The sequence below is a fragment of the Lissotriton helveticus genome, chromosome 5_1, assembly GCF_964261635.1.
Source record: "Lissotriton helveticus chromosome 5_1, aLisHel1.1, whole genome shotgun sequence".
In the NCBI taxonomy this organism is placed as follows: Eukaryota; Metazoa; Chordata; class Amphibia; order Caudata; family Salamandridae; genus Lissotriton; species Lissotriton helveticus.
Genome location: NC_136065.1, coordinates 2,082,713,991 through 2,082,858,169, shown reverse-complemented (window position 1 = coordinate 2,082,858,169; position 144,179 = coordinate 2,082,713,991).

The following is a 144,179-nucleotide window of genomic DNA, read 5'->3' as shown; positions in this document are numbered from 1 at the left end:
GACTAGACATAATATAGACAACAAAAATATCGACTAGAGAAAATTAATATCGAATAGAATGGACATAATATCGAATCAAAAATATAGAATGGACATAATATCGACTAGACATAATATAGACAACAAAAATATCGAATTTAAGGTAAGTTAATAATAATTTTTATTTTTTGTGTAATATAAGTCTGTAGCGGGTTGTGGGTTTATAGGGGAATAGGGTGGGAAGTAATTTAATTCTAATTAATTAAATATGTTAATTTATTTATTGATATATATTTAGAATTAATTGTTAATTAATTATTAATTGGTAATTAATTAAAATATAATTGGTAATTAATTATAATTGATTAATTGATAAATATTTTAATTTTAGTAATTTATTTTCTGTAGCGGGTTGTGGGTTTATAGGGGAATAGGGTGGGAAGTAATTTAATTATAATTAATTAAATATGTTAATTTATTTATTGATAATAATTTAGAATTAATTGTTAATTAATTATTAATTGGTAATTAATTAAAATATAATTGGTAATTAATTATAATTGATTAATTGATAAATATTTTAATTTTAGTAATTTATTTTCTGTAGCGGGTTGTGGGTTTATAGGGGAATAGGGTGGGAAGTAATTTAATTATAATTAATTAAATATGTTAATTTATTTATTGATATTTTTTAAAAATTAATTGTTAATTAATTATTAATTGGTAATTAATTAAAATATAATTGGTAATTAATTATAATTGATTAATTGATAAATATTTTAATTTTAGGGTTCAGGGTCAGTTTTCAGTTTTTGGGTAAAGGGGTATTTTTAGGGTTCAGGGTCAGTTTTCAGTTTTTGGGTAAAGGGGAATTTTTAGGGTTCAGGGTCAGTTTTCAGTTTTTGGGGTAAAGGGGTATTTTTAGGGTTCAGGGTCAGTTTTCAGTTTGTAGGTAAAGGGGTATTTTTAGGGTTCAGGGTCAGTTTTCAGTTTTTGGGTAAAGGGGTATTTTTAGGGTTCAGGGTCAGTTTTCAGTTTTTGGGTAAAGGGGTATTTTTAGGGTTCAGGGTCAGTTTTCAGTTTTTGGGTAAAGGGGTATTTTTAGGGTTCAGGGTCAGTTTTCAGTTTTTGGGGTAAAGGGGTATTTTTAGGGTTCAGGGTCAGTTTTCAGTTTGTAGGTAAAGGGGTATTTTTAGGGTTCAGGGTCAGTTTTCAGTTTTTGGGTAAAGGGGTATTTTTAGGGTTCAGTGTCAGTTTTCAGTTTTTGGGGTAAAGGGGTATTTTTAGGGTTCAGGGTCAGTTTTCAGTTTGTAGGTAAAGGGGTATTTTTAGGGTTCAGGGTCAGTTTTCAGTTTTTGGGTAAAGGGGTATTTTTAGGGTTCAGGGTCAGTTTTCAGTTTTCGGGTAAAGGGGTATTTTTAGGGTTCAGGGTCAGTTTTCAGTTTATGGGTAAAGGGGTATTTTTAGGGTTCAGGGTCAGTTTTGGGTTTTTGGGGTACAGGGGTACTTTGTAAAAATAAAGTAAAATTACATTTAAATTACATTTATTTAATAAAATTAAATTATATTAAATTATATTATAATATTTTTTATTAATTTATATTCAAAAAATTATTATATACTTACCAATACTTATGTTGTAATGGTATGCGTTGTAAAGGTATATGCGTTGTAAAATCTTGCGTTGTAAATCTATGCGTTGTAAAAGTTTTTGCGTTGTAAAAGTTTTGTTGTAATGGTAGGCGTTGTAAAAGTATGCGTTGTAACGTCATACATCCCTGGAGTGGGAATAGTAATTTTAACCTCTACGCTATCCAGCGCTTTCCCTACTGTTGCACCCACTGGAGTGGGAGTAGTAAATTTTACCTCTACGCTATCCAACACTTTTGCTAATGTTGAACTCACTATAGTTGTAACAATAAATTTTAAACATTTTCTAAAATGTTATATATGTTTATTTAATAATATGTTTAAATATATATATATATATATATATATATATATATATATATATATATATATATATATATATATATATATATATATATATATATATATATATATATATGTGTGTGTGTAATTTTTGGTGATATAATTTTTTTAATTATATAAATTATTTATTAAAATTATATTTTTTTAATAATTATTTCTAAGTTTATATTAAATATATTTATTACTATATTAGTTTTAACTTACTTTTAAGACATTTTAAAAAATCGATATTTTGACAGTCTATATTTTTGTAAGTCGATATTTTGGAGTCGATATTTTGGTACTTACCTGTTTGAAGATAGGGAGTCGATATTTTGTCAATCGATATTTTTGACTCGATATTTGTGTATCTCGATATTTGTGTCGTCGATATTATGTCAGTGATCCGTGGAGGACAAAGAGTCTGCATAGGGTAAAACCACAAAATATGTTTATTGTCACCCATTTGAGCCTTTTGACAAAAGCATAGGCACTTTAAAATTGAAACACCTAGTCATATTTAGTCAATAGAGCTGGACAAGAGCTGGACAAGATGAGAAGAGTTAGTTCTATAAATGAAAAAGACTTAGTCGTAACCAAGCAACAGTTTTCTGGATGAGTTGGGCACTTTGTATGTGGCTTAGGAAGGCCAAGATACAGAATATTGTCATACTCCAGTCTTAAACCTTTGTTAGCGTTAATGACCATAAATTAGTTCTCAAAGGAAAGAAAAGGCTAATTCTTACTTCACTTAATAGAAAAACATGTAGCAATCACTTTAGAGATTTAAGGTGTGGAGGACAGATCCTGATCAATGATACACCCTAAATCATGGCCTGCTATGACAGGTTTGCCAAAAAGCCACCAGCTGACGAGCCCACCTCTTGTATAGACAGGATGCCTCCAATAATACATTCCTCAGTTTTGTCAGTATTTAGCTTTAGACAGCCAGCACCTATACAGCTAGCACATCAGATAAATCATTTAATCGGATAACATTTGATAAAGCGTGCAGCTGCTTGAACAGAAGCATCCCAGTGCACTCGCGGACAGTGTAAGGGGTGGGGTCTCAAAGTGGCAGGGAGGCTAAACAGAGTCAAATAACCAGGTTTTGAGTTGCTTTTTGAAGGATGTCAAAGATTCAACCCGACACAGATTGGATGGAAGACTTTTCCAGAATTCTGCTGTGAGAACAGTAAAAGGGCTACCTCCACTGCAAGATTTCAAGAATTTTGGGACCCGAAAGAGGAAGATCTTGTTGGTTCTGAGTGCCCTCTTTTGAGTGTATGGGGACAGTATGCATTGACAGAATACGTGGGGTCTCACCAGGAAAGTTCTAAAAGCTAGTGTCAGAGCTTTGAATTTAATACGTTGTTCTATTGGGAGGCAGTGCAGGTGTCTCAGTTGTCGAGAGATCTGATGACACAGCCGTACTCTTCTGATTAGTTTGGCTGTTGTGTTCTGGAATAATTGACGTCTTTGTATCAGATACGCAGGGAGTCCAAAGTAAAGACTGTTAGAGTAGTCCAGGCGAGAGGTGACTAACAAATGAACTACTGTTTTCCTTGTCTCTTCAGGAACCAGATAAAGGAACTTCTTTAAGATTTTCATCTTCATAAAGCAGACAGACGAAATTTGTTTAATTTGCGCAGTAAAGTAGAGTGTGGAATTAAAGAAGATGCCCAGATTTGTAATTTAAGAGGTAGGATTAGGAGGAGCATTGAGTTTAACACGCCACCGGAGAGAGGGCGGCGGGGAACAACTTTGATTAAAAAACAAAACCTTACATTTTATAAGAACTTAGTTTAAAGCAATTTACATACATCCAAGCTGAAAATCCTCGAAGACACTCTTTAAAATTGTATATAGCTGCCTCAGTGACGTCTTGGAAGTAAAAAAGCCATTAGGAGTCGTCAGTGTACAAAACTACCTTGACATCCCAAGATTCTATATGATCCCCCAGTGGGAAAGGTAAAGCTTACACAAGAGTGGGCTCAGAGCAGAACCCTGTAGGACACCTCATATCGATGGTTTAGGAGATCAAAAAAGTGGGTTGAAATACACCCTTTGGGATCAGCCCTCCAGGAAGAATGTGATCCCTAAAATAGCCTTGCCCTGAATGCCAAGGTTGCTAAGTCTGTTCAACAACATAGAACGTGATACAGTGTGGGCAATTTAAGTAGAAACACCATGACAGGTGTGCTCATGTCCAGATTTTCCCTGTCAAACTCTGCCACCTCTAGAAGAGCTGTCTCTGTGCTAAATCTTACACGAAAGCCTGACTACGAATCATTGAGAATGGAACTGGCCTCCCAAAAGAAGACAGCTGTTGATTGGCTAGTTTCTCCAGATTGTTTGCAGGAACTTGGAGTAGAGTTATCAGCATTTAATTTCTCAGCACAATTGTGTCTGCATTAGGCTTGTTTAGCAATGGCAGAAGAAATGATTGTTTCTAACTCAAGGGAAAAATTCCAGACATTAGCAAGACATATCCATATTTTATTGAGTGCAGTGGTTAAAATGCTAAGCCTTGAGTCTGAAAATATACGGAGGGCAGACATCACCTGGGAGCTGGACTTGCATTTTAATATCTCGTTCAAGGAGCATTCTTCAGAGATAGGGGCAAATTAATAGAAGACTGACTTGCGACAGGAGGAAACACAAGGAATGGTTTCCATCTTCCCCGTATCAACTGAACTAGTGATTGAGGCATCCGAAGCAGTCTCAGAAAAGGAAGCGTATATATATTTAATCTATCAAAAAAGACCTACATCTTTTTGCTGAGTTTGGCTGGGGAGGTGATGGTCGTTTTTGCCTCTTTAGGTGAATTAGCTGCTGACTTGATGTGCTGTGCAAAATATTCTTTAATAGCAATATGATTTTTTTTGCAGAAGCTCCTAAGCACCGCTTTGTAGAGAGCTTAGCATTGGAATCATGATTTCCTCCATTTGCGCTCTATTATTTTTGCACATACTTTTCCCCGTTCTTAGGAGTGGGGAAAAGAAGGGGGTGGACGGCCTCAATCTTTTTGCCACATACTTTAAGGGAGCAAAGCAGTTTAACGAGCTATCAGCCTGATTCATGTACAGGCCGTTTTGCGTGGCCCTAATAGCGAATCATAGCGATTCGCTATTGAGGACACGCAAAACGGCATTCATGTAGGAATTGCTAATTAAATAGCGATTCCTACATGTTCTTTATTTGCGAGTAGCAATTTGCTACTCGCAAAAACTCCCCATTCATTCCTATGGGCCAAGAGGCCCATAGGAATGAATGGGGAGTATCCCTTATTTGCGAGTAGCAATTTGCTACTCGCAAATAAGATAGCGATTTTAAGGGTGCCAGGGGTGTCCAAAGGACGCCCTGTAGCACCCCTAAAATGCACATTTGAACAGGTGTTGCGCACACACATGTCCAAAGGACATGTGTGTGTGCAACATGCAACTTAGAAAAATGCTTTTAAAAGCATTTTTCTGAGTTTTTGCTATTTACCGACAGGTCTGACCTCTCGGTAAATAGCGGCCCCAAAAGTGCAAAATCGCAATTTTGTAATGTGTCATGAATAGCATTTGAGGAATCTCTAATAGAGATTCCTTAAATGCTATTCCTCGCATATTTGCTAATTCTTAAATAGCGATTTTTGCATTTGGGATCATGAATACCAAATGCAAAAATCGCACTCGCAAAGGGCCAGATTCTCAGAATCTGGCCCTTTTGCGAGCGCTATTGCCTACATGAATCAGGCTGTAAATATTTTACGCACAGTTCAGAAAAATGCTCAAGACCTATCTGTTTGTTCAATCATACAATATTTAATTTCAGCTTCCCGTAACCTTCTTTCTGCCTTAACAGTGCCATGAAACCGATTGGTGAACATGCAATTTACAAGCGTTTTTAACATTTAACATAACATAAATATCCAATTATCAAACATTAAGGTGTCAGATTCAACTGCTACTTCTAAAGTTGGAGTGGGGGAGCTGAGAGACAGTGCCAGAGATTCCTCCTCAATAGACCACAATTGGATACTGAACCATCCTATGGCTTATTTGGGTACCATATGCATAGGACATCAGTTCCAGTCCAAAGGATATAACAAGTTTAGCCAGGGAAATGACATAAAGGATAAAAAGTGTGGGGCTTCAGGTATTGGAGTGATGGGAAAAGTGAACGAACTTGAACTCTTCCCTTTAATAAAACAATACAGCCAATTCTCGGCATTGTTTTAAATTCTGGCTTCATGCAGTCTATTTATTGGAACTAAATGAGACACAGCATCGGAAGTGTTTGATAGATCCAGTAGGATCAGAGTGGCTACCCCGCCCCAAGCTTGAACTACTCAAACTTTTTCATAACAGTTCAGTTCCTTGGTGTGCAAAAAGCAAGGTTGAGTTGCATCCAGAAGAGCATTCCCTTGGATGTGGTTAGTAAGCTGCTCTTTATCTTCTCTTTTGGCTTTATCAAAGCAGAAGAGAAGTAGACAGATGGGGCGATAATTACTGGTCAAATTGGGATCAGCTGTAGGTTTTTAGCTTTTACCTAGAAGACAGTGCATGGGCTGTCCATTTGTAAGACGTTGGTTTACTGTGGTCGTAGTTCCTGCCCATTGCTTACCATTGGTTGGCTTCGTTGTCACTCTCATGTGCTTGCTTCTTAAACATTAGCTTGACTGGACTTTACTTTTGCTTCTTCTTCGTGCGTTTGTCTCTTCTCTGGAGCGCAAGTGCATTGCTTGTACTGCTCACTTTTCAGGCCCTACTTTCTTCTTTTTGTTTAAGCAGCCCACATGAGTGCATGTGTTTTTCAGCTGTCTCCTTCATGTAATTCTCCCCTCTGCCATGCTCAAGTTGGTCTTTCTCTGTTTGTTCTTCTCCCTACCTTTCTCCCTGAAGCACTTGTCCTTGTGTTCTTCTCCCTGCGTTGCTTTCTCACTGGTGTGCCTTCCACCCAGATCCACTATGTGCTCTCTCTCGCCCATTTGCTATCCTTGGTCTGTATTCCTCTCAGTTTGCTTCCTTCCCTACACTCACCATCTTGTTTCCACCATGCATGCCCCAGGGTTGCTTCTGCCCACCCCACGTTTCATCTCAGCCCGCGCTCCTCTTGCATCCCTACTCCCACCCTTTGTGATTCTGCCCTCCTGTGTTGCTTTCCCTCAATCATCTTGTTCCCCCAACCGCTCATGCTAGTCTTTTTACTTTTTGTGTATTGATTCGAGTTGGATCGCTAACAAAATCAAGTGCAGCAAGGCTAACAATATTTGCAAAGCCCCTAGGTCTCATAGTTGTGACCTACTGGCTTTTCCAATGCCTGTTTCAATAAAGGAGCTACATGGGCAGGTTCCCAACTATGTGAAAGACAATCAGTAACAAAAGAGCAAACAATAAGGTCAGATATAACTCAAGTGCATCAGGCGCAAGATGAAAGATAAGAGCTGGACATGAGTCTAAGGGAGAGCCAGATTTAGTTGAAAAGTGTTAAGATCTAGCCCAGGTAGAGAATCTATGCACAGCTGTACATAATTCAGATTGTATTAGTTGAATTTTAGTGATAAATTATGAAGCTAGAGATTCATAAAACCCCCAAGTACGGTGTAGTAATGTGAGAGAGAGCAAGTTTAGGAAGCTCTTTGACAATTGAAAGCACTTCTTAAGCAGGATTTGAGCAAGCCTAATACAGAAGAAATATCATGCCGAGCCTGTTACTCATTTTAATTTTTTTTTAGTGGTACAGAGCTAAGGTACATTTATTGTTTGCTTCACTGAAATAATATTTCTGTCCGGCTCTTTACAGCAATGCGAAAGATCTTTTAGTACTAGTCAGAGAATCTATGTTCCAGAGGCAGAAGGATTTTCATGGTTAGAAATTACAATTTTTTCAGGAGTAATTGTATCCAGTGCATTTCTAGTCCAATAATTGAGAGATTTAGCAGCTGATTCCATATTATAATTTTCGATAACGTTGGTATTTTGAAGCTAAGTTTGAAAAATTAAATTCAATTACTTTGACAAAATTTTCCATGTATACCTGCATAACTTTAAAAGAAAATGAAGGTTTATGCGAGATACACTTGAAAAAGAATTGAATAGTTTGATGTTTGGACTAGGTGCCCAAAACGCATAAGATGTGTAATACAGTTATAAGATGTAAGAATCAAATCAAAAGTATGTTACAGTGTCCAATAGAGGCACTGCAATCAAGCCGAAACCAACACCCTACGCCTTGGGAATATGTTAACCCCTGAGAAAGAGTAACCACCAAAAGAGGAATATTTTGGGGAGCGCTAAGAGTAAGAGCAAGGGAAGACATATCATTAAGCAATATAATGACAGCCAAAGGTAAGTGTAGAAAACTGGCTCTGTATATACTATACCAAAGTGAGGTATAGTGTGCACAGAGCCCAGTGGAACCCCAAAGGTAGGTAGAGTTAAAGTTAGATAGCACCTCACTCTCTATTTGTGGTAGTGTGGTCGAGCAGTAAGGCAGTATCAGAGGATAGTGTTAAGCATTTGTTGAATGCACTCAAATGAATTCACACACTCAAAGACTGAACTTCAGACCAATTGTTTTTGTATAAAAATATATTCTTTTAGGTATTTTATTTCCTAGAACCAAGCAAGACTGGCAAAGGTAAGTGACAAGTACTTTGCAGCACATATGCATATTGTAACACAGTTTGGATTGCAGTTGTAAATGTACTTTGATTTGATTACAGTATGGTTTCAGAGAAATGCAATACTTTGTAAATAGAGTACATAGATTGAATGGGCTTTTTAGTAAAATACCAGGTAAGTTAGTTTTTGGATTACTTTTCTTATACAGAGTAGTATACCTGGATACTGCTCTGGGACAATTCCTGTAAATAGGTTAGTAAAATCGTTTTTGTTAAACAGTAAAAATGTTAAGAATTTGTTTAGGTTTTCAAACTCCACACTTAAAAACTTTTCACTGAAAAACAGTCAATGTTATCCTATGGAGGAAAATAGTGTTATCGGTTTTGAGGTAAGTATTCAGTAGTGGGAGTTGAGGTTCTGGGGGTAGACTGAGGGGTCCCCCAGGGTCAAGGATGCACTATTGTTACACCCTCGAATGCACTAGGATGGCCGGGTGCAGAGTGCTGAGGCCCAATGTTATCCAACGGGGGATAGGGGGCCTCTGGTTGGTGGCTGCTGACGAGCAGGCCACTGGGTTGTGGAAAAAAAGCTCCTGGACTTTAGCTCAGGGCAAATGGGGAAACAAAGTAGCACCAAAATTGTACCCTCAGCGGCACTAGGGCGGCCGGGTGCAGGGTGCTGTTTCGATGTTGGGCGCCCTATTGGTTGCAAACCTCCAGTTTGCAAAGGCACTGCAGGCTTGGGGAGGAAGGTCATCTGGGTGCGACCACCACTTCAAGAGGTAGGTTGGGAAGTTAGAGGTTGGCACCGTCTGTTTGGCCACCCAAGGCCATGGGGCGTCGGGTGCCTTTTGGGCTTGGATCTTCTTACCAGCTCCTTCTGGAGTTAGGCTGCAGGCGTTGGCTGGAGGCTTAAGATAGGTCAGGGGTTGCCGGATCTCAGGTCAGGATCGCCGGGGGATCTCCTCTTGGTGTTTCCCCAGTTGAGCTCGGGCTGGGGACGGCGGGTGCAGAGTGGTGCAGATTCGCGGTTTCCGGCCTGGGCCAGAGGTTGCACATGAACAAAGTTGGTGTTCACGGGAGACAAAGTCTTTGTGGTTGAAGGCAGGCAGGTCCTCCTAGGTTTTCGAGGTTGCTGGCGGCAGGACACACCGGGATTTCGCAGAAGCAGCTTTGAGGTGGAGACAGGTCAGCAGGGCTGGGGCCAAGTCAGTGGGCGTCTTCCTCTTGTTAGCTTCTTCACAGCTGTTCGGTCCTTCTTCTTCTTGTAGTTTCTTCTTGTCTGAGGAAGCAAGGTTCAGGGGTGCCCCTAAATACTAGATTCAGGGCCGTTACAGGTAGGTAAAAGGGAGGAAGCAATGGGTCCCTCCCCTGGGATGGGTCCCCCCTATTATGCCACCCTCCAGTGGGAGGGGGGCATGAGCCTGTCCCTGGTTGGCTGAGCCCCTCCATCTGCAAGATGGCGGAGACTGAGAGTTGTGCTTCACCTCACCTCCCCCCACCTGAGGGGTGGTGTTGGCAGAGATGGGCACACCTCTCTTCCTCACTTGTTTTTCCCGCTGGTTCTCCTGCCCAAAGTGGGGGTCAGAACCAGTGGGGACGAGTTGCTAAGAGCAACAAGTGGCCTGGGGAAGCTCACAAAGGCGGCAAGCCTTTGAAGTTTCCCCTTCGTGAACCCTGCCCACCCTGGGGGAGGAGGCTTGGCACCTTGTCCCATGATGTGCATTATTTCAGGCCCCAGAGTGCAGGGGTCCAGAAACATGTCTGGTGGTGGCAGCTGAAAGCATCCACTCAGCCTGGACACTTGTGGTAGGCTCGTTTTCAGAGGGCATCTATAAGATGCCCTCTGTGTGCATTTTTCATTAAATCCCACACAGGCATCAGTGTGGGTTTAATGTGCTGGGAAGTTTGATATCAAACTTCCCAGTTTTCAGAGTAGCCATTATGGTGCCGTGGAGTTCATAATGACAAACTCCCAGCACCATATACTCTTAATGGCAGCACTGCACTTACTATGTCAAAGAATTGACTTAGACACTGTAGGGGTACAGGGCTCATGCTCCTTTACCCTCACCACTGGTATAGTGCACCCAGCCATAGGGCGTAACTGACCTATGCCAGGGCAGTGGGATTTAGGCATGGCACACAGAGATGTGTGCCATGTCGACTCTTCACTTTGTTCTGCACCAAAACACGCAGCCTGCAAAGGCAGTGTGTGAGTGTAGTGGTACAAGACCTCTAAGGGTGGCACAATACGTGCTGCAGCCCTTAAAGGCCTTCGCTGGTCAAAGTGCCCTGGGTACCTGTGGTACCATTTACCAGGGGCTGACCTGTGGCCAGAGATACCAGTTCTTCAATGCAGTTTTTAGGGAAAGAACATAGGCCTTAGGTACCCGATTAGCAGGAGCCCAGGGAACACTCAGTCAAAGCACATCAGCAATTCAGAAAAAAATGGGGGCAACCATGCCGAAAGAGGGCACTTTCTCACATTAAGCCAGTGACACAGCACAAAAGCTGTCACGGAAACTGAATGAGCTGTAAGGTGTCTGCAATCTGGTCATGGGCAGCTTGGGAGGGACCAACAGCACGAGAAGTCTATTATGAGTCATTGTGCTGCCAGGTAAACTGGAATCACATTACAAATGTGTCTAGGTGAACAGCATGTGCATACCTGGACCTACGTTGTCTCCCAATGCATGTTGGGGAGTCCAGGAAGCAGGTAAACCCACTCCTGGCTCAATTCCCTTATCCTAAATCAAAGACAGATGCTTATTGGTTTAGACTCGTGTTCCAGTACCACACAGCGCAATCTCAAAATTAGTACTCCAATACTCTGTTTTAGAGTACAATACTTCTATGTTGTTGTTGTGTGATGCCCTGGGGGGGGGGCGGGGGGGGGGCAGAACTATGGTTGGGCCATTTAGATATTGACGGGGTGATATTTGAGCATCTGTGGCAGGCAAGCTTTTCACTCACACATTTCTTATAAAAATTCATACAACTCTACACAATTCTTTTTTAGGGAATGTATAGAGGGAATAGAATTCATCCCACTAAACATTAGGAAAATGTATCTTCTAATGATGCCTTCAGAAAAGAGCTAAAAAGCTATTTCTGTGCGCTTCCATAATTTTTCTGAACCAACATTGTATTTGACAACGATGTAAGCATACTGTAAAGTTGCACGGCTCAGTTCAAACATGGAAAGGTGTGGTGCAGCAGCCAGAGCGGCTGACTCCGGAGCACGGTGTTCATGGTTCGATCACTGGTGGTAACTTAGCATCATGTGACTCTGGGCAACAGCTCACTTAATCTCCCAAATGGCCCCCATCGCCTTGAAACCTTATGGGGGTGCTATATTCGTGCTTTACACAAATAGGAATTAAAGGCTGGCCGCAGTTAGTCTTACCTCGAGGCTAAACGCTTGACCCAATCTTCTCCTCCAGCAAGCACATCACCTTTAATTACGTCACGGGACTCCACTGGACAGACCACAGCTGCGTCCACTTTAGCTTCAGAAAGACTACGACCCACAACCACCCGCAAGGAATTCCCCGCCGAAACTGGAACAAAACTACCACCAACCAGCTCACCACATCTCTGAACCAAAAACCCCTTGCTACATCAACGGACCCAAATCAAGCAGCCATCAATCTCGCAAAGTGGATCACCCACTGCGCTGACGAACTAGCACCCTTGAAAAACCATCCCAACAAGACAGGAAGCAAAAAAGCCTCCTGGTTCAACAACGACCTCAAGAACTCCAAAAAGAACTGCCGCACCCTTGAGAAAACCTGGCAAAGAAACCCCACCACAGACAACATGACCGCCCTCAAGAACGCCACTGGCAAACACCACCAGCTAATCCGCACCACCAAGAAATCAGCATTCAAGGATCGACTAGACAACAACGCTCATAACAGCAAGGAACTCTTTAGCATTGTCAAAGAGCTCACCAATCCCAACGCCGGCAAAAACGACATCACTCCCTCTCAAGACCTCTGCGACTCTTTAGCCTTGTTCTTCCACAGCAAGATAGCAGACATACACAACAGCTTCGGCGACCAGTCCACTCTCCCCACCACCGAACCGAAGCCCCCCACCAACACCCTCCACGCCTGGACCCCGATCAGCACTGAAGACACCATCCGCATGATGAACTCCATCCACTCCGGATCTCCAACCGACCCATGTCCCCATTACATCTTCAACAAGGCCGACTCCGTCATCGCACCCCAACTTCGGGACATCATCAACTGCTCATTCGACACAGCTACCTTCCCGGAAAGCTGGAAACACGCCAAACTCAGCGCCCTCCTGAAGAAACCTACAGCAGACCCCACCGAACTTAAAAACTACCGCCCCATCTCACTCCTCCCGTTCCCCGCCAAAGTCATAGAGAAGACCGTTAACAGTCAGCTCGCCGCCTTCCTTGAATCAAACCATTCCCTCGACCCCTCACAATCTGGCTTTCGAGCCAACCACAGCACCGAGACCGCCCTCATCGCAGCCACAGACGACATCCGGACCCTGCTCGACAACGAAGAAACAGCGGCCCTCATCCTCCTGGACCTCTCCGCAGCGTTCGACACGGTCTGCCACCGCACCCTTGTACAACGCCTCAGGGACGTCGGGATACAGGATAAGGCATTAGCTTGGATCATCTCGTTCCTCGCCGGAAGAACACAGCGAGTCCGCCTCCCCTCTTTCAGATCAGATGCCACCGAAGTCATATGCGGCGTTCCATAAGGATCATCGCTCAGCCCCACCCTCTTCAACATCTACATGTGCCCCCTCGCATCCATCGCACGCCAACACAACCTCAACATCATCTCCTACGCAGACGACACCCAGCTGATCCTCTCCCTCACCAAAGACCCATCCACCACCAAAACCAATCTACACAAAGGGATGAAAGACGTAGCCGAATGGATGAAGAATAGCCGCCTAAAACTGAACTCTGACAAGACGGAAGTCCTCATCCTAGGCACATCTCCCTCTGCCTGGGACGACTCATGGTGGCCCCCGGCACTAGGCAACGCACCAACACCAACGGACCATGCTCGCAACTTGGGATTCATCCTAGACTCCTCCCTCTCGATGACCAGACAAATCAACGCCGTTTCCTCATCATGCTTCAACATCCTTCGCATGCTCCGAAAGATCTTGCGATGGATCCCCACCGAAACAAGGAAGACAGTCAACCAAGCACTCGTCACCAGCCATTTGGACTATGGAAATACCCTTTACGCCGGAACCACAGCCAAATTGCAGAAAAGACGTCAACGTATTCAGAACGCCTCCGCTAGACTCATCCTAGACATACCCCGCCTCAACCATATATCCGGTCACCTGAGAGACCTGCACTGGCTCCCCGTTAACAAAAGAATCACGTTCCGTCTCCTCACCCACGCACACAAGGCACTCCACGACCTAGGTCCCAGATACCTCAACACTCGCCTGACCTTCTACACCCCACCCGCCACCTTCCATCGTCCAACCAAGCCCTCGCCACGATTCCACGCATCCGGAAAGCCACCATGGGAGGAAGATCCTTCTCCTACCTGGCGGCCAAAACCTGGAACTCCCTCCCCACCCAACTCCGTCTCACACAGAACCACCTCTCCTTCAGAAAGCAACTCAAAACCTGGCTGTTCGATCAATAGTGAACTCATCTCCCTTAAGCGCCTTGAGACCCTCCGGGTGAGTAGCGCGCTATACAAATGTTTAACTTGAACTTGAACTTGAAAATGACATTCCCATTGTTGGCCCCAGTGCTTCTCACTTCTCTGGGAATCCAACAAAGCTGCAAGAGTTTTGGGATGGCTTACATTGTATTTTACTTTTAGTCAGACAATTTTTTCCTCCCACAGAGCCAAAATAGGATATTTGATAAGCTCCTTAAGTGTGTCTTCCTGAATTTGCTCAAGAAGATTTTTTATTCATAAAGAGTATTCAACTGAAGATTTCAGATGCCAAATCTCCTAGGGAGGTGAGGATATCCTCTCTTATGTTACCTGCTTTTGTCAGTTGATGGCACAAACGACCTGGATTGGGAGGACACTTATGAACCTATTTCGTAAAAGGGCTAAAACAAGAAATAAATGAGTTCCTTAGATTGTCAGATCCTATGAATCTGAATAGTTGATTGAATTTGCCATGATGATTGAGAATTGTTTGCATGAGAGAAAGTTAGCAGGAGGAAAGTCAAAAGAGCCAATTAAAACCTCAAGTCTTTCCTTCCTGATGTTCTGATCTTGTAAGTTGTTCAGATCCTATCCACAGAGGAGCCCATGCATATTAGTACAGCCAACGGTCCTCTTCCTAACATCGAAAGGGAAAGAAGAAAGAAGGCAGGACTATGTTTTTTCTGTGCCAATCCAAAACATTTGATTAAAGATTGCCCAATTTGATATTACAAGCAAGGGAGAGTCAGATGGGAGCAGGCAGATCCCTAGCCTTGATCAGCCTTCGTCCGCAGAAACGATTTCAGCTATTTCTGATTGTGGTTCATTTCCAGTTTCTGGCACGTCTAAGATAACATTTAACATCTTATTAGACTTTGGAGCTTGTGCTCTGTATCTGGACAAGGACTAAGCCCGGTCTTGCCAGATTTCTCTTTGACCAAAGAAAATTCCAAAATCGGTCCCGGCAGTTGATGGTGCTCCCTTTTTCCTCCAGGTCAGTCAATGAAATGTCTGTTCCATTGAAGGTATCTGATCAAAGTTACTATTGCCTCTCCCAATTGTCCTGTGATCTTTGTCTTACTTTGGTTTGAGCAGCTTATCCCGTAATTGTTATTTTATGTTATGTGTATTTGTATAGCCCACAACTCACCCAGTCGGGTATCCTGGCACTGTAGCAGGAGCTGCCTGGGCCGAGCCAGGGTCAAGGCTAGGTGAACAGCCAGGTTTCTCAGTTTCCTGCGGAATTCAGGAACTGAAGAGAAGGCTCTGATTTGCTTAGGCAGGTCACTCAAAGACTAATTTGGGAACCAGGACTGTCTCATTATCATCCCAGTTCTATCCTGGAAATGATTACTTAGATGAAGGTTAGTGGTCCCTGTTGTTGAAAATCTCTGAAGTAAAGCGTTCTCCAGGCACCATGATGACTTTGGGCTCTTTTCCAAAACATTATAGTAACTTTTTAGGCATTTGCCAAAAACTCTATTCTCTTTCAGGAATTTGGCTGTGCCATACCAACTAATTCTAGGGAACTAGTGCCATTGAGTAGAATTTACTTCTTGTTTGAAAAAGAGAATTAAGTTTTGAAACAACATTTGGAAAAGATATCTACAAAATTGCTTTATTGCTTCTACTTCTTCTCTGCCAGAGCTCCCTAGTTCTGTGTCCCATGTCCTCTTATCCTTGCATCGAATGTAGGAGTCTAAATAAAATTATCATGAAGGACCAGCGTCCACTGCCCCTTATGAACGAAATTTTGGAAGCATACAAGGAGCTACATTCTTCCCAAAAATATATCTTTTCAGATGCCTACCATCATTTGAAAATAAAGGAGGGAGATGAATGAAAGATGGAATTTCAGTTTGGTTCAGTCATTTCGAATACCATATGATGCTTCTTTGGCTGTTCAGTCCCCCAGCAGTCTTACAGTGATTTATGTACTATATTTTCATTCATTTTGAACCAATATTTGGTGGTGTATTTACATGACTTTTTGATTGTTCCCAAGACTTGAAAAACATGTCATCTTGAGTTCAAAATCATGGCAACACCACTTGAATTGCATATCTGAAAAATGTGGATCTGAAAGGACTAACATTGAATGTTTGATTTACAGCTTATCTGCTCAGTGTTTGACCATGGATCCTAATAGGGTCTCTGCTATTTTAGATGGGCCGTCTCCAACTTCTTTCAAAGAGGTTCATTGTTTCTTCCCCACTAATTTCAGAACTTTCCATCATAGAAATGTGAGGAAATTGTGTTTTTATACACATTATGAGGTTTCAAGGGATTTTGATTAACAGAACTTGATCAACACAAGTTGCACAATCCTGGATTTCCCTGAGTGTCTAGTTTTATAAAATGTAGAGGTTTGCTATGTTTCCCTAGTTGCAGGCAGAGCTAGCACCCAACATCCACAGCTAGACACAAATAGGGTCAGTTTTCAGTGGAAAAATGTGATGTGCCTGTGTTGTATTTTGGGCCGTTCCTGTTATGGCCACTAGGCCCACCCACACAAGTTAGGTACCATTTGTATCTAGAGAGTTTGGGAAATGCTGGGTGGAAATAAGTTTGTTGCTTCCCTCAGATTCCAGAACTTCTCATCACAGAAATGTGGAAAATTAGTTTTTTTGAAGAAATATTGAGGTATTGAGGTTTGCAAGGGGTTCTGGGTAACAAAACCTGATGAGAGCCGCAAAAGTCACCCCATCCTGGATTCCCCTTTAGTTATCAGAAATAATCAGGTTTGCTAGGTTTTCCTGGGTGCCTGGTAAGCGAGGGCCCAAAATCCTCAGCTAGGCACAATGCAAAAAGGGGTCAGTTTTCAGTGGAAAAATGTGATGTGTCTGTGTTGTGTTTTAGGCCATTTTCTGTCGTGGGCACTAGGCCTACCCACACAAGTGAAGTATCATTTTTATCAGAAGACTTGGGGAAATGCTGGGTTAAATGAAGTATGTGCCTCCGCTCAGATTCCAGAAGTTTCCATCACAGATGTGAGGAAAATGTGTTTTTTTAGTCAAATATTGAGGTTTGTAAGGGATTCTAGGTAACAGAATCTGGTGAAAGCTCCACAAGTCACCCCATCCTGGATTCTCTTGGGTGTCTCGTGTTAAAAAAGGATTGATTTGCTAGGTTTCCCTATTTACCCGCTGAGCTAGGGCCATAATTTATAACTTTAAGAGGCAAGTTTTAAGGGCTTTCCTAAAAGTTGTATGGTTTTTCAGAGTGGTACTATGAGAGGGAATGGAGTTCCATAACTTGGCAGTAGCCACTGAGAAGGCTCTGCCTCCCAATCTTGCTTTCCAAAATTTGGTGACCACTGCAAAATTGTGAGTTGTAGAGCGAACCAGTCTATCAGGTAGATACCAATGGAACATTGTTCTGATTGTTCAAGGCCCTGATATATGTAAGTCTGATACGTTTTTTCACTGGTAACCAGTGAAGCTTGTTTAGACCTGCTGAAAATAAATGGTATTTTGGAATGTCAAATATCAGTCTCGCTGCTGCATTTTGAACAGTTTGCAGCCTAGTCTGCGCCGATTTATTGATGTTCAAATAGCGGATTGCAGTAATCAAGTCAGGAGGATATTAGGGCCAGAACCACATGTTTAGGCGCAGGTACTGGGATGTAGAGGAAAACTTTATGTAGAATCCTAATAACAAAAAAAACATGTGAATACTGATTAACCTGTAGGTCAAACGCAAGATTGTTGTCCACGATCACTCCCATATTGTTTGACAAGTAGGTGGGCGTAGGCTGCAATCCAAGAATTTCGGGCCACCAATTGTTCTAGCGGCGGCTGGTGACGCAATCAAGCTTAATGGCCAAACTTGGGGTTCAGGGTGGTCCATTTTCGGAGAAAAAACTTAAAAAAAGATTGGTGTATTTTAAAGCAAAATTACTTATGGCTTATAAAGCAGTGGGAATGTATAGTGTTGAATTATTAAACTCATTAAAAACTGGCCCATATCTTACTGCAATAATATATTCTAAAGTTACTGTAATGTGCAAATTGTACAACACAACCACTTCAGCCTTTTAAAGTGTGTGCTTGCCCAATGTCTTGCATTGCATGCTGCATTAACTTTCAAAGAAAATGCTCCAACCAAGCTTTGGTAAGCACCCACAGCTGCCGGCTGCAATCAGTCGTAGAGAAATATGTGCAGACATGTTTTTAAGTGGGATGAAAATAGTGTGGGCTATCTAAAAGGGAACATGTTAAATACATTTCTATTTCCCATAGTGTGCCTCCCGACTGATATTTTTGTTTCTCTCTGAGATGTAATTGCATCCAGACATATAATAGCAACTGACATACTCCTAAAACCAGCCAGTATTATTGGCATTTTCAATGATTGTTTGATATTTAAGATAAATGAGTAATAATAATGTGTTTTTATAAATAATTAACATTGGAAATGTTTCAATTCTGAAATTGTGAGTCTGTGAATTTAATAGTATTGAGGCCTGTGGAAGGAGTTTCGGCCTTCAGTTATGTGAACTTTATGTTATTTTCAACCCACTCTCTTTCCTTTTCAGCACTCTTTTCACTCTGCCCCGAATGCACTTCTTCGCATCTCCTTGACTTCACCACTTCCAAACATACACTGCACTCACTCACATTTATTTTGTTTTGCCATTGAAATATGTTGACATCTGTGTACCCTCTTCTCACATTTACACAGAATTTCATGTGTAACAGGAATACATGAACATTGTTCTGTGTGCTTTGCAGAGAGGCAAACCCATTGACCAGCACTTTGCTTTGGCTTCAGCCTCAGCCCCAGAGCTCTCAATCAAAGCCCCTAATAAATACCTGGCACGACTCAAAGTATGCACTATGCCAGAGTAATAACATGCGCGGAAAAAAATATAGAAACATAACGTGATGAAATAGCTAACACTATTGAGGAGTGCAAGATTAAGGACCTAATTACGACTTTGGTGGTGTGGGAGCGGGCCGCCATGCCAGCGCCCCACTTCCACACTGCCCAAGCCAAACTGACACTGCCCGCCAGATTACGAGTGTCCTCATGCCTGGTGGGCGGTTCTTTGGCAGTGCCCATTAAAAAGCACTGTGCAGTCCATGTCATGAAGGAAAAGGGGGGAATGCACACAGGGGGGCACAACATGTGACCCCCTGCAGGCACACAATGCCTCTGAGGAAACATGGGACCCAGTAGGGCCCCCTTTGTTTCCTCACCACCACAGTTTTCATGGCGGGCTCACCGCCATAAAACTACTAATATGCTTGGCGGTGCCGCAGCGGCACTGCCAGTATATTAGGGCCTCTCACCGCTGCGCCACCACTGCGGGATCCATGATCCCTGGCGGCTGCCGTGGGCCTTTGGCAGTCTCACTGCTGGTATCGTAATACGGGCGGGTGGACCGCCAGTCTGGTGATCAAGAGAGTGCCACCACGGGTTTGGCGGTTTCAGGCCCTACGTAAAACATGAAATAAGAGAGGAACTAAATCGCTGACATGCATTGCCTTAATGTTTTAACGTTCATTGTTTGTAGATCAATCCATGTTTTTGCATTACTGTTAAGGGCATGAAGATAGGACCAGTTTTTCTTTTGATAAACAGATCTTTTTGATTTTAAACCACAGCGAGTGGTAAGGTAGAACAAATTACACACAGGTATCTCGTTACACAAAAAGGAGAATTATCGTTTATGCAATTCAACAACATTCAAGTAGTAAATTACAGTTATCGAAATCACCATCCAAACTCTAAGCTGGTAACACTCTTAGGCAAATTGGCCCAACTATTTTCCCCAAACCTGTCCATGCGTTTGCGAGGGCAACCTCTGGCCTCATAGACTGTATGTTCTTGTTGCGCACAACAGGCCATACTCGGCCGCCATCCCGACAGGGTTAGGGGAGTAGAGGACATCCACCGAGCAGAAATTTCACGTTTGGCGACCAAGAGGGCCATGCTCAATGAATGACCGTTCAGCTCTTGTGCCTCTAGATCCCCCAAAGACATCAAGCAATATCAATAAAGGGGAGAGGGGGACATCCCAACCAAGGACATCCGATAGATTGTGGATCACTGTGGTCCAATAATTTATAATCACAGAGCAGGACCTAACCATATGATAAAAATCTGCAGGACCTATACCGCATCGGGGGCAGTGTGGATCAGGACGGAGGCCCACCAGGTGCATTCAGTTCAGGGAGAGAGAGGTGTAGTAAAGGTAATATGTTTGGATCAGCTGTAATCGAGTGGAGATAGTGAGCTTTTAGGGACCATTATTGCATCCCTCCAGTCCTCATGCTCAGTGGGACCTAACCAGCTCTACCATTGGGTTCTGAGATAATGCAGGATACCAGGTGATTTGATTATCAAGGTACGATAATTCTGGGACCCAGGTTGCCCATAAGGAGTTTGGCTTCAAGTGGACTAAATTCTGGTAGGGTGTCAGTTACCAGGATATGTAGAGAGCATGTCAGAGTTGAAGATATTTATACAAATGAGTCTTTGCAAGCATGAATGTGGCTTGGAGGTCTTGGAAAGAGTGTATGTGTGTCCCAGACCAGACATTGCCCAATTGGGTAACACCAATAAGATCCCAGGCATTAAAACCTTGAAGTGTTGCCACTTCCTTCAGCCAGGTACCATGCCAAAGAGGTGTCTGTTGTGTGAGCTTGACATCCCATTGTACACATCTAAGTGCAGCTCTCCATACCAAGAAACACTATTATACCACCAAATACCATTCTAGTCACCTGGGGCATGGAGGTTGGGACTGGAGAGCCGTAGAGCATGGTTTGTAGGCAAAAGAAACCCAACTGAGACAGCACCAGTCGATAAGCAGGGTCGGACCATCTCCCATTAAACCAGTCATGAATGACAAGGATGTGAGAAGTCAAATAATAAAGGCAAAGGTTAGTCATTCCTAGGCCACCGTCATAGGGCCCTTTTGACACTGCAAGATGGGTCGAAACCCACGCCATAGAAACTTTGTAGCTGTACCCTCTAGGGCTCGGAACAACATCAGCGGCAAGTGAGCAGTAAACTCTATAAAATAAACTGAAATTGTGGTAGAATCATCACCTTGTATACAGTTATACATCCCATAACATTTAAGGGGAGGGATTGCCACCTAACAAGGTCAGATTTGGCCTTGAACCAGGGTTTGGAGATTGAGGGTACAAGTGAGTTCAGGATGCAAAGTACATCATATGGCTAAATATTTAAAACTGAGCTGATGAATGGGAATATTCTTCTGCCAATCAAAGCAGTCTAGATGAGGCCAGGGGAACCAGTAAAGATTTTGCAGGATTCATTTTAAGACCTGAGGTGGCCTCAAAGCATCTCTGCGAGGTATAGAAGGACATCATCTGCATACAGAGCTATTAGATCCTCTTGACCATCACCCCACCTCCATCACTGCAGTCGAACAAGCTGAGTTAGTAGTTTAGTTTAGTTTAGTTTAAAGGGGTTTATAGAGCGCCTGGTGACGCCTCCCGGCGTGTCCCCGCACTGTGGAGAGAGCATATTCTGAGGAGAGAAAGGAGTCACATTATGCAGTAAATAGATGGGTCTTTAGCCGCTTTCTAAAAGAGGCCTCATTTGTCTCTAGCCTGATGTCCGTGGGAAGGAGGTTCCAGTGCCTGGCTGCCATAGAACGGAAGGATCTGCCTCCCATTCTGGCTTTTTTGGGGCGAGGTGTTCTGAGCAGGCCCATTCCCTTCGATCTGAGAGATCTGTTTGGTTCATACAGGGATGCCAGATCGGACATATAAGCCGGCGCTTTTTGGTGGATTATCCTATGGCACCATAGTAGAGCTTTGAAGACAATCCTCTTACTAATAGGTAACCAATGGAGGGATACTAAAGAGGGTCTCGAAGGGGCTCTCCGAGGCAGCCTTAGCACCAGGCGTGCTGCAGAGTTTTGCAGAACCTGTAATCTCTTAATGTTTTTGGCAGATGTGCCCAGGAGCAGCACATTCCCGTAATCAATGCGGGATGTGATCAGTGCCTGCGTCATGGTGCGTCTGGAGTTCAGAGGCAGCAAGTCAAGGGTGCGGTTGAGCGTTTTCATTACTCCAAAACATTTGCCAACTGTTTTCTTGATGTGGCTATCGAAAGACAACTTATTGTCTATCCAGACACCTAGATTTTTTGCTTCCCGGTTAGGCGTAGGCAGAGGACCCAAACAGTTGGGCCACCATTCTTTTGTCCATTTTGCCTCATTGCCCCCAATTATAATAACCTCAGTTTTCGTGCCATTTAGTTTTAGACAGTGCTCTGTCATCCAAGTGGCAAGCTTACTCATGCAAGCCTTGAAGTTATCTGCTTCTAAAGAAGGGGCTTGTGACAGTGATATAAGAAGTTGTGTGTCGTCGGCGTAGGAGACAAGCTCCACGCCGAACGATTGCACCACTTCTGCCAGGGGAGCCATGTACAAATTGAACAGGGTGGGACTCAGGGCATAGCCCTGAGGTACCCCCTGTTCAAGCATCACACTGTCAGAGAGAAAAGTCCCTCTTTGGACTTGAAAGCTCCTGTTGATCAGAAAGGCCTTCAGCCATCCCAGTGCCTTATTAGTGACTCCCGCTCTGTTTAAACACTGTAGCAGGATGGAATGCGCTACAGTGTCAAACGCGGCACTGAGATCCAGCATGATGAGAGCCATGGTCTTGCCCTCATCTGCTCCTTCCCGAAGGGTTTCAGTAGCCCTCAGGAGAGCTGACTCTGTGGAAAAATTGGATCTAAAACCCGATTGAGATCTATGAAAAATATGGTGGGTTTCTAGATGATCCATGAGTTGGGCATTAGCAATTTTCTCAGCTAGCTTTGCAAGATAAGGTAGCAGAGATATTGGGCGAAGATTTTCCAATATATCTTGGCCCATATTCGGCTTTTTTTTAATCGGTAGCACTACAGCCTGTTTCCATTCCATAGGCAAGCAAGCCTTGGAGAAGGAGACTTGCAGCAAATGTCTAAAGTGGGGTTCGAGTACAGGGAAGGCTTCAGCTAGAATTTTAGGGGGCGCAGGGTCTCGAGGAGATCCTGATTTGATGTTCTTGCACATTTTGGCCTGTCTTCAAGGGGAGGAACGTGGAAAGATCCTAGGCACTCTGAAGTACTTATGAGATTTTCATTTTCAGTAAATTCAGTAGCTGGTTTTATATTAGTGGAAAAGCAGGCATATATGTTCGCGATCTTTCCTGAGAAATACTGGGCAATTTTGTTACAAGTTTCTACAGAATCGTTTTGGGAGGAGGGATTCACGTCCACTATGGATATTTCTTTGTATATTAGGTAGAGTTCCTTAGAGGAGTTTCCTGCTTCCATAATGCGGGTGTGGTAGTGAGCTGCCTTAGCCAGGCGTATAGCTTTGTTATATAGTCTTTGCGCTGTTTTATACTGGGCCTTAATTACTGGACAAAAATCTTGGCGCCATGCTCTTTCAAGCTTTTTACAGGCCGTCTTCATAGTTTGAAGTTCTTGACTGAACCAGGGAGCAGCTTTTTTTGTTCTCCTGGCGTTGGTCGTGGTGCGAATTGGGGCAGTGATGTCAAGGGCCTTAGTGACAAAGCTATGTATATGCTTATTAGCTGACTCGCAATCATCCCCTCTAGGAGGACCTTCGTCCTGGATAATTTTAGTGAAAGATTCAATTGAGAAGTTCTTCCATTTTCTGCGTTTATAGCGTAGAGATTGTAGACGATAGTGTTCGGTTCTATCTAGTTGAATTGTTATGGGGATGATGTAATGATCCGACCAAGGTATAGGTTGAGGAACTGAGGTATGTACTCCCTTCCAGTTGCCGAACACCGGGTCTAATAAGTGTCCTAGTTGATGTGACGGTTCCTTATTTTTTAATTCCAGCTGTACCGAGATTAGCTCAGCTTGGATGTCGGTCGCGTCAGTATTTAAGGGGTCTTCAAAATGTACATTGAGATCTCCTAGCACTAATAAGCGAGATTTCCTTAGTGCTAGGTGGGTTATGGCTTCCATAAGGGTGGCAGTGAAGTCAAATAGCCTACCAGGGGGTCGGTATATCAGGATGCCCGATATAGAGTGATTGGGACTGGTGTTAAGAGTGGTGGGACTAGTAGCTCAATTATGAGCACAAAGAGGCGTGGGGAGAGAGGGCAACCCTGTCTAGTCCCTCGCCCTCTGGGGAAAGCTGTAGAGAGGACCGCATTAATCTGGACTTGAGCAGTGGGGTTGGAATAAAGAACTCGAACCATGCCACGGAATTGGGGTTCGATGCCGGCTGGAGTCAACACAAGCTGAAGAAAACAATCAGTTCACCTTTTCGAAGGCCTTTTCAAAATTGATGAGTTTAAAAATAAACAATTAATGATGGGGAGCCACGGCCATGTGAAGCCGTCAGAGGAAATGCCTTGTACTACAAGTCGGCATGAAATCACATTGAACCATGTTGAAAAGCGTAGAAAGCTTGAGAAGGGTAGTGAGCTTGGTACAAAGATTTTGACCTCCGTTAAGAAGTGATATTGAACGATAGTCTGTGCATGATGTGGAGGGTAGTTGTGTATTAGGGATCACTACTATTGTGACCTAGCCCTGTTCCGGCTTTAAAAGCACCAGTGCGACACACCTTCTTGTAAAGGGACAGAAGGTGGGTAATTAATGTCTTGCCCAAAGTGGTTTAATATTCCCTATGGAAGCCATCTAGTCTGCGAGTTTTCCCTAGAGCAATTCCAGACAGTGCTTCACCAACGTCTTCTGCTGTAAAGGGTTTGTCTATCATGTGGGTTTCAGTGGGAGTCTGGTGAAGGAGGGGGACAGCATCAAGGAAGTGGCCAGAAAGTTTTTCATGATACCGAACGAATGCTAGTGCAATCTCAGAAAATATCTGAAATGAGCAACCACATTCATCAATAATTTCAGGTAAGATTCTGTTCACCTCTTGATGAGAGGTTAGTCAATACAGCAGCTTCCCATTTTTGTCCTTCCATCTATAAATCATGGCTGTGTGGCCCAACAAAGGTGTTTGGCGACTTCGAGGGAATTATGGCACATTTCTTTGTAAAGGAGACTCAGTTGTCGGGAGATACTCTCCTGGGGCTCTAACACGAGGCTCCGTTCCAAGCGAAGGGCACATGCTTCCAGTAGGGTAATATGAGAGGAGCGAGCATGCTATTGTGCTCTAATACAAACCCTTGGAGTTCAGTGCTAAGAAGTTGAATGAAAGTCCTATCCTGGAGATACCAGGCATTGAGATGCCAAGTAGGGCGTTGGTCAGTCTTGGGGCGTTCCAGATGAAGAAAAAGATGGGAATGGTCCAAAACCCCTTGAGGAAGAATTTGAATTTGTAAAAAAGCCAGGCCATCGGAGGCGGGTGAGAAAACCGGGTCTATCCAAGATAGAGCCAGTTTTATCGCCATACTGCAGATAACTGTCTTTATTATAAGCAAATATTTCTCCCTTTGTGCTTGACTCGGATATTTGGATATTCCCTAAACTGCTGCCATACTGGTTGCATGAATAAGAATATGTGTCCACGTTTACAGCGAATTCTGTTATGTTTTACACATGTCATTTTTGCTTTTACCCATAAGCTACAAGCAGCTGATGTTAGTAAAAGATGGAAACACTGCTGGTTTACTATATCACTGTAATTACGAATGGGGGTGGCGTCCATCTCACTGAGCCAGCTCCGGTATTAAAAAATATTTTTGTTACATGATGCTAATCTATTATACAGTTCAGCAAGCATTTTCAAACTTCTCCCTACCACGATTTAGCCAGGCTTACTTTATAGCCCAGTAAGTGAAAAAAAGAAGCTGAGGAGAAAAACTTTCTCAACGATTATGTGCAGATAAGGACATTTGGCCATGTTAATTTGAATGTGAAATTTGTTCTGTACAGGCTGCCTTGCTACTTAAAATCAAACAGGAACTTGGTGTCTGCTGCAAGGGAGAAGCTAAGGATTGAGGGTCTCATACTAAAAGAAACAGGATTGCAACTCAAACAATGAAATCAAAGAAGGGCAATTTCAGGTTAATTAAATGCACAGATAACAAGCATTCAGCAACTACAGTGGGAGAGAGGTGTGGCGCCGCGGCCAGGGCGACTGACGCTGGAATCTGGGGATCACGGTTCGATCCCCGGCTCCGGCGGCAGGTTAGCCCAGCACCATGTGACTCTGGGCAATAGCTTGTTTAATCTTCCCGACGGCCCCCAGCGCCTAGAGACCCTTACGGGTGAGTGTGCGCTTTACAAATGTGGATTATTACAGTGAGTGCCCACAAAATATTGAGAACAACTTCTCAGGGGAACACATACTCTGCTTGTCTTTTGGACCAATTTCACGGGGGAACAAATACAGTAGTTCTACTTCTAATGGGGCCAGGAACCTGCAGCCAGGGCCTGGGGCATCACAGTGGGTGAGGTTGGCATGACGAGGGGTCTCAGCACAATATGCATAACACAAAATTAGCATTACAGCATTTACCATTACAGAGGACAAGGCACCAGATCACAAGTGCTTGCATCCACTTTTATGTGTGATGAATGGGTGGGATCTATGTCTGTGAATGACAGATGTCCTGAATCACACAAGGATGGAGACTCCAATGCCTGAAACTGGGACGCTGATAGCGTCACTGGTACTACAGTGGATACAATAGACTCCAATGGCAATTAAGGGCATTAGAATGGAAAGCCCTGCATAATCGGTCACAGTTCATAAAGTTGATTTACTGCTTGTTTCCGTCTCCTGCTTCAAAGTGAGGCAAGGCAGGCAGTCTGGGACAGACATCCCAGACTTAAATACATCGATTTGTTTAGCGATTCTATTGTATCTCTAAACAAATCAATCTATTTATTATTTTTGTAGGAATGTGTAGAAATTTCATTGGGGCACAGCCCCAGAGCCCTAATAGAAAAGCCTCCCCGGCAGTTGTTGTCTCATATGGACCATTGACTACCATTTAGTTATAGGCAATTAATTTTCATCTAAATAGCCACTGCCTTCATACAGTTATTGAAATTAGCAGATATGGACTCATTGTCTTCTGTGATAGCCACAATTATTTGAGTGTCATCGGCATATGACAGTGCCTGTAGCCCAAAAGACTGAATCAATTTAACTAGTGGGAATACTTATCGATTCAATAGTGTTGGCCTCAGGGAAGGTCCCTGAGGTACCCCACATTGCAGGGTGAAAGAGTCTGAATTGGTTGAAGGTCACAGTCTGAGATCTCTCAGTAAGAAAAGATTTTAACAGTTTCAGTGACAAATCTTTTATACCTAATTTATATAAACGTCCTGTCGGAAGGGTCGGAGAGATGGTATCAAAAGCTGTGGACAGATCCAGTAGCATTAATGCCGCAGCCTGTCCGGTAGCATCAATGCCACTTCAATCAACGATCTGTTGTTTTTCACAGCTGAAACCAATGCAGTTTCAGAGCCATTGTTAATAGACTTCATTTAGTAGTCAGGAGTCGCAGCTGTGACCTCTAGCTTTCTCCCTGCTACTCCTGGCACTTCCTTTACAACCCCAGGCCTCAGAGAAGGCAAACGTGCCTCCTCTGAGGGCAGGGGTCGCAAAGGAAGTGCAAGGAGTAGCAGGGAGCAAGCTAGAGGTCACAGTTGTGACCCCTGACTAATCCCAAATGACGTCCATGCTGTTGTTGCTCCTAAATCCAAATAGGAAACGTCCAGCAGTACCTGTCCCTCAATATGGGACATAAAATGTACATGTAGATATTTTCCCCAAATTTATCGGGAGCAAGGAAATGGGGAAATCATTTTACATTGGGGTCTAGATTGGGTTTCTTCAGGAATGGCCTAACTGCAGCCTCTTTACAAAGACATGGGAGCACTGTGTCGTTTTAGGAGGGCATGGCTCAAAAAGGGACCTGGCTTTACACTGTGGTGATGGGACTCTTTGTTCTTCTGTCATATGTGTAAAGGACGAAGGAGCAGTTATATGTTTCACAATTCCCTCTCTTCTATCTGAAGCGCTTAGCTTGGACTGTAAGTCAAGCTGTGTTGAGTTTTGTGTCTCATCAACAGAAGTGTCAATTTCGCTATAGATGGTAAGAATTTTTGTTTGGAAAAAGTCTGCACTTTATTACGGAAACCTTGGAATCCCTTCAAATTGGTGGGATCTTTCGGCATGGTTAAGAGATTTGCCACATGAAGTAGCTCTCTAGTGGAATTGGAAGAGTACATTTTTTTTTTAGTGCAGGAGTTTCATTTTTCCTCTCTAATTGCTACCTTGTTGTCCCTAATACGGGCTTTATGTGCTATTTTTTCCTGGATGTTTTTTCTCTAGGCTTGTTCTTGTTACTGGGAAGATTGTCTAAGCTACTCAGTAAACCAAGGAGTTGTTTACGGCTTCCAATGCTTCTGGGTTTCATCTAGTTCATCTTATCCCTGCGTTAGTCTCTGAATTTCACTTTGAGATTGTTGAATTGCCTATTTCAAATCCTTAGTCTCATTTTATAATGCTACTACTACTTCACTGACATCAGACAATGTGGGTCTCTGATACTCACTCGGACAAGAGCTGTGTTCTTGGGCCTGTGATCCTGGCACATTGATACACTACAGACAATAAGTGGTTGTGGAGAATCTTGTAGGAGTATCCAGAATCCAATTCCAATTCCTCCCAAGCCGTATAATCACTGCAGGAATTTGCTACTCAACCCTCAAGGGAAAGGGATAAATGGAGGAAAGAAAACACATATCTGGAGATTCTGGGACCAGGTAGGATGTTCACTGACCTGAATGGGCTTGTAACCTCCTAAGCAACAACACAGTTCTAAAGTTAGTACTTTCAGAGTTACAATTTTTCAAAGTTTGGAAAATATATTAATACTTTTATTCGCAATTACGCACCATTAGAAATAATGGGGAAAAAGCAGAAAAATGCGTAGAAAATCAGGCAATGTTTTCACAAAGTTCGCCTTCTCGTTTTAGGTTTATGTCCGGACCAGGTCCAAAGTTCCAGCAGGAGAAGTTCAGGAGCATCCCAGGTTGGGCAGGAGTAGAGTGCTGAGGGTCTTGGACACTGGTGCACATAGGCATAGGGAGTCACTTGAAAACAGACTGCACTGGTGGACTTGTAGGTAACTCCAAGGAGGCTCCCTCAAGGGAGGAGGTTGCAAGGTCCTGGGGACCACGGGAGCAGAGCAGGTTAGTCAATGCTGGGGCCGGTCGGGCGGGGTGCACAGCTAACAGGTCATGCCTTTAACCCTAGGCAGGGTGCACTATATCCTATGTGTGGGCATAACAGCTTGAGCAGATATGCCCCTTGAATGTCTCGTCCACTCTGTGATTTTATAAGTGGACAAGGGAAGCCAAAAAGAGTACATGGGCTTGATATGAGTTTCCTATCTCCATGATGGATTCACTGAGTTCTAAGATGTTTGGTACCAAATATCTTGTCTTCATAAATCTTCACTGATGCCAGTGTTGGATTTATTAATACATTCACACAGGAGACCCTATTAGAGGGACCCCATAAAACCTACCAAGCATTGGTGGGGTTCCTGACTTGTTTTCACCAGCCTGCCTCTACCAGACATGTTTCTGACCTAATGGGGTGAGAGCCATTGCTCTCAGAGGACAGCAACAAAGCCTGCTCTGGGCAAAGGTACTTCACATTTTCTCCAGGACAGGATGACATTCCGCTGCGGGAAGCTTCAAAGACGATGCCACCTTTGAAATCCAAAGCAGGAACCTCCAGATAGTGGGGAAAGCCAACCCCCCTTTCCTTCTCCACTTTTTGTAGGAGCAAAGGCAGGAAAGTTAGTTAGATTAAGAGTAGGGTCCCCACCTAACTGCACCACCCCAAGGGCGGGGCAGGCAAGGTGAACCCCTCTCCTGAAATCCCACAATCTTGAGATGGAGAAAGAATAACCTATCAGGGCTAGGGTAGTGCCACTTCCCACAGGAAGTGGTCACTAAAGGGTGTAGATACCCTAAACGTAGATACCCCATTGGCTATTACCTGTCTCTTCTTGTAACACCCCCATATTCAGTATTTAGGTGGCTCCCCAAGACCTGAACCTTAGATTTATCAGACTAAAGAAGACCAGGACAAAGATGACCCACTGCACAAGAACAGAAGTCCTGAAGCAGAAGAAAAAGTCACAAAGCCTGCCAGCTGCAACAGGACGAGATAGTCGCTGCCTTCTGTGTTGTCCTGAACCTGCAAGGACTCCAAGGACTCCAAGAACCCTGGAACACCTAGAAGCCTTCAAGAAATCGTCAAGAAGCTCCCTTGTAAAGTGAAGGTATCACTCCCTTGCGCCCCGCATACACCGAACCTGTGAAGTCCGGTTTGTCGACTTGCTGCTCCCTGACAACCTCTACACAGCACCAAAGCAAGAAGAGATACAACAGCTCCGGAGCCTCCCTACCAAGTTCAGAGGCAACAGGACTTAGTGAAACGACAGCGTACCAATACCTTAGGTACCGGACCCCCAACAGCAAACACCAAGAAGAGTCCACAATGGTAGGGCATTGGTTAAGTCCTTGAAACTGTTTCGAAATTTAAAATTCTGTAGTTTAATTAGGACCAAAAAACGTTCCAACTTTAGTAAAATAATCCCTGAAACCAGTAGCCAAGATTAGGGGCTTGACCAGACCCCTTACTTGGACCTGCGCCATCCTCAATGTAGGGCCCTCAGTAAGGGCTATGGTATCAACCAGGCAAGAGTCCCTAAAGGGAATACCTCCAAAAAACAACTATTTGCAATGCAATCAGTCTCGCCTTTGGGACCTTATATGTAGTTAGCTATGCAGCACATTAGCCTGGGTGCAGAAACACCAACTGTTCTTTAACATGGAGGGAAAGTAAGCACCAAACTGTGTGACACGCCAGGTATGGGAACAGATGGAGAGAAATATTGCCTTTCAGCGGGAAATGGTATAGTACAAAGCTCTGATTTTAATATAAAATCAGGGCCTTCGGTGGTCATATCACTGAAAATACAAGATTTGAAAAAATTATTATTGTCTATGGGTGCTCGTGGAAGACAATTTCTATAGACTGGAATCTAGAGCATGCTAAAGTGGTTCTGGTATTTTACTCACCTCTGCTGGTCATTTTCTATCAAGAACGGTAAATAGGGGGCGTGGCTAGGGACCAGCCAAGATGGCCGCAGCTTAACGGAGCTCCGCGATCGACGGGGCCTTCCCGGAAGATCCGCACACTTATCCTGATGACAGACGGTGCTGCACCACAGAATCCAACGAAGAAGAGACTCCGACGCTGTATGAGCCGCCCCTGATCGCCGGCATCCCAAGGGTCTCCAAATTCTGCCGCCAGGAAAATTGCGGCTTTACAAGGGCGCTGCAGGCCGGGGCCTCAAGTACAATCTAGCCCTGGGGGAGAAGAGACCACCGACTGCGAGAGGTGGGACTGGGCCCCCCCAAAAAAGTCGCTGCCCTAGACTCGGCGCGCACTGCTGCCACACGGTCGGGGCTCCTGCACCAAAGTCGGAGAGGAGCGCAGCGCCCTGCGGGCCGCGGGCGCCACACAGCGGCAGGCAGCCCCGTACAGGATGCCGAGGGGACCAAATAGACCCCACAGAGACATAATCCGTGAGTGGTGGCGAAGGGCTATAAATACTGCAAACCCCGCCTAGGAGGAAGGTGACCACGAAACATGCATTATTGAGGGGGTGACCAACGTTAAAACTGTGGTGAGGGGTCCGGCCCGAGCAATTCTGAACAAGGAAGACGTGTACATTGCAAACACCAAAGACGGCGTAGAAGTGAAGTGAGGCCTGCTTAAAGACACGACAAAGCACAGTCAAATTACCAACAGAAATAACCGCATGGCCCTGCAGCTGGGCGCCCGCGGTCTGGAACAATGAGTGGAAGAGGTCCAAGAACACAGCAGTTCTCTAGGCTGGGCAAGTATGCCTACACTAAGGATCCGCCAGAAAATCCCAAGGGAGACACGACGCAAACAATGGCCAGACAGACCGACAAACCTAATGACGCCAGAGACCCTCCAGGATGTAATGGCGGCCCTAAGAACAATACAAACATCAATGGGCACAATCTCCACAGACGTCTCCCTTATGCGAGCAGACTTCGCAAAAATGTCGGACCGCTTGGTAGACGTTAAAAAACGACGACGGGGCTTACAGCAGACACTGCAGAGCTAAGGCAAAAAATACAGAAGTTAGAGGAAGATAACAAATTGATGAAGGCTAAGCTCGATGATCAAGAAGGTAGATCCCGTCACAACAATTTACGCCTAGTTGGTGTGCCAGAGAAAACAGGGGGCCCAGCTCTGGATCTTTTCGTAGAGGATCTCATCCAGAACCAGCTACAGCCGAAAGGACTGTCCCACTACTTTTCGGTTGAACGGGCTCACCGAGTGCCAGGGGGCAAACCGCGCCCGGGGGCACCACTGCGTCCGATTCTGGCACGCATTTTTAACTTTCGGGATCGCGACGCCATTTTACAGGCCGCACGCATCGCCCCGTCGATAAAAATCGACAATTCTGAGGTTGCCTTCTACCCGGACTACATGGCGGCAGTCATACAGCAAAGGCGAAGCTTCACAGAGGTCAAGAAGGAACTGTGCGTCAGGGAACTAAAATATTCTATGCTCTTTCCAGCAAAGCTATGAGTAGAATCGAAAGGAAAGACATGGTTCTTCGAGACACCAGGGGAAGCGCGAGACTGGCTGGAGAGCTGGAGGCCGGCCAGAGGACCCAGGAACCGAGACACGGCACAGAATAACTGCTGAGGAGACATATGGACGCCAGAGAGATGGCGAAGCACGGCGAACTTTAGAACTTGGACATCTAAGAATCACAAACCACGCCATACCAACGTATACTGCTCTGAAGCACGAAAACGGTGTCCTCGGCACGGCCCATGGCTGGGCGTTGAAGGGGGGACAAACTGGAACAATAAGAGCAGAAACTGAGACACGAGGTTGAAGTAAGAGGTCGGGATTGGGGGAAGGAGGATCCCGCAGGTAGGACCTACCTAACTAAAAGTAGCACTGTACAGACAGTATCAGTTGGGGGGCTTTGTCCTGATCGCGGGAGACTCACCCCCACGAATAATGCAGTATGTTGGGGACTTCAAACACTCTGCTCAGTTGGGGTGGCGGGCTATTTTGGATCCACTGGGCAGGGAGGCAGGGTGGGGGCACGGATCTTGGGTAACGGGGAGTTTGCTGGGTTATGTTACAGGTTTATTGTTCCACAATCTCTCCATGGAAGTTCGCTGACAACTACACAGAGTACACACGCACACAGAATACACCAATACTCCGACACGTACAATGATGTTGCAATTACCTATGGCACATACTACGACAAGACTTGAGATGCCAGGCACTAACCCCATAATGTCACAGCTGCAGTGCTTCCCCTATCGATCATATCTTGAAACGTAAACGGATTGGGACATAAGATTTAGAGGGGACTGGTCCTTCAGTATCTCAAACGCAATGGGCCCACAATGGCGTTATTGCAAGAGACGCACTTAGTAGGGACGACATGGAAGGCACTGGACCACTGGGGATTTAAAATGGTGGCAGATGCAGAATTTACATCTGGCTCTCGTGGAGTTATCCCTTGGTACTGAAGGGGACATGGACAGATGAACAAGGTCGCTTCGCTGCAGTGTCATGTCAGTGGGAGGGCAAAATGTTCAACATGGTGTCAGTATATATTTCCCCTGCACTCCATCAGACAGCTTTTCAGGATTTTTTTTTTTTTTTAAAGACCTTTATTGCACATTATCATCAGTACACAGCTTAGGGCCTACAACCTCTGGGGCCGGCCGCAATATTACCAGTCTCAAATCTTCAATGTAAGGAGTTACACAGCCGTTTAGCCGTTAGCCCTGGGGTCCGGCGGCAAATGAAACATTTTGTGCTTAATGCAGCTGTTATCAATATCTGAAACTACGAAGGTCTGCTTTTTAACTGTGAAACCAAGCTGTTCATTAAAGCAAAGGCACAATCAAAAAGGACACAAAGCGATCCCCGAAGGCAATTAGACATACATTCGCAATTATATTGTCGTTAACATTAGCGATGCACCACAGAACCGTCCCTAGCACCTCCATCTCCTGTAATGGCCGGGCGGTCTCCAAAGCAACAGGGCATGTCACCACTTACAACCATAGTATAGTTTCAATCCTCAATCCGACAGACACTCATCCGAGTCCTCCCGCGGTGGTTCACAAATGTTTCCCCTGTACCTGTTCCATGCCCCCCAGATCTGACCCCATTTTTTGGGGCATCCCCTCTGGACAAACACTGCCTTCTCAGCCATCATTGCTTCATCCATGTCGCTGCACCATTCTGTCAGTGTGGGTATCACGGGCGAGCCCCATAGCTTAGCCACATTGCGCTTCGCGACCATCAGGCCCAACATGACCCAGTCCTGCTGTCGATGGGTTAAGTCCACTGCCTCCAATATGTTCAATAAACAGCAGCGCGGGTCGGGCAGCAGGGAGGTAGCCATAGTCTGGGAGATAGTTCGCATCACTGCTGTCCAGTACCTGGCCAACCGCCCACAATCCCAAATAGTGTGATAGAACGTCCCCCTTTCCCCGCATCCACGGAGACAGTATTCGTGTGTAGCCTTCCCTATCTTGTGCAGGACCGTCCTGGTATAGTAAGTGCGGTGCAGTATTTTCAGCTGCACCAGTTTAAGCCTGGAAGGAATCGCAGATTCGCGCGGGGACGAGAGAGCCTCCTGCCATTCCGAGTCGTCAAGGTCACCAATATCTGCCACCCAACTAGAACTCAATTTGGACAGCATGTCAGGGAGATTGTTAACTAGTTTCCGGTATGTGTAGGAGGAGGCTTTGTGGGACATATGTTCAGTCAGAAGTCTGTCTTCTAGAGGGGTGGATTCCTGCAAATTCGTCCTCTCCGGGATGGCTGCCCTCAGCGCATGCCGTATCTGCATGAACCTGTAATATTCGGACCTAGCCATACCGTATTTGGTTTGTAGAAAATCAAAATCCACGACTTTGTGGTTTTTCCAGAGGTCCCCCACCGCGGAAATACCTATGGCGTCCCACGCCTGGAACCCCTTGGTATTGCCCATGCAACCCAACCTGTATGAGTCCCACAGGGGTGTCATCTGTGTGATAGTGTTCGCACACTGAAGATGTCTATGTGCCTTATACCAGAGTTGAATCGTGTGACGAGTCGGGCCCCGTAGATCGGTCGGGACGGCTCGTCTATAAAGGTTTCTTAACAGGCCCCTGGATTCAATATTCTGCCTGTCCGCCAAGTAGGTGGGTTCCGTTTGTGAGGCGTGTAACCAGTAGTTGATCTGTTTAAGGTGGGCGGCCCAGTAGTACAGTTCAATATTAGGGAGCGCTATACCCCCGTCGTATCAGTCTTTCACCAGCTTGTATTGTGCAGTACGAGCCGGTATCCCGTCCCAAAGCAGAGTGGAAACTGTCGCTGCGATGGCCTTAAAATAGGAGGGGGGTACCGGAAACGGCGTGTTTTCAAGGAGGTACAAACGGGGCAGTGCCATCATCTTAAACAAGGCAGCTTTACCTAATAGGGTGAGAGGAAGGGAGCGCCACACCTTGACATCTCTAGTAAACCGTTCCAGAGGGGGTTTCAAATTTAAGGCGTGGAATTCGTCCGGGTTAGGAGTGACGTAAACTCCCAGATATTTAAAAGGGGTGGTAGTGTAACTTAACGGACAGTCCCTCGGAAGGGGGGGGGGCAGCCAGCCAGAACGAATAAGACTGATTTCGACCAGTTAATTCTATAGCCCGATACTCTCCCAAACTTCTCGCAGACATTGAGCAGTGTCGGGATTGATTTCTTAGGGGAGGTGAGATAGAGCAGGATATCGTCCGCGTAGAGTGATATCCGGTCCTCCCACGTCGGTGACCACCGGATACCCTTAATGGATGGTTCCCATCGGACCCAAATCGCCAGTGACTCCAGGACCAGTGTAAATAGTAGAGGGGACAATGGGCAGCCCTGCCTATCGTCCCACGCCCGAGCGGGAAGGCCCTGGAGATGTGACCATTAGCCGCCACCTGAGCCAGGGGGCCGGTATAGAGCAGTCGGACCCATGCGCAGAACTGGGGGCCAAAGCCCATGTGACGAAGCACAGCGAACAGATAAGGCCACTCCACGGTGTCAAACGCCATAGTGGCGTCAAGGGAAAGCAATACCGCCGGCTCCTGTATACAGTCTCGGCGAGCCAAAACCGCCTGTAAACGGCGCAAATTATGTGAGGTATTACGATTTTGCATAAAGCCAGACTGATCTGAGTGCACCAGAGTGGCAAGGTGAGGGGCTAACCGCTGTGCTAATATTTTGGCTAGGATCTTTGGTTCCGCATTTAGCAAGGAGATGGGGCGGTAAGAAGTACACGCCTCTGGCACCTTACCAGGTTTGTGGATCGGGATGATTGTGGCCAGACGTTGATCTCCCGGAAGCATTCCTACCTCCAGGCTGTCCCTGAACATGCTAAGGAGGTGGGGGGCTGTCGTCTGGGCTGTTTGCTTGTACAGTTCCACCGGGAGACCGTTGGGTCCCAGTGCCTTTCCAGACGCCAGTGCGTTGGTCACCTCTCGCACCTCCTCCACTGTAACGTCGGCCTCCAGCAAAAGCGCTGCCTCAGGCGAGAGACAGGGGATCGCCAAATCTTTAATGTAATCGTAAGCCTCCTCTGCCGAGTACTTCGCCTGGGGAGCGTATATCTCCTCGAAGTGGTCAGCTAGCAGTTCAACTATGACACCGGGGTCAGAGGTCATACTCCCGTCAGGCAGTGCTAATTGTGCAATGACCCTGCCCGCCTTTTCTTTTTTATCGAGCCAAGCCAGCATCTTTCCTGCCTTGTCGCCCAGCTCGTAAACCCTGTGACGGGTGGCCAGAATCGAGGACCTAACCAACTCCTTTTGATACGCCATCCATTCTATTCGACACAGCCGGACCGCCTGAGCAGCTCCCCGAGATGGATGGGATTCCTGATCAGCGATTGCGATCGTGAGGGCCTCCTCAAGGGGGCTAAGTTTGTGCCGCTGTGTTCTCCTATGGGCCGTTATGGATGCAATCGCTTGCCCCCGCAGCACCGTTTTATACGCTTCCCACAGGGTACTCCGAGAGTCAACGGAGCCCGCGTTCTCCCGGAAGTAGTGCTCAGCAGTAGCAGATAGGGTTTTTTTCAATGGGGCGTACTGCAGATAGCTCGCATGGACAGAGAACACACGGTTTCTACGGGAACGGCGGTTCGTGTATGTGAGTCTTAGCGGGGAGTGGTCGGAGATTCCCCTGGGGCAGATGTCTACCTCCTCCACGCCGTGTAGTCCCTCCCCTGACATTAAAATGTAATCAATCCGTGAGAGACAGTTATGTGTCGCTGAGTAATAGGTATAGTGTTTGTCATAAGGGTGTTTGTATCGCCAGCAGTCCGTCAATCCCAGGGCGTCCAACAGACCGGCGAGTCGCCCGCCTCCCCGCACCGTCGCAGCATGTGGGTGTCTATCTAGCTCATGATCCACAACGTCATTAAAGTCGCCCCCTAGGACTAGTGTCGCCGTCGGTAGGGCCAGTAGAAAGGCAGCAAGGGCAGTGTGAGCCGTGGCCTGTAGGCCAGGCGGAATGTAGACGGACACAAAGTTGAAGAGTTGGCCCTCCCACTGCACCGTCACTGCTGCGAAGCGGCCCTGCGTATCTATCTTAGTCTGTTGACACACCATCGGGAAGTTTTTCCGTATAAGTATCCCAGTCCCCCTAGAGCCGGAGGAGAAGTCCGCATGTGCAATGAATTTGTACCCCCATCTATCCATCGCTCTAGAGGCTGTGCCCACAAGATGGGTCTCCTGCAGCAGGACTATCGCCGGTTTATAGCGTTTCAAATATTGTAGCACTAGGCCTCGCTTCACCTTATCTCCCAACCCCCTAACATTCCATGTGAGGGCTGTCAGTGTTGGAGAGTGGGAGGGATGTGACATGTGGAACTCAGGTGTAGCTATTTCGTGTGTCGCCATTGAGCAGGGTGTGTGGCTCCCGACAAGTCAGGAGCTTTTCAGGAGTTGGGTACATTTCTAATGGGACTTCCGGAAGGGGAACTAATCATGGGCTCTGATTTTAACGCAGTGATAGATGCCACAATGGATCGTAAACCCTCTAGAAATACAACTGGGTCCAGCCAGGCATTAAGGGACTTTATTGACGCAATGGGACTCACGGACGTATGGAGAAGTAGGCACCCCACTGACCATCAATATACATTCCACTCTGGGGTACACAACAGTCTCTCAAGGATTGATTACATCATGACGCTGGCAATAAACCCGGACAGAATAAAAGACATACAACACTTACCGAGAGGCATCTCAGACCACTCTCCTATACAATTCACATATAATGCACAAACACCTGGTAGGAAACGAATATTTCCGCTCTTCCCGGGTTATTTGAAAATTCCCAAAATCGCAAAGGCCCTAGTTAGATCCACCGGCCAGTACTTCACAGACAACGTGCACTCGGTGACGTCGCCCAGTATCTTATGGGAGGCGTATAAATCAGTGACCAGGGGCCAAGCCATATCAGTCATCACTAGACATAAGAAGGAAAACAGGCAGCAATAAGACACCCTAGAGGAAGCGGTCCACAGAGCAGAGATGACGCATGCCACGACCACTGTTATGTTATGTTATGTTATTTATTCTTTTGTATAGCGCAACGGTTACTCAAAAAGAGTGTCCCGGCGCTTTAGGTAAGGAGAACTAATTCGCAATAACATAACAGAGTAAAAAGAGAGTACAGAACAAATAAGTAAAAAAGAACAAATAAGTAAAAAAAGGGACTGCTGGTGGCCTACTGGGTGAACAGCCAGGTTTTTAGACCCCTCCTAAAGTCAAGAAGACTAGAAGCCCCCCGAAGTGGGAGCGGAAGCGAGTTCCACATCTGCGGAGCCAGCAGGCCAAAGGAGCGGCCGCCCAGGCGCGCTCTCTTGACTCGAGGAACAACCGCCAGAAGTAAGGACTCTGACCTCAGAGAGCGGGCCGGATGGTAAAAGGCCAGTCTCCTTTGGAGATGCTTTGCTCCCACCGCATGGAGAGCCTTGTAGGCCAAAGTCATTGCCTTAAAGGCGATCCGTTTGCGGATGGGTAGCCAGTGCAGCGCCAGCAATAGACCCGAGACGCTGGCACGTCTGTTTAGACCAAAAATGGCCCTGGCCGCCGCATTCTGCGCAACTTGAAGCCGCTGCACCAGGTACTCTGGTAGGCCCAGGTAAAGAATGTTGGCATAATCCAACCTGGAGCCTATCAGAGCCTGCACAGTCAGCCTCCTGTGCTCCTCCGACAGAAGAGGCAGGAACCTCCGCAGCATCTTTAATAGACCGAAACAGGTGCCGGTCACCCCAAGGATCTGGGCTATCATCGTCAGCCCCTTGTCCATCTTAACCCCCAAGTTCTTAGCCATAGGGGAAGAACCGGACGGAGGGAACATATCGATGGGCCACCAGGCCTGCCAGCTGGGCTCCGTGTCGCACCCGAAGAAGAGTACCTCGGACTTATCGGAATTGCACTTGAGGCTGTTCAGTTGGAACCATGTAAACACAGCCCCAAGGCAATTCCGGATACTCTCCCCGTCAAAGTCAGCCCCTCTCTCACAAGAAAAGAGGAGCTGGGTGTCGTCGGCATACGACACGATCCGGGCACCGAACTACTCCGCCACCGCCGCCAAAGGGGTCATAAAGATGTTAAAGAGGGTCGGGCTCAATATAGAGCCCTGAGGGACCCCAACTCCCAAAGGCGGCATCACGGCGGTGTCAGGCGATGTCCAGACCGTTTGCCGGCGGCCAGCTAGAAAGGACGAAAACCAGCTGAGCACCGTCCCCCGAAGGCCGATCTCATAGAGTCTTGCGAGAAGGCCAGCATGGGGGACGGTGTCAAAAGCCGCCGACAAGTCCAACAACACCAGCATGACTTTGCCCCCGGTGTCCAGCACCCCTTTGATAGTTTCAGAAACCTCAAGGAGCGCGGTCTCGGTGCTACGATTTGAGCGGAAGCCAGACTGGGAGTCATGTAAGATCTCGTGGGTCTCCAAAAAGTTGGAGAGCACCGACTGAACGTGTTTCTCCAAGATTTTTACGAGAGCCGGCAACAAAGAAATCGGCCTATAATTGGCTGGGACCTTCGGGTCAAGACCCGGTTTTTTAAGCAGCGGGATGACCATTGCCTGCTTCCAGACTGGCGGAACCACTCCCTGACTCAACGAGAGATTCAGAAGAGGGTTCGCCAGTGGATTAATCACTTCCGCCAACCTACCCAAAAGCTTAGCTGGGCAAGGGTCCAGTGGAGACCCAGATTTCAAGTTGCCCATAAGCGCTAAGGAGGCTGGGGCTGGCAAAGATGGAAACGCAGCCAATGTGACACCCTGCGAGACCGGAGGGAACATACCGGCCGCAGATGTAGGCGGCCTAACAGGAGCTCCCGATGGAAAAGAGTCCTGTATAAGTTTTATCTTGCTTGTGAAAAAACAAGCAAGGTCCGCCGCCCAAGATTCTAAGGGCACCTCTACCGAAGTGATGGTCCGAGGAGAAATAAATTCTCTAACTATGGTAAACATCTCCTTGCTGGAATTAGAGGCCGCTTCAAATCTCCCCGCAAGATAGGCTTTTTTTTCAAGGCGGATATCCCGGTGGTAAACCTTAACCACAGCCTTGTAGGCCAGCCTGTCCGTACTATCATAGTGTGCCCGCCAGGCCCGTTCGGCTACCTTACACTGCTGCCGCTTAGCCCACAGTGCAGTGGTAAACCAAGGGGCGACACCCGCTTTGGTGTCAAGCGGGGGGGCAACACAGGGGCCAGGTCGTTAAGCCTATCGGAAAGCCATGCTTGCAGGGACTCCAAATCTCTCTCCAGCTCACCGGAGAGAAGACAGGGATGATCCGATGCAGCCTGCGCAAGCATCTCGGGGGACACTCTGTTAAACGCTCTGAACGCTCGTCCCCGTTGTTGTGGGACAGAGATGGACGACCTGGCAGTGCCAATGATTGCAAATTTGGCAAGCCAGTGATCAGACCACAGAACCGGGAGAATCTCTTTTACCACCAGAGGAGATGAAGAAAAGACCTGGTCAAGAGTATGCCCCTTAACGTGAGTCGGCCCCTGCAGGTAAGGGATAAGACCCAGCGGTGTCATGGCCTCGGAAAGTTTTATAGCAGCCGGGTCAGACGGATCATCCATCCGAAAGTTAAAATCCCCCGCTACTATACAATGTTCTGCTCTCAAGGCCAGGCCCAGCAGCACCGAGTCGAGATCTGCAAAGAACGTTCCGGGCGGACCAGGGGGCCGATAGACCAAAAGTCCCTTCACTGATTGGTGCGGCGCTAGCGTGATAGAAAAGGCCAGCGATTCCGAGCCGCGGATGTCCTCCGTAGGCAAGACGGTACACAACGTGCCCTTCTTCACCACCAGTGCGACCCCTCCACCCCTTCCCCTGGCTCTGTCCTTCCTGAAGATGTTGTAATCAGGCGGGATTGCCGTCACTACGTCAGGGTTGGAGGCCTCTCCCCACCAAGTCTCGGTCAACATTAAACAGAGTGGCTTCTCTGTATCGAGTAGCTCGAAGATGTCTTGCGCATGACTGCACGCCGATCTGGTGTTGAGCAGAATGCATCAATACTCTGCGCCAGCTATGTTACTAATAGGGGCAGATGACAGCGCCCGGTTGGGACGCCAGCCACAACAAGGGCAACGAAACTTACCCCTGTGGCGGCCAGGAAAGACCGAGCAGCAGCGGCTCTCCCGATGATTTAGAGAGCACAGCTCCTTAAACGTATAGCGCACAATAGGTGCGCCAACTATGCACATGCTGGAATAGCAGAGCCCCACCCGCCGACCGAAACGCCTCCGGGACGCGGACGGGCGCAGACGGGCAGGACTCTGGCTTGACTCAGGCGCGAGTCAGGCGCCTCCGCTGCGCGTCACCGCTGCGCGGGAGGAGCGAGCTTTAAGTGCAGCCTCCTCGTTCTCCACACGGAGAACTAGAGCGCTGAGTGAGGTGGCGCGCTGCAAGGCAGCAGCCCCAATATGGCGGCCCAACTTCCTGCCCACAATCCAGATGCCGGTGACAGCGCTCCGATTATAGTGCAAGAATGTGGGCGCTACCGCGCTAGTTAAAACCAGGTGAGAAATCCCCTTTTTAACACACAAACAAAAACGATTAAAAAATGCAATTTAAAAGCGCTGCGCGCCTACTGCAGCATGGAAAGGAAGGCGCCAAAGCGAATGAGCGTGTCTCCTTACCGAAGCCACTGACCACTGACGATGATACAGCACAAACCATGGCTTTGGCATCTCAGGAATACAGAGCATATGCCTATGAGGCCGCAAAAGTCAGATATTCTCAGATGTTACACAAAGTTTATGAATTAGGGGACAAAACAGGGAAACTTCTGGCTTGGCTAGAAAAGAAAGAAAAGGCAAACAGATGGATTACCCAACTGATATTAGAAGACGTCACCATAACTACAGACCCGCAGCTTATAGTGGAGGGTCTCGCTACACATTATGAAAAGTTGTATACACCACAAGCCACGGCCTCATTTGAGGACAACATACAATCCATCCGTGACATTAAAATGCCCGCATTATCATTAGAGGCAATGCAGGAGCTCGAAGCAGACTTTACCGAGGAGGAATTGGGGACGGCGCTCTCTGCATTACATGTGGGGAAAGCGATTGGGCCCAACGGCCTACCAGTGGAACTATATAAAAAAGTGGCAGGATCTATTTTACCACACCTACTTAACATGTTCCATGATAGCCTCGAAAAAGGAATGTTGCCCAAAGATCAGAGAATAGCCATAATCGTGGCAATTCATAAACCAGGTAAGCCCGCACAGGCTAGTCCCTCGTACCGACCGATAACCTTGATAAATGCAGAAGCTAAAATACAAGCCAAAGCACTGGCAATCCGTTTACAGAAACACCTTACTACATTGATTCATCCGGACCAATCCGGATTTATGCCGGGACGCAACACTTCCCTCAATCTAAGACGATTGCAGGTAGTGTTGGCACTGGCACCAATGATTCAGCAGGACGCGACCATTCTCTCCCTAGACGCCACGATGGCGTTCGACCTCGTGGAATGGCCATTTATGTTCGCAGTCCTCCACAAGATGGGGTTTGGACCAAAATACTGCAACTGGATCAAACTGCTGTACACGGCACCCCTAGGTAGCTGCAAATGGCCGGATATCACAGGAGTTTGCATTAGGAAAGGGTACGTGGCAGGGATGCCCGTTGTCACCTCTCCTGTTTGCGCTCATACTAGAACCACTAGCGGCATGGATAAGACAGACACGTGTCCAGGGATGGCGAAGACAGCGAAGATAGCAGAGAATCGAAAGAAGATGCATCGGGGAACACGTAACTACATTTACCATAGTCCTTAGGGGCGATACCGCTGGTGTGTGAGTAGTGTGCGACCCCACCTCCAATTGTAATGTTAAAGCTCCCTCGAGCAGTTGGGTGACGAGCCTGGTACCCCGCACCTACGCGCCTGAGTGGTACTAAACCTGGCAGATATTTGGCAGCCACCGGCAACCCCAGAACACGGCCTATCCCTGCTGACGAGGGGTGATACCCCGAAACATGTGTCCAGGGATGGCGAAGACAGCTAAGATAGCAGAGAATCGAAAGAAGATGCATCGCGGAACACGTAACTACATTTACCATAGTCCTTAGAGGCGATACCGCTGGTGTGTGAGTAGTGTGCGACCCCACCCCAATTGTAATGTTAAGCTCCCTCGAGCAGTTGGCTGATGAGCCTGGGACCCCGCACCTACGCGCCTGAGTGGTACTAAACCTGGCAGATATTTGGCAGCCACCGGCAACCCCAGAACACGGCCTATCCCTGCTGACGAGGGGTGATACCCCGAAACACGTGTCCAGGGATGGCGAAGACAGCGAAGATAGCAGAGAATCGAAAGAAGATGCATCGCAGAACACGTAATTACATTTACCATGGTCCTTAGGGGCGATACCGCTGGTGTGTGAGTAGTGTGCGACCCCCCCCCCCAATTGTAATGTTAAAGCTCCCTCGAGCAGTTGGCTGACGAGCCTGGGACCCCGCACCTACGCGCCTGAGTGGTACTAAACCTGGCAGATAGTTGGCAGCCACCGGCAACCCCAGAACACGGCCTATCTCTGCTGACGAGGGGTGATACCCCGAAACACGTGTTCAGGGATGGCGAAGACAGCGAAGATAGCAGAGAATCGAAAGAAGATGCATCGCGGAACACGTAACTACATTTACCATAGTCCTTAGGGGCGACACCGCTGGTGTGTGAGTAGTGTGCGACCCCACCCCCAATTGTAATGTTAAAGCTCCCTCGAGCAGTTGGCTGACGAGCCTGGGACCCCGCACCTACGCGCCTGAGTGGTACTAAACCTGGCAGATATTTGGCAGCCACCGGCAACCCCAGAACACGGCCTATCCCTGCTGACGAGGGGTGATACCCCGAAACACGTGTCCAGGGAGGGCGAAGACAGCGAAGATAGCAGAGAATCGAAAGAAGATGCATCGCGGAACACGTAACTACATTTACCATAGTCCTTAGGGGCGATACCGCTGGTGTGTGAGTAGTGTGCGACCCCACCCCCAATTGTAATGTTAAAGCTCCCTCGAGCAGTTGGCTGACAAGCCTGGGACCCCGCAACTACGCGCCTGAGTGGTACTAAACCTGGCAGATATTTGGCAGCCACCGGCAACCCCAGAACACGGCCTATCACTGCTGATGAGGGGTGATACCCCGAAACACGTGTCCAGGGATGGCGAACATAGCAGAGAATCGAAAGAAGATGCATCGCGGAACACGTAACTACATTTACCATAGTCCTTAGGGGCGATACCGCTGGTGTGTGAGTAGTTTGCGACCCCACCCCCAATTGTAATGTTTAAGCTCCCTCGAGCAGTTGGCTGACGAGCCTGGGACCCCGCACCTACGCGCCTGAGTGGTACTAAACCTGGCAGATATTTGGCAGCCACCGGCAACCCCAGAACACGGCCTATCCCTGCTGACGAGGGGGGATACCCCGAAACACGTGTCCAGGGATGGCGAAGACAGCGAAGATAGCAGAGAATCGAAAGAAGATGCATCGTGGAACACGTAACTACATTTACCATAGTCCTTAGGGGCGATACCGCTGGTGTGTGAGTAGTGTGCGACCCCACACCCAATTGTAATGTTAAAGCTCCCTCGAGCAGTTGGCTGACGAGCCTGGGACCCCGCACCTACGCGCCTGAGTGGTACTAAACCTGGCAGATATTTGGCAGCCACCGGCAACCCCAGAACACGGCCTATCCCTGCTGACGAGGGGGGATACCCCGAAACACGTGTCCAGGGATGGCGAAGACAGCGAAGATAGCAGAGAATCAAAAGAAGATGCATCGTGGAACACGTAACTACATTTACCATAGTCCTTAGGGGCGATACCGCTGGTGTGTGAGTAGTGTGCGACCCCACACCCAATTGTAATGTTAAAGCTCCGTCGAGCAGTTGGCTGACAATCCTGGGACCCCGCACCTACGCGCCTGAGTGGTACTAAACCTGGCAGATATTTGGCAGCCACCGGCAACCCCAGAACACGGCCTATCCCTGCTGACGAGGGGTGATACCCCGAAACATGTGTCCAGGGATGGCGAAGACAGCGAAGATAGCAGAGAATCGAAAGAAGATGCATCGCGGAACACGTAACTACATTTACCATAGTCCTTAGGGGCGATACCGCTGGTGTGTGAGTAGTGTGCGACCCCACCCCCAATTGTAATGGATAAGACAGGATTTGTCGATCAGAGGGCTACGGTGGGAGGAGGGCTGGGAGGATCGCATCTCACTTTACGCGGATGATGTTTTATTATATTTAGCGTCCCCGGCTAGGTCGCTGATATTGTTGTTGGACATCTGCACTGATTACGGGGAAATGTCCGGATATACTATAAATTGGTCAAAATCATTACTATACATATTACATGGCCCAGCTCCTAAGCTCCCAAGGGGGTGCGAGCTGCAAATCACGACTAGAGGGTTCAAATATCTAGGTATATACGCTACGCCACAGGAAAAGATATTTGTAGATGATAATCTGATGCGGCCGCTTGAAAGATTCCGCGCGGACTTTGAACACTGGAGGTCCCTGCCGCTATCGCTCCTTGGGAGGGCAGCAATTTTTAAAATTATAGCACTACCCCGATTTTTAAACGCTCTTCAAAATACCCCGTTTCCAGTTCCACCCTCTTATTTTAAAGCAATTGAGGCTGAAATTTACATACTTCTATGTAACGGGAAGCCGGCGCGTATAGCACAACATAAACTGGTCCGTAGCTGGTACGATAGAGGCGTCGCACTACCTAATGTGCAACTGTACTACTGGGCGTCACAGCTTGCGATGATCAACCAGTGGTTGCATGTCCCGCAGGACGAACCGGCATACAGACTGGACAGACACGTACTCCCTGCTGACCATCTGATGAAAGCCCTATACACTAAAAAAGACGGACCGCACTCACTGGACCGATGGCCCACACGTTTCAAATCTGGCATACAGCACAAAGGGCACTGGGTTGGGAAGGAATACTAACCCAGGCCACCCCACTCTGCGACACCCAACAACTGGGCATGCTCATCAATACGAAGGGGTTTAAAAAATGGGACCTCATTGGCATTACCAAAATAGGAGATCTATGGGTAAAAGGGGAAGTCCTGCCATTTGCAAAGCTACAAGACAAATATCGGATGGTAGAGACGGAACTCTACAGATACATACAAATCACACACGCACTCCAAAGTGCTATCCCCCCAGAGACTCAGTTAGCAGAGACCTCACCTTTGGAAGACTGAATACTGACAGACCACATGGAGAGGAAGGCCATATCCCAGACATATCGCAAATTGGTAAACAACCTACCGGATCCCATGGTAAAATTGAGGGAGCGGTGGCAGGCCGAACTAGGAGACATGGGAGACTCAGACTGGGTGGCCCCGTTAGCCTCGGCCCGGGAGGCAGCGATCCCTTCCAGGCTTAAACTTGTACAACTCAAGGTGCTACACCGGGTATATTATCCACGCACTACACTGCACAAAATCGGTCACGCACCGGTCTCACTGTGCCTTAGGAACTGCGGTAACATAGGAACTTTTTACCATATAATATGGGAATGTCCACATATACAGTCCTACTGGGGAAGGATACTGAACATGATGTCAGAGGCGGGGGGCTACAATCCCGTTGGATCCCAAAAGATGCCTACTAAATGTATGGGAACCAACAGATTTGAATTTGGCATTACAAAACTGGGCCACATTGGGAATGACGATCGCTAAACGAAATATCGCCAGAAACTGGGGCTTTGGGGTGCTCCCCACACGCCAACAATGGGAAAGGGACATGGATGGTGCGATGGTGGCTGAGAGGGCAGTATACATTCACAGAGGGTGTCCCAAGAAATGGTCTAGAATATGGGGACGGTGGAATGAATTTAGAGGAAATGTGTGTGAACCTCCGGAAATGGATACGACTCCTGAAAACAGTCCATAAGTGTTGCGGGGGATGCTCAACCGGTGGTGGGTGTAAACAGCAGGCAATGTCAAGAAGAAATGATAAGAGAAACGTTGTCGCGGGATGTATTTCTGCGTTAGTAAAATATGAGGAAATTGAGATGATTACTGTAATATGTGATGTGTACATACAGCAATTGGAGAAGAGATTGATTGTACTGTTCATACGTTACCAATGTACAAAATCTAATAAAAATATATATATAAAAAAAAAATAAAGGTAAATAGAGGCAGTTGCCGGAAAAAAAAAGAAAGTCCCTCAACAGAAAGCAATTGTGATATTTTACTGACCTATACTAGGAGTTTGCTATCGAGCCATTTAAATAGGCAGTTGAACAAGCAGAAAGAGGCAGTTGAACAGAAAAAGTCCCTAAGCAGAAGCAGACAAGTCCTAGTGCTGATCTCCAGAGCCCACAAAGTACATACACAAATGAGTATATACTAAAGTATATTTATTTATTTATTTAGAAGTTTTCTATAGCGCTAACAAGACCCGAAGGTATCAGAGCGCTTCACAGTAGTGGGCATGAAAAAGAGAACAACATGAAACAAACCCAATAAAAGCAATCGGCGACAGACAATTTGGAAAGAAGAAAAGTTCGGACAGCAGGGCTTCTCAGTACTGGATTCAACAATAACGCATGGATTCTGAGACGTTTGCAGCTCCAAGTTATCCATAACCAAGGGAGCGGATCAGGCACAAGGATTTAAGTTGGCTCTTGAATTCTGCATAGGACGGTAGAGTTCTGATGTGCGGGGGGATGGCGTTCCATATTTTGGGGGCATTTCCTGAGAAAGAGCAATCCGCAGTTCTCTTCCTTCTGGTTTTTGGTAGGATGAGCAGCAGGGAATTAGAGCTTCTCAAGTTTCTGGCTTGGCCTGCTTTTTTGAGCTTGTTAGCCAGGTATTCCGGTTTGCCGGTGTGGAGGGCCTTGTGGGTTAGGCAGGCCGTTCTGAAGGTACTTCGCATTTCCACAGGGAGCCATTCGAGTTCTTTGAGAGCCGGGGAGATGTGATCATATTTTTTGCAGCCTGTGATCATTCTTGCTGCCGCGTGAAGTGTTGTTTTTAGTGGAGCCAGGTGGGATTTGGGGATGCCTGTTAGGATTGAGTTCCCATAGTCCAGTCTTGATAGAACTAGAGATTGCGTGGCTAGTTTGAGGTCCTTGTTGGGAATGTAAGGTTTAATTTTGTTCAAAAGTCTGAGGTTGAAGAAAGCGCTTTTCGCCGAGTTCTTAATGTGATTTGACAGGGTTAGTTTAGGGTCTAAGGTGAAGCCCAGGGATTTAACGGAGTCGGCTAGCGTGAGGTTACCCTTGAGAGCATCGATCGACTTTAGCCACTCGGTGATTTGAGGGTTATCTTCTTTGTTTGAGATGAGGAGTGTTTCTGTCTTATCGGGGTTGAGTTTCAGGTGATTCTTTGTCAGCCAGTCTTGAACTTCATTTAGGACATCGTTGAGTCTCTGGATGTCTTTAAGAGAGGAGATTTCCAGGTAAATCTGCGTGTCGTCCGCGTAGAGGTGGAAGTTGATGTTGGCGTTCCTGAGTAACTTAGCGAGTGGTTCCATGTAGATGTTAAAGAGCTGGGGGGAGAGCACCGATCCTTGAGGGATACCCTTGTTGACTTGCTGGGTATCGGAGGTGAAGTTCTTGATTTTTATTAGTTGCGAACGGTTGTGTAAAAAGGAGGAAAACCACTTGAGAACTACCTCGCCAAGGCCGGCTCTTTCTTGAAGAGTCATGATGAGGAGCTTGTGGTCCACCGTGTCGAACGCTGCTGAGAGATCAAGGAGTATGAGGAGGCAGCACTTGTCAGCGTCAAGAGATCCGTGAATGTCGTCTATGATGTTCAACATCGCAGTTTCAGTGCTGCGGCCTTGTCTGAAGCCAGATTGGAGGGGGTCCAGGAGATTGATGTTGTCCAGGTGTTGCGTCAGTTGCAGGAGTACACAGCGTTCAAGTGTTTTCGAGAGTAAAGGGAGGTTAGATATTGGTCTGAAATTGTTCAAGTCAGTTGAGTCGAGACCGGGTTTTTTCAGGAGAGGAGTGACTTGTCCCATTTTTAGACAATCGGGGACCACACCGCTTTGTAAGGAGCTGTTTATGATTCTTCCCCAGATGGGCGCTAAGGTAAGCTTCATTTGTTTGATTAAAGATGGGGGGATGGGGTCTGAGATGTGTGCTGAAGGTTTGGCGGTCGAGATCAGCGCGATTATCTCAGTTTCCTGGACGGGGCGAAAGCTTAGCCAGGGGGAGGGAAAGGAGTCGGATGGGAGTGCCACTGGGGAGGTCGAGTAGCTCTTCTGGAGGTGTGGGTTGTTGATGTCTAGAGATAGTTCGATTTTTTGGACTTTATCGATGAAGAAGTTGGCAAAGTTGTCACAGAGTTCTTTGGAAGCCTGTAGGGTTGAGGGCAGGGGCTTTGTTGTTTGTTGTCTGATTATGTTGTAGAGTTCTTTGGGTCTGTTTTTGGATTTGACCAATGCCTCGCGGAAGAAGCTGGATTTCTTGTTTTTGATATGGTTGTTGTACTTCCTACGGGCTGATTTTAGTTGAAGGCGGAGAATGGCGGTTGGGTTGTTTCTCCACTTTCTTTCTTTGGTTCTTAGGTTTCTTCTTTCTGCGTTGAGGTCCGCAGTGAACCAGATTCTGGATGGAGTGGTTCGGTTTCTTTTGAGCTTTAGAGGAGCTAGATTGTCAAGTATGGCGACTACCCCTGAGTTGTAGTGGTCGACGAGGTCGTTGGTCGAGAGGTGCATAGTGTTATTTGAAAGAAGAGCGCTTAGTTGACCTTCCAAGATGTCTTGGGGTACTTGGGAGAGGTTTCTCGACCATTTAGGCGGGACTTGCGGAGGTTTAAGCGAGATGATGGGGTGATTGATGTGGAATAAGATCATGTGGTGATCTGACCAGTCAACTGGTAGTATGTGGTTGACCGTGATAGAATTCTTTTGGGCAATGATGGCGTCCAGTGTGGCTCCTTTGTAATGAGTCTCCTCAGTACAATGTTGGGTGAGGTTGTTCTCGTCAAGGAGGCTAGATAGCGATTTGATTAGAGGGTTGTGGGTCTCATTCCACCGGATGTTCAGGTCGCCAAGAATTAAGTTTTTGGAGTCGCCCAGTGAGTCTTGTGCAATCAGGTTTGATAGTTGGTCTCCGAACTCGTTATTTCTGCCCGGGGGGTGATAGAGTAGGTGGCACAGTAGAGAGTCATTGTCTTTTGTCTTGATGACAGTGGATAGGCATTCAAAGGAGTCATACTCGAAGGAGGCGGTTTCTGTGATGTTCCAGCTGTCCTTGTGGATGATAGCGACCCCACCTCCTCGTTGTTCAATCCTATCTTTGGAGATGAGGGAGAAGCCAGGTGGAACCAGCATGTCTAGGCAGGGAGGGGATGTCTTATTAAGCCAAGTCTCCGTGAGGAACGCAACGTCAATGTCATGTGTGAGGATGGCTTCGGCTAGGTCCGTTGCGTGTAGAGAAGCCGATCTGCAGTTGATTAGGAGGCAATTGGTGAATTTCTCCTGATTACTGGTGGTTCCCTCTTTAGTCTCTCTAGGTATAGCGGTGAGGACTGGTAATCTCTGTGTATTGACGATGGGTCGGTCTTTCCGGTGACCTGTGATGACTTGAATTTTAGATTTGGGTGACTCCGCAGGGGAGGAGTCATAAGTGGCGGCAAGTAAGGCTGCTTCCCTGTCTGACATAGGAGTTTTTGATCTAAGGGGCCTGGTGGTCGGGTGATTTGAGCCCACTGGAGTGGGAGAGGAAATGGAGGACGTTTTGACGTGGGGGGAGGTCCGGGGGGAGAGTTTGTGGGGATTACAGACTATTCCAAGGTTAGAGATGATTTCTGAAAGACCATGGGTGATAGTGTTGACCTGGTTTTCCAGGGCTGCGAGCCGTTTTGATATGGCCTCAAGGAAGGGGATGTAGGCATCCGCGGTGGGTCCGAGAGTGCTAGGGTTCGAGAGGGTCGGTTGGGGGATAGGGGTCAGGGTGAAGGACGGGGGGGTGTTCTGAGTGGGTTGGGAGATAGGGGTCAGGGTGAAGGACGGGGGGGTGTTCAGGGTGGGTTGGGAGATAGGGTGAAGGACGGGGGAGGTGTTCAGGGGAGGGTCCGGCGGGGGTTTAGACAGGGGGGAGGAAGGGAGGAGGACAGGGGGGTGCTTGGACAGGGGTGGATTGAGGGATGTAGGGAGACTTGAGGGGAAGTGGCTCGTTGTCTGAAGGCAGCCTGCTGGCGTGGGGGTGATTGCTGTAGGAGGCTGTCGTAGCTTGGTGTTAAGGAAGGTGAGGAGGTTGGAGGAGGGGGAGGAGGAGGGGGATTGAGTGTCCTGCGGATGTTGGGTGGCTGAGCATGGAGGGTGAGGTATTACTGGGGGAGGGGGGGCCTGACGGACTGGGTAGGGGTTGCGGAAGGGAGTATCGCGGACTTCACTGTGAGTTGTGGTCGTGGTCGGAGGCGGCGTAGAGGTGGGGATGGGGAGGGTGGGAGGGGCTGACCTAAGTGTGGGAAATATGGAGTCGAAAGCTTCCAGGTTCTCATTGTTAGCTTGGATGAGGACCGTGCCATTGGTAAAGATGGTCACGGTTATGTAGCCTCTGCCAGCTGATCTGAACGGAAGAGTCGTGGTTAGTTTGCAGCTGTGGAGAGTGGAAGTTGTTTTGGCGATGAACATCCGCGATCTAATCGTGGAGACCCAGTATTCTGGTCGTTCAGTGTGGAATATTAGGTCCATCTTGGTCGGTCCGTTGGAGGCCGAGTGGTAGATGTCCGTGATTAGGGTTTCTTTGTGATTGCGAATGAGTTTCTGCTTGAGGGTGCGTCGCTGCTTAGTAGAGAGGAGTGGGGGGAAAATGATGGTGAAGGAGTTTCGGCTGTGAGGTTTAAGGTGGGCAAGTGGGGCTGGTGGAGGGGGGGGCTGGTCCCGGGCCATCGTGGGTGTGGTGGGAGGGGAGCCAGATTAGGTAGGGGTGTGGCGCTAGAGTGGCCCGGAGGGCAGGCGACAGATTGAAGGTGCAGTTCAGTAGGACCCGTGGTTAGAAGTCATGTGGGGCATTGCAAGCCCTCCTGGTTCGCTATTCTGCGCAACGGATTGCAGTTGATGGTCGGGGGCAGGGCAGTTAGACTCAGGGCCTCTGCCTAGGTGGAAGGCACTCTTTCCCTTCCTTTACTGCTCTCTTCGTTGGTTTTTTTTTATTTATTTTTTTTTTTTTTATATCCTTGTTGTAGTCCTACTTTTGTTTTTCTGGGGTGTCCTGGTTATGAATCCACTAGAAAAAGATCACACTGGAGATGTGGCAAGGGCCCCTGAAGCTCCCTTTGCATGATGAGGTAGGACATCCCTGTTGCCCCTCTGTTTGGCGCCCCCAGTATCTACCAGTATCTATGTGTGGGTCAGGCGACGTCCTCTTTGGCCGCCATTTTAAAGTCAGGCACAGGCCGGCTGTGGGTGGAAACGTGGGGCTCTGGGTAACAGGCTAAAATATATGCAAATGCTCGACCTAATGACAGTCCAGTTTGAGAGAGATCACCCAGAACTGGTAGCCCAGTCTGAGTATGATGAAAATACCAATGAAAATGATGCTGAGAGGGGACATGAGTCAGTCCCCTCAGAAACAGGTGATTGTCCCTCAGGCGAGTACCACCTGGGTTCCCTATCAAATAACTTAATATACTACTCTAAAGGCAGCTACTCACATTCCTTACCATACAAGGATCGCTGGAAGTGTTAATGATATTCAAAAAGTTGTATATAAATCCATCGCCAATCGATTGTAATTTAAGACAGTCATCAGACCCAATGCCTGTAACTGTTCTCCCGGCCGCATTGTTTAATTAAACAAACTGTTCATGTTTTGCAAAATACTTCTTGTTTTTACAAGGTATTTCAAGTTCAAGCAACAAGACATAGGCACCTCTACTGACATATGTATGTCTTCTATCTTCCCTGTATAGTGTGACATGGATCATGTAATGATAACACCCACACTCCTTATTTATTTCGAGATTACAGTATGTTTGCTTTTTCTATTCAAACTACTCTCACACATCGTAACAGTTATGGTTCAAATAGTCATGAACTTTTGGATGACTATAGGAGAAATTGTTTGCCAAAATATAATTACTGTTCCATATGGCAACAAAATATATCAACATTTCACACTACTGATTACACACGAGTATTGAAAAAACAACAGTGAAACTGATGCAAATACACTGTATTTCATAGAAATTCAACCATTTTGTCCCTTTTCACCCCCATTGTTGACTGATACTGGTGGTAACTGACTCTGACTGTGCCCTGTGCTCTGCCACCCAGGTCTAGGGTCTTACATATTAGTCCCCCCCTAAGGTGTCCCCTAGGATCCATGTAACTATAAGCAGAGACAATATAAAACATGCTTTATATTCCTTGATGAGGGAAACACTCGTAATTTAGTTTTTCCCCATTGTAAATATTTAGCTCCATAGGCTAACATTGGAATATTTTATTTAAGTATAACTATTGCTGGGAAGGGGCTAAAAATGTTGTTCAAGGACTTAAAAGATTGGTAATGATAAAGCCAACAATTTGCAACTGTTGAATTTATCATAACTAGTACAGAAAAGATGTTATAGAACTTTCTTTTCTGGGAGCCAAAATCCAGCCTTCAAGCAGCCTCTCCTGTTTGGTCAGCCTTAAAAGGCTTAGCCAAGCTACTTTGATGAGGTGGTAAGTGGCCTTCATTGAGCAGAGGTTATCTGATGGAAGAGCTCTGCAGCTGCAGAGCACAGGTCAGAAAGAGGGCTGGGTAAATAAAACTGGGCTTCAATAGGAGAGCAGGACAGTAAGGAATGCCAGGCCTACCCCATTTTCCTATACTCCCCAGCCAGATGGCAGCCCCAGGAATGGAATTTGCAGGAGGGCTAGAAAGAACCATCTCAGTGCTTCTAGATTTGTGTTCTGTACACTTTGAACCATCACGAGGAACTTCAGGAAGAAGCTCCAGAGGTTTGGGACAACTTTTGGAAAAAGCTCCATAAGTGAACCGACTCGACGTTGAGATTCAAGCCGACTACCTTCAACTGCAACCTGGCCTGGATTTGAAGTTTGTCCTGCTAAAAGCTCCGAAGCTCAGTACTTCCAAGAGTTGACCAGGAGCTCCCGCTGAACCAAGCCAGCTAGCCCACTGTGAATCCGGCCTCGCTCACCGTCAAGAGAAATTCCTACGTAGACGTTTCTAAGTGTGAAGGTAAAATTTAGACCAGGGCCTCCCACTTAGTGTAACTGATCAGGGTGCCATCACGGTCAGCCTCAAACTTTAACTTTGTCCTGGTCAAGCACAACCAGATATCCCATCTATGTGTTTTTAAGCACTAGAAAGTGTTTAATATTTAGAAATTTATATCTATGGTTCCCTGTATTGGATTTTTGTCATTTTTCATGTCATTTTAAAGATACAAATATTCATATTTTTATATGTGTGTTGTGTGTTACTTATTTAATGTATTGGTGTTTATACATGCTTTACATACCTGTCTCCTGAGTTAGGCCTGCCTGCTTGCAGCCAGCCACCAAGGGTTAAGCCATGGACTACTGTATTGAGACCGGTCGGCGGTCTTTCTAAGTGTGCTGCATTTTGCAGCACACTTTGAAATAGAAAAAAAGCCTCAGAGGATTGTTTTTGTGCAGATTTATTTTTTATGCAAAAAAGGAGACATTTATGCTATAAAAACAATCGTTTGAGGAATTATTCCTATTTTTAAGTGTGCCACATAATGCCTCACACTTGTAAGGAGGACAATACAAGTTGACCAATATTTTTCTTTTATTGTTTCAGCTCCCATTATGACACCTTCTCAGGGTCCCTGCTCTCATTACATCGGGGAATGGGTGCATAGGCGGAAACACACTGTCAACACAAGTCATGTCTTCCTGCTGGTGAGTAATGGAAGCCACTACTTAGTGCTGGCTAGTGTTACTCTAATTTAAATAAAACACACAGCAACACAAGGTGCCTTTCTGTGTCTTAGTATATCATAGCTAAGGATTTGCGTAACTCTGCATCACGATGCAACAGCAAGGGAAATCCACAGGGAATCTGGACCTTGACTCCAACATCACACACACATCACAATCAAAAATTATTCTGTATTACCCTTCATGTAATTTTCCAGATTCTCATAACTTTTTTAGGTTTTGCCTTAGCCATGCGTACGAAGTACGCATGCGCTAGCAAAACCTCTTGATTTCTATCTGGGGTGATGACCCGCCTCTGCCTATCATTGGCTAGCTCCATAAATGGAGGCTAGCCATTGGGAGGCAGAGGCTGTCAATCGCGTTTTCTCTCGAAAACGCGATTCGGGGGCGTTTCTGGTGCTTTTTTTAAGCCCCGCCCCTTTGTCCCGGGCCGCGCTGCGATTGGCTGCCGGCCCGGGACACCCCCGTGACGTCATTCCCGGGCCGCGCTGTGATTGGCTGCCGGCCCGCGACACCCCCGTGACGTCAGCCAATCACAGCGCGGCCCGGGACCTGACTTGTTTTCTTTGTTTTTCAGGTCCAATATGGCCCGTGGCGTCTCCGTGCAGCTGTGTGCACCGTTGTGCAGGAAGTGGTTCCGACGGGTATGTATGCTGCTGTTTTGCTGTTAGAGGTAAGGCATTTTGTTTATTTTGCTAATCCTATGTTTATTTCTTTGTTTTTCAGGTCCAATATGGCCCGTGGCGTCTCCGTGCAGCTGTGTGCACCGTTGTGCAGGAAGTGGTTCCGACGGGTATGTATGCTGCTGTTTTGCTGTTAGAGGTAAGGCATTTTGTTTATTTTGCTAATCCTATGTTTATTTCTTTGTTTTTCAGGTCCAATATGGCCCGTGGCGTCTCCGTGCAGCTGTGTGCACCGTTGTGCAGGAAGTGGTTCCGACGGGTATGTATGCTGCTGTTTTGCTGTTAGAGGTAAGGCATTTTGTTTATTTTGCTAATCTTATGTTTATTTCTTTGTTTTTCAGGTCCAATATGGCCCGTGGCGTCTCCGTGCAGCTGTGTGCACCGTTGTGCAGGAAGTGGTTCCGACGGGTATGTATGCTGCTGTTTTGCTGTTAGAGGTAAGCCATTTTGTTTATTTTGCTAATCCTATGTTTATTTCTTTGTTTTTCAGGTCCAATATGGCCCGTGGCGTCTCCGTGCAGCTGTGTGCACCGTTGTGCAGGAAGTGGTTCCGACGGGTATGTATGCTGCTGTTTTGCTGTTAGAGGTAAGCCATTTTGTTTATTTTGCTAATCCTATGTTTATTTCTTTGTTTTTCAGGTCCAATATGGCCCGTGGCGTCTCCGTGCAGCTGTGTGCACCGTTGTGCAGGAAGTGGTTCCGACGGGTATGTATGCTGCTGTTTTGCTGTTAGAGGTAAGCCATTTTGTTTATTTTGCTAATCCTATGTTTATTTCTTTGTTTTTCAGGTCCAATATGGCCCGTGGCGTCTCCGTGCAGCTGTGTGCACCGTTGTGCAGGAAGTGGTTCCGACGGGTATGTATGCTGCTGTTTTGCTGTTAGAGGTAAGCCATTTTGTTTATTTTGCTAATCCTATGTTTATTTCTTTGTTTTTCAGGTCCAATATGGCCCGTGGCGTCTCCGTGCAGCTGTGTGCACCGTTGTGCAGGAAGTGGTTCCGACGGGTATGTATGCTGCTGTTTTGCTGTTAGAGGTAAGCCATTTTGTTTATTTTGCTAATCCTATGTTTATTTCTTTGTTTTTCAGGTCCAATATGGCCCGTGGCGTCTCCGTGCAGCTGTGTGCACCGTTGTGCAGGAAGTGGTTCCGACGGGTATGTATGCTGCTGTTTTGCTGTTAGAGGTAAGCCATTTTGTTTATTTTGCTGATCCTATGTTTATTTCTTTGTTTTTCAGGTCCAATATGGCCCGTGGCGTCTCCGTGCAGCTGTGTGCACCGTTTTGCAGGAAGTGGTTCCGACGGGTATGTATGCTGCTGTTTTGCTGTTAGAGGTAAGCCATTTTGTTTATTTTGCTAATCCTATGTTTATTTCTTTGTTTTTCAGGTCCAATATGGCCAGTGGCGTCTCCGTGCAGCTGTGTGCACCGTTGTGCAGGAAGTGGTTCCGACGGGTATGTATGCTGCTGTTTTGCTGTTAGAGGTAAGCCATTTCGTTTATTTTGCTAATCTTATATTTATTTCTTTGTTTTTCAGGTCCAATATGGCCCGTGGTGTCTCCGTGCAGCTGTGTGCACCGTTGTGCAGGAAGTGGTTCCGACGGGTATGTATGCTGCTGTTTTGCTGTTAGAGGTAAGCCATTTTGTTTATTTTGCTAATCTTATGTTTATTTCTTTGTTTTTCAGGTCCAATATGGCCCGTGGCGTCTCCGTGCAGCTGTGTGCACAGTTGTGCACGAACTGGTCCCGATATGCTGCTCTTTTGCTGTTTGACGTAATATATCGTTTTGATTTTGCTAATCTTAGGTATTTTTCTCTCTTTTCTAGGTACAATATGGCCCGTGGCGTCTCCGTGCAGCTGTGTGCACTGCTGTGCACGAAGTGGTTCAGACAGGTATGTATGCTGCTGCTTTGCTGTTAGAGGTAAGGCATTTTGTTTATTTTGCTAATCTTATGTTTATTTCTTTGTTTTTCAGGTCCAATATGGCCCGTGGCGTCTCCGTGCAGCTGTGTGCTCCTCTGTGCACGAAGTGGTTCAGACAGGTATGTATGCTGCTGCTTTGCTGTTAGAGGTAAGGCATTTTGTTTATTTTGCTAATCTTATGTTTATTTCTATCACTCACTGCTGCACTCTCTCCTCAGCCTCTTACTGCACCATCCCTTCACTCTCTCCTCAGCTCCACTAGACCGTCTCTTCACTGTTGCACTCTCCTCAGTCTCTCACTGCACCATCCTTTCACTGCTGCACTCTCTCCTCAGCCTCTCCCTGCACCATCCTTTCACTGCTGCACTCTCTCCTCAGTCTCTCACTGCACCATCCTTTCACTGCTGCACTCTCTCCTCAGCCTCTCCCTGCACCGTCCTTTCACTGATGCACTCTCTCCTCAGCCTCTCCCTCCACTGATGCACTCTCTGCTCAGCCCCCCATTGCATCGTCGCCTTAATTGCTGCACTCTCTGCTCAGCCCTGCCCCCCATCCAGGCTGCAGCCCTCACTCCTCCACTGCACCATCACTCACTGCTGCACTCTACTCAGCCTCTCCCTGCACCGTCCCTTCACTGATGCACTCTGTTCAGCCCCCCATTGCATCGTCCCTTCACTGCTGCACTTTCCTCAGCCTCTCACTGCACCATCCCTTCACTCCACTGGCGCACTCTCTGCTCAGCCCCCCAATGCATTGCCCCTTCATTGCTGCACTCTCTGCTCAGCCCTGCCCCCCATCCAGGCTGCAGCCCTCACTCCTCCACTGCACCATCACTCACTGCTGCACTCTACTCAGCCTCTCCCTGCACCGTCCCTTCACTGATGCACTCTGTTCAGCCCCCCATTGCATCGTCCCTTCACTGCTGCACTTTCCTCAGCCTCTCACTGCACCATCCCTTCACTGCTGCAGTCTCCTCAACCTCTCACTGCACCATCCCTTCACTGCAGCACTCTCTCCTCAGCCTCTTCCTGCGCCATCGCTTCACTGCTGCACTCTCTGCTCAGCCCCCCATCCAGGCTGCAGCCCTCACTCCTCCACTGCACCATCACTCACTGCTGCACTCTCTCTCAGCCTCTCACGGTACCATCCCTTCACTGCTGCACTCTCTTCAGTCTCTCACTGCACCATCCCTTCACTGCTGCACTCTCTCCTCAGCCTCTCCCTGCACCGTCCCTTCACTGCTGCACTCTCTCCTCAGCCTCTCCCTGCACCGTCCCTTCACTGATGCACTCTCTCCACAGCCTCACCCTGCACTGTCCCTTCACTGATGCACTTTCTCTACAGCCTCTCCCTGCACCGTCCCTTTATTGCTGCACTCTCTGCTCAGCCTCCCATTGCATCGTCCCTTCACTGCTGCACTCCCTTCAGCCTCTCCCTGCACCGTCCCTTCACTGGTGCACTCTCCTCAGCCTCTCACTGCATTGGCCCTTCACTGCTACGCTCTCTCCTCAGTCCCACTGTACAGTCCCTTCACTGCTGCACTCTCTGCTCAGCCCCCCACTGCATCGTCCTTTTAATGCTGCACTCTCCTCAGCCTCTCCCTGCACCGTCCCTTCACTGCTGCACTCTCTGCTCAGCCTCTCCCTGCACTGTCCCTTCACTGCTGCACTCTCCTCAGCCTCTTCTTGCACCGTCCCTTCACTGATGCACTCTCTGCTCAGCCCCCATTGCATCGTCCCTTCACTGCTGCACTCTCCTCAGCCTCTCCCTGCACCATCCCTTCACTGACGCACTCTCTGCTCAGCCCCCCATTACATCATCCCTTCATTGCTGCACTCTCTGCTCAGCCCCCCCATCCAGGCTGCAGCCCTCACTCCTCCACTGCACCATCACTCACTGCAGCACTCTCTCCTCAGCCTCTTACGGTACCGTCCCGTCACTGTTGCACTCTGCACCCTCCCTTCACTGCTGCACTCTCTGCTCAGCCTCTCCCTGCACCGTCCATTCACTGATACACTCTCTGCTCAGCCTCCCATTGCATCGTCCCTTCACTGCTGCACTCTCCTCAGCCTCTCCCTGTACTGTCCCTTCACTCATGCACTCTGCTCAGCCCCCCCATTGCATCGTCCCTTCACTGCTGCACTCTCCTCAGCCTCTCCCTTCACCGTCCCTTCACTGGTGCACTCTCCTCAGTCTCTCACTGCACCATCCCTTCACTCTCTCCTCAGCTCCACTATACCGTCTCTTCACTGTTGCACTCTCCTCAGTCTCACTGCACCATCCTTTCACTGCTACACTCTCTCCTCAGCCTCTCCCTGCACCATCCCTTCACTGATGCACTCTCTCCTCAGCCTCTCCCTGCACCGGCCCTTCACTGATGCACTCTCTCCTCAGCCTCTCCCTGCACCGTCCCTTTATTGCTGCACTCTCTCCTTAGCCTCTCCTTGCACCGTCCCTTCACTGCTGCACTCTCCTCAGCCTCTCCTTGCACCGTCCCTTCACTGATGCACTCTCTGCTCAGCCCCCCATTGCATCGTCCCTTCACTGCTGCACTCTCCTCAGCCTCTCCCTGCACCATCCCTCCACTGGCGCACTCTCTGCTCAGCCCCCCATTGCATTGTCCCTTCATTGCTGCACTCTCTGCTCAGCCCAGCCCTCACTCCTCCACTGCACCATCACTCACTGCTGCACGCTCTCCTCAGCCTCTTACGGTACCGTCCCTTCACTCTCTCCTCAGCTCCACTATACCGTCCCTTCAAACTCTCTCTCTCACTACCTCACTCTCACTACCGCACTCTCTCTTTCACTAACTCACTATCTCTCTCACTACCTCACTATCTTTCACACTACTACACTATCTCTCATTCACTCTCTCTCTACCTCAATCTCTACCTCACTACTCAACTCTCTCTTTCTCACAGCATCACAATATCACTACCACAGTAACTATCTCTCTAACACACTACTTCACAACTTCACTCTCTCTATCTCACTACCTCACCCTCTCTACATCACTACCTCACTCTATCTATTACTATCTCACTATCTCACTGCCTCACTATATCATGACACTCTCAAAAATTCACTACAACACTCTCTCACTACCTCACAACTTCACTCTCTCTCTCTCTCTAACTCACTGCTTCACTCTCTCTCTAACTCACTACCTCACACTCTCTCTATATACTACCTCACTCTATTTCTATCTCACTATCTCTCTCTCACTATATCACGACACTCTCTCTAAAGTTCACTACATCACTCTCTCACTACCACACAACTTCACTCTCTCTCTAACTCACTACTTCACTCTCTCTCTATCTCACTACCGCACTCTCTCTCTCTCTCTCTCAAATACACTAACTCACTTTCACTCTCTCATACACTACCTCACTCTCTCTCTAGCTCACTACTTCACAACATCTCTCTGTTTCTATCTCAATACAGCACAACAACTCTCACCCTCACTACCTCATTCTTTCACTACCTCACTCTCTCTCACTACCTCACTCTATATCTACTTCACTCTCCCACAAAACAAAAATAACTACATCACTACTCAAATTATATCTATAACACTATCTCACTCTCTCTCTCACTAACTCTCTTCATAACATCACTCTATCTATTTCCATATCACTCTCACTACCTAACTATAACACAAGTCACTCACTCAAAAAATAACTACAACACTCTCTCGCTGACTCACTCTCTATCTCACTAGCTCACAAGTTCACTCTCTCTCTCTCCAACTCACTACGTCACTCTCTATCTCACTAACTCACTCTCTCTCTTTCTATCTCACTAAGTCACTTTCACTCTCTCTTAAACTACCTCAGTCCTTCTCTATCTCACTATGTCACAACATCACTCATTGTTTCTATCTCACTACCACCAAAATCACTCTCCATCACTAACTCACTCTTTCACTACCTCACTCTCTCTGTCTCACTCTATCTACCTCACTCTCTCTCTCGCTACCTCACTCTCTCTATTTCTATCTCACTAAGTCACTTTCACTCTCTTTCACTACCTCACTCTCTGTCTCTGTTTTCGTTCAGAGGTAAGCCATTTTTTTTTTGCTAATCTTATGTTTATTCTCTCTTTTCTAGGTTCAACATGGCCCGTGGCGATTCCCTTCAGCGATGTGCACCGCTGTGCACGGAGTTGTTCAGACAGGTATGTATGTTGATTTTAGTTTATGTTAGAGGTAAGGCATATTTTTATTTTTACACTGCACTGTCCTTTTACTGCTGCACTCTCTCCTCAGCCTCTCCCTGCGCCATCGCTTCACTGCTGCACTCTCTGCTCAGCCCCCCCCCCCATCCAGGCTGCAGCCCTCACTCCTCCACTGCACCATCACTCACTGCTGCACTCTCTCCTCAGCCTCTCCCGGTACCATCGATTCACTGATGCACTCTCCTCAGCCTCTTACTGCACCATCCCTTCACTCTCTCCTCAGCTCCACTATACCGTCTCTTCCCTGTTGCACTCTCCTCAGTCTCTCACTGCACCATCCTTTCACTGCTGCACTCTCTCCTCAGCCTCTCCCTGCACCATCCTTTCACTGATGCACTCTCTCCTCAGCCTCTCCCTGCACTGTCCCTTCACTGATGCACTCTCCTCAGCCTCTCCCTGCACCGTCCCTTCACTGATGCACTCTCTGCTCAGCTCCCTATTGCATCGTCCCTTCACTGCTGCACTCTCCTCAGCCTCTCCCTGCACCGTCCCTTCACTGATGCACTCTGTTCAGCCCCCCATTGCCTCGTCCCTTCACTGCTGCACTTTCCTCAGCCTCTCACTGCACCATCGCTTCACTGCAGCACTCTCTCCTCAGCCTCTCCCTGCGCCGTCCCTTCACTGCTGCACTCTCCTCAGCCTCTCCCTGCACCGTCCCTTCACTGATGCACTCTCTGTTCAGCCCCCCATTGCCTCGTCTCTTCACTGCTGCACTTTCCTCAGCCTCTCACGGCACCATCGCTTCACTGCAGCACTCTCTCCTCAGCCTCTCCCTGCGCCGTCGCTTCACTCTCTGCTCAGCCCCCCATCCAGGCTGCAGCCCTCACTCCTCCACTGCACCATCACTCGCTGCTGCACTCTCTCTCAGCCTCTCACGGTACTGTCCCTTCACTGCTGCACTCTCCTCAGCCTCTCACTGCACCATCCCTTCACTGCTGCACTCTCTTCAGTCTCTCACTGCACCATCCCTTCACTGCTGCACTCTCTCCTCAGCCTCTCCCTGCACAGTCCCTTCACTGATGCACTCTCTCCACAGCCCCTCCCTGCACCGTCCATTCACTGATGCACTCTCTGCTCAGCCTCCCATTGCATCGTCCCTTCACTGCTGCACTCTCTTCAGCCTTTCCCTGCACCGTCCCTTCCCTGGTGCACTCTCCTCAGCCTCTCACTGCACCATGCCTTCACTGCTGCACTCTCTCCTCAGCCTCTCCCTGCACCGTCCCTTCACTGATGCACTCTCTCCACAGCCCCTCCCTGCACCGTCCATTCACTGATGCACTCTCCTCAGCCTCTCACTGCACCATCCCTTCACTGCTGCACTCTCTTCAGTCTCTCACTGCACCATCCCTTCACTGCTGCACTCTCTCCTCAGCCTCTCCCTGCACCATCCCTTTACTGATGCACTCTCTCCACAGCCCCTCCCGGCACCGTCCATTCACTGATGCACTCTCTGCTCAGCCTCCAATTGCACCCATCCTTCTATCCGCCCTTCACCCATCCACCCACTCATCCATTTACTCATCCACTCATGAATTCATCCATTAACAGCTCATCCACACTTAGTCTGTTCTACCCTCCTCACTCACTCATACATCCTTACATCCACGCTTTCACTCATCCATCTATTTATTCATTCATCCTTTCACTTATCAATACATCAATGCATACATAATTTCTCTCATCCATCCACTGACTGATGCATCAGCCTCCCTTTTATTGATCCATCCACCATTTCAATAATACATCCACCTGTTTTTACACATCCATCTACACTTCCACCAATAAAATAATTAATTTACTCTCATCCAACATTCCACTCATGCATCCATCCATCCATCTTTTCTCTCATTATCCATTCACCCTTCACTCATTATCCATCCACCCTTTCACCCATCTATCCATCCTTTCACTCATCCATCCACCCTTACGCATACATCCACCGTTTCACACATACATCTATTTATTTACGCTTTCTCTCATCCATCCTTCCATTCATTCACTCATCTATCCATCCTTTCCCTCATCATTCCATTCACCCCTTCACTCATCCATTCATACTTTCACTAATCCATCCAGCTATGGCTTCCTTGTATAACACATTTTGTCTGCAAAATGTCTGTAATATACATTAAAAATAAATTAAAAAATAGATAAATTTTTAAAGACAATCTTGGAAATAGTTTAAGTGATGAGCGCAAAAATCTGTAGAACAGAGCTGGCTCTTTCACACCACACCTCCCCTTCACTCCCACCCCCTTTGAAAGGCTGGGGCCCTGGGCCAGAGTCCACTTTGCAGATGCCTTAAAAGTTCTCTGAAAAAGTAGAGCTAACTCTCCCAGGAGGGGGTTAATTCACAGCGCTGAAATGCTTCAGCTGCAGTGGGAGGCAAGGGGTCTCCTCTACTAAAACTGAAAGCGTGTCTAACTTTTTGTAAGGCGAAACCGTTGCATTGTAAATGCTTGTTTTTTAATTCAAATCAGTTTTATTAATAAAAGTAAAAAGAACAATACAAAAAGTCTTCCAGTATAGAGATGAAAACAATTATGACACTTAAATACAATACATTGCATAAAAGAAATCACAAAGTGCTTGTAAACGACATCTGTGGACAGAGCTACACAGTGGGTAGTACATAATATGAAAACCTGCAAATTAAATCAAAGATACATACAGTTACGCGACATTGCGAATTACCATCCTTGAGGTCTGGCACCTACTCTGCATCAACAGGAGTGAACAGCGATAATTACTACATCACGGTGGGTCAAAGTGGAAGGAGGACATATCAAGCGACTTCCAGAGTTTCTTTTTAGAAGGACGCCATGTAGCCGATTGAAGTGCCGAGTTATCAGCACCCCTCAGAAATGAAAGCCATTCCTGCCAGATTTTAAAATTCACCTCTGATCTGTTTTTCCATTTGAACAAGATCACTTTACATGCAAGCGTTAGCATCAAATCTAAGAGGTTGCGGTCATGTGTATCCACCAGATGTGGATCAAGAGCACCCAAAATAACATATACAAACTCTCTTACAGGCGTCAGATTGAAAACATGGTGGATACAGTCGAAGATCTTCCCCCAGTAGGTCTGTATGGAGGGGCAGTGAAAGAGCATATGGGCGAGGTCGCCAGCCCCTGACTGGCAATTCCAACATGCGGGTGTATCCCTCAAGTGACATTTAAAGAGTCTAGCCGGAGTCCAGAACGCCCTATTCAAGAGCATATATTTTGTTTGAAAAAGGATGGGCGATATTTTATTGGAAAGAGCAGTTTTATATATCATATCCCAGTCGAATTCTATCCCAGTGGAGATAGGTTCAGCCTCCCATTTGGACTCAGCCTGTCTATGGGTTTTCCTTGGCATTGGAAGTAGCAGTTTATACACTCTAGACACGAAGTGACCTGCAGACAGAAGGCGTGGCAGATGAGTCGCTAGCCAAGGGACGTGAGGGGTAAAGTTACGAGCTGATATAATGGCCTTTAACTTCAAGAATTCGTAGAAGTCCATAGGTGTGAGAGCATGCGTTTCCTGTAAACTTGAGAACGGAAGTGGTTGCGTGCCATCGTAAAGGTCCAGCATCAAGTTAATACCTTTCTTGGACCACCAATCCCAATAAAGGGTTTTACCCTCGCATTTAAAGTACGGGTTCCTCCACAGGGACATAAGAGTAGATTTTTTAATTACTAGTTTAGTTTTATGTGTCTGATCAAGTCTTAACAAGGCCCGTCTGGTATTTAACATAATATACTTAGAATGAGGCAGATGAGATAGGTCCATGGTAAGCAGAGACGGAAGAGGCGCGTGACCAATGATAGATTTTTCAATATTTATCCACAGAGGGACATAAGATGGGGAGTCATTCAACCATTGTGCATCTTGTTTGCAGAGGAACGCTGTTTGGTAGTTCCTGAACGAGGGAAGACCCAGGCCGCCTTTGTCTTTAGTTAACTGCAGTTTTTTCAGAGATATCCTGGTTTTCTTGCCTCGCCACAGGAACCCGCCAAACAGCTTATCTACTTTATTGATGAAGTCGTCCGAAAATGTCATGGGGAGCATGCTAGCCAGATAATTCACTAGCGGGGTGGACATCATTTTAAGGGTCTCTGCTCTGCCCCACCTAGAGAGGAATTTAGGTGACCACCCTTCCAACAAAGTGGAGATCTTTTTTAAGGTTATGTCCTCATTTATTTTCAAAGTGGTGATCAGGTCTTTATCGAAGTCTAGCCCCAGATATTTAAAACAGTGCGGCTGCCAGGTGAGGCCTGAGTCTCCCAGTATATCTTTACTGCCTATGTTATTAAGGAGTTTGACCTCCGTTTTATCCTTGTTCAGTTTGTAGCCTGAGACACGGGAAAACTCGGCAATATTTGCCATAAGTGCAGGTATGGCTTCATCAGCTTTTTCTGACATAATTAGAACGTCATCTGCATATGCGGTCAGTTTGATAGTGCAGTCATCAAATGGGATACCAGCAATCGCGTCGTCGTGTCTTATGTGGTACAGGAATGGCTCTATGGCCAGCAGGAATAAAGAAGGTGATAGGGGGCACCCCTGTCTTGTCCCCTGTTGCAAATTTAGGGAGGAGGAAAAGGAGCCACCCGCCCTTACCTTCGCGGAAGGACAAAAATAGAGGGACATAACTAGCTTTGTGAATGTCTCACCCAGATTGAACTTGTTCAAGACCGCTTTTAGGAAGGACCAGTCGACTTTGTCAAAAGCCTTCTCGGCATCTAATGTTATTGCAGCAGTGGGCGTGTCTAGAAGTTTTGCCTTTTCCATAACGTGCGCTAGTATCCTGGTATTATCACTAGACATTCTATTTTTCAGGAATCCTGCTTGTGAGGGGTGGATCAGTTGAGGAAGAACCTTCTGAAGGCGCATGGAGAGGATCACGGCCAAGATTTTGCAATCAAGGTTGATGAGGGAAATGGGCCTATACTATAATTTTTCGTGAGAGAGGGGTCTTTCCCATCTTTTGGAAGTACTGCAATTATAGCCTCAGACAGAGTACCCTTAACTTTGCCTGACTCATTTATTTCTTGAAAAAGGCTCAGCAGAGGATCCACCAATAAAGATGGAAAGGGTTTATAAAATCTAGCCGTGAACCCATCGGGGCCTGGGGCCTTCCCAGATTTTAGAGATTTAATTGCTTGTTCTATGTCTACGGTCGTGATTGGTGCATTGAGGCTTAGCTGGTCATCAGTGGAGAGCTTTGGTAATTCACATTCGTTTAGGTACTCCTGAATCTTATCTTCCTCCACTGATTTATTTTTGGCATACAGAGTTTCGTAAAAGTCCTTAAACACCTCCGCTATCTTGTCCGGTTCTGAGTGAACAACCCCAGAGAGGTCTTTGATAACATTAATAGTGTTTCTCTGTACCTTGAATTTCAAATAAGAGGCCAGGCTTTTACCTGCTTTATTGGATTCGCAAAGTTTGAACCTCCTTCTTTTATCTAACCATACCCCAGCCCTTTCACTCACTATTCTGTTGTATTCATACTTTTTGTTGGCAAGTGCATTCAGAATCGTGCCGTCCCTGACCTGCTGATGTTTACTCTCTAGTATCAATATTTCCTTTTCTAAATCCTCCAATTTACGGTCATGATCTTTATTCACCGCTGATCTAATTTTAATACATACCCCCCTGATAGTGCTCTTCAGGGCCTCCCATCTTACTAGGTCGGTAGTGTCTCCCTTCTTATTGTGTTGTAGGTATGAGCTAATAGCAGACTGTATAGTGATCCGGTGTTGTTCTTTGTCTAGTATTTCGTCGTTCAAACGCCACGACGTCTGACGAGACGAGGGCTTGACATTGGTTATGGATAAGGAAATGCATGAGTGATCAGACATAACTCTAGGTTCTATAGATGTGCCCTCTATCCTTGAAACCCCATTTTGTGTTATAAGAATGTAGTCGATACGGGAGTAAGAGTCATGTGGTAATGAATAGAATGTGTAATCCCTGTCCGTGGGGTTCAGTAGTCTCCATGCATCTACAAAATGAAATCGCTTGCATAGGTTGATAAAAGCTTTGTGTCATTTATTCGACCGAAAGGGGCAACGTGAATCTCTATCTAGGGTGACGTCCATGGGGAAATTAAAATCCCCGGCCAAAATGTGTACGGCTGAGTCAGGAACGGTCTCGATTTGTTTGCCCCGGTCGTCCCAGAATTGAAGGTCATTAGTGTTAGGAGCATAGATGTTTGTGATGTAGAATTCCGTGTTGTCTCTGCTTAATTTAGCTGTGATCCACCTGCCATTCTCATCCACTTCTGATGAGAGAATTTCAACCTTAGACTTTTTCGCTATTAACAACAAGACACCATTCTTTTTCCCCTTAGCTTCAGCTCCCACTACTTCTGTGTAAAAAAAAATCCGCAAATGGTAGAATTGTTTAACCTCAATTTTAGTCTCCTGAAACAGGACAATATCCCCCCTTTGTCTGCGCGCATAGTCTAGTATCCAGATTCTCATTACTTTATCTGCTGAAACTCTTACTGAAAATTTGATCTACTCTCAAATTTGTCTAGGGTGTGAGATCCTCATACAATTATGGCATCCATAACTATTCACATACACCTGAGCATTAGTGATTTATGATCTTTGCATAGTGTATATTCTTGTCACGGTGAAACAGTGCTAGAAGTTCATTGCAATTAAGGCCCCTGTTTTCCGTTTTCACAGATTTGTACAGATAAATACAGACAATCCCATTTATTTTCCTTACTGTCCTTATATTTAAATGTGGCTAAAAATGGAAATTGGGTTGTTTTTGCGTGATTCTAAATGCTGCCAGTCATGGCTGCCAAGCGCATAGCTATGCAAATTGATGGCAAGAGGGTTAAATATAGAAATTAATTTTAGTAAAGCGGCTTGAACAGCAATAGATATGCACAAGGTTGTTACTAAAACGTGTATGTTTTCATATAAGTACATTAATTTATTATCTATGGGTATTCATATCATTGAAACCTCTCAGGCATTCAGGCATGAGTGCACGTTTATTGGGTAAATAAATGTGGAAATATACTAGTTTCAGCTTCCTTTTTTTTCACACACCCAAAATAAATATGTATAAATGCAGTCAGAAAAGTAAAAAAGAAAAAACATTCCATAAAACCAGGAGCCCTAATGAACAAGTTACTTACCTTCGGTAACGCTTTTTCTGGTGGATACAGTATCTGCCTGTGGATTCCTCACCTTGTGAATATCCCCCTGCGTCAGCAACATTCGGAAATTCTTTTTGTAGCTTCGCGCCGACGTGGACGACATCACAGAAGCACGGCATCGCGTGCGGCTCCGCTGATGTCACCGACTCCATAATAGGCCCACGTCGGCGTGATGACATCAGTTCCGCCTTTTTTTCCGTGCCTTCGAGGCACACGGACGGATCAACAAAAGTAGATATACACATAATGTACACAGTACCAAATAATCAAAATAACACACGCAGTGTGTAGTCAACGCAGGAAAGCAATCATAATAACACATTTCCTTTGACAATAAAATATTTACATTACACTAAATCAGGTATAGAAGAGTGGACAACGGGGAGGCGGGAGGGTCAGTGAGGAATCCACAGGCAGATACTGTATCCACCAAAAAAAGCGTTACCGAAGGTAAGTAACTTGTTCTTCTGATGGATACATCTGCCAGTGGATTCCTCACCTTGTGAATAGAGTCCCACAGCAGTCCCCACTCCCGGAGGAGGGTTTCCACTCTCCTACACCAGAAAATCCTGGAGGACAGAACGCGCAAAGTGGCCGTCCCTCCTCACTTCGGAATCAAAGCAGTAATGCGAAAGTCGCTGCTCTACAAATGTCCTCTACAGGTACACCCCTAGACAAAGCAGATGTAGCAGACCTTGCTGTAGTGGAAGGAGCTCTTAAACCTTCAGGAGGTTCCTTACCCGCCAGAGAGTAGCATATCTTGATACACAAGACTATCCATCTCGACAGCGTGCGCTCGTGCACCGCCTTGCCTCTTCTGGCTCCAACAAAACCCACAAAGAGCTGGTCATCCACTCTGAACTCTCTGGTTCTGCCAAGTAGAAGCTCACTGCCCTCTTAGAGTCCAAGCGGTGAAGTCTCTCCTAATCCTTGGAAGGGTGGGGGGGAGCATAAAAGGTAGGGAGGGTAATGGACTGCCCTAGATGTAATGGAGTTACTACCTTAGGCAGAAAAGCAGCCCTGGTCCTGAGAACCATTTGTTCAGCATGAATGGTCAAGAATGGGGGCTTTGAGCTAAGCGCTTGAAGCTCACTTACCCCCCTTGCCGAGGTAATTGCAATCAGGAAGACCGTTTTAAAAGATAACAGTCTCAAGGGACACTTGTTCAAAGGTTTAAAACGTGAACCCATCAAGAAAGTGAGCACAAGATTCAAGTCCCATTGAGGCACAATAAAGGGAGTAGGAGGAAATTTATTTGAAAGGCCCTTTAGAAACCTTAAAACAATAGGAGATTTAAATAAGGACGACTGATCCGGCAGACAGAGAAATGCCGACAAGGCCGAAAGATAACCTTTGACCGTAGCCACAGCAAACCCTTGCTGAGCCAAAAAAAAGGGCAAACTGAAGTATGTCAGACAATCGAGCCTTCAAAGGGTCAATGGACTTCTCCCCACACCAAGAGACACATTTAGACCATCTATAAGAGTAGATAGACTTGGTGGGATCACGCCTGGCCGATAAAATGACATCCACCACATCATGTGGGAGAGAAAAAGAATTCAGGTTGCCCCGTTCAATTTCCAGGCATGAAGGTTTAAGGTGGGGATGTAGAACCTGACCCTCCATCTGAGAGAGGAGATCTGCCCTGAGATGGAGACGGAGCGGCGAGCACGAGGAGAGGTGGAGAAGATCTGTGTACCACACCCTTCTTGGCCAATCCTGTGCGATCAATATGACTTGGGCCCGGTCTTGGCAAATCTTCCTCAGAACCCGAGGAATCAAGGGTATGGGAGGTAACGCGTAAAGGAGTATTGAGTCCCAACTCAACTGAAACGCGTCTCCCAAAGCTCCCTGCATCGGATACTGGAGACTACACAATGACGGGCAGTGAGCATTCTCGTGAGTGGCAAACAGGTCCACCCGAGGTGTCCCTCACGTCCGAAAGACGTGACGAACCACCTCCGGATGAAGCCTCCACTCGTGATCGGCTGAGAACTGCCAACTGAGGCAGTCTGTACGCACGTTCAGAACCCTGGCCACATGATTTGCCATCAGACAAATCCGATGGTCCTGAACCCAGGACCAGAGACACAGAGCCTCTCTGCAAAAGCACTGCGACCCACACCTCCCTACTTGTTGACATACCACATCGCAGTAGTGTTGTCCGTCAGGACTTGAACTGACTGACCGCGTAGGGAAGGGAGGAAGGCCTTGAGCGCTAAACGTATCGGCTGCAACTCTAAAAGGTTGATGGGAAGCAACCTTTCCTCTGGAGACCAAAGACACTTGATCTCCAGATCCCCCAGATGAGCACCCCACCCTAGAGTGGATGCATCCGTTATTACTGTGGCAACCGACGGAGGAAGATGGAAGGGCCTTCCTTGAGACAGATTGCCCTCCACGCTCCACCAAGACAGATCCGCCGCAGCTTCTCTGGAGATCCTCACTGACTCCCTGAGATCTCCGTTGTGCTGATACTACTGCCTGTGGAGGCACTACTGGAGTGCCCTCATGTGCCAGCGTGCATGGTTGACCAACAGAATGCAAGAAGCCATCAGATCGAGCAGACGGAGGACCTTCAGGACTGGAACGACCGCTCCACTGTAAAACAAAGGAATTATTTCCTTTATGTCGTGAATCCTTTGAGGAGGAGGGAATGCTCGACACACAGTTGTATCCAGTAGAGCACCTATGAACAGGTTGCGCTGGGAGGGCACCAGGTGAGATTTGGGTACATTTATCGAAAAACCCAATCTGAACAACAACTGAGTTGTGACTTGCAGATGATGGAGCACCTTCTCTGGGGATTCTGCCTTGATTAGCCAATTGTCCAGATAAGGGAAAACTGGTACCCCTGATCTTCTGAGATGTGCCGCCACCACAGCCATCACCTTGGTGAAGACTCGAGGCGCAGTAGTAAGACCAAACGGTAGGACCGCAAACTGGTAATGCTGCGAACCCACCGTAAAACGGAGATACTTCCTGTGCGACTTCAGGATGGAGATGTGGAAATATGCATCCTGCAAGTCGATCGACACCATCCAGTCTTCTTCCAGCAGCGCTTGAAGAACCTGCGCAAGGGTGAGCATCTTGAACTTCTGCTTCAAAAAGAGGTTCAAGACCCTGAGATCCAGGATTGGACGAAGTCTGCCATCCTTCTTGGGGATCAGGAAATACCGAGAGTAGCATCCCTGACCCCTTTCCTGCTCCGGAACCACCACTATCGCACCTTTTCTTAGTAATGCCAGGACGTCTTCCTGCAGGAGTAGCAGGTGGTCCTCGGCAATGAGGGTAATTCGGAGGGAACTCCCGTAAGGGAAGAGCATACCCATTCTCCACGAGATTGAGAACCCAAATGTCCGATGTGGCCGATTCCCAATCTCGTAGAAAATAGTTAAGCCGACCCCCCACAGGACCCGCATGATCCGGAATGGTGGAACTAGGGCTGCTTTGCTGATGTTGGAGGGGGTGGGGAGAGGAAGAGGAGGAGGAGGAGGAAGCTTGACGTCCTCGAGGACGAGCTCTTTGTTTGCCCCTGTATGACTTATACAGCGGATTTTGCTGTTGTTGCTGCTGTTGCGACAGCTTGTAGGGACGAAAGGAGGACCTCCCAAATCCCCTATACCTTTTGCCCACAGTTCCTCTGGATTGTAAACCCAAGGATCTGGCCGTAGCTCTGCTGTCTTTGAATCTCTCCAATGCAGAATCAGCCTTTTTTTCGAAAAGGCCCGAGCCATCAAAAGGTAGATCCATTAAGGCAGCCTGGACATTCGCAGGGAATTCGGAGGACTTCAACCAGGCCGCTCTTCTGGTGGCAATTGAGGATCCCATGACTCTCGCCACCGAGTCAGCTGTGTCCAACCCACTCTGGATGACTTGGCGATCAGCAGCTTGAGTGTCAACAAGCACCTCCTTAAAAAAAGGTCTGTCCTCCTCTGGAATTTTAGGCGCTAGCTGTTTCACAGAATCCATCAAAGCATGGATGTAACGCCCCAAGAGGCATGTAGCATTTGTTGACTTGAGAGCCATACTCGCCGATGAAAAGACTTTCTTTGCGGCTTGGTCCTGCTTTTTAGATTCCTTATCCCCAGGCACCTGAGGGAAAGCACCTGCAGATTTTTTGGCGCATGCTGCCTGTACCACCAAGCTCTCTGGCAAAGGATGCGAAGATAAAAAGTCTGGGTCTCCAGGAGCAACCCTGTATCTTCTTGCAACAGCTTTAGAAACAGCAGGAGCTGTGAGAGGTCTATTCCACACCTCTAAGATTGGCTCCGTCAAAGCTTCATTGAAAGGAAGCATGGGCTCTACAACAGAAGACGGAAAGTGGAGGACTTCCGTCAAAATATTCAACTTGTACTCTGCAGTAGGTAGAGTTAAATTCAATAGACCCGCTGCCTTCTTGATGACTACATGATATGGAGCCACATCTTTAGAAGGGGCATCTGAGACAGAGGCTAAATCCCAATTCGGAGACAGTTCCAATCCACTAGCCTCTCTTAAGTCATCAAAGAAATCCTCAGTATCCTGTAACTCTCCCTCTTCCATCTCGACTTCTCTGTATCTTTGTTCTTCTAGAAGTCGTTGAGCCTCACGTCTCGACCTCTTCTTCGGGAACTGCGTTGGCGGATCCGGAATCGACTCCGACGGAGCCGGAGGACCAGGCCGCTGTTCTCGAGGTCGGACCGGAACCGGTGTCGGTGAAGGAAGGCATCGGCGTCGAAGGCTTCGGTGGCGCCGAGAAATGCCAAGGCGGTGTCAAAGCTGGCATAAATGGCATGAACGGCGCCGGAGCATAAGTCTGGGGGACTCCCAGGTTTAATGCCATCGGACCCATGTGACCAGCCGGTGCTCCAGAGGGGTACAAGGCTCTTGAATAGACACCATACATAGCGTTTAAAAACTGTGTAGGGTCTTGTCCTGGGCCCAGAAAAGGAGGGTATGAACTCACAGGCTGCTCTTGAGGAGGCACCGAATTCGTCTCATCTTCACGTTGGTGAGCCGGAGTCGTCGAACCCCCAGGCAGGGGAGCCTCTTCCTCCTCTTGATCTGGAGATCGAAACGGCACCGGAGAGGGATTCGACACTGGAGCCGGAGAATGCTCCGGCGACTCCATGGGCGAGCCCTCACCCTCTGGATCCAGAGCCTTAGGAGAAGGAGATATATAATCCTTCCGATGCCTCCTGCTTGGCAACTTCGGTCTCGAATCTGAATCTTTCTCCGAATGATGTCGAGACCCATGCTTCTTCTTCTTGTGCTTCTTTTTTGTCGACCTGGAAACATGCCCCGATGATGACCTCGAGGGCGACCTCGAATGAGACCTCGACTGCCTCGATCGCGACCTCGAGCTCATCCTGTCCTTTTTACCTTTCATCTTGGCAACCAAGAGCTTCACCTCTCTCTCACGAAGGGCCTTGGGATTCATCTTCCTACAGGATGGACACCCTTGGACATCATGGTCTGAGCTCAGGCACCAAACGCAATCTTCATGTGGGTCCGTGATCGACATCATTTTCTCACATTCACCACACGGCTTGAATCCGGTCTTCTTCGATGACATATCGACAGGAGAAAGCCATACAAGAAACACGAAAACCAACAAACAGTAACAAAGTTACTATCAAAGTTACAGAGGATCCCTCGAAAACCATTGGCGTCGACGACGCAGAAATAAGGGAACTGATGTCATCACGCCGACGTTGGTCTATTATGGAGTCGGTGACGTCAGCGGAGCTGCATGTAATGCCGTGCCTCTGTGACGTCGTCCAGGTTGGCACGAAGATACAAAAAGAATTTCCGAATCTTGCTGACGCAGGGGGATATTCACAAGGTGAGGAATCCACTGGCAGATGTATCCATCAGAATGTAATGTTAAGTTATATATGACCTATGTAATGTGAATCTCCGTGCACCTTCTCCCCTATGGAATGAAGAAATGTGAGTTGCTGACCTAAGTCTTAACATATGTTCTCGATGTCAACATTGATGTATATCCTATCTATGGACAAACAAACATGATGTATGTTGAAAAATGTAGATTGCAATTGATGGATATATGTGAGCTGTGTTATGTTAAGGATTTTGGCTGTGATCAAAGACAGAGTTGGAGGAATATCTTTACAAACATTGATACCGAAGCACTCTTCATGAAGTCCAATAAACAAAAAGTCCATAAGACTAAATTGTGTAAAAGAACAATGCAGCAGTATTTATTCCAAATATTTGAGTCCTAAATTCCACATGTAGCTTGATTGTGAGCTTTTTACATCAATTGCAGCCAACACGTATTTTGGGCCCTATTACGATGTTGGGCAGAGTTTCCTCTGCTCTACATCGTCTTGGTCATGGGACCGACTGACACCCGGTCGGCGGTCCTTACCGACTGATGGGGCTGTGACCTAACACTGTTCGTTTGTAATCCTATACTTTACAATAGGAGCATGTATTCTGGGCAGAGTGCATGCTCCCATTATAAAATTAGAGGTGCAAATTATCCCTGCACCCCATGGATGGCACCACAAGGTGCCAGCCACGGGGTACAGGGATCAACAAAGGGGTACCATAAATGCCCCCTCTGCCTCCAATCAGATGCCATGCACCCAAGGGGGCCTCCAAACTCGAGTTCCGACTGCCTTTTTGTGTCAGAAAGGCCAACACGGAAAGTCTGCTGAAACCCGACATCGTAATCCCAAAGGCAGAAAGAGCCACCCTAGGGATTACTGACCGCATTCCAACTGGTGGTCGGGCTCTCGTGCCTGTCGGAAGCCAGTTGAATGACCGTTTGGATTCCTTTCCGACCACCTCCATCATAGTGAGGCGGTCGGAAAGGAATCAAACCAGCATATTACGATGCTTCGGAAAGGCTCCGACTGGTCACTACAGCAACTTTTTCATGACATACAATATCTTCACGATAGTCGTTAGAAATTTCGAAAAAACAGCCCAGGATATCATCTTTCATTCAAATACACAAAAATAAGTGTCATGACAGTAAATATATTGCATGAAATTGATTCACTTACTCTAATCAGACGCTAGAATAGACGTACAGAGTTGGAAGCTTAGCAAGGTTTTCATTTACAATATCACTATCATAACTTTTAGAACACTTATTTAATTACAGCAGGCGCAGTACTCGGATGTCTCCACTTATCACCTACTTTTGGGGCATCCTTTCACACAGTAAATTTACAGATATGGCGTCTACTTTTGTATAATTGAATGGAAGTTAAGGTCCTTGGCTCGTATTTTGATATTCCTAACAAGTATGAGAAAATCGATGTTGGGACGAAACGTGTTCTCTGCAATTGATAATAAAAGCTCATGATCCAGAAACATGGGCAATTTTGAACTGAATTATATACAGTATTTGGAGTAAATACTACTGAATAGTTCTTCTACACAATTTAGTCTTACAGATTTTTTGTTTGTTGGACTTTATGAAGAGTGCTTCAGCATCAATGTTTATAATTTACAAATCATAAACCACTGGGTATAGGATTCATGCACAGTCACTGGTAGCAGGGAGTAAATACCAAGCACCATTACAAAATATTTCAGTTTTGTTACCAATGCTAAAACTAATTGCTCTAGGATGTGTGATTGCTATCCCGCAGCTACCTAGTTGTTTTTTGGATCAATATCTGTGAAGGTTGTGTGTCCATGATGAACATAGACCTCACACATAGCTACACAAAACATTGTGCCACATGTATTATATGGATTCACTGTTGATAGTTCACCTTCCTGTTATGCCAATGTATGTAGCATGAATACTACTACCCTACATGTAAATTAATATTGCACTTCGAAGGTGATGTGCCTAGAAGATTCTAATCTACGGTGTGTTAGCGTTTGTTGAGTTATATTGCATGCTTGGATCTAGTTTTGTTATATCTTTTTTGTCTTACACATGTGACAGCTTATGAAAAGAAGACTTTTGAAGCGAGAAAGGCACGATTGCATAGAATTCAGAAAAGAGCTTATGCATTCAGGAAAATGGACACACTGTATGATGCCCAAAAGGCAGCAGGAACATGGGATGCTCACCAAGTAGCCAGCAGCCATCCACATCCACTCATGAGAGCAGGAAGCCAACATCTAGCCGCAAAAATACACAACACATTACAAGGGGCCAGCTGGCAAAAGTTAAAAGAACACATAGGAAAATTACTGTCTCTGTATAGAGTAATTGTGAAGCAACTGAAAACTCTGAAGGCAATTGGAAAACAAATTGACAAACAAAACAAACTACAGCTGCAGAACAGTAGAATACTGCGTAGATGCCAAGAGGCTTTGTACACTATAGCACAGCAAATGTAATATCACTGCAGACTCTGCCTGTTTGTCCCCTTCGTTTTTAGGTCGAGCTAGGCAGTGCATGCGCTGTCTGCAAGAAATGCTGCTTTCAGTCGATGGGCTGTAAGCACACCCCTCCATTTCCATTCGTTCTTTATTGTTCTTGTCTTTAATGCTTCCTTTTTATTAGTCTACTAGCAGCCCGTCCTGACGTTGTCAGGGAGCAATTAGGCTTCAGGGCCCCCGCCCTGCCCAACGTTGTCCGTGGGTCCCCCGGAGCCTTCCTCCATATATTGCAGTATTATACCTCTGTTTAGTTTGTACGCTTTTGTAACCTGCACACGTCACTTTTTCCTCCTGTAATGCACCGTTTGGCTCACTTTTGTAATGCACCGTTTGCTTCCTCTTTCATTTTGTTGGCTCACGATTGTCATTTTTGCTTGATTTAATGTAACGCTTGCTTACTTTGTACGCTTTTGTAACCTGCACACGTCACTTTTTCCTCCTGTAATGCATCGTTTGGCTCACTTTTGTAATGCACCATTTGCTTCCTCTTGTATTTTGTTGGCTCACGATTGTCATTTTTGCTTCATTTAATGTAACGTTTGCTTTTGTATTTTGCCGCCGCTCATAAATAACCTACCTCATCCGCCGCTCACCGCTCCTGCCCGCCTGTCCGCCGCTGCTCACCGCCTGTCCGCCGCTCCTCACCGTCTGTCCGCCGCTCCTCACCGCCTGTCCACCGCTCCTCACCGCCTGTCCGCCTCTCCTCACCGCCTGTCCACCGCTCCTCACCGCCTGTCCGCCGCTCCTCACCGCTCCTCCCCGCCTGTGCACCGCTCCTCCCCGTGCTCATGTCCAACGGTCCTCTTAGCGCTCCTGTACGCCGCTCCTCCCCGCGCTCCTAACGTCAGCACGCACGTCGCGGCCGGCGCTTCATCCAAGGGACTACTTTTTTTGCTTTGGTAAATTTTTGAAATTACACATATTTATTAAGTTTATATAGCCTATGTCCATCTGCACACCCTGACGATTACAACGATGTATCGGGTGTGTAGATTGGCGCTGTGGTTCCCGAGTTTACCCGCCTCAAAGGTTCAACGTTCTTCCTTTATAATAGTAGTATAGATTACTGCAATTGTCCCTCATTTGTGGGACTCGTTCCTCCTATGGTGATTTGACTAATGGTTCCATTTGGTTGTACATAGGAGGAGGCAGTGCCTGGTTTTGTTTTTGCTGCTTGCCACATTTTCACTTCTCACCATTCCCCCTCCGCCTTTATGGTTACTCCTTGTCGTCCAGACAGCTCCCAGCTGCTCCTGCTAACTGTCATATTGGTGAACAATTTGTGTTCCTTCCCCATTTCTTCTCTATAAGAACCCTGTCTGCACGTCCTAAAAAGATACTTAGAATAATATGGAGTGTACCAGGGGGCCAGCTTTAAAAAAAAAAATTGTTTGCACTTTTATATAGTGCGAACTCAACCCAAATGTTTTACAACAGCACCAGTTGCATTACAGAATGACATATGCATTTTTTTAGGCAAGGGGACTTTAATTGCTTTGCCAAGGATCGCAGGATGCTTGAGTCTCCCACCAGACTCAAACCTGGTTCCCCAGCTTCAAAGTTTTTTAATTCCAGTTGGGGCAGTAGATATAAAAGATGCAGATAAAAAATTTACAGTAGACTATGGTGGTCTTGCAGGTAACAAAATTACATGAAACATCATTTAGGAATACCTGTTCTTGGAGGTATTAAAACGAATCCAACTTGATGACGCGGGAGCAAATGGGTGAAGGAATTTAACGTTGAGGTTTCCGGGTATGTAATGTGGTTAATTGCAGTCACTTAGACATGTTATGGTGATTTTCTTTAAGTAATTATTCTCGATTGCAGGCTGTAACAAATTGTTAGCTTGATAATATGTCGCAGGGGAAGGGGAACGACTCATCTCTGCGCAGTTTAATATGGGTAGGGAATGCACAGGCACTCTGCCGGGTTGGGGGGTGGGCAGTTTGAAGTCCACAGGCAGGGGAGCAGGGAGGGGGTAGAAGGGAGTGTGAGGGCTGTTTTAGGGGTTGGGAGGGAAAGTGGTATTGGTGATAATGTTTATGATGCATGTGTACGACTTCCGATTACAATGATTGGGGAGAGGAGGGGACGGTTGCCCTTTGTTTTGTGCCTTGGTTTTGGACTCAATTTCGGGGATACGGGTGAACACATGGTGGATGCAATACTGAGTTTCGGAGAATGGTTTGACTATGATGGCGGAAGAGGTTTTGGATGAGGCAATGCCGTACGACACTGCCCCGGTTCAGGCTCCGGTGCCCCCCCAACCCTGATTTCTTGGAATGTTCGTGGTTTGGGGGACAAAATAAAGAGGGGTTTGGTATTACAGTATGTACGTAGGGCAGCCCCAGCACTGGTATTGCTTCAGGAAACCCATCTGGTGGGCTCGACATGTAGGGCTCTGGATCGATGGGGATACACAATGGTGGCGCACTCTGCGTTTTCCTCTGGTTCTAGGGGAGTGGGTATTCTGCTACGCAAGCGGTTCCCAATGATAGTGCAACAGGTGTGGAAGGATGCGCTGGGGCGGTTTGCAGCCATCTCCTGCTTATGGGAGGGTAAGAGATTCAATGTGGTGTCTGTGTACATTCCGCCTGCCCTACATTTGGCCACTCTCCCCGCCCTCAGTGCATTTCTACTGACGCTACCAGAGGGCGAGCTCATACTGGGCGGAGATTTCAATGCGGTTCTTGATGAGGGTTACGATCGTCACCCCAGCAGGTTGACGGGGACACACGGGGCGAGGCTGGCAGGCTATGTTGAGGCTATGGGTCTTACGGACGGATGGAGATTCAAACACCCCAGGGATCGAGGCTACACCTTTTACTCTGGGGTACACAACAGTCTATCACGTATTGACCATTTTATTTATCACTGCAGACAGTTTGCCCCACATATTAGACGTAAAAATAGGCCCTAGGGGTATCTAAGATCACTCCCCAGTTACTATGGTATACTCCTCCCATGTACAGGCTCGGAGGCGAATCTTCCCAATCTCGCCCCACTACTTGCAAGTTCCTAAAGTGAGAAGGGACCTAGTCGCAGCTACAGAGTGTTACTTCTAGGAAAATACTGCCTCAGTGGACTCGCCCGGGGTCCTATGGGAAGCGTTCAAGACGGTGCTGAGGGGCCAGGCAATAGCCTCCATAACGGGTCACAGGCGGACTATGCAGGACGAATTGGCAACACTAGAACTTGACCTGGAAGCTTTACAGAATGAGCATGATCGCGATCCCACTGAGTAGCTTAAGCGTCAGTTACGTCTTAAACAGGCGGAGTTGGCTGAGTATCAGAGGTTGTAGGTCAGACAACGGCTTCTGCGCACTCAACATATCATATAAGAAGTTGGGGATAAGGCGGGAAGATTTCTGGCGTGGCTAGATAAGAAGGACAGGGCCCAAAAGACGATAGCACAACTTCGCTCCACTGCAGGCGTTGGGTACACTTGCCCCGCAGATATCGTAGACACTTTAGCTAATCACTTTGAGACAGTTTATACCTCCTCCTCGGGTATGTCTTCTGAAGAGGCGCAAACCTACATTAACGATATCCAAATGCCCTCCGTCGCGGACACAGACGCTGAACTTTTAGAGTCAGACTTCACCACGTATGAGGTAGTGGCTGCTATTCACTCCTTACAGTCGGGCAAGACTGCAGGGCCTAATGGGATTCCCATAGAATTTTACAAGAGCGTCTCAGACCAAGTGGCCCGCATCTATTGCGAATGTTTGAAGACATCTAGGCCACGGGGGCGTTGCCTCGAGATCAACGCATGGCGACGATTATAGCTATACAGAAACCTGGTAAACCCCCGGACGTATGTACATCATACCATCCCTTCTCGCTGTTGAATGCGGAGGCAAAAATACTGGCCAAAATGATCGCTACGCGCCTAACCCCGCACTTGGAGACCCTGGTGTATCCGGATCAATCTGGATTTATGCCTAACAGGAGCACCGCTCTGAATTTAAGAAGAGTCCAGGCGGTGATGGCGCAGATACCAGCTTTGTCAGAACCAGCTGTGATTTTGTCCCTGGATGCGCAAATGGCCTTTGACATGGTCGAGTGGCCATATTTGTTTGCGGTGTTAAGGCATCTAGGCTTTGGCCCCAAATTTTGTGCGTGGTCAAACTCCTGCATACAAATCCGCTCGCGCATGTAGTGGCCAACGGCCATATTTCCAGGGATTTCAAGTTAAGCCGCGGCACGCGTCAGGGGTGACACCAGTTGCCTCTACTTTTCGCACTGGTTTTGGAACCACTAGCAGCATGGATACGGTGGGACCCCATGATAAAAGGTCTCAACTGGACTGAATCCTGGGAGGATCGCATATCACTGTATGCCGATGATATTCTCCTCTATTTGACACTCCTCAGGCGTTCTCTCATGGTTCTTCTTGACATATGTAACATTTTTGGGCGGGCCTCAGGCTACACCATCAATTGGTCCAAGTCGGTACTATTTGTCCTTAAAGGCCCCCCGCCGATCCTCCCGCACGACTGCCCTCTGACGATCACTGATGGACCCTTTAAGTACCTGGGGGTATGGGTGACACCGAATTGGGAGAGTTTTTATAAACGTATTTTACAGGCGCCACTTGAACGGTTTCGCACGGATGTGAGGCATTGGCATACCCTGCCGCCATCTCTGTTAGGAAAGGCAGCATTGTTTAAAATGATGGCACTACCGCGACTGCTCTATATCCTGGAAAACACTCCATTTCTCGTGCCTAACAGGTATTTTCAGTCCATAAACGCACTAGTCTCTGGCTTATTATGGGGAGATAAACCGGCACGCATTTCCCGACAAAAGTTGGTACGAGGGTGGTTTGACGGAGGCATTGCACTCCCAGATGTCCAGTTGTATTACTGGGCATCACAACTAAAGATCATTAATCAGTGGCTTCATGCCCCTCAGACGGAGCCCGCGTTCAAGGCAGATAGATATGACCTAGGGACCGGAGGAGTGATGGCTGCGCTTTATGATCCCCGGGGTGTGGCGGCCCTGTTGGGCCCCACGGCTCACATGGTGAAGATCTGGTACATGGCATCGGCTCGTCTTAAATGCCAAAATACGCTCACGCAGATGACGCCACTTTGGGTGTTGCGCCGCCTCGGCCGTCTCTGTAATAGTAAGGGATTTGAGGCCTGGGACCGTATTGGTATTTCAACGATTGGAGACCTTTATAGACAGGGTAAAATCCTCACTTTTGCCCAACTAGCGGCCCAATTTAATTTGGCGGAGGCGGAATGTTTCCGCTATCTGCAAATCAGTCATGCTATTAGGTCGGTGTTGCCGACTGAAGGAAAACTACCAGAGTCCACTCCTTTAGAGGATAGACTGCTTATGGAGCACATGCTTAACAAAGCGACCTCGCTGGTCTACCGTAAGCTGGTCAACAACATGCCTGACCCCACGGACAAACTTAAAACAGCCTGGACTGGGGACTTAGGGGACTTTGATGAAATGGACTGGCAGACCACGCTCTCCTCACCCCGGGAGGTCGCTATATCATCCAGGCTCAGACTGATACAAATAAAAGTCTTGCACCGAGTTTATTACACAAGGGTCACACTGCATAAAATAGGAAGAGCCACACACCAGTACTGTCTGAGAGGCTGCGGGGAGTCGGGGACGTTCTACCACACTGTCTGGGATTGCCCATTCATTGCTGAGTACTGGTCCAAGGTTATGCGAACAATATCACAAGTGGTTGATGTTTCCCCGCTCCCAGAGCCGGGTCGGTGTCTATTGAACGTTTGGGAGCCTACTGATTTAAACAATTCGATGCAGGACTGGGCAACGCTGGGTATTGTGTATGCTAAGCGGAATGTGGCCAAGGCCTGGGGATCCCCCGTGTCCACGTAAATTGGAGGAAATTTGGGGAGCGTGGAATGAATACAGAGGGTATATTTGTGAACCACCTCAGATGGAAAGTGATGACGACTCAGAATAAAGGGGAGGGGGGAGGGACACTCAGGAAGGAATGGGCGGGTAATATACTGATATCCTGAAGGGGAAATAGATGCATCCTCATGGTCGAATGTGAAGTCCACTATGTGTTGTCATACTAACTGTGTACGATTGATACGTACAATGTATCCCCTGACAATGTCCAATGTTCACCTTTATTTACAATAAAAAATTGTTTTACAAAAAAAACTAATCCAACTGGCTTTGCCAGTGCTAGAGACGACATATATGAACCCCAGCATCGGGACTAACAAAGTCTATTTCCCCATGTTTCTCTTAACTAAGATGTTTCTTCACTATCCACTTTCTTATAATGTATTTCCTCTTCATAATTCGGTTTGTGGCAAAGTCTTAATGACCATTTCAATGTTTTTATGCTAAAAACCTTGTATTAATAAAAATTAAACGTCCAAATGAACCATAGCTCATATGATGTAGAAATCCCATTCCTGAAAAGTGAGCAGCTAGTCTGCTCCCCAGAACCCTAATACCTAGCAGAGCTTTCAGCACTCCCCCCCCCAACATGGCACCACCAATCAGGTGAGGATATAGGGGGAAGTGAGTCACACCACATCCTGAGAACACCAAAGAAACCCAGAAAACCAAACCAATCACCACAACCAAACCCCAGGGAGGGAGGGAAGGGCTCAGGAATGGGACGGGAAGACCAGGACTTGGCGTAATGAATATTACCGGTGAGTAACGGAGCATTACTTCCTCGTCCTCTCTTCCTGTCCCATTCCTGAACAGTGAGCCCACACCCAAGCACACAGGGATTGCAAGGAAAAAGACCATAGAATGCAGCAAACAGGTCAATTTAATCAAAAGAAAGCAGTACAAATCACAAACCATGTACCGCAGTCAAAACATGAGCGCCAAAAGCAGCCAAGGCCACCATCCCCAACTGAAGACGATAATGAGAAACAAAAGTATGGGGAGAAGCCGACGTGGCAGTATTACAAATGTCACGCAAGGAGGCACCCCTGAACAAGGCCCAGGAGGAGGAGACTCCCCGGGTGGACCTACCCCGGATGGAAGAAGGGAGAGGACAGTAAGCAAACTCGCAAGTCGAAACAACAGCACCCTTAACCCAAAGAGACAAGGTGGACAAGGAAGGCCGAAGACCCTCCCAGAGAGGCCGTAAGTGACAAACAAGGAATCAACCGTCCGAAAACCACTGGTTCGCTTAAAATAGATGCGGAAGTCCTCACACATCCAAAGATTGGAGAACCACCTCCTCTGGGTAGGAGGGATCTGGAAAAAAGACAGGGAGGACACTATCCTCCTGATAGTGGAAAGAAGACAAAACCTTGGGCAGCATAAACTGATAAGGATTAAGAATGACCTTGTCAGAGCAGAAACGCGAAAAGGGGGGGAAGCCATCAAAGCACCAAGCTCACCAACCCGCCACCCAGAAGTAATGTTTTCAACAAGGGGTGGTGAGGGACAGAGTCTCTGAATTAAGCAGAATACTCTCACCCAGTCAAGAGATCAGGGCTAGATCCAACACCGTTTTTTAGCTCATTGCACCATCCCAGTTTCAGAACCTGGCTGTATGCAAATTAGTCTGTTCCTGTCCCAGTGCATGATGGGAACAGGGCAAACGAAACTACAAAAGCCAATTCTTACACTGGGAAGGAAACAAGCTTCCGGGGACCGGTTTCTGGCATTACAGCCATCTTCGGCCCGGCTTGCTTGAATCCTGATGGTGCAATGAGCAAGGGACTCATGTCTGAGTATACCCTTCCACGCTTAGGGTGGACAAAATTATTTACAACAAGGGGTGGTGAGGGACAGAGTCTCTGAATTAAGCTGAATACTCTCACCCAGTCAAGAGATCAGGGCTAGATCCAACACCGTTTTTTAGCTCATTGCACCATCCCAGTTTCAGAACCTGGCTGTATGCAAATTAGTCTGTTCCTGTCCCAGTGCATGATGGGAACAGGGCAAACGAAACTACAAAAGCCAATTCTTACACTGGGAAGGAAACAAGCTTCCGGGGACCGGTTTCTGGCATTACAGCCGCCTTCGGCCCGGCTTGCTTGAATCCTGATGGTGCAATGAGCAAGGGACTCATGTCTGAGTATACCCTTCCACGCTTAGGGTGGACAAAATTATTTACAACAATGGGTGGTGAGGGACAGAGTCTCTGAATTAAGCAGAATACTCTCACCCAGTCAAGAGATCAGGGCTAGATCCAACACCGTTTTTTAGCTCATTGCACCATCCCAGTTTCAGAACCTGGCTGTATGCAAATTAGTCTGTTCCTGTCCCAGTGCATGATGGGAACAGGGCAAACAAAACTACAAAAGCCAATTCTTACACTGGGAAGGAAACAAGCTTCCGGGGACCGGTTTCTGGCATTACAGCCGTCTTCGGCCCGGCTTGCTTGAATCCTGATGGTGCAATGAGCAAGGGACTCATGTCTGAGTATACCCTTCCACGCTTAGGGTGGACAAAATTATTTACAACAAGGGGTGGTGAGGGACAGAGTCTCTGAATTAAGCAGAATACTCTCACCCAGTCAAGAGATCAGGGCTAGATCCAACACCGTTTTTTAGCTCATTGCACCATCCCAGTTTCAGAACCTGGCTGTATGCAAATTAGTCTGTTCCTGTCCCAGTGCATGATGGGAACAGGGCAAACGAAACTACAAAAGCCAATTCTTACACTGGGAAGGAAACAAGCTTCCGGGGACCGGTTTCTGGCATTACAGCCATCTTCGGCCCGGCTTGCTTGAATCCTGATGGTGCAATGAGCAAGGGACTCATGTCTGAGTATGCCCTTCCACGCTTAGGGTGGACAAAATTATTTACAACAAGGGGTGGTGAGGGACAGAGTCTCTGAATTAAGCAGAATACTCTCACCCAGTTAAGAGATCAGGGCTAGATCCAACACCGTTTTTTAGCTCATTGCACCATCCCAGTTTCAGAACCTGGCTGTATGCAAATTAGTCTGTTCCTGTCCCAGTGCATGATGGGAACAGGGCAAACGAAACTACAAAAGCCAATTCTTACACTGGGAAGGAAACAAGCTTCCGGGGACCGGTTTCTGGCATTACAGCCGTCTTCGGCCCGGCTTGCTTGAATCCTGATGGTGCAATGAGCAAGGGACTCATGTCTGAGTATGCCCTTCCACGCTTAGGGTGGACAAAATTATTTACAACAAGGGGTGGTGAGGGACAGAGTCTGTGAATTAAGCAGAATACTCTCACCCAGTCAAGAGATCAGGGCTAGATCCAACACCGTTTTTTAGCTCATTGCACCATCCCAGTTTCAGAACCTGGCTGTATGCAAATTAGTCTGTTCCTGTCCCAGTGCATGATGGGAACAGGGCAAACGAAACTACAAAAGCCAATTCTTACACTGGGAAGGAAACAAGCTTCCGGGGACCGGTTTCTGGCATTACAGCCGTCTTCGGCCCGGCTTGCTTGAATCCTGATGGTGCAATGAGCAAGGGACTCATGTCTGAGTATACCCTTCCACGCTTAGGGTGGACAAAATTATTTACAACAATGGGTGGTGAGGGACAGAGTCTCTGAATTAAGCAGAATACTCTCACCCAGTCAAGAGATCAGGGCTAGATCCAACACCGTTTTTTAGCTCATTGCACCATCCCAGTTTCAGAACCTGGCTGTATGCAAATTAGTCTGTTCCTGTCCCAGTGCATGATGGGAACAGGGCAAACGAAACTACAAAAGCCAATTCTTACACTGGGAAGGAAACAAGCTTCCGGGGACCGGTTTCTGGCATTACAGCCGTCTTCGGCCCGGCTTGCTTGAATCCTGATGGTGCAATGAGCAAGGGACTCATGTCTGAGTATACCCTTCCACGCTTAGGGTGGACAAAATTATTTACAACAAGGGGTGGTGAGGGACAGAGTCTCTGAATTAAGCAGAATACTCTCACCCAGTCAAGAGATCAGGGCTAGATCCAACACCGTTTTTTAGCTCATTGCACCATCCCAGTTTCAGAACCTGGCTGTATGCAAATTAGTCTGTTCCTGTCCCAGTGCATGATGGGAACAGGGCAAACGAAACTACAAAAGCCAATTCTTACACTGGGAAGGAAACAAGCTTCCGGGGACCGGTTTCTGGCATTACAGCCATCTTCGGCCCGGCTTGCTTGAATCCTGATGGTGCAATGAGCAAGGGACTCATGTCTGAGTATGCCCTTCCACGCTTAGGGTGGACAAAATTATTTACAACAAGGGGTGGTGAGGGACAGAGTCTCTGAATTAAGCAGAATACTCTCACCCAGTCAAGAGATCAGGGCTAGATCCAACACCGTTTTTTAGCTCATTGCACCATCCCAGTTTCAGAACCTGGCTGTATGCAAATTAGTCTGTTCCTGTCCCAGTGCATGATGGGAACAGGGCAAACGAAACTACAAAAGCCAATTCTTACACTGGGAAGGAAACAAGCTTCCGGGGACCGGTTTCTGGCATTACAGCCGTCTTCGGCCCGGCTTGCTTGAATCCTGATGGTGCAATGAGCAAGGGACTCATGTCTGAGTATGCCCTTCCACGCTTAGGGTGGACAAAATTATTTACAACAAGGGGTGGTGAGGGACAGAGTCTGTGAATTAAGCAGAATACTCTCACCCAGTCAAGAGATCAGGGCTAGATCCAACACCGTTTTTTAGCTCATTGCACCATCCCAGTTTCAGAACCTGGCTGTATGCAAATTAGTCTGTTCCTGTCCCAGTGCATGATGGGAACAGGGCAAACGAAACTACAAAAGCCAATTCTTACACTGGGAAGGAAACAAGCTTCCGGGGACCGGTTTCTGGCATTACAGCCGTCTTCGGCCCGGCTTGCTTGAATCCTGATGGTGCAATGAGCAAGGGACTCATGTCTGAGTATACCCTTCCACGCTTAGGGTGGACAAAATTATTTACAACAATGGGTGGTGAGGGACAGAGTCTCTGAATTAAGCAGAATACTCTCACCCAGTCAAGAGATCAGGGCTAGATCCAACACCGTTTTTTAGCTCATTGCACCATCCCAGTTTCAGAACCTGGCTGTATGCAAATTAGTCTGTTCCTGTCCCAGTGCATGATGGGAACAGGGCAAACGAAACTACAAAAGCCAATTCTTACACTGGGAAGGAAACAAGCTTCCGGGGACCGGTTTCTGGCATTACAGCCGTCTTCGGCCCGGCTTGCTTGAATCCTGATGGTGCGATGAGCAAGGGACTCATGTCTGAGTATGCCCTTCCACGCTTAGGGTGGACAAAATTATTTACAACAAGGGGTGGTGAGGGACAGAGTCTCTGAATTAAGCAGAATACTCTCACCCAGTCAAGAGATCAGGGCTAGATCCAACACCGTTTTTTAGCTCATTGCACCATCCCAGTTTCAGAACCTGGCTGTATGCAAATTAGTCTGTTCCTGTCCCAGTGCATGATGGGAACAGGGCAAACGAAACTACAAAAGCCAATTCTTACACTGGGAAGGAAACAAGCTTCCGGGGACCGGTTTCTGGCATTACAGCCGTCTTCGGCCCGGCTTGCTTGAATCCTGATGGTGCAATGAGCAAGGGACTCATGTCTGAGTATGCCCTTCCACGCTTAGGGTGGACAAAATTATTTACAACAAGGGGTGGTGAGGGACAGAGTCTCTGAATTAAGCAGAATACTCTCACCCAGTCAAGAGATCAGGGCTAGATCCAACACTGTTTTTTAGCTCATTGCACCATCCCAGTTTCAGAACCTGGCTGTATGCAAATTAGTCTGTTCCTGTCCCAGTGCATGATGGGAACAGGGCAAACGAAACTACAAAAGCCAATTCTTACACTGGGAAGGAAACAAGCTTCCGGGGACCGGTTTCTGGCATTACAGCCGTCTTCGGCCCGGCTTGCTTAAATCCTGATGGTGCAATGAGCAAGGGACTCATGTCTGAGTATACCGAAGACGGCTGTAATGCCAGAAACCGGTCCCCGGAAGCTTGTTTCCTTTCCAGTGAAGAATTGGCTTGGTAGTTTGGTCTGCCCTGTTCCCATGATGCACTGGGCCAGGGACAGACTAATTTACATATAGCCAGGTTCTGAACTGGGATGGTGCAGTGAGCTAAAAAACGGTGATGGATCAAGCCCTGATCTGTTGACTGGGTAGGAGTGTTCTGATTAATTCAGATACTCTGTCCATCACCACCCCCTTTATGAATCATTTTGCCCACCATTAGCGTGGAAGGGTATGCTCAGATGTGAGTCCCTTGCTCACTGCACCATCAGGATTCAAGCAAGCCGGGCCGAAGACGGCTGTAATGCCAGAAACCGGTCCCCGGAAGCTTGTTTCCTTTCCAGTGAAGAATTGGCTTGGTAGTTTGGTCTGCCCTGTTCCCATGATGCACTGGGCCAGGGACAGACTAATTTGCATATAGCCAGGTTCTGAACTGGGATGGTGCAGTGAGCTAAAAAAACGGTGATGGATCAAGCCCTGATCTGTTGACTGGGTAGGAGTGTTCTGATTAATTCAGATACTCTGTCCATCACCACCCCCTTTATGAATCATTTTGGCCACCATAAGCGTTGAAGGGTATGCTCAGATGTGAGTCCCTTGCTCACTGCACCATCAGGATTCAAGCAAGCCGGGCCGAAGACGGCTGTAATGCCAGAAACCGGTCCCCGGAAGCTTGTTTCCTTTCCAGTGAAGAATTGGCTTGGTAGTTTGGTCTGCCCTGTTCCCATGATGCACTGGGCCAGGGACAGACTAATTTGCATATAGCCAGGTTCTGAACTGGGATGGTGCAGTGAGCTAAAAAACGGTGATGGATCAAGCCCTGATCTGTTGACTGGGTAAGAGTGTTCTGATTAATTCAGATACTCTGTCCATCACCACCCCCTTTATGAATCATTTTGGCCACCATTAGCATGGAAGGGTATGCTCAGATGTGAGTCCCTTGCTCACTGCACCATCAGGATTCAAGCAAGCCGGGCCGAAGACGGCTGTAATGCCAGAAACCGGTCCCGGGAAGCTTGTTTCCTTTCCAGTGAAGAATTGGCTTGGTAGTTTGGTCTGCCCTGTTCCCATGATGCACTGGGCCAGGGACAGACTAATTTGCATATAGCCAGGTTCTGAACTGGGATGGTGCAGTGAGCTAAAAAACGGTGATGGATCAAGCCCTGATCTGTTGACTGGGTAGGAGTGTTCTGATTAATTCAGATACTCTGTCCATCACCACCCCCTTTATGAATCATTTTGGCCACCATAAGCGTGGAAGGGTATGCTCAGATGTGAGTCCCTTGCTCACTGCACCATCAGGATTCAAGCAAGCCGGGCCGAAGACGGCTGTAATGCCAGAAACCGGTCCCCGGAAGCTTGTTTCCTTTCCAGTGAAGAATTGGCTTGGTAGTTTGGTCTGCCCTGTTCCCATGATGCACTGGGCCAGGGACAGACTAATTTGCATATAGCCAGGTTCTGAACTGGGATGGTGCAGTGAGCTAAAAAACGGTGATGGATCAAGCCCTGATCTGTTGACTGGGTAGGAGTGTTCTGATTAATTCAGATACTCTGACCATCACCACCCCCTTTATAAATCATTTTGGCCACCATTAGCATGGAATGGTATGCTCAGATGTGAGTCCCTTGCTCACTGCACCATCAGGATTCAAGCAAGCCGGGCCGAAGACGGCTGTAATGCCAGAAACCGGTCCCCGGAAGCTTGTTTCCTTTCCAGTGAAGAATTGGCTTGGTAGTTTGGTCTGCCCTGTTCCCATGATGCACTGGGCCAGGGACAGACTAATTTGCATATAGCCAGGTTCTGAACTGGGATGGTGCAGTGAGCTAAAAAACGGTGATGGATCAAGCCCTGATCTGTTGACTGGGTAGGAGTGTTCTGATTAATTCAGATACTCTGTCCATCACCACCCCCTTTATGAATCACCCAGAAGTAATGGCCACCAGAAAAAAGAACCTTAGCAGAAAGGAACTTAAGGTCCACCGAGAGCAGAGGCTCAAAAGGGAGTCCCGTCAAGGCCTGGAGAACCAGGGGAAGATCCCATGCCGGCACAAGAGAGTGAGAGACAGGCCGCTGAATCAAAAAACTCTGCAAGAGGCGAGCCACCAAAGGGGAAACAGAAGACACAGAAGAACCCCTAAAAGCCAGAATGGCAGCCCATTGCACCCGGAGCATGGAGACAGCGAGCCCCAGGACAAACCCATCCCGCAAGAAGTCCAGAACCTGCACAGCCGCACAGGAGGAGGAAGACAGACCCTTCCCAAGGCACTAGGAGGAGAAGTTCTTCCAATGACGGTCGTAGGACTACAAGATGGAAGGGCGCTTAGACAACTTAATGCACTGGGCAACCTCAACAGAACAACCCTGACCCAACCAACTCAAACTTTCAAGTGCCAAACCCCCAGCCGGAGGTGGCACTGTAGTATCCACTTTCAGCAAGGCCTAGTCATGCCGCTAAAACCTGTAAACCTTAGAATAGAAGTTGGCACGGAAACTGGAATAGAAAAGACAAAGTTTATTAAGACCCCATGGGGTGGAACTACATTCAGACAATACCCTTCGGCAATGCATGAAGTAGCACACTGAACGGAAGGCACATGGTCCTTTTATACCCACACAGGGGCTCGGAAAATAGGCGGCACAAACACAAGACGAATTTATGTACATATAAGGGCATTTTCAGCGCCCATTCAACAAGTGGGAGGAGCTAACGGTTTAATCAGTTTGGGATAAACACATCTCAACAGCAGTTTATCAGAAACAGATGTGGCTCGATAGAGCATGCACATATTTGATAGAAAGCTAAAAATAACTTGTTGCTAGGCAGAATGTATGAGCAAGTAATCAGAGAGGTAGGACAAAGCAGATGGCGAGCAAAAGGTAATGAAAGTCATACAAAATGGTCGACAGTAATACAAAATGGCCTCCGAAAATGGGCAGCATAACATTGAAAAACGCATTAGCTTCAGCGAATGCTAACTTAATCGTTGTCAATTTACGACAGACGACCCTTTTAGCATTTAGCTGAAGCTAGCCCCTCATTCTAGATAGTCTGGGTATACATCATACACATCTATTAGCATTATTTCGGCTATCTCCTTACTTAACATTTGCTGAGCTTTTGTCTCAGTAATATTTCTCTTGGAAGGGATACAAGCAGAGATACAAAGAGAACAAAGCATCGGACCACATTGTAAACATATACAGAAAATGAATAATATCGTAATTATTGCACATAGAATAGTCAATAATTTCCAACCCCAAGTGGTAAATAATGTCCATATCCAACCTAAAAATGTCCATGTACCAGTTTCTGGATGAATTTCTGCATCAATTTTATGCAGTTTAGAAATTGCACTATTTATTTATTTATTTATTTATTTATAGAGTTTTGTATAGCGCGGACAAGATCCGTGGGTATCAGAGCGCTTAACATAAAAACATAAAAAGATTACAAATTACAGATTGACATTATAGTAGCAATTATGACAACACACATATATGAGGTAGTAGGCGATATGCTATCAGGGGTGATTAAATAAATATATTCCTAACGCCTGTGACATTAGCCTTAGGAGGTGCATAGGCTTGGCTTGTGTCATAGTCATATCGACAGGTTCGGTGAGGTAGGGTTACCTAGTATTATCAGTGCAATTCCATGAGTAATCAGCAATAAGAGTTGGATAGGTTTAGCTTGTGGCAAGGATTAAATAGATAAACCAAGTAGGGTAGAGAATTATATCATTATGGATGTGAGATATAGTGTAGAGATTACATATATATGAGGTGACCTTAAGGTGTATAGCCGCTGTTTGATCGGGAATCAGTCATTGTCTAATTGATCTTCCGATTATTACACTGAGGGCGAATCATCTGGGATGTAAATACAGCAACTACTTCCGATAATGCGACATGCACCACCTCGATCAGCTAACATTACATCTAAAACCATTCTATTTTGAAGCGCTACAATTCTTGCAATTTGGAGCTGCTCCGTAATATTTCCTAATGCCATAGCAGTCTGATTAGCAACAGCTTCTACAACACGAGTAAATCGTCTTATCTTTCTGCTGTTTAGTGCAGCACCTACAAAGAAGAACAGGCCTAAATTAAAATCGACATATTGTTGCAAGGTAGTATGATCATTGATCTACTTCGTCTATACTTATTGTTCTCTTAACTCTATTTACAGTAAGATCACTAAATAATACAAAGTTCTTATGATACAATTCAGGTGCCAAAAATACAGGGGGCAACAGAAAAGATATATAACACACCCTTGACCAACCCATTGGTAGCTGGTAATATCCTTTATTTCCACATACAAAATAGGAATTATGAGAGGCCGTAAAAGTGCTATTATTTCTCCCATCAATAGTCAAAACAGTAGTACATTCACGTTCCCGTACTGGAACTGTCCCCACATTTTTCATACATAAATCTGCTTTTGCTTTAGTTACAGAAATCACAAAAAGTCCATCCGTATTTATTGTTCTTGTTTTGGTGAAAACATACAGTGTTGAAACATTGTCCAGCTGGTATTCTTCCCACTCCCACTTAGTTCCTTTTGCCTGAGGGTAACCATCTTTGTCTTGGTAACAAACTTTATTAAGACAAAAGTTAATCCCGCCTACTGAAGGTTTCCTAGAAGCAAACAAGAGTGCATACCAAGCTTGACAAGAACCATTGTGAGAGAAGGGAAGAGGAATAAAAGGTGTTCCTCCTTTTCTCTGGTGGGCAGGTAACATCCCGCACACCCAACAATTGGTGGTGTTCGTAGCATTATGCGTATGATGCAACATCTGGATAAAAGTGTTATTCAAGTAAGATTGTCGATGTTTCTGCTCATGGTAGGGAAGAGTAAAATGAAAATGCTCAAGTGGAACTGGAGTAGTGGCAAGCAAATATTTTCGAACAGGGGCCACCTTTTCCACAAACCAAGCTGTTATCGCTATAACCACCATAGCAACAACAAATCCTGCAACGCAAATGAGCATTTTGTTACTCATTTCGGCAACAATGCAACTAAACTTTCTACAAAACTCGCTAAAACAATCGTTGGAGCACTTAGCCCTAGGGCAGCCATTAATTTCTTCCCCGTAGGTCAAGACGGGTGTCACTACTCTAGGCAGGGCTGATCCCCCCCCCCCCCAGCCAAATCGGCATTCCGTTTCACTAACCCAGGGTGTTAGCTCAACCGGTCTTCTTTGACAAAACAGATTCTTTCCTTGGTGAGATGGCTGTGTTTTTCTCCGTATCCAGGATTTCTCGATGGTCGGTCAGTTCAGCAGGCTCCACCAAGGCAGATGACACCTTTCGACAATGGGTACCATGAATCCACTTTTTCCGGTTCGTCGCTCAAACTGCTATCCTTGTAGCCAGGAGTACTTGTTCTGGACCTCGCCACCTCGGCTCTAGACTGCTCGACCTCTCAAAGGATCGGACTAGCACCTGGTCTCCGGGTCGAAGATCATGAGCCTCACCCGTAGATCTGTCAGGAAGAGCTTCTCGAACCTGTTGATGAATAGAAAGTAAATTATCTGTTAATTGTGCCAAATAGTCATTCATCAATATACAAGGCACATCATGTATGGGACGTGGTTTAGGAACTCCCCACATATTCATTGGCCTTCCAAATACCACCTCGTAAGGCGTAAGGCCAAATCGTGAATGTGGCACTGATCTTATGGACAATAATGCCAAGGGTAGAGCGTCTGGCCACTTTAGAGACATGGAAGCCACAATTTTCGCTAACTTGAGCTTCAGAGTAGCATTATACCTTTCTACCAATCCTGCTGATTGCGGGTGAAAAACTGCATGGAATTTCTGTTTGATTCCTAATCCTTTCAGAACATGCTCAACAACTTGCCCAATAAAATGGGGTCCGTTGTCGCTCCATAAAAGTTTGCAAACACCATACCTAGGAAAACATTCCTTCAGGAGCACCTTAGCTGTAGTCAACGCTGTATTATCCTTTGTAGGGTATGCCTCTATCCATTTACTGAAAGCACAAACCACCACTAGGACATACTTTAGATTGTCACAGCGTTCAAGTTGGATATAATCCATCTGCAAAACTTCAAAAGGTGCAGTAGATGTAGCAAACCCTCCTGTAGGAGTTTGTGTCCCTTTACCAGGATTATACTGCAAGCAAATCAGACAGGACTGTACTACTCTTTTAGCTTTACTGGCAATCTCAGGATGCTCCCAGAATTGCGTAAGCAATTTCGTCATTGCTAGAGCTCCAACATGTGCCAGCCCATGTGCCATTTGGACCATAGGTTGTAAATAGGCCGCAGGTAATTTCCACCTATCCATATTCTTGCTGCGCCAACAACCTTCATCATCCAATACTCCTTCTTTGGACCATTGCTCAAGTTCTGCTTCCGAGGCAGATCTCTGTACGTCTAGCACTTCCTCTCTAGCATTATGCCATCTCTCAGCTTGAGATTTCACTACATACATAGGGGTGGCATTTTGTCGCATCGCAGTCTCACGAGCTACGTGATCAGCAAAAGCATTTCCTTGTCCTATTTTATCAGTCACCTTCTTGTGTGCACTACACTTCACAATTGCTATCTTCTTTGGATATGTTAGTGCAGTTAAAAGGTTGCATACCAATTCTCCATGCATTATTTGTATCCCGTGTGATATTAGAAAACCTCTTTCCTTCCAGAGTAGGCCAAAATCATGGGCCACTCCAAAGGCATAACGACTATCTGTATAAATGTTCACACATAAATCAGCACTGAGCTCACATGCTCGTGTCAAAGCTATCAATTCTGCTGCTTGCTGAACTTTGTGGTATACGAGCTGTTTCCACCACTGTCTCAAGTGTCGTGATTGCATATGCGGCTGAAGTCTTACCATCTGATAACTTCAAACATGATCCATCAACCCACAGTTCCCCATCTACATCTGGAAGGGGCGTGTCTTGTAGATCAATACGACCCTTTGTCTGTTCTTCAGTAAGGAAAATGCAATCATGAGGCTCCTTTGACTGCGATTCAGTCACAGGATATGGCATCAAAGTAGATGGATTTAACGTTGCGCACCTCTTCAGAGTAATATGAGGTGCTAGCAACGTTAATTCATACCCTGTCAAACGAGCACTAGTTAAATGTTGCCTCTTGGTTTGATTCAGCAGAGCATCTACTGCATGGGGTACTAGTACTAACAGTTTGTGTGACAAGACTATCCCTTCACTCTGACGAATGGACACAGCTGTTGCCGCAACTGACCGAAAACGGCCAGGCAACCCTCGAGCAACAGGATCAAGAACCGCTGAAAAGTATGCGCAATGACGCTGCTTATTACCGTGTGTCTGCACTAGGACTGATAATGCACACCCATCTTTCTCGTGCACATAAAGTGTAAAAGTCTTCATGTAATCTGGTGTGCCTAACACTGGTGCAGAACAAAGAGCTTGACACAACTGATAAAAAGCAATCTGACATTCGTCTGTCCATGGAAGGGGGATTGGAGTGTCTTTAGTCAAGAGTGCTAACAACGGTTTTACAATGTGTGAAAACCTTAATATCCATTGCCTACAAAATGAAGTCAGACCAATGAAAGCACGAACATCTTTCTGAGTGGAGGGCACTGGTGTGTCTAAAATTGCTTGAATGCGATCTGGTGTCAGTGCCCGGACCTCCTTAGACAGAAGGTGTCCTAAGTAGGTCACCTTCGGTCTACAATATTGCAATTTCTTTTGTGACACTTTATGGTGGTGTGCAGCAAGGAAAGAAAGCAAAGATAAAGTACTTTCTTCACATTGTTCAGGCGTATCGGCTGCCAGCAAAATGTCATCGACATATTGTATGAGAGCCACTCCTTCTCGCAAATCAAAAGAATCAAGCTGTCTTTTTAATGCTGACTGTAAATACTTGGGCTTTCGGTATAGCTTTGAGGAACTCTGCAAAATCTATACGATCGATTATTCAAAGTGAAAACGAACAAATATCGGCTATCAGGATGAATAGGGATCGAAAAGAAAGCGTTCTTCAAGTCTATCGCAGAAAATGTAGTCGCAGTAGGGGGAACCAAAGTAAGTAGTGTCGTGATATCAGAGACCACAGGATATTGCGGTACTACAATCTTATTCACTTCCCGCAAATCAATAATGAATTAATAGATTTTAGTATCAGTATCTTTTTTCAAAATGGGAAGAATAGGACTGTTGCAAACATTATACGGGACTTTTTCCACAACCCCAACCTCAATCAAACCTCGAATAATGTGTGCTAGTGCTTCTTCACCTTCTCATGAGATTTTATATTGTGGCAATCGTGGAAACAAAGCACCCTCCTTGACACTAATACGTACTGGTGGAATAGCCATCTGCCCTATATCAGTATCTGAAGAAGCCCACAGAGCACTCGGGAGTGAGGCTAATGCAACATCCTCCTTAACAAGACAAAATGTTTCAAACACAGGGTAATTGTCATTCAAAATAACACGCACCCCTTCGGGAGAACAGCGTATCGTAGCTCTTAATATTTAAGCATGTCAAAACCCACAATATTATCTGGTGTGTTCGGAGAAAGCAAGAATGGACATGGAGTAGCAAACTTGTCAATGTGGAATGGAAGTGATTGTGACAATGGGCTAAGGGAAGGTGTTCCATCGAACCCTATCGATGTAATGGTCGAGCCAGACAGGGGAGCCCTCTGAACCAATTCTTTAGACAAGGCGCTACGAGTAGCTCCTGTATCAACCAGAAACCGATCAGAAGAACCCAAAAACCCAAAACATGTGCTGTAATATAGGGACCCCTCTGATCTACTGGAACTTCAACGGATTCCTTACCCCATCCTAGGCAATCCTATGCATAAGTTGAATCTTCGAATTCAGGTGGCACACTATCAGATATTTGATGCTGGTTCCGCCTATCAAAGATATTGTACCCATTCTGTCTTCGTTCATTAGAATCAAACCTAGCACGATCAATCGTACTTCCTCTAGGGCCTGAATATCCAAATCGATTTCTCACTTGTCCCCGGCCACGTTGATTTTGCTGCGCACGTAATACCGGACAATCGGAAAGCCAATGTCGAAACTGTTTGCAATATGCACACTGGTCAACCGACAAATTGGGACGAGTAAAAGACGGACCATAAGATCCAAGTCTACCTCTATCATTGCCTCTAGAAGGCATATGCTTGAGCCATCATAACCTTTGTTTTCAAATCTTTAGTCTTTTTATCCTCATTACCTTTCGCTTCTAATTCCTGGCGCTCATAATACTGAGCCATAGTTAAAAGAGAAACCGGAGAAGAGGTAGTCCATGAACTTTCACTTGCTTTTAGGCATCTAGCTATTTCTGCCAAAAGATTCGTAACATATTTATCGACAAACAGATGCCTACCCGTGTCATCTGTTAATGATTGGCCACTAAAATCGTGAAAAGCTTCCTCAAAACGTGTGAAAAAATCTGAAACTGATTCGTCTACTTTTTATTTACAAGACGCCAACATTGTCCAATCAATCTTTTTAGGGGGAATAATCGTTTTTAATTTAGTCAAAATAGCTATTGGAAGATCTAGAATCAGTTGACATGGTTTTTGTGCAGGTTCCCTTTCCTTATCCACTGGTTCTATATCCTTCCAAATTGCTCCTAGATTTACGCAATCATCAATTTTACGAATAGTTCTCCACATATCAGGGGGTAATATTAGTCCGAAAAATAAATCAATATCAGACAGTGTCATTGTACAAGAACTAATAGCACCTTCTACTTCTTCATAGAAGGCCGCTGGATTTTTCCGCTGGTCAGGCAATGCATTTTTAAGGGCCATTACATCCGTTCTATTCCAAGGAGTGTAAACCCAATTATAAATAAAATAACCCTTTCCATCAACAGAGTTTTTATCATCATCTGTTCCTTCGCCTTTAGGAGGAATATACAAAGGTACTGCTTCCCGCATAGGTTTCGCATGAACTATCATAGTCTTATCTGGTCCGAAGAAAGGGGCTTCTACCGCGTCAGTCTGGGACGAGCGTGCAGCTGCGTCCGCTGCCTTTTTCTCCAACCGCAGTCGAGCTGCCTCATCACATACTTTAATCAAGCGCCTAATGAAATCAGCTACCTGTGGAAAGAGAAAAAGACCATCACGCATGCTCTCATAGTCAAGTGTTACATCGTTAGGTTCCAAATTAACCGAATAAGTCCTAAACCGTTCAATGACTTCTCCAGCAAGGGCTTCTGTAAAATATAACTGCTCCTTTTCTGACCAAGTCTTCATACCCTCTAAAATATCAGGGGCGGAGGCAGTATTAAGGTTAACTTTACAAGCAAAAGATCAAAGCTCAACAGAACTCTCATTAGGAATCATGGAACGAGTGTCTCGTGCTTTATCCCGTTCATCAGAAGATTTCCGGCCAGGTGTGTCAGGAGCCGAAGGAAAGACATACGGTGGTGGAGAACGATCTATTAACGAAAAATCATCAATTTGTCTATTAAGGACAGGATAAAGCGGTTGTCTAACAGCGTACTGACAATTAATCTGCAAATTACGCTCCCTTTCCTCTCTTTCTTTTTGCTCATTTGTTTCCTTATCTTGTAGCTGTAAAGCTTTGACATGAGCAGCCTTCCGTTGTTCCTTTTCAGCTAAGGCCTGCTCACGCTTTATTCGCTCACGTACCGCTTTCTCCCACATTCGTACACATTCAAATATATCTTGCCTAGCCTTTCGTTGAAATATACACTACTCTACATACTGAATTTTTCGCAAATCAAATGACCCATTCATAGGCCATTGTAACTCAGGATCCTTTTTAGTGTATTTATTCCATAATGTAATCTACATTATGGAAGAAAGACCATACTTAATATACATCTCCCTATTAGGTGTCCGCTCTGGGAGAGCCGGCTTTGCTTCATCCAATCTTAAACTGGTACCACTACAAAAGCAACACATCCTTCGAAGTGCGCTGAAAACAGGCATGCCAAAAATACTGCAAAATATGCAATATTATAATTAAAGTAGCGCTTAAAGTATCTATGTACATTGCGCCGTTCAAACAAATATGAAAGCAGAGAAAAATCTCCTTATTACCTGCCTATATGAATTGCAACTCATATACTTAAACAAGACAAGAATCAAATGTTAGCTAACACATACAAAAGCCACAGTAAGTGTCAGTAGACTATCTTACCAATCAAAAGCCTCTTACCAATCCTTTTAACGTCCAGATTCCAACTGCCAAGTTCTCGAATCGACCAAAACGGTCACTGCACGGCGAATCAACGGAAAGGATCTCAGTCGGGGACCTGCGCCACCAGGTCAGATCAGAAAGAAAGGAATACACGCCATAGATGACAAGACTCGGGTCTCTTCCGGCAGTGATCACGTCCAAAGCGAGTTTCCAATCCTTCGTCTTGACCAGTCCTTCGGGCATCCGAGTCGCCGATGAGCCCACGTTGGATGCGCCAATTTGTAGTATCCACTTTCAGCAAGGCCTAGTCATGCCGCTAAAACCTGTAAACCTTAGAATAGAAGTTGGCACGGAAACTGGAATAGAAAAGACAACATTTATTAAGACCCCATGGGGTGGAACTACATTCAGACAATACCCTTCAGCAATGCATGAAGTAGCACACCGAACGGAAGGCACATGGTCCTTTTATACCCACACAGGGGCTCGGAAAATAGGCGGCACAAGACGAATTTATGTACATATAAGGGCATTTTCAGCACACATTCAATAAGTGGGAGGAGCTAATGGTTTAATCAGTTTGGGGTAAACACATCTCGACAGCGGTTTATCAGAAACAGATGTGGCTCGATCGAGCATGCGCATATTTGATAGAAAGCTAAAAATAACTTGTTGCTAGGCAGAATGTATGAGCAAGTAATCAGAGAGGTAGGACAAAGCAAATGGCGAGCACGAGGTAATGAAAGGCATACAAAGTGGTCGACAGTAATACAAAATGGCCTCCGAAAACCTGCAACATAACATAGAAAAACGCATTAGCTTCAGCGAATGCTAACTTAATCGTTGTCAATTTACGACAGCACAGGGAGGACATGTGGAGAAGAGGAGCCATCAGAGGGGGGGACATAGGGGAAACTGCCAATGGGGGCACACAAAGTCAGAAGAAGGGGAAACCAAGGCCAACAGGACCACTCCGGCACCACCAGAAGAACCTCCGCCCGGTCCTACCGAACCTTCCTCAGGACCTGGGGGATCAAAACAAATGGCGGGAAGGCAAACAGGAGACCCAGAGACCATGGAACGGAAAAAGCGTTGATCGCCCAGGCCAGCTAAGATTGAACGAGGCTGCAAAAATGAGGAAGAAGGGCCGACTCCTCCAAAGCAAACAGATCCAGCCAGGGAAGGCGGAACCGGAGAACAATCTGATCAAACAGAACCGGGGACAGACACATGGTCTCAGAGGAAGGAAACACCATGCTCAGAGAGTCCGCAGGCCCATTCTCCCTCCCCAGAAGATAGACAGCCATCAGAGATAAGAGACTCCACTCTGCCCAAAGACCGATCATCCTGGAAAGGAGAAACAGAAACCGGCACATGCCCCCTTGATGATTCACATTCACCCAAAAAACCTGGTTGTCGGTCTGAACAGAGACAGCACGGCTCCGAAGGAGAGGAGTAAACTACAGCAGAGCCAACCAAACCACCGGCAGCTCCTTCCAGTTCGAGGACTGAAGAGACTTGAATCGGGACCCCCTACCCTGAGCCTTGGAAGCACCCAGCACCGCACCCCAACCCACGGCACTGGCATCGGTGGACAACACTACCACAGCCGGAGGAGGAAGAAGGTCAAACCCCCGGGAAAGAGACTTAGTAGAGAGCAGCCCAAATCCCGGCATAACTGGAATAAGATCATCGTAGTCCTGAGAGGCAGGATCCCAGTGGGCCAGGACGTGATGCAGGAGGGGATACAAAAACAGAGGGGCCCAAGTAAGGAGATGCAGAGTGGAAGCCATCTATCCTTGACTCCGCAACCTAAGCCGGGCAGACACATGGGACTGGGACAGAACCCATGAAAGGTGACAAACAAATTCAACTGCCTCTCCTGGAAGAGGAACACCTTCCCCATATCCATGCGGAAGAGAGCCCCCAGGAATTTCAGAGTCTGGGAGGGCAGCAGGGAGGAATTCCGGTGATTGATGAGGAACCCAAAGGACTCCAGAAGATGACACACCTGGTCCACATCTGACAGGGCCTGAGATAAAGAAGGAGAGACAATCAGCAAATCATCGAGGTAGGGAAAAACCTGAAGACCCCTAGAATGGAGAATACCCACCAGAGGGGCCAAGAGCTTTGTGAAAACACTTGGTATCGATGAAAGGCCGAAAGGAAGCACCCGGAACTGAAAATGCCGGGAGCCCAAGGCAAAGTGGAGATACTGCTGATCCGCAGGATTGATAGGGACATGCAGGTAAGCGTCCATCAGATCAAGGGAAGCAAGGAAACACCCTGGTAACACCAGATGCAGGACAGACAGCAAAGTCACCATCTTGAAAGTACGCTTGGCAACATAGAGATTGACCCTCTTCAGATCCAAGACAGGGCGCAGATCCGTTGTATCCTTCTTGGAGACCAGGAAGAGGATCGAATAACAACCCCTGCCCCGCACCAGAGGAAGAACGTCCACGATAGCCGCCTTTTCCAACAGAAGGCGCACACTCTCCAGCAAGGCCGCCCACCTCACAGGGTGATTGGACAGGAGAGTCCCCCGGAAGACCGGTGGGGGAGGAGAGGAGAACTTGATCCGATAGCCAGCCAACACAGTCTGCACTGCCCGGGCATCCGGAAGAGTAAACCACTGATGCAGAAAAAAGCAAAGGCGACCCCCAACCGGAAAAGGCAGACAGTCATTGTGCAGGAGAAGGAGCGGGGACAGTACCACCGGCCGGGGCCCGGGACTTGTCACCACCAGGGGCCCCCAGCCACGATCCCTGCCACGAAAGGGCTGCGGAGCACCCCGAGTGAAAGAAAAACCAAAGGCACGGGGGTAGCCAGACCCCCACCCCCGAGAACGAGGGTGAACAGGAGCCACAAGCTTGCGGTTCTCCGCCGACTGCTTTACCAAATCCTCCATCTGGGGCTGAACACTCTGGACCCCACAAAGGGCAACTTAAGCAAGACCGACTTCTGAGAGGACTCAGCCTTCCAAGAACGCATCCAGATATGACACATAACAGCAATTAAAGCCCCAGAAGCAGCTGCTGCGGCACCCAAATTGTCAAAAGAAATGTCCAACAAATAGCGCACTTGAAGCTGCATGAGGGTTGAGAGAGAGGAGGCGTCTTCCCCGTCCTGCAACAGAAGAGCCAGGGCCTGGAAATCTTTCCGCAGGGACTGTACCAGGTAGTTGGAGTAGGTTGTTGCTCTGACCGCAAAGTTGGAAGCAGCTTAGGAACGCTTCACTGCCCCCTCCACCAGCTTATCCACAGTGTCAGAAGGAAGGGCATCATCAGACAGAACCAAACCCTACGTGGAAAGACAGCCATCGAATTGTCCACCTTGACAGACTGAGCGAACTCAGTAGCATACCCCTTCAATGGATATCGTTTACCCAAAAATCGAGGGAAAACGCACTTATCCACATCCTTCCACTCATGTGCAAGTACCTTGCGCACAGCGCCATGGAAGGGCAAGGACTCAGGATCCGGCTGGCGATATTGAGTAAAAAAGTCATCCTCCAGAACATCCAGCACAGGAGGAGCGAAACCCAAATTGCCACGCAATTGGTCAAACAAGTCAGAGAGCTCTGCACCCTGAACAAAGTAACCACGCACACAATCATTCTCCTCTGGCCCTACACCGTCAGCTGAAGGGTCAGGCTGAACAAGAGACCCACGAGGCACCTTGGCCGGAGGTCCGGCCGCTTCCCGAGCCTGGAAAGCATTAGCAACCGTCTCATTAATTCAGGAGGCGCAGGGCATCCAAAGTAGGAGCAACAGCACCAGAAGCACCCTGGTCTATGGCAGCATAAGCAAAGTGAAAGGGGCACCAAACACAACCAGCAGAGGCGGGAACCAACAGAAAACGAACCAGTTTTTCAAAGAAACAAAGTCCAGAGGCCCCTGACCTCTCGCACTATTAGTCAAGGGGGTGGAGGCATAAAAAAGTGTCTGGCCGCCCAAAAACCCCCAGGGAAGGCAGGAATCTCAAAGGGCAATCTGCGGCGCAGTGAAAAGAACAGAGGAGCAAACCCCCTCCCCCCTCCCCCCCCCCCCCCTAGAGCAGGGCATGACGGACCTCCCAAGAGAGAAGCGTCACTAAAGCAGGCTGCGTAAAATAAGGAAGCCTAGAAAGGATCAGGCACAAGCGGCCGCTAGAGCGGGCGGTGAGAAGGCAGAAATGCATCCACTACAAACACAAGAAGAAAAGAGCGGCAGCTACAGCAGGCTGCCAAAATATACATAAGAAAACAGAAGGACACTTACCCGACCAGTAGCTGCGCTAGGCAAAAGGCAACTTGTGATGTCAGAAAAAATGTAACAGGATGTGGTGTGACGCACTTCCCCCTATATCCCCACCTGATTGGTGGAGCCATGTTGGGGGAAGTGCTGAAAGCTCTGCTTGGTATTAGGTTTCTGGGGAGCAGACTAGCTGCTCACTGTTCAGGTATGGGACGGGAAGACAGGACGAGGAGGTAATGCAGTGCATCCAAACTCAAAAAGGTTTGGCTCGATCTGGATTGGCTGACTGAGCAGGGGCACCTATTTTTATACACCTACTCAGTGGTCTCCATTGTGGAGCATGAGGTGCGTGCATATACATGGCTCAGAATAAAGTGGCATAATGTTTACATATTCTCAGTATAGCACTGCTTTTAAAAAAACACTAGCTACAAAATGAGAATTCACACTTTTAGACTTGGTAACAAAATAAGTCCACCAAGTTGATTTTCAATGTTTTGCCCATCTTGAATAGGGAACCAATAGTACACAATGTATAAAACCATTCCACATTGGGCATTACATTTAGAATTAGCCAGCTCGTGGGCATCTGAGCAGTCTGAGAGCACTGGCTGGAAGCCGCACTCTCAAGTGCTGACAAACGCATTAAAAAAAATAGATATTACAGCTAAAAAAAAACAGAAAGGGTTCCCTATGGAGAAAAAGCATATTGAACATGAGTAATTAAATGTGACAAAAAGTGCTGACTGATCAAACTTTAGACAAGTAAAATAGTTCCTCATGAAACCTAATGCAGGCGGAAGGATACAGCCAATAAAAAGATAATGAAACTAAAATACACCATTGCGTTTGTCAATGTTCCAAGAAACCGGCTGAAGGGTCTTGAGAAAATAAATCAATGTCTTAAGGAAGCTTACCTCAAACATGCATGTGCAATATGTATATACATATTTATGTTAAAACGAATGATTTTGGTTGACACCAGACATAACGAACCCCCAAATGAAAAAGCCCATCATAAAAACAAAATGATTTAGGTGGCATCTGAGATGATCACCATTCAAGAGTTTGATCAGGCTCCGGCAAGAACAGATCAGTAAAATACAAAAAGTTATTATTTCCTTCAGCAGAAAATATTATAACAGATACTTGATAACTAGGTTTACTAACCAAAATGTTTTCCAAAGATAAAAATCATAAAGTGCTAAAGCCACCAGAATGCATTGGTTAGACTTAGATCTGCTCATGTGGGTTTTCATAGAGGCTGTACGGCATTACTTAGTAGATTGACTCCAGTCAACACTGAGTTTGTTTGTGAGTGTAGACTCCTTGGCCGAAGGACAGACCTCCACTAATTAGAAAGGCAGATAGACATTATTTCTCCCTTTAATCCTGTTATTTATATATTTATGAATAATTAATTATTATGCTGTAGAGTAAGTTATAGTACAGTTGGTGATGGCTGGGCCAACATTCCAATATTTTTCAACTGCTATACCACACTGCGTAAAGTTCAATTGTGTGTGATCTTGGAACTTCAAGCCTTTTCTGAAATGAAAGCTGTTCAAAGCATTCCATAGTCAAGAACTCTGGCCTGCATTTCACGCCTTTCTATTTGATCTTACTGAGACCTTATTTGGTAATAAAGTGTGTTGTTGATGAATGCACAATTATTATTTTTATCTATCTTGCACTTTGTTCTTCAGAGACCTTGTGAGAGGAGCACACAACCGTAAACTTGTCACTTGGGGCCACTGGGAGCCAGTTCAGAGCTTTGAAGGTTTGCTTTATGACGGCACTTTCTCAAACTCAAGTACAATTAAGCACTCTGTTTTGTCTTTGCATTCTGTTGATGAGCTTTTTTGGAAGCCTCTGCAGGGGAAACAACATTTACAACGCAATTTTTACAATGCACTACCATTACAACGAAACTTTTACAACGCAACATCCATTACATCGCATGCAATTACAACGCAACCATTACAACGCATGACACTACAACGCATAACACTACAACGCATGTCATTACAACGTATACCATTACAACGCATAACATTACAACGCATAGTGCCCTTACACTTTCCAACACTTACCCTACTGTTGCACCCCCCTGGAGTTAGAATAGTAATTTTTACCCCTACACTATCCAACACTTACCCTACTGTTGCACCCCCTGGAGTTAGAATAGTAATTTTTACCCCTACACTATCCAACACTTACCCTACTGTTGCACCCCCCTGGAGTTAGAATAGTAATTTTTACCCCTACACTATCCAACACTTACCCTACTGTTGCACCCCCCTGGAGTTAGAATAGTAATTTTTACCACTTACACTACCCAATACTTACCATACATTGAATGTAATGTTATGCGTTGTAATGGTATGCGTTGTAAAGTAGTATGCGTTGTAATGGAATGCGTTGTAAAGGTAGTTTCTAAAAAATCGTTGTAATGGCATGCGTTGTAATGAAATGCGTTGTAATGGATGTTGCGTTGTAAAAAATGCATTGTAAAGGTATGCGTTGTAAAAGTATGCGTTGTAACGTCATACATCCCTCTGCAGAGAGTGTTGCAATAGACAACCTGTGTTATCATGAGGGTTCACATCAACGCTACCCGGTGGTTTGAGCCTTTTGAAATGCAATACAGTCATAATCTCATATTCTACTACCTCTGATGGGATGGCATGCTGTTCATGCCATTAATCGTACAAAGCAGCCTTTCACAATACCAGCTTCTTCAGTCATCACAGATTTGTATCATTTAACTTGTCAGTTAAACTCAGAGTCAGCAGGAATCCTTTCATGAGAGCAAGCAGCCTGCAGGGCGTTTCTCTTCAGATACAGGGTTTTTAGGTTGAGCCTGGCAGCGCACATGCTCTGTCTGCAAAACATGCTGTATTCACTAAATAGACTGTCATCCCAACTGCTGCTTACCCTACAATGACCCCGCATCGTTCTTCTTTCCTGCCTCCTAATTGATTGGTGTAACCGATACATCACTTCCGTTTTCTTGCTGAGGAGCACTGCTCAACTACAGAATAATTGCCATCGATTAGTGGCCATCCGCTTTGATGCAGGTACTATTTTGCTTTGGATATGTTTACAGGTGCGTGCTTGGCATTGGTGCTGTGTGCCTCATCTCTATTATCGAGTCATCGCCTAATTAGGTTGTGCTCAATTTATTTTTACTGGTAATTGTGCATCTTGCATGTGGGATCCTGCACCAGGTAGGTTTGTTTATGTGTATGGGTTCCAGGAATCTAAAATAAATATGCGGACACGGTTAACACTTTGTTGTCTCAGATTGCTTAGAAGAGATCTATTTTAATTAACTTTACCCACCCTTGTTCGTGGTCTGTTTCCTCAGGATAACCTCCCTTACGCCGTTTGTTTTCTGGCGAATGCATTGCCTTTCTTTGAAGTTTCCTGGTTTGTAAGCTCATGCTTCTCTTGGCTGTGTGCATTTAGGTTGTACTGTTTTATTGGTTTCTCTTCATAGATGGTCCCAATTTCGGGCACTTTGGGCTGTATAATCAAGTGGGACTTCAGTTCCCATAATCCAGTGGTTCCCAAACTGCGCCGCGGCACCCTGGTGCGCCACCAGAACTTGCCAGGGGGCCGCACACTTCTTGAGAATTTGGGAAAGATAGCAGGTTCGATCAGTATGCCTCTGTTCTAAAACATGTTATGTTATGTTATGTTATAGTAATTTTATATCGCGCACAATTACTCGTGAGCATCCTGGCACGCAAAGTTACCGTGGCCTGATGGAGCAAGGAGTTTAAAACAGCTGGGGTTTAAGTTGTTTTTTAAACAGCCTAGAGTCCGGAATATAACGTAATTCCAAGGGAAGGAAGTTCCATGCTGTAGCTGTTTTCATGGAGAGGGACTGACCTCTGAGCCTCATCCTACAGAATCTGGGAATCACCATCCGACGTTGGGTGGCTGAGCGCGGAGACCTGCTAGGAGCATAGAAAGCAAAGCGTTTCATAAGGTACATTGGTCCAAGACCATGCAGGGCTCTGTGGGCCAGAGTGAAGGCTTTGAATTGCACTCTGTGGGCTACAGGAAGCCAGTGTAGATCTCGAAGATGCTGTCTTACGCTTGATCTTCTGGAGATGTTGAATAGAAGTCTAGCCGCGGCATTCTGTATGGTCTGCAATTTTTTTTACCAGATAGCCCGGAATTATGCCAATGTACAGAGCATTGGCATAATCAATGCGAGAAAGAATAAGAGCCCGGGCGACCATTTCCTTAGCTGGCCTGGGAAGCAGGGGGAAGAATCTTCTTAGTGATTTAAGAGTGCCGAAGCACACTCTGAAGCGAAGATCTTCTCCAAACCATACCCCCAAGTTCTTGGTTGGGACGCCCACAGAGTTGGGTTGAGGGAAGTCAGGTGGCCACACAGATTCTCTAAAGGCAGGCGGGAATTGACCATACAGAAGGACCTCCGACTTGTCCTGGTTGCACTTCAGTTGGGCAAGTGCAAGCCACTGAAAAACCGAACGCAAGACATTTCTGGGTAGTTTCGGTTGACAGGTCAGAGTCTTTCCAGGTAAATAGGAGCTGTATATCGTCAGCATAAGCTATTATTTTTGCTCCCAGGTAGATATTGAAAAGCAAAGGGCTCAAAGTAGAATCCTGTGGGACTCCCGTAGATATTTTCCTGGCAGCTGATGAAAAAGGTGGCATCCAGACCTGCTGGGTGCGTTCTTCCAAAAAAGATTTCAGCCAATCCCAGGCGGGGCCAACAAAGCCAATGTCTGAGAGTCGAGTGAGAAGTAATTGGTGGGGCACCGTATCGAAGGCAGCAGAGAGATCGAGTAGCACCAGAGCTGCTCTGCTGCACGCATCCAGACATTCCCTAATCACCTCAGACATTTCCACCAGTGCAGTCTCAGTGCTATATGACGTCCTAAAGCTGGATTGCGCCGGGTGTAAACACCGGATGCTTCCACATAGGCCTCAAGCTGTCGAAAAACCACCTTTTTGCAAACCTTAGACAGTGCCGGGAGGAGAGAGATGGGGCGATAACTGGCAAGTTTTAGCGGATCCAAGAAGGTTTTTTTTAAAAGTGGCTTAGCCTGTTTCCAAGTCAGGGGTACAGTGGCAGTCTGTAGGGATAGATTAATAATCGTGGTAACCTCTGGAAAGACCACCTCAGCCACCCCAGCCAGAACCATAGCTGGGCAAGGGTCAGTTGGAGAACCCGTCTTGAGAGATTTGAGAATGGCCAATTAATCGGCCAGCTATGGACATAAACGTCATAAATGGAGACGCTGATGGTTGGGAACTGAGGGGAGCAGAGGAAAAAGATCCCTTGACTCCCGAGGGGCCGTCCCCAGGCTGTCTTGAATAGTCTGTATTTTTTCAATAAAGAAGAAAGACAGCTCCTCACACCATTGCGATGAGGCTGGAAGGGCTTATTGTTCAGCGCAAGGACTCAGAAAGCTTCTAACAATGGAGAAAATCTCCTTGCTATTGTTGTTGGCCATGGCAATCCGCTCCGCATAAAAACTACTCTTCGCCTCCCTAATGGCTGCAGAGCCGTTTTGGCCAGGGGGCAATACTCCCGATGCCAGCGTCGTTCGAGTTTTTTGCAACCCAATTTGAGCTTTTTAAGAGAATCCGAATACCAGGGTTTAGGTGGAGATTGTACCGGTCGTTTATTTGGTCGGAGTTTTGAGGCAGAGTCAGCCCCTTGGCTGATCCAGGTGGTAAAATTCACTACCGCTCCTTCAAAACCAAAGGCTGTCGGTGGGCGCGAGAGTAAAAGGCCCTTAGAGAGAGCTGGAATATCAATCTTCCGAACCGGCTTATTTTGGGCCGCGGCTAACGGGCCAGGGGGTTTCCCTGTAGTCCAGGAGAACCGGATCAGATAATGATCAGACCAAGTGACCAGAACGGGGTAGGTAACGGACATGGCAAAGTTGGAACACACTAGATCGAGCAGATGTCCTCCCTTGTGAGAGGGAGACTTGAACCACTGGTCCAGTTGTGCCAGATCAAACAGATCGATACGTTCTTTGGAATCTGGAGCCTCCGGGCAATCTAAATGGATGTTGAAATCGCCCAAGAGGAGGAAGCATGAGAAGCGGAGGGCACGGGGAACAATGACATCATCCAGGGCTTTCAGGAATGTTCCGGAACGACCAGAGGGGGGGTAAACTAAGGTGCCACCCAGTGTGTAATGGGGGGGGACATAACAATGGTGAAGCCATGATAGTTGCATATTTGAAATGTTCATTTGCAGTCCCCAGTAACGGCACATGCTAAGTGGGAATGTCTTGCAAGGGAGGTTCAGAAGCCGCACCTGTCAGCATCTTGAATGGGTTGGACCATCGTGTGACGTGTTGCAGGGCCAGGCACAAACACTCATCAGAGTGATGCTGAGCGCTATTGCAGCCCGTTTTCTGCAGTGACTGCAGCAATGGCTTCTACCAAGAAAATCGGGTAATCATTATAAAAGTGAAATTGCTTGATTAAAAGTTCTTGTAAATTTCCAAGACAGCAAATTACTTTATCGCCCCTTCACTTCCACAACAGGTCCTTCATGCGTATCCGAAGACATGCAGGGAGTGAAGGTGACTCATGTGTACAAAGAATGTTGGATGCGAAGGAGAGAGAGGCCTTGTAAGAGAGGCGCAGCTGCTTATTCCACTTAAACCTTCCTCTGAATACAAATCACAATAATATCCTAATCATGTATAGGAATAACGCCCATTTAATCAGCTGGTTCCAATAATCAGCTCAACAATAAAAGAAACTAGAATGATGGTGGTGCTTAGCAAATTACATGTGTACTATACATTCTTTTCTCATTTTTCGAGATATCTGGGTAACATTTCCAGGCCTTTGCATCTGCTTCTCTGTTGCTCTTGGAAGCTAGGAGCACTCTGAGAAGCCTTGAGCTGGCATGTCTGAGAAATTAGATGTTTTTCTACCAAACTTTTGGGGGTAATATCACATTCAGCCGTAAGTGTTCATGGAGGTTTGGGGGGCGTTTGAAATGACTGGAGAACTATCTTGTGTGAGTTTCAATCTTTCCTGCCAATACAAACAAATACTACGTTGTCAGTTGGCTTATCTTAAACAATTAAGTCTCCAACCTGCTTTCGCTCCCTCCCTATTCTTTAAAATATTCACCACTATGTAAAAGTTTCGGAATGTGGTGGCACACGCGTGTGCGTAAAACCCCCACTCATCTATAGTAGAATTTGCTTACACGTGTGACTCATGAATCAGCACGAGTACGCTAGAAGGTTAGCGCACGGCGCTGATGGTTTTACTGTCACACTGGGAATCTTCGTGAACAAGGCCTGCTCCTGTGTCAGCTACAGGGCTCAACAGTCAGCAGCACTGCATGGTGGTGCTTACTTCAGTTAATAGTCACGGATCATTAACACAGCTCTAGAATACATTTAAAAGTGATCTCAAGAAAGTTTTGCTGTTTGAAGTATGTACAGATCATAAGTGCTATAAAAATACCAGCTTTGGGTGGTCTTGTTTCTTTTTGGACCAGCTGGGACATCAAAATACCGGTGGTGCTGGTATAAAACCGGTCAGATGGCGACTCTAACAGGCTTATTTATTTATTTACTGTTTGGGTTTTTGTGTACCTGGCAATTTAGCACACTCTGTCTGTGATGCGGAATGCCCCTTTGTGTTTTTTAACATCCTTTGGATGTCTTGGTAAGCAAGCAACCAATCACCGGACAAAAGTCAAGAAAAATAGATGTACTCCAAAGGCTGGGCTAACATCCTCCTCACTCGAAAAAAAAGTAGGGACCTCATATTAGACCATATGGAAGTAGGCTGCTATTTTTGCCATGTCTGCAGGTCTTAATCTCTGTATTTGCAGTATAGATGTTTATTAGTCATCAATGTGTTTAAGGCTCGAAGGTAGTCATCTAGATTTAAATTGTAGAGGTCTTCCGGAACATCTATTTGTAAAATGATTTGGGTGTCATATGCATAGTTGTAACGCATGAGGTTGAATGATTTATTCAGGTTTGGTAAGGGAGTGAGGTAGATGCTGAATAAGAAGGAGGTAGGTGGACCCCTAAGGGACGCAACAGTGCTGTGTGTGAAGAGCTGATGTTAAAGCTGGTGCCACCACTAGTTAACAGTCTAAACTTAGAGGCTAAGAATTCAGTGGGCATTGGCTGATCTATCTTCCCACCTTTCGCAAATGATGTGTTAAACCAAGAATTTGCTGTGTGAAAAGATTGCCCCTCAGTAGAGGACATCGAGTCATGGTGTTGTTAAAACAGCAACGTCATGACTTGCCTATTCCTGGTACATAATAGGTTGTCAATCGGAATCAGGAATCAAGAGGAAACTCCAGATTCCAAAATGGCATAGTTCTTTGATTAGTCTATTGTGCTGGGGCAGGGCATCACAAGCCAGGTACGGCTTACATCTGACTGACATTGTTCAAGCCTACACTTGCTTGAACTTAAATACAGCCTAATGAAATAATGCATCTCCTCTAGAGATCTTTATTTTGTTTGCAAGACCCAGACAGTTTGTTAGGTTAATGTGCCTGCTGCAGAGGACAGCTAATACCCCAACTAGCAGCATTGTGAATCTGAAATGACCCAATAGAGCTGGCCATGTCACAAAGGGCTGCTATAACAGACTATTTATCTTTCACTAATAGTTTAATCTCTAGATAATCCTGCCAGGGTCAACATGCTGAGTATTCACCTCTTTGAACCAAATATTGTGGAAACCATAATCAGGGCATGTGAGGCTGAAACCATTTGTATTACAATTGACCTCCCATCCCCTCGTCATTTGTTACTGTATCCTCTCGATGAGAGTGAAGTACTGACACCTTCTCTTTTAATGAATATCACTTGCTTGTATAGTTGCTGGAAAGTACAACCTACTTGCTGAGAAGTCTAAGGTCTATTAAGGAGGTGCTTTGGCTTTCTAGTGTAGATTGAACTAAAGCAGCCTCTTAACTGTTTCATAACATGAACCTTAACTTTTATCTACACTTGTAGCAATGCCAAACAATCCCTCTGGAAGTAAAAATATTACATTTCTAGTACACACTGCAGGCTTCCATGCTTTGTATATTCACCACTCATAAAAGTGTTTGCTTGTCAAAGCAGTGTTAGCCACATAGAGGATACCACCTTGAGGATTCTATGCACGGAGTATAATGTATGTCAAAGAGTGGAGAATGTCCATAATTCTGGACGTGGAGGACTCTCTGGCATGGAAATGGGACGTACTATGTAGGCAGCATCATAGAGAGATGTTATCACAATGCAGGATTTTAGATGTAAACCATGAAACCACCTGCTGCCTGTCAATCTACTGCTCCTCTAACTGGAGATGGAACTAGTGTTTCAGCTAGGCCACAGGCCTCGATTGGACCCATCCCGGGCTCATACAGTCATATATCCTTTACGACATCTTCCTGTCTTGCTGGTTGATGTCTAACAAAGGTCTCCTTTTGTACAACTCCTTTTGAACAACCTGCGTGTAACTATGAGGGGTGTATTCCAATTTTGGTGTCTGCTTCAAGTCCATGTAGTTTTGACTGGTGCTTTTGATCAAATGTAATTGAATGATCCATCCTTGGCACAACCTTATAGTGAAATTCATTGTGAGGCCTTCCCAACTTCCCTTGTAAACTGACATCTAAATTCTTTTCACCATTGTTGCAGCCATACAATGTTTAAAACACACAAATAATTTCCCCAAAAGTTCTTAATGAATTTGTTCCAAGTTCTCTGTAAAGGTATTACAAATTAGTGCTGAGTTAAATCAAAAACTCACAAAGGTGGGTGGAATTAGGAAACTCCACAATTTATGAAGCAGATAAGGTTTCCTCCCTTTACGTGACGCAAGGTTCATCCTTTCGGGCGTTTCAGGGTTTATACTGTCCTGATGCAGAATAGGTAGGACATCCACCAGCAAAAAAATATTGAGTGTGGAGGCTGGACATCCACTACCTGAGGTAAGAGGTGCAGGAGGGATGGCTCTGAGAAGAGGTCAGCTTATTTTTTTTCAAAGAAAAGAACTTCATAAGCTTTTGCATTTCACAAAGCTTTCAAAGGTTTAGAAAATACACAAAGGTGCGAGCCAGCCGCCCTTGCAACATTACTCCCCTTTACATTAAATCCCATCTAGTTGACAGGATTTAAAGTTGGATTGCAAAAAATTAACTGCGTGTGCTTCAATATGTAAAAAATCTATATATTCCTTCACATAGAATCATACATGCACTCGGAATATCGAAATCTGAATATCAATGGTACAGAATATCGAATCCAAAATATCAACATGTATGCAAGTATAAATTTACTATACCTTACTCCACACATTTGTACCTATGCAATATATATATACTAGCAGCCCGTCCCGACGTTGTCCGGGTATCCCCGCTGTTACGCTGACTCTCCTCAGCCTCTTGGGAGTTCAGTGGGTGAGAGCGTGCACGCAACGGTGCGCGTGTGTGAAAGAGCAGCTGTTTTTTTTAATCCCCGCTGGTACGCCGACTCTCCTCAGCCTCCGCCTGAGCACCGCTGGCACGCTGACTCACCTCAGCCCCCGCCTGAGCACCGTAGCAATATGTTATGGTGTGTGACGGCTCCAGAACGCATCCAGGATTTGCGGCCCATTTTCCACGAATGCCGCGCGAATGCCTTGCCCATCGCTGTATGGCCACGCCCCCGGCAGAACGCACACGCTTTTCCACAAATGCCGCGCGAATGCCTTGCCCATTGCTGTATGGCCACGCCCCCGGCAGAACGCACACGCCGACAAGGAAGTAGTGTGAATGCTTTGTTTTTCGGAATGCCGTTTTAATGTCGGAATGCCGCGCCCATTGCTGTATGCACACGCCCCCAGCACAACGCCCCGAGCAGAAAGCCCACGCCCACATGCGACTACTTTGCCGGTAATGTTCTTTTACGTTTCTTATATATATGGTGGGCAGCTGTATAGCCTATGTCCATCTGCTGCAACTGTCCTTTCCAATGCTGTATTGGGTGTTGTGATTGGTGCTGTGGTTCCTGAGATTACCCGCCTCACAGGTTTGGGCTCTCTCCTCATTATATTAGTACTAGCAGCCCGTCCCGACGTTGTCTGGGTATAAAATAGAATGTGTGTAATGTGTGTATTTGAAAGGGCAATTTATTTTAAAATCTCGAGGTAGACAACATTTTTAGTTTCATTAGAAATAGGGACGGAGAAGGCCCAGCTGCAGCCCTGGTTGATGTTAGCATGCGCTTGTAATTGGTGTAGTGATCGGCCGCCTGAGCCCGGCTACAGCCCTGGTTGATGTTAGCAGGCGCGTGTAATGTCGTTGAATGAGAGAGTTATCAGCCGCGGGTAAATCCGTTTAATGAGAGAGTTGAGTGACAGCGAGTAGGAGAGGCTGCAGTAATTGTCCCCGCAGACACACTCATTTGTGTGTTCCCCCGCTTGAGGCCCAGCTGCAGCCCTGGTTAATGTTATCAGTCGCGTGTAATTAGTGTACTGATCCACCGCCTGAGCCCGGCTAGAGCCCTGGTTGATGGTAGCAGGCGCGTGTAATTTCGTTGAATGAGAGAGTTCAGTAACAGCGCGCAGGAAAGGCTGTAGTAACGTTACTTACCAGGCCTCCAGGTGAACGCGTTTGTCACGCCCCAGCACACGGCCACAGCAGACGATCTTCTGATTAATGTACGACCCACACAGCATGAAGGGCGGAACGTAGCACACGCCCCCAGCGTTTCTCATGCCCCCTGCGTGCCCCTTGATGCGGCGCAATTGCGTTCACGTGGCATGAAGGCCGGACACACTCCCCCAGCGTTTCTCACGCCCCCAGCGTGTCACGCCCTCTGCGTGCCCCTTGATGCTGTGCAGCAACGTAATTGGCGCTTGTATGTATGACTCACATGGCATGCAGGGCGGACACATGCCCCCAGCGTTTGTCACGCCCCCAGCGTTTGTCACACGCCCACAGCCCACGATGTGATGGCCATACCACACGCCCCCAGCGTTAGTCACGCCCCCAGCCCACACCCACAGCACAACGCAGAAACGCCCACAAGGGACTACTTTGCTGGCACGGTTCTTTTACCTTTTAAATGTATAGAGGAGTTGGCCTAACGGCTAAGGTGCTCGACCTCGGACTTGGGGATCTGGGTTCGAGTTTTGGTAACGACGCCAAACATATCCTTTGATTCTGGGCAAATCACTTAATCTCCCCGTGCCTAACTAAAATGAATGTGTGTCCTCATGTAACGTAACTGGTGCTATGTAAAGCGCTCTGATACCTGATTTAGTTCGGGTCAAGTTCGCGCTATATAAAACTCTGCAAATAAATATATATATATGGTGGCCGTCTGCATAGCCTATGTCATTCTGCTGCAACTGCCCTTTCCAACGCTGTATTGGGTGTTGTGATTGGTGCTGTGGTTACTGAGATTACCCGCCTCAAAGGTTTGGGCTCTCTCTTTATAATATTAGTATGGATATATATATATATATATATATATATATATATATATATATATATATATATATATATATATTTGGAAATTCGTCACACTGCAGACTGAACTGTCCCCATCCAAACTGACGAAGAGTGGACCCAAAGTTGCTGGTGCAAAAGAGTGAATTTTATTTAATAATTGCCAGCGCTGCCGCCATGACGCGTTTCGCCTCCAAGGAGGCTTGATCACATGACAAACTGCTAGCCTTCGAGCCGACAATTTAAAGTGACAGTGCAAAATGGTAATTAATAGACATAGTAAGTATACTGTGCAAAGAACGCAATGATCATAGCAATGTATTTAAACATGGTTAAATTTGTATATATATATGTCGACAAAGAAAGCTCTTCGTTTGCAAACAGAAAGCAGCTTCAGCCCAAATTCTTTCATCGTGATTATTTATTTAACAAAATATTTGTCAAAAACACCCCCCTTGTCGATATTAGGGGGGTTGCTCCCCCGCTTCAGCCCGCCATCACAGAGAGGAGTACGGAGAATCCATGGTGTGTATATATTTATATATATATATATATATATATATATATATATATAATGAGAGTCTCTTCTTGACATTTTACGGCTGGGTCCCGCCGTGAGCAACGCATCCCCAGAGACAAACGAGTGCCATCACTGCCCGAACCTGGACCGAACCCTGAACCTGCGCAAGCGCAACATGGGCAGCGGCACCACCAGAGACTGGACTCTGGTTCTGGGTCCAAGCTAACTTTCAAAAATAGTAAAGGCTGGGAATCACGACAAATACTTACCAGCATGCGAAACACTTTCAAGCACCAATCACTGAGAGGCAGCAAACAGCGGGATTGGGAAGAAACTACAGGTACCAGAGTGCTTTCAATCGAAGTCTACCGTGACGCCCACCAGGGGGCAAACAATTTAAAAACAGCTATTGTGACTTTCCTAGTCTCTTTCTAGCCTCATGTATGCTTCTGGCTTTCCCCTTTGAGCAAGGTCCAGGCGGACCGAAATGCATCACAACAATGCCAGCGCTGTTGAGAAAGAACAATTAAACTTGATGTTGTTTTTTCCATCGTGAAGTGTGTGGCTCACCTTCCTTCTCGTGAGAGAGGCTCTTCTTGATATATACTAGCAGCCCGTCCCGACGTTGTCCGGGTATGAATTGCTGCCGGCCAGTAGTATATTGTTTTGTAGGATTTCGTTTTGATAGCATGTCTTATCTCTGACAGGCCTGTGAAACGCTCAGATTCACAGTGCACTGCTGATGCACTTAAGAGTGCGCGTTCAGTAGTATGTGAACTCGAGTTTCCCTACTTTATTTTTCCTTGCAATATTATATAGCACGAACTCGACAACATGGCATGAGCACAATTTACATTACAGAAGAACACATTCATTTGTGGTAGGCACGGAGAGACAAAGCGATTTGCAGGGAATCACAGGATGTTGAGCTGATGCCGAGATTCGAACGTAGCTCCCCAGCTCTAAAGTTCGCAATTCTATAACTTGTGGCGGGAGGTGTGTCTAAAAGTGTATGTCGGTGCTGGCCATCAATGAGAGAGACCTGTGCATTTTTCAAATCGGTGGTGAAAAAATATGAGTATGTTGCTGGAGATGTGGGCCGCCGTGCCACCAATGTACTTACCGGGGAGGGTAAACACCCATTATTCCGCAACTTTCTTTCCGCATACCATCACTCCGTATACTTTCATTACGAAAGTACCATGACTCCGCAATGCCATTATAACGCATGGCATTACATTTTATATGCTTTACCACGCATACATTTACAACGAAATTCGTTGTAAATGCATGAATGGTAAAAGCAAATTTTTTTTTAAGTTTGGATAAGGTAAGTATGGGTTTAGGGGTATATGTTTTGGGGTACTGAGGTATATGTTGTGGGTGTTTTGGTATTTTAAGGGTTCAGATATAGTTTTGGGTTATGGGGTACAGGGGTAGTTTTAGGGTTTAGGGAGAGGTATGGGTTTTGGGGTACAGCGGTATTTTTAGGGTTCAGGGATAGGTTTGGGTTTTGGGGTATAGGGGTATTTTTAGGGTTCAGGGGTAGGTTTGGGTTTTGGGGTACAGGGGTATTTTAGGGGTTCAGGGATAGGTTTGGGTTTTGGGATACAGGGGTATTTTTAGGGTTCAGGGCTAGGTTTGGGTTTTGGGGTACAGGGGTATTTTAGGGTTCAGGGGTAGGTTTGGGTTTTGGGGTACAGGGTTATTTTTAGGGTTCAGGGCTAGGTTTGGGTTTTGGGGTACAGGGGTATTTTTAGGGTTCCGGGGTAGGTTTGGGTTTTGGGGTACAGGGGTATTTTAAGGGTTCAGGGCTAGGTTTGGGGTACAAGGCTATTTTTGGGTTCAGGGGTAGCTTTGGGTTTTGGGGTACAGGGGTATTTTTAGGGTTCAGGGCTAGGTTTGGGTTTTGGGGTACAGGGGTATTTTTAGGGTTCAGGGGTAGGTTTGGGTTTTGAGGTACAGGGGTATTTTTAGGGTTCAGGGCTAGGTTTGGGGTTTGGGGTACAGGGGTATTTTTAGAGTTTTGGGATAGGTTTGGGTTTTGGGGTACAGGGTATATTTATAGGGTTAAGATGGGTTAGTGTTTAAGGGTGTTGGGGTATTTTAAGGAGTACGGGTGGGTTATGATTATGGGGTGCAGGGGTATTTAAAGGGAGCAGGGTGGGATTAGCACATGGTATGAGACATGGCATGAAGGGCGGAACGTACCACACGCCCCCAGCGTTTGTCACGCCCCCAGCACACGCCCACAGCACAACGCAGACACGCCCACAAGGGACTACTTTGCTGGCACGGTTCTTTTACCTTTTAAATGTATATGGTGGGTGTCTGCATAGCCTATGTCCTTCTGCTGCAACTGCCCTTTCCAACGCTGTATTGGGTGTTGTGATTGGTGCTGTGGTTCCTGAGATTACCCGCCTCAAAGGTTTGGGCTCTCTCCTTATTATATTAGTATAGATATATATATATATATATATATATATATATATATATATATATATATATATATATCTTGCTCACAGCTTAGGGCTATGCTCCCCTAGAAATATACATCTGGCTACAGGCCTCCTTCTACTTGCGTCGCAGGTGCGTCACTTTTGAAGGCTCCAGCGGCGCATTTTGATGTCCCATATTTACAAGGACACAAAAAGCCGACCTGCGTGGCTTTTCCTGTCCTTGTAAATATGGCCTCTTTGCACGCAGCACTTTGCGTGAATGGGGAGTTTCATGTGTGTTGCTGTGGGTGTTCCCATACAACACCCATGGAACCTGACACATTTCCAGATTTATGAGAAATCGTAAACCTGTAAATGCTTCTGAATGCTACACCTTCCAGGGGAGGTGTAGGGAGGCAAAGGGAGGCGCAAAGAGAAGAAATGTATTAATTTCTCTACGTTGTTTTCTTCTTTCTATGCGTGCTGCATTTTGCTTCACACATAGAACGAGGAAATCACCTCTTATGATTGTTTATGTGCCAGAAGGTGTCACTTGCTGCCAAAAAAAACATTTAAAAAAATAAGTTTTACAAGTTCCATGTGTGCTAATGCAGCACACATGGAAGTTAAAAAAAAGCCAATTCAGATTGTTTATGTGCAAGAAGGGACACCTTCCTGCTCATAAACAATCCTGCCCGTGCCTGCGTCGGGACATGGCAGCTAATTGTACGCCAGCGCAGGGGAGAGGAAAGAGATCCATCATATCCTTGTAGATATGATGCATACCCTATGCTTTGAAAGTGCTGCAGCTGGGCGCAGCCAGAGGGCTTGCGGTGCCGCTCTGCGGCACTTTCTTGTAAATGATGCCCTCTATATTTATTTTAAAATTGCCTTTATGTCTTTGTTTACTTAAGTTATCAGTCAGGGGTCATTAGGACTGCTGTAAAACACATTCTAAAGTGTTTTCTTCTTATATTAGCTGTATAAAGTATTTACTGAGAAGGGAAAAACATAAGGCAAGCACAGTAAATGCTAGTAATTGCAGTTGATTTCACAATGTTGCCATTAAAGTATCTAATGGAAACCCAACCCAGAGTTCTTATTTCCCTCTTGCATGCTTTGAATAACTTTGAATTATGTGCCAGGTCAAAGTTAAAAGCAAAATTCAATAGATGTAGATGAAGCATAATTGTCAAATGTATACTAATAAAAGCACAGCATTGAAAAACAAAATGACCAGCGTTACTGAAATATTTACAAGTTTTTAATGTCTTTTTCTTTTTTTTTTAAAGTAAAGACTTGGTGTTACATAAAACAAAATTATGTCACTTCAATATTTAAATAACCAGGTTAAGTTGCAGGATTCTAAAGCAGAGATCTCAACCTCTCTCTTATCAGCGGTATCTTGTTTTTTTAAACCTGGCTCTTGTTATTTTACTTTTCCTATTATAGACAGGACTACAAGTACCAAAATACAATGAATTAACTACTCATAGCTGAAATGGAAGAATGCAAGGTCGCTGTGTAGGGTCTTATTGATAATTTCATGTACACATATTGAGCAAGGAAGCCTTTTCCTTCATTCTTTCCACAAATTACTTTTCTGTTTTCATATTAGTAACTCCCATAGCAGGAATGTACAGCAACATTGGTTATGTTTGTTTCCAAAATGAGGTCCTTTCTTCCTATATAACAAGGCTGTCAGTGATGCCAAGGAAATGTCTAAGGAGCTGCGTGGAAGGGGACAAAGCACATAATTACATTGGGCAGGGAATGATAATTGCAGGCAGCCATAAGGGAATTATTGCGGGAATGGGAGTCACGATATTGTGAGTAGTCCAAATGAAGTCACTTTGTACTGCTAGGTATTCCTGACGTGACTGAGTTAAGTTACCCTCAAAGGCTTCTTGAACGTACATCAGGGACATAATTCCTGCTATGTGTGCATAAAAATTATCTGCTTGGGTCAAAGACAAACTTTTCCCTAAGGGAATAGTCAGAGTGTCACATGTGACGCCTGAAAATATCACACAATAGCTGCTGTAAACAATTAAATGTCCCACATAAGGTGCCTTAAACTTGGTAGCCCTGTTCGAAATAGTTAAATGTAGGTATAGTGTTCCTGGCATATACAACAAGGATTGGCATAGCCAATAGGTCTCGCCTTTGGGAACTTATAAGTGTTTAGCCATGCAACAGTGATGTTGTTGCACCAAGGATATTGTGCTGGATAACTAAACACTTATAAGGTCCCAAAGGCGAGACCTATTGGCTACAAAGTTGTATATTAGCACATCAGTGTTGCATGCACACTTGTCAATGTAAATCGCTCAATTTGACCTTGCATATCGCTCAGTTGGAGCAATGCTCGTCTCGTAATGCTTATCATAGTGCACAAGGTGGGTAGAAGTCTTGCTGCAGTCCCCGGCCTAGTCCATTGATACTCAGGCCATGTGTCATGGCCTGTAAATGACAGAGAAATTGTGGGGTGAAATAGACATGGTAGTGTCTGTTTCAAGCAAACAGCTCCTCCAAACGGCAGGATCTGCGAGAGGAAAGGAGCCTAGCCGGGCTTGTCTCATTTAGAGGGACGCCTGTCAACTAGTCTAACTTCGCGCTCAGCTTATTGTCAAACTGAGGCACGTGGGAACATGAGATATGTATTCCCAATGCTTGATTAGTGCTGCGCGTATGCGGAACAGTCGGATGTTGCAAACACGGATTGTGTTGTGGCTGTGTGGTGCTTTCAAAGGTTTACATAGGTCCTCCATTGTAACGTTTTTAAACCCATCATGAAAATTGAAGCTCTTAGGGAGCAAGTGGTTTTAATGACAGAAGGGACATTGGGAGTTGTGGTCCTCATATTAGTGTGCAAAAAAACACCAATTTATCCTGGTGTCAGTAGGGAACCCAGTGATGAAGCATGACCTTCGGGTAAAGGAAGGTTCTTGTCCTAAAGAAAATAATTTGTTCACGTACACAAATAATCTTTCCATAACTAGAAGTACTTATATGTGTTTTCTATTGATAGGGAGCAGTACACTTCTCGTTGGAATATTGACTCCCAATAGATCCCTTGTGTGCATAGATGAAACTTGAAAATCATATGTGTGAAACCCAAAAGAGCTGACAACACTCCATCCTCCAGAGGTTTAAAAAAGGTTACCATGAAGTTGGATAATAGTGGCACCTGCTACTTTTAGCCCCATGCTGCATCATACACTATATGGACTATAGCATCTTAGCATTATTTGCGACAGAGGGCAAGACATCCTGAAATGCTGATGCTCTTGATATCCTAAAGAAGGTGCACAGTTAGTCATGTCTCAACCCATTCTTCGCATGTGAGTAAAAAGACATTTGACATTTCAGAGAAACTGGCATGCAAGTTTCCGCATTCAGGTGTACTGACTGGCCCCAGCCCTTCCATCCTCGTAGAATCGCTGGCCTGTTAGCAAATCTCCTCCTATCAATGGACTAGTTGAGTTCTGTCGAGGCTCCGCACCTTGAAATGTACAATCTAGGATACAGCACCCAAGGCTGTCCCCGGGCGTAATGTGACATCTGTACCCATTTTTGAGTGCCATGCTCCTTTGGGAGCTGGCAGGGCACCCCGTGGTCTGTCGAGTCAGGGAGTGAGGTTGTGCGGATAACAATCCTATCTCCATAGGTAACACCAAAAGCTAATAATAACAAGCATTGGCCGCGCAGCCGGGCCGCGAAACGAAATAATAAAAACATTTTTAAAAACGCGAGTTGTGCGAAGGTGCGTGCGTGACAAAGAAAGTGCTGTGCACGTCGCGCGCGTGCTTGTGCACGTGAGGGTAAGCTGGTCGCTGCTTTGGAAGCACTTCCAAAAGCGGCTTACTAAATGTCTCGCTGACAGCGCATGCGCGCTGGATCAGTGAGACCTAATAAACTAAGGGGGTGAGTTCTGTAGGGATGTGATTTGTTTTAATCCACGGATATGAATTGAAAAGTCGACCGCATCTCTTACACTGAATGTGACCCCGTCAAAAGTAATTATGTATTTTCACCAGGGCCATTTTTATTATGCAGCATGGAAAGGCCTAATTATCTGGCAATGTTGACTAAATTATGAGGCAAGAAAAGGCAAATTACTCACGTAATGTGTCACATTTTGTGAAAGTATTACTTAATAATTTTGTCATTTTTTAACAATTTAACACTGCCCAATGTATACCAGTTTAACTTACAAATATAGTAAAAGCAACAGAAAGGCGGCCGGTCAACTTTTGCATACGGTCTTCTACTGCACGGCAACACATGTCCCTTCGATTTTAGTAATTGTTGCTCTGTTTGAGTTGGAAAAATTTTTTTGCTTTCCTAAAATCTGTAGCTTATGCAGCAAATGATTAATTATGTAGCAAATGCATATTAATGTGGAAAATGAAGCAGTAGCAGAATCGCATAATTCCGGTGGCCTTTTCTATTACCTAAAACAGCATTTACCCATATGACCCATGCCTGTGTCGGCCATTACATACATCTGCAGTATGTTCTATGTGTTTTATTATCTGTGATGTTTCAAATGCCACTAGCCAGACTATCGTTGGTGTCTCGAGAAGTGAACTTCAGGGAGGGCACACATAAGTCACAGACAAACTAGTGCTGCACCTGGGCACTCAGAATAAGCACTGCTTGGAAAGGGGAACTGTCAGCCTCATTGAGTGGGAGCTCCACGAATTTATGGTAGATTAATTTACTGTGACAAAATAGAGATAACGTGCTCAATTTTCACCTTTTAGTGACTAGCTTTAATTTGTATCTGCACATCCCTTACAAACCTAGGGGTAGATGTATCAAGCCGTTTGCGATTCGCAAAGGCCGGAATTTGCAGAATTCCGGCGTTTGCGAATCGCAAACGGTCTTTTTGCATGTTTTGACATGTAACAAAAAATCGCAAAATAAGGAATCTCAACAATTTGCGATTCCTTATTTTGCTTACGCATTTAAGGAATCGCAATTTTGTGATTCCTTAAATGCTATGCATGTAGCATTTTGGAATTGCAAATTTAGGTTAAGAAATCGCAAATTACCACCAACTTGTAGTTGGTGGTAATTTGCAAATTCTTTTAAAAATGCACAATTTGGCATTTGTGAAGGTGGCATGTGACGCACATACATGCCCAAAGGGCATGTATGTGCGCCATATGCACACACATGTACATTTCAGGGGTGCAGCAGGGTGTTCTTGAGACACCCCCGCACCCTTGAAATTATTCTCAATTTGCGATTAGCAAATTGCGAATCGCAAATAGATAATTATTTCACAATCATTCCTATGTGCATCCTGGTCCATAGGAATGAATGGGAAATTATTCCTTAATTGCGAATTTGCAAATTGCGAATTTGCAAATAAGGAAGAATAAGAAATCGCTAAAAAATAGCGAATTTCTACATACATCCCATTTTGCGATTTCTAAATAGCGATTCCTTAAAAATCGCTATTTAGAAATTGCAAAAGGGGATGTTGATACATCTACCCCTTACTCCCTTATTAAAGCGTCAGTGAAAGGAACATTAACTACCCCCTGAAGTTAAAAAGTATGAACACAGCTTGGTTTTCAGTTTCCATGTATTTAGAGCTCATCCTACAAGGATAACTTTCTCTTTGACGCTAAACGTATCGTGAAAAACTCCTACTAATGTCATGTCAACATCCAAGACACTGGGCTGTTGAAGAAACAACTGCTTTTTAACTAAGCCTAGCTATGTTTAGCTTCTTCTGCTCCTATCGATGGCACTCCGCGCCGGGACACTCCTGAGTATCCGTGCGCGCTACAAATGCATCATAACATAACATAGCATAACATGTGGCTGTAAGCAGCAAAGGTGAACCACTTGTAGGGAGTAGTTGGCGGCTGCAAGGGATTGGCACTGTAGGAGGCCCCCCTCACCATTTTCTTGCACGCGGGCAGGGTATGGTTATGTTACACCACTGACCTGGCCCTTAAACCCTCTCACACTAATGAGTACTGGTGCACTCAAGCCAGTGTTGGGTTATTCAAATACCGCTCCCCCTCCCTTATATAGTGATACAGGCAAATCCATCCAGTGTTGGCACAAGCAAGGTCTGCCCTGGCTGCCTGCGCTCGTCCTGTAATCGGCTTTGCACGCCCCTTCCGTCAGTGGCCTCTCAGTTCTGCGCCCCACATGCCTCTCTGTGGTACCCCACATGTAACCTCTACAGCAGTGGTTCCCAAACTTTTCACTCCTGAGGACCCCCACTGAATCACTACTGGAAGCCGGGGACCCCCAAGCAATTTGTACAATTTCAATTTCGAAAAATTAAAACAGTAATTCACAAAAAATACACAAACAAGTACACACCAGACACATACTTGCATTACTAAAACTTTTATTAATTTATATTGAAAAATATGCAAAAGTGCAACAACTACAATCCAACGATAACTATAATAAGTTATAGTTACCGTGATAAGGGGCAGCGAATGGGCAGTGGGCAGTCGGGGCGGGGCCGCAGGGATCACAGCGGAGGGGGAAACGAATGAAACAGAAGGTAAAAGGGGCACAAAAACAAGGAAGAAACGAGTGACACAGAAGGCAGAAGTGCACAAAAAAGAGTGGAACAGTGGGCAGAAGGGCACAAAAAATGAGGGAAACACGAGTGGAACAGAGGGTAGAAAGGCACAAAAAACGGGAAAAACGAGTGGCACAGAGGGCAGAAGGGCACAAAAAACGAGGGAAACAGAGGGCAGAAAGGCACAAAAAATGAGGGAAAAACGAGTGGCACAGAGGGCAGAAGGGCACAAAAACGAGGAAAAAGGAGTGGCACAAGGGCACAAAAAAACGAGGAAAAAGGAGTGGCACAAAGGACAGAAGGGCACAAAAAACGAGTGGAACAGAGGGTAGAAGGGCACAAAAAATGAGGGAAAAACGAGTGGAACAGAGGGCAGAAAGGCACAAAAAACGGGAGAAAAACGAGTGGCACAGAGGGCTGAAGTGTCACGCTTGCCAGTATTCCGGCCAGTCAGCGCTGCATGACAAAGATGGCCGCCCAGTAACGCGCATGCGCGAGGGGGTCAGGCAAGAGCCTAAAGCCTGACTTCCCCGCTACTCTGGGCTTCGCGTTCTAGTGTTCTCGCTTGTTTTCGGCACGTCACTTCCGTGGAGCCCTTTCCCGACGATTCACTATTGTCCTATTTGGCGTTCTCCGTCTGTGCTACCTCCCGTACCTGTTGCTGCTTCGGGAACTCAGTGTGTTCTAGCATTCTGTCGGGAGCACTTCTAAGTGTCTCCTCATTGCCTCCGTCCTCAGAGCTGCTTAGACAGTCCTCCGTCTTCTCAGCCTAATTGACGGACCCGATCTTTCCCTATTTTACATGACCTCCTGTCTTCTCTCCTTCCCCTTGGGAGACTCTGTGCCCGTGTTGCGCGGTTCCGCCTATCGGCCGGATGCTTAGTTCCATCGATCGGCCGGACTTGTGGGGCGTGGGTTTTGGAGTTCTCCCGGGGATTTGTGGGAGTCGTAGTCCGCCAGGTAGATCCTCCCTTATATTTTACTTTCTTTTGGACTCTCTGGTGTTGACATGAAAGCTGGCATTCGTCACAGTGCAGGGGCATGAAGATCTGGTAAGGTGCATTTGGGTCTCATTTATTACATCTGCCCAGACATGCGAGTCCCTTGTTGCTAACATTTGCATTACTATGTTACAGATAAGCCAGTCAGAAGACCCGTAGGTAATACAAACCTGATATTCAGTTCACCCAGGTACTCTGCAGGGTAAGAAGAGGATAGAATATTCTCCCTTTTAGAGATATTCATTGAGAGACTTGTGGAATATTTTCCTTCTCGCTTTCATAGGCTGACATCAGGCTTTTCCATTCGGTGGCGTGGTTCAGTAGACACTCTTGAATACAAGTCAACCGGTAGATCTAAGAGACTGCTTGCCTTCTTTTAGGTAAGATACAATGTCTAGGTATCAAGTGCTTGATGATGATTTATTGTTGTTTTGTATTAACCTAACTCATTCCTTCTAGCACCTGCTGCCGCCTTGAGGGATACCAGTCAGTGGAGTCCTGTGTTCTCCCCTTCCTTCCCTTGTTTTGTTCCCTCCTTTACCTCCATACCACCATTGTGTTCTAGAGTTTGATAGACACAAGAGGTGTAGGGGGGACGGGTTGGGCTTGGCTTCGGTTCCTGGTACTCCCGCGGAAACGACCTTACAGAAGGACACAAAAAACGAGTGGAAGAGGGCAGAAGGGCACAAAAAACGAGGAAAAACGAGTGGCACAGAGGGCAGAAGGGCACAAAAAACAAGTGGAACAAAGGGCAGAAGGGCACAAAAAACGAGGGAAAAACGAGTGGCACAGAGGGCAGAAAGGCACAAAAAAACGAGTGAAACAGAGGCAGAAGGGCACAAAAAACGAGGGAAAATGAGTGGAACAGAGGGCAGAAAGGCACAAAAAATGAGTGAACAGAGGGCAGAAAGGCACAAAAAAAGAGGGAAAAATGAGTGGCACAGAGGGCAGAAGGGCACCAAAAAACGAGTGGAACACAGGGTAGAAGGGCACAAAAAAACGAGGGAAAAAAGAGTGGCACAGAGGGCAGAAGGGCACAAAAAACGAATTGAACAGAGGGCAGAAGGGCACAAAAAAGGGTGGAACAGAGGGCAGAAAGGCACAAAAAACAAGGGTAAAACGAGTGGCACAGAGGGCAGAAGGGCACCAAAAAACGAGTGGAACAGAGGGCAGAAGAGCACAAAAAATGAGTGAAAAACGAGTGGCACAGAGGGCAGAAAGGCACAAAAAACGGGGGGAAAACAGTGGCACAGAGGGCAGAAGGGCATAAAAAACGAGTGAAACAGAGGGCAGAAAGGCACAACAAACGAGGGAAAAACGAGTGGCGCAGAGGGCAGAAGGGCACAAAAAACGAGTGGAACAGAGGGCAGAAGGGCACAAAAGAGGGCAGGAAGGCACAAAAAACGGGAGAAAAACGGGTGGCACAGAGGGCAGAAGTGTCACGCTTGCCAGTATTCCGGCCAGTCGGCGCTGCCTGACAAAGATGGCCGCCCAGTAACGCGCTTGCGCGAGGGGGTCAGGCAAGAGCCTAAAGCCTGACTTCCCCGCTACTCTGGGCTTCGCGTTCTAGTGTTCTCGCTTGTTTTCGGCACGTCACTTCCGTAGAGCCCTTTCCCGACGATTCACTATTGTCCTATTTGGCGTTCTCCGTCTGTGCTACCTCCCGTACCTGTTGCTGCTTCGGGAGCTCAGTGTGTTCTAGCATTCTGTCGGGAGCACTTCTAAGTGTCTCCTCATTGCCTCCGTCCTCAGAGCTGCTTAGACAGTCCTCCGTCTTCTCAGCCTAATTGACGGACCCGATCTTTCCCTATTTTACATGACCTCCTGTCTTCTCTCCTTCCCTTTGGGAGACTCTGTGCCCGTGCTGTGCGGTTCCGCCTATCGGCCGGATGCTTAGTTCCGTCGATCGGCCGGACTTGTGGGGCGTGGGTTTTGGAGTTCTCCCGGGGATTTGTGGGAGTCGTAGTCCGCCAGGTAGATCCTCCCTTATATTTTACTTTCTTTTGGACTCTCTGGTGTTGACATGGAAGCTGGCATTCGTCACAGTGCAGGGGCATGAAGATCTGGTAAGGTGCATTTGGGTCTCATTTATTACATCTGCCCAGACATGCGAGTCCCTTGTTGCTAACATTTGCATTACTATGTTACAGATAAGCCAGTCAGAAGACCCGTAGGTAATACAAACCTGATATTCAGTTCACCCAGGTACACTGCAGGGTAAGAAGAGGATAGAATCTTCTCCCTTTTAGAGATATTCATTGAGAGACTTGTGGAATATTTTCCTTCTCGCTTTCATAGGCTGACATCAGGCTTTTCCATTCGGTGGCGTGGTTCAGTAGACACTCTTGAATACAAGTCAACCGGTAGATCTAAGAGACTGCTTGCCTTCTTTTAGGTAAGATACAACGTCTAGGTATCAAGTGCTAGATGATGATTTATTGTTGTTTTGTATTAACCTAACTCATTCCTTCTAGCACCTGCTGCTGCCTTGAGGGATACCAGTCAGTGGAGTCCTATGTTCTCCCCTTCCTTCCCTTGTTTTGTTCCCTAATTTACCTCCATACCACCATTGTGTTCTAGAGTTTGATAGACACAAGAGGTGTAGGGGGACGGGTTGGGCTTGGCTTCGGTTCCTGGTACTCTCGCGGAAACGACTCTTGGGTCCTTACAGAAGGACACAAAAACCGAGTGGAAGAGGGCAGAAAGGCACAAAAAACAAGGGAAAAACGAGTCGTACAGAGGGCAGAAGGGCACAAAAAACAAGTGGAACAAAGGGCAGAAGGGCACAAAAAACGAGGAAAAACGAGTGGCACAGAGGGCAGGAGGGCACAAAAAACGAGTGGAACAAAGGGCAGAAGGGCACAAAAAACGAGGGAAAAACGAGTTGCACAGAGGGCAGAAAGGCACAAAAAAACGAGTGAAACAGAGGCAGAAGGGCACAAAAAACAAGGGAAAACGAGTGGAACAGAGGGCAGAAAGGCACAAAAAATGAGTGAACAGAGGGCAGAAAGGCACAAAAAAAGAGGGAAAAATGAGTGGCACAGAGGGCAGAAGGGCACCAAAAAACGAGTGGAACAGAGGGCAGAAGGGCACAAAAAACGAATGGAACAGAGGGCAGAAGGGCACAAAAAAAGGGTGGAACAGAGGGCAGAAAGGCACAAAAAACAAGGGTAAAACGAGTGGCACAGAGGGCAGAAGGGCACCAAAAAACGAGTGGAACCGAGGGCAGAAGGGCACAAAAAATGAGTGAAAAACGAGTGGCACAGAGGGCAGAAAGGCACAAAAACAAGGGAAAAACGAGTGGCACAGAGGGCACAAAAAAACGAGTGGAACAGAGGGCAGAAGGGCACAAAAAACGAGTGGAACAGAGGGCAGAAAGGCACAAAAAATGAGGGAAAAACAAGTGAAACGGGGCGGAAAGGCACAAAAAATGGGGGGAAATGAGTGGCACAGAGGGCAGAAGGGCACAAAAAAGCGAGTGGAACAAAGGGCAGAAAGGCACAAAAAATGAGGGAAAAACGAGTGGCACAGAGGGCAGAAGGGCACAAAAACCAAGTGGAACAGAGGGCAGAAGGGCACACAAAATGAGGACAAACGAGTGGCACAGAGGGCAGAAGGGCACAAAAAACGAGTGGAACGGAGGGCAGAAGGGCACAAAAAACGAGGGAAAAATGAGTGGCACAGAGGGTAGAAGGGCACAAAAACAAGTGGAACAGAGGACAGAAGGGCACAAAAACGAGGGAAAAACTAGTGGAACAGGGCAGAAAGGCACAAAAAACGAGTGGAACAGAGGGCAGAAAGGCACAAAAAACGAGGAAAAAACAAGTGGCACAGAGGACAGAAAGGCACAAAAAAGCAAGTGATACAGAGGGCAGAAGGGCACAAAAAACGAGGGAAAAACAAGTGAAACGGAGGGCAGAAAGGCACAAAAAACGAGTGGAACAGAGGGCAGAAAGGCACAAAAAAAGAGGGTAAAATGAGTGGCACAGAGGGCAGACAGGCACCAAAAAACGAGTCGAACAGAGGGTAGGGCACAAAAAACGAGGGAAAAACGATTGGCACAGAGGGCAGAAGGGCACAAAAATGGATGGAACAAAGGGCAGAAAGGCACAAAAAACGGGGGAAAAACAAGTGGCACAGAGGGCAGAAGGGCACAAAAAACGAGTGGAACAAAGGGCAGAAAGGCACTAAAAAGAGAGTAAAACGAGTGGCACTGTGGGCAGAACGATTCAGAAAAGGGGGTTGTGATGAACAGAGTGCCTCAATTAAGCAGACCACTCTTACCCAGTCCAAAGATCAGGGCTTGATCCATCACCGTTTTTTAGCTCACTGCACCATCCCAGCTCAGAACTTGGCTATATGCAAATTAGTCTGTTCCTGTCCCAGTGCATGATGGGAACAGGGCAAACCAAACTACCAAGCCAATTCTTGTACTGGGAAGGAAACAAGCTTCCGGGGACCGGTTTCTGCCATTTCAGGCGTCGTCGGCCCGGCTTGCTTGAATCCTGATCGTGCAATGAGCAAGGGACACACATCTGAGTATACCCTTCCACGCTTATGGTGGACAAAATGATTCAGAAAAGGGGGTGGTGATGAACAGAGTGTCTGAATTAAGCAGACCACTCTTACCCAGTTCAAAGATCAGGGCTTGATCCATCACCGTTTTTTAGCTCACTGCACCATCCCAGCTCAGAACTTGGCTATATGCAAATTAGTCTGTTCCTGTCCCAGTGCATGATGGGAACAGGGCAAACCAAACTACCAAGCCAATTCTTGTACTGGGAAGGAAACACGCTTCCGGGGACCGGTTTCTGCCATTTCAGGCGTCGTCGGCCCGGCTTGCTTGAATCCTGATGGTGCAATGAGCAAGGGACTCACATCTGAGTATACCCTTCCACGCTTATGGTGGACAAAATGATTCAGAAAAGGGGGTGGTGATGAACAGAGTGCCTGAATTAAGCAGACCACTCTTACCCAGTCCAAAGATCAGGGCTTGATCCATCACCTTTTTTAGCTCACTGCACCATCCCAGCTCAGAACTTGGCTATATGCAAATTAGTCTGTTCCTGTCCCAGTGCATGATGGGAACAGGGCAAACCAAACTACCAAGCCAATTCTTGTACTGGGAAGGAAACAAGCTTCCGGGGACCGGTTTCTGCCATTTCAGGCGTCGTCGGCCCGGCTTGCTTGAATCCTGATGGTGCAATGAGCAAGGGACTCACATCTGAGTATACCCTTCCACGCTTATGGTGGACAAAATGATTCAGAAAAGGGGGTGGTGATGAACAGAGTGCCTGAATTAAGCAGACCACTCTTACCCAGTCCAAAGATCAGGGCATGTTCCCATGATGCACTGGGCCAGGGACAGACTAATTTGCATATAGCCAGGTTCTGACCTGGGATGGGGCAGTGAGCTAAATAACGGTGATGGATCAAGCCCTGATCTTTGGACTGGGTAAGAGTGGTCTGCTTAATTCAGACACTCTGTTCATCACCACCCCCTTTTCTGAATCATTTTGTCCACCATAAGCGTGGAAGGGTATACTCAGACATGAGTCCCTTGCTCACTGCTCCATCAGGATTCAAGCAAGCCGGGCCGACGACGCCTGAAATGGCAGAAACCGGTCCCCGGAAGCTTGTCTCCTTTCTGGTGAAGAATTGGCTTGGTAGTTTGGTCTGCCCTGTTCCCATGATGCACTGGGCCAGGGACAGACTAATTTGCATATAGCCAGGTTCTGAGCTGGGATGGGGCAGTGAGCTAAATAACGGTGATGGATCAAGCCCTGATCTTTGGACTGGGTAAGAGTGGTCTGCTTAATTCAGACACTCTGTTCATCACCACCCCCTTTTCTGAATCACTGTGGGCAGAAGGGCACAAAAAACGAGTGGAACAGAGGGCAGAAGGGCACAAAAAACAAGGAAAAACGAGTGGCACAGAGGGCAGAATGGCACAAAAAACGAGTGAAACAGAGAGCAGAAAGGCACAACAAACGAAGGAAAAACGAGTGGCACAGAGGGCAGAAGGGCACAAAAAACGAGTGAAACAGAGGGCAGAAGGGCACAGAAAACGTGGGGAAAACGAGTGGAACAGAGGGCAGAAAGGCACAAAAAAAGAGGGGAAAGTTAGTGGCACAGAGGGCAGAAGGGCACCAAAAAACGAGTGGAACAGAGGGTAGAAGGGCAGAAAAAACGAGGGACAAAGGAGTGGCACAGAGGGCAGAAAAAAACGAGTGGAACAGAGAGCAGAAAGGCACAACAAACGAAGGAAAAACGAGTGGCACGGAGGGCAGAAGGGCACAAAAAATGGGTGGAACAGAGGGCAGAAAGGCAGAAAAAACGGGGGGAAAACGGGTGGCACAGAGGGCAGAAAAAACGATTGGAACAAAGGGCAGAAAGGCACAAAAAACGAGGGAAAAATGAGTGGCACAGAGGGCAGAAGAGCACAAAAAACAAGTGGAACAGAGGGCAGAAGGGCACAAAAGCCAAGGAAAAACGAGTGGCACAGAGGACAGAAGGGCACAAAAAACGAGTGGAACAGAGGGCAGAAGGGCACAAAAAACAAGAGAAAAACGAGTTGCACAGAGGGTAGAAGGACACAAAAAACAAGTGGAACAGATGGCAGAAGGGCACAAAAACGAGGGAAAAACGAGTGGAACAGGGCAGAAAGGCACAAAAAACGAGTGGAACAGAGGGCAGAAAGGCACAAAAAACGAGGAAAAAATGAGTGCCACAGAGGGCAGAAAGGTACAAAAAAACGAGTGAAACAGAGGGCAGAAGGGCACAAAAAACTAGGGAAAAACAAGTGGAACAGAGGACAGAAAGGCACAAAAAAACGAGGGAAAAACGAGTGGCACAGAGGGCACAAAAAACAGGTGGAACAGAGGGCAGAAGGGCACACAAAATGAGTGGAAGAGAGGGCAGAAAGGCACAAAAAACAAGGGGAGAACGAGTGGAACAGAGGGCAGAAAAGCACAAAAAACGAGGGAAATGAGTGGCACAGAGAGCAGAAGGGCACACAAAATGAGGACAAACGAGTGGCACAGAGGGCAGAAGGGCACAAAAAACGAGTGGAACGGAGGGCAGAAGGGCACAAAAAACGAGGGAAAAATGAGTGGCACAGAGGGTAGAAGGGCACAAAAACAAGTGGAACAGAGGACAGAAGGGCACAAAAACGAGGGAAAAACTAGTGGAACAGGGCAGAAAGGCACAAAAAACGAGTGGAACAGAGGGCAGAAAGGCACAAAAAACGAGGAAAAAACAAGTGGCACAGAGGACAGAAAGGCACAAAAAAGCAAGTGATACAGAGGGCAGAAGGGCACAAAAAACGAGGGAAAAACAAGTGAAACGGAGGGCAGAAAGGCACAAAAAACGAGTGGAACAGAGGGCCGAAAGGCACAAAAAAAGAGGGTAAAATGAGTGGCACAGAGGGCAGACAGGCACCAAAAAACGAGTCGAACAGAGGGTAGGGCACAAAAAACGAGGGAAAAACGATTGGCACAGAGGGCAGAAGGGCACAAAAATGGATGGAACAAAGGGCAGAAAGGCACAAAAAACGGGGGAAAAACAAGTGGCACAGAGGGCAGAAGGGCACAAAAAACAAGTGGAACAAAGGGCAGAAAGGCACTAAAAAGAGAGTAAAACGAGTGGCACTGTGGGCAGAACGATTCAGAAAAGGGGGTGGTGATCAACAGAGTGCCTCAATTAAGCAGACCACTCTTACCCAGTCCAAAGATCAGGGCTTGATCCATCACCGTTTTTTAGCTCACTGCACCATCCCAGCTCAGAACTTGGCTATATGCAAATTAGTCTGTTCCTGTCCCAGTGCATGATGGGAACAGGGCAAACCAAACTACCAAGCCAATTCTTGTACTGGAAAGGAAACAAGCTTCCGGGGACCGGTTTCTGCCATTTCAGGCGTCGTCGGCCCGGCTTGCTTGAATCCTGATCGTGCAATGAGCAAGGGACACACATCTGAGTATACCCTTCCACGCTTATGGTGGACAAAATGATTCAGAAAAGGGGGTGGTGATGAACAGAGTGCCTGAATTAAGCAGACCACTCTTACCCAGTCCAAAGATCAGGGCTTGATCCATCACCGTTTTTTAGCTCACTGCACCATCCCAGCTCAGAACTTGGCTATATGCAAATTAGTCTGTTCCTGTCCCAGTGCATGATGGGAACAGGGCAAACCAAACTACCAAGCCAATTCTTGTACTGGGAAGGAAACAAGCTTCCGGGGACCGGTTTCTGCCATTTCAGGCGTCGTCGGCCCGGCTTGCTTGACTCCTGATGGTGCAATGAGCAAGGGACTCACATCTGAGTATACCCTTCCACACTTATGGTGGACAAAATGATTCAGAAAAGGGGGTGGTGATGAACAGAGTGCCTGAATTAAGCAGACCACTCTTACCCAGTCCAAAGATCAGGGCTTGATCCATCACCGTTTTTTAGCTCACTGCACCATCCCAGCTCAGAACTTGGCTATATGCAAATTAGTCTGTTCCTGTCCCAGTGCATGATGGGAACAGGGCAAACCAAACTACCAAGCCAATTCTTGTACTGGGAAGGAAACAAGCTTCCGGGGACCGGTTTCTGCCATTTCAGGCGTCGTCGGCCCGGCTTGCTTGAATCCTGATGGTGCAATGAGCAAGGGACTCACATCTGAGTATACCCTTCCACGCTTATGGTGGACAAAATGATTCAGAAAAGGGGGTGGTGATGAACAGAGTGCCTGAATTAAGCAGACCACTCTTACCCAGTCCAAAGATCAGGGCTTGATCCATCACCTTTTTTAGCTCACTGCACCATCCCAGCTCAGAACTTGGCTATATGCAAATTAGTCTGTTCCTGTCCCAGTGCATGATGGGAACAGGGCAAACCAAACTACCAAGCCAATTCTTGTACTGGGAAGGAAACAAGCTTCCGGGGACCGGTTTCTGCCATTTCAGGCGTCGTCGGCCCGGCTTGCTTGAATCCTGATGGTGCAATGAGCAAGGGACTCACATCTGAGTATACCCTTCCACGCTTATGGTGGACAAAATGATTCAGAAAAGGGGGTGGTGATGAACAGAGTGCCTGAATTAAGCAGACCACTCTTACCCAGTCCAAAGATCAGGGCATGTTCCCATGATGCACTGGGCCAGGGACAGACTAATTTGCATATAGCCAGGTTCTGACCTGGGATGGGGCAGTGAGCTAAATAACGGTGATGGATCAAGCCCTGATCTTTGGACTGGGTAAGAGTGGTCTGCTTAATTCAGACACTCTGTTCATCACCACCCCCTTTTCTGAATCATTTTGTCCACCATAAGCGTGGAAGGGTATACTCAGACATGAGTCCCTTGCTCACTGCTCCATCAGGATTCAAGCAAGCTGGGCCGACGACGCCTGAAATGGCAGAAACCGGTCCCCGGAAGCTTGTCTCCTTTCTGGTGAAGAATTGGCTTGGTAGTTTGGTCTGCCCTGTTCCCATGATGCACTGGGCCAGGGACAGACTAATTTGCATATAGCCAGGTTCTGAGCTGGGATGGGGCAGTGAACTAAATAACGGTGATGGATCAAGCCCTGATCTTTGGACTGGGTAAGAGTGGTCTGCTTAATTCAGACACTCTGTTCATCACCACCCCCTTTTCTGAATCACTGTGGGCAGAAGGGCACAAAAAACGAGTGGAACAGAGGGCAGAAGGGCACAAAAAACAAGGAAAAACGAGTGGCACAGAGGGCAGAATGGCACAAAAAACGAGTGAAACAGAGAGCAGAAAGGCACAACAAACGAAGGAAAAACGAGTGGCACAGAGGGCAGAAGGGCACAAAAAACGAGTGAAACAGAGGGCAGAAGGGCACAGAAAACGTGGGGAAAACGAGTAGAACAGAGGGCAGAAAGGCACAAAAAAAGAGGGGAAAGTTAGTGGCACAGAGGGCAGAAGGGCACCAAAAAACGAGTGGAACAGAGGGTAGAAGGGCAGAAAAAACGAGGGACAAAGGAGTGGCACAGAGGGCAGAAAAAAACGAGTGGAACAGAGAGCAGAAAGGCACAACAAACGAAGGAAAAACGAGTGGCACGGAGGGCAGAAGGGCACAAAAAATGGGTGGAACAGAGGGCAGAAAGGCAGAAAAAACGGGGGGAAAACGGGTGGCACAGAGGGCAGAAAAAACGATTGGAACAAAGGGCAGAAAGGCACAAAAAACGAGGGAAAAATGAGTGGCACAGAGGGCAGAAGAGCACAAAAAACAAGTGGAACAGAGGGCAGAAGGGCACAAAAGCCAAGGAAAAACGAGTGGCACAGAGGACAGAAGGGCACAAAAAACGAGTGGAACAGAGGGCAGAAGGGCACAAAAAACAAGAGAAAAACGAGTTGCACAGAGGGTAGAAGGACACAAAAAACAAGTGGAACAGATGGCAGAAGGGCACAAAAACGAGGGAAAAACGAGTGGAACAGGGCAGAAAGGCACAAAAAACGAGTGGAACAGAGGGCAGAAAGGCACAAAAAACGAGGAAAAAATGAGTGCCACAGAGGGCAGAAAGGTACAAAAAAACGAGTGAAACAGAGGGCAGAAGGGCACAAAAAACTAGGGAAAAACAAGTGGAACAGAGGACAGAAAGGCACAAAAAAACGAGGGAAAAACGAGTGGCACAGAGGGCACAAAAAACAGGTGGAACAGAGGGCAGAAGGGCACACAAAATGAGTGGAAGAGAGGGCAGAAAGGCACAAAAAACAAGGAGAGAACGAGTGGAACAGAGGGCAGAAAAGCACAAAAAACGAGGGAAATGAGTGGCACAGAGAGCAGAAGGGCACACAAAATGAGGACAAACGAGTGGCACAGAGGGCAGAAGGGCACAAAAAACGAGTGGAACGGAGGGCAGAAGGGCACAAAAAACGATGGAAAAATGAGTGGCACAGAGGGTAGAAGGGCACAAAAACAAGTGGAACAGAGGACAGAAGGGCACAAAAACGAGGGAAAAACTAGTGGAACAGGGCAGAAAGGCACAAAAAACGAGTGGAACAGAGGGCAGAAAGGCACAAAAAACGAGGAAAAAACAAGTGGCACAGAGGACAGAAAGGCACAAAAAAGCAAGTGATACAGAGGGCAGAAGGGCACAAAAAACGAGGGAAAAACAAGTGAAACGGAGGGCAGAAAGGCACAAAAAACGAGTGGAACAGAGGGCAGAAAGGCACAAAAAAAGAGGGTAAAATGAGTGGCACAGAGGGCAGACAGGCACCAAAAAACGAGTCGAACAGAGGGTAGGGCACAAAAAACGAGGGAAAAACGATTGGCACAGAGGGCAGAAGGGCACAAAAATGGATGGAACAAAGGGCAGAAAGGCACCAAAAACGGGGGAAAAACAAGTGGCACAGAGGGCAGAAGGGCACAAAAAACAAGTGGAACAAAGGGCAGAAAGGCACTAAAAAGAGAGTAAAACGAGTGGCACTGTGGGCAGAACGATTCAGAAAAGGGGGTGGTGATGAACAGAGTGCCTCAATTAAGCAGACCACTCTTACCCAGTCCAAAGATCAGGGCTTGATCCATCACCGTTTTTTAGCTCACTGCACCATCCCAGCTCAGAACTTGGCTATATGCAAATTAGTCTGTTCCTGTCCCAGTGCATGATGGGAACAGGGCAAACCAAACTACCAAGCCAATTCTTGTACTGGGAAGGAAACAAGCTTCCGGGGACCGGTTTCTGCCATTTCAGGCGTCGTCGGCCCGGCTTGCTTGAATCCTGATCGTGCAATGAGCAAGGGACACACATCTGAGTATACCCTTCCACGCTTATGGTGGACAAAATGATTCAGAAAAGGGGGTGGTGATGAACAGAGTGCCTGAATTAAGCAGACCACTCTTACCCAGTCCAAAGATCAGGGCTTGATCCATCACCGTTTTTTAGCTCACTGCACCATCCCAGCTCAGAACTTGGCTATATGCAAATTAGTCTGTTCCTGTCCCAGTGCATGATGGGAACAGGGCAAACCAAACTACCAAGCCAATTCTTGTACTGGGAAGGAAACAAGCTTCCGGGGACCGGTTTCTGCCATTTCAGGCGTCTTCGGCCCGGCTTGCTTGACTCCTGATGGTGCAATGAGCAAGGGACTCACATCTGAGTATACCCTTCCACGCTTATGGTGGACAAAATGATTCAGAAAAGGGGGTGGTGATGAACAGAGTGCCTGAATTAAGCAGACCACTCTTACCCAGTCCAAAGATCAGGGCTTGATCCATCACCGTTTTTTAGCTCACTGCACCATCCCAGCTCAGAACTTGGCTATATGCAAATTAGTCTGTTCCTGTCCCAGTGCATGATGGGAACAGGGCAAACCAAACTACCAAGCCAATTCTTGTACTGGGAAGGAAACAAGCTTCCGGGGACCGGTTTCTGCCATTTCAGGCGTCGTCGGCCCGGCTTGCTTGAATCCTGATGGTGCAATGAGCAAGGGACTCACATCTGAGTATACCCTTCCACGCTTATGGTGGACAAAATGATTCAGAAAAGGGGGTGGTGATGAACAGAGTGCCTGAATTAAGCAGACCACTCTTACCCAGTCCAAAGATCAGGGCTTGATCCATCACCTTTTTTAGCTCACTGCACCATCCCAGCTCAGAACTTGGCTATATGCAAATTAGTCTGTTCCTGTCCCAGTGCATGATGTGAACAGGGCAAACCAAACTACCAAGCCAATTCTTGTACTGGGAAGGAAACAAGCTTCCGGGGACCGGTTTCTGCCATTTCAGGCGTCGTCGGCCCGGCTTGCTTGAATCCTGATGGTGCAATGAGCAAGGGACTCACATCTGAGTATACCCTTCCACGCTTATGGTGGACAAAATGATTCAGAAAAGGGGGTGGTGATGAACAGAGTGCCTGAATTAAGCAGACCACTCTTACCCAGTCCAAAGATCAGGGCATGTTCCCATGATGCACTGGGCCAGGGACAGACTAATTTGCATATAGCCAGGTTCTGACCTGGGATGGGGCAGTGAGCTAAATAACGGTGATGGATCAAGCCCTGATCTTTGGACTGGGTAAGAGTGGTCTGCTTAATTCAGACACTCTGTTCATCACCACCCCCTTTTCTGAATCATTTTGTCCACCATAAGCGTGGAAGGGTATACTCAGACATGAGTCCCTTGCTCACTGCTCCATCAGGATTCAAGCAAGCCGGGCCGACGACGCCTGAAATGGCAGAAACCGGTCCCCGGAAGCTTGTCTCCTTTCTGGTGAAGAATTGGCTTGGTAGTTTGGTCTGCCCTGTTCCCATGATGCACTGGGCCAGGGACAGACTAATTTGCATATAGCCAGGTTCTGAGCTGGGATGGGGCAGTGAGCTAAATAACGGTGATGGATCAAGCCCTGATCTTTGGACTGGGTAAGGGTGGTCTGCTTAATTCAGACACTCTGTTCATCACCACCCCCTTTTCTGAATCACTGTGGGCAGAAGGGCACAAAAAACGAGTGGAACAGAGGGCAGAAGGGCACAAAAAACAAGGAAAAACGAGTGGCACAGAGGGCAGAATGGCACAAAAAACGAGTGAAACAGAGAGCAGAAAGGCACAACAAACGAAGGAAAAACGAGTGGCACAGAGGGCAGAAGGGCACAAAAAACGAGTGAAACAGAGGGCAGAAGGGCACAGAAAACGTGGGGAAAACGAGTGGAACAGAGGGCAGAAAGGCACAAAAAAAGAGGGGAAAGTTAGTGGCACAGAGGGCAGAAGGGCACCAAAAAACGAGTGGAACAGAGGGTAGAAGGGCAGAAAAAACGAGGGACAAAGGAGTGGCACAGAGGGCAGAAAAAAACGAGTGGAACAGAGAGCAGAAAGGCACAACAAACGAAGGAAAAACGAGTGGCACGGAGGGCAGAAGGGCACAAAAAATGGGTGGAACAGAGGGCAGAAAGGCAGAAAAAACGGGGGGAAAACGGGTGGCACAGAGGGCAGAAAAAACGATTGGAACAAAGGGCAGAAAGGCACAAAAAATGAGGGAAAAATGAGTGGCACAGAGGGCAGAAGAGCACAAAAAACAAGTGGAACAGAGGGCAGAAGGGCACAAAAGCCAAGGAAAAACGAGTGGCACAGAGGACAGAAGGGCACAAAAAACGAGTGGAACAGAGGGCAGAAGGGCACAAAAAACAAGAGAAAAACGAGTTGCACAGAGGGTAGAAGGACACAAAAAACAAGTGGAACAGATGGCAGAAGGGCACAAAAACGAGGGGAAAACGAGTGGAACAGGGCAGAAAGGCACAAAAATCGAGTGGAACAGAGGGCAGAAAGGCACAAAAAACGAGGAAAAAATGAGTGCCACAGAGGGCAGAAAGGTACAAAAAAACGAGTGAAACAGAGGGCAGAAGGGCACAAAAAACTAGGGAAAAACAAGTGGAACAGAGGACAGAAAGGCACAAAAAAACGAGGGAAAAACGAGTGGCACAGAGGGCACAAAAAACAGGTGGAACAGAGGGCAGAAGGGCACACAAAACGAGTGGAAGAGAGGGCAGAAAGGCACAAAAAACAAGGGGAGAACGAGTGGAACAGAGGGCAGAAAAGCACAAAAAACGAGGGAAACGAGTGGCACAGAGAGCAGAAGGGCACACAAAAACAAGTGGAATAGAAGGCAGAAGGGCACAAAAAACGAGGGAAAAACAAGTGGAACAGAGGGCAGAAAGGCACAAAAAACGGGGGGAAAACAGTGGCACAGAGGGCAGAAGGGCACAAAGAAACAGAGGGCAGAAAGGCACAACAAACGAGGGAAAAACGAGTGGCGCAGAGGGCAGAAGGGCACAAAAAACGAGTGGAACAGAGGGCAGAAGGGCACAAAAAACGAGGGAAACACACACAAAGACGCACACACAAATTGAACACTTACATGCAGTTCCAGAAGAAGAGCCCACCTGCCCATTCGACGTGCTCCAGCCTCCAATGCTCTTCAATCTTGGCCTCGGGTGATGGGCAGAAGTGAATAACACAATATAAGGGCAATCACCCTTCAGCTTGCACCTATAGCTGAAGGGTGATTGCCCATATTACATTGCAGTCTTGCCGCCCCGACGCCAGCAACATTCACACCTCTCATGTGCTGTGAGCCTGGGGGCCAGATTGTATTGCAGTTTTAACGCCCAGGTGCCAAGTACATTCACACCTCTTACGTTAGGCACTCAAGTCCTGCGGACCCCCTGGGAATGCGTCACGGACTCCTGGGGGTCCGGGGACCACAGTTTGGGAATCGATGCTCTACAGCACCTTGTTGCTTCCCTGCCTGTCTCTTACCTGTCTCTGCCTGACACTGTAAGGCTTCTCTCCGTGGGTCAGCGCCTCTGCCAACCCTCGAGTTCCTCACCCGAGTATCCCACGCGGAAGATAAGCGCCTGAACATTCAACACTAGTAACATGTAGAGACAGGCGACCCTAGATTCAAATATCTGTTGTTTATCCCACTTGATTTCTGCAAGAGGCACATTTCCCACCCCCGCCTATCTTAAAATAATGTGTGCATATGAGTGCTCATTGCAGTAGGGACATTCACCCTCTGAGCTTACAAGGACTTGAGCCTGTGGTCTGCAGGATACCGTTAGAAATTCATGCGTACAACCACCCTTAATATTTGCACCAGAATGTTGTGTGGGTGGTTTCGGGGCAGCAGTCGGTGACAATTAGGAATGTTTTTTTTATGGCTGCCTCTAGTGGATACAGACTGCTTTAAAAAAATGTTTCACATTTGGGAAA